The sequence below is a fragment of the Pelodiscus sinensis genome, chromosome 1 (assembly GCF_052426305.1).
Source record: "Pelodiscus sinensis isolate ZL-2025 chromosome 1, ASM5242630v1, whole genome shotgun sequence".
In the NCBI taxonomy this organism is placed as follows: Eukaryota; Metazoa; Chordata; order Testudines; family Trionychidae; genus Pelodiscus; species Pelodiscus sinensis.
Window position 1 is genome coordinate 234,384,198 of NC_143052.1, and position 121,896 is coordinate 234,506,093.

A 121,896-nucleotide genomic window follows, 5' to 3' on the forward strand; every position below is an offset into this window, starting at 1 on the left:
CTTGGTGCAGAGTAAGGATGGTTCTTCAAGATGTGTCCCTGTGGGTGACAGGTCACCCAGAAATGCAAATCAGTTTTCCCCCTCCCCCTTGGGCTATGCAAGCACAAGAGGCATCTTGCACCACTGCCTCCTGAGTGCCTGACACGTGCATCCCAGACCCTCTCTTTCAGTTCTTCTTCCACGTCAGAGTAAAGGGGAAGAAGGGAGAGTCATGGAGCAGTGAGTAACTCCCCTTTCTTCTTCAAATGATGTCCTGGAGGGTACTCCACAGTTGGTGACTATAGAGCAGTATTCGATTTGTTTGGCAGCGGTGGACAAGACTGCAGTGGCCACTGCTGAATCAGGGGCTAGTTGTAATAGTATTGCATAGTGTTTCACCAATGTGTGGTCTGAGGACCACATTGCAGCTCTAAAAACCTCTCTTACAGGGACATTGTTCAGGAAGGCTGTGTAGGCAGCTGTAGCTTGAGTGCTTTTACCCTCGGAAGAGATGTTCTACAAAAGAGCACGTTCACATTACATAGATGCTCTCTCAAAAGTAAGCTCTGATTGCTATGCACAGAATGGCCACCAGGGCATCTGTGCTTTTTCCTCTTTCTGCACAAAATAACATGAGCTCTTTTGCAAAAAGGTGTTCCTTGTAGAATGAGCAATACCTACACTGGAAAAAACCCTGTTTTCGATTTTTTTTGCGCAAAAACATACTGGACGCATCACAAGTTTTTTCAGAAAAATGGCCATTTTTCCAAAAAAACCCTCTGTAGTGTAGACATAGTCTGATTGTTCCTTCCTAAGTGGAGTACTTTTTGCATTCATCCTTATTAAATTTCATCCTGTTTACCTCAGACCATTTCTCTAGTTTGTCCAGATCATTTTGAATTTTGACCCTATTCTCCAGAGCACTTGCAACCCCTCCCAGCTTGGTGGTATGTGCAACTCAGGGCTGAAAACTAACACTGAACATGCTTAGGACATGAAATAAAGTTGCCTTTATAGATTTTACTATTTGCATCAGCTTCTGTATAAAATATGCTGTGTTAATTGTTGCATTCAACTGCCATTTTGTGCTCACTGCATGTCTTACACTCCCCAAAACAATGGAAACATCCCATAGTGGTTTTAAGTGTAACATACTCCACAATATGATAAGTTTACTAAAATCCCACAGTTGGCACTTCCCAACTAATGAAAAACCTGAGAAGGAATCCGGGTGGAAGCTGAATTTGCCAGGAGCACGCTCTTCCAACTTTTTCTGAGCTACCCAAGCATGTCTCTCACTCTGATACTGCTCTCCTAGCTAATGAGAAAAGAAGTGAGCAGTGACCCCAGTATACCAACCCTGGATGTGAAATGTTAAACATATATGCAAATAATTTTAAACATTTCTGAACACTACTGTAATAGTTTCTTTTCTGATTGAGACACAAAACTGCTGTGATTTATTTTTGTGGCCAATAGAGTGGGGGTGGGGGCAATTTTTGCAAGGGCCAGTTCACAAATTTTGGAAGTGGTTACGGGCCACCCCCAAAGGGGCAGGGCCTCAGGTAAAAAAGGGGGGGGGGGTGTTCCCTCTCAGCGCAGCCTACCCTGGTGGGGGAAGGACACTTTGCATGCTCCCTTGCTCCCAGGCCAAAGTCTTTCCCTGCTCTGCAAGGGGCACACAGCATCTGGAGGGAACTGTTCAAAACAGTTGGCAGTTCCCTCTGTGGGCCTGGTGGAGGGGAAGAGACTTTGCATGTCCCCCATTTCCAGGTCTCGATTGGCTTTGGGGTGGTGGAGTGGCAGGGCAGCCACAGGCTTAATCAAATGGCTTGGTGGTCACAATCTGGTCTGCAGACCGCATCTCGCCCTCCTCTGGTTAAGTGTGTGAGGTACAGAGTGTATGGGACTTTTGCTTTCATACTCCGTGGATCTACAAAGGTACAGAACACAGTTTATGCATTAGTTTATAAGTATTGGCTTTATAATCCCAAAGGCAAGTAAGATTCAACCCAAAGCATCACATGTAGTTTTAAGATGTCACACTGTGTATTCTAGACTACTGTATAAACAGGTATTGATGCATTTTTCTCAAATTGTTTGAGAACTTAATGCTGACCACTGCAGAGATTAGTAAAATGACTCAACGCTATAGGTTTAATAAAGGGTTAGCTATATTCAAACTGAAGCACTGACAAAATGGAATCAGTACAAAAATATACATACAGTTCTTTATTAAACAACTGTAAACACTTCACTGTAAAAATCCATAAAACTTTATAAACAAACATTTTGCAAATAGAGTCTATACTACAATAAAAGAATTTGAACACAATTATTTACATGCAATACTGACAAATTTGGCACTTTTTGAAAAGAAATGTACAAAACACTTTTTTGTTTAAAAAGAAATGGAAAATTATAAAAAACTCAGAGCCTTACTATCATGCACTTTGCAAATACCTCACAAGCACTTATGGCACGGCTAGCAGAAACCTCCAGGCTCCCCTCAAGCTCTTTATTACAAGTTAAGTTCAGATAACTTTTAATGTGCTTCCGTAAGTTTGTTGTAGAACCACCTGAACGTTGTCAAGAATGAAGTCAAATGCCATATTCCAAACAGATTCCACAGACTGCTGCATTAACCTGGGAAGAAAAAAATTTGTGGACATATTTAGAAAACTACAGCAGCATCTTTCCCAAATCCATATATACCAGTGTGTTTCCAATATCAAACTATAAAAAAAACCCACTAGCAATTAGTCACAGCAGCTCAACATAAACAGTGTTTGGACTAGTTTTTATTTCAAAAACAATATTTTTTTTCTAGATTTCTAATGAATACCTATGCCAGATTTGGCTACTTTAGCACCTTAATTTGGCTACTTTAGCCATATGCATTACGATAGTAGTCATTAACTAAAGAATATAAGTAAAGCTTGCCTGTACAACCTCTAGCATTTCCTAACTTTGGAGTTTACTACCTTAATAATGTTCTTTTAATATAGCTTTTTTGTCTGTAATTTACTATGTTTGTAAAAAAGAACAGCCCCGCCCCCATTTCCACAATGTATCATTATACTGACACACCCCTTTAACTCATGAGCAGCCTTTGAATTTTTATATTCACATAAACCTCCTGTACTAAGCCAACTGGTAACTGATGAGAGTAGTAGGTTGCCATCCTTTATAAGACAGCGAGGAGGAACATAACGGCCATACTAGTTCAGACCAATGGTCCACCTAGCCCAGTATTCTGTCTGCCGACAGTGGCCAATGCGAGATGCCCCAGAGGGAATGAACAGAACAGGCAATCATCAAGTGATCCCTCTTCTGTCATCCATTACCAGCTTCTGACAAACAGAGGCTAAGGATACTATTCCTATCCATCCTGTCTAACAGCCATTGATGGATCTACCCTCCATAAATTTATCTAGTTCTTTTTTGAACCCTGTTAAAGTCCTGGTCTTCACAACACCCTCTGGCAAGGAGTTCTACAGATTGACTGTGCACTGCGTGAAGAAAAGCTTCCTTTTGTTTGTTTAAAACTTGCTGCCAGTAAATTACATTTGGTGACCCTTGGTTCTTATGCTTTGGGAACAAATAAATAATTTTACCTTATTCACTTTTTCCACACCAGTCATGATTTTATAGACTTCTATCATACCTCCCCCCCCCCTTTGTCTGCTCTTTTCTAAATTGAAAAGTCCCAATCTTTTAAATCTCTTCATATGGGACCCGTTCCAAGCCCCTTAACATTTTTGTTGCCCCTTTCTGAACATTTTCTAATGCCAAAATATCATTTTTGAGATCAGATGAACACATCTGTTTGCAGTACAGTAAGTCCCCGGGTTACATCAATCCGACGTAAGTTGGACCCCTAGTTACGAACGGGGGGGAAAGGCGGGTGCAGCTAGTGCGGGGTGCCTCCCCCACTGTCGCCACCTCCGGCAGCGCGGGGGGCGCTTCCCCCCAGCAGACCAGGGAGACGCGGAGCGGCTTTTCTTGCCATGGAGGACGCGGGCGGCAGGACCGCTGAGACGCGCTGCGGTCCTGCCACCCACATCCTCCGCGGCGAGAAAAGCCGCTTCGTGTCTCCCTGGTCTGCTGGGGGGGGCGCAGCTAGTGCGCCCCCCCCCCCAGCAGATCAGGCTTTTCTCGCCAAGGGTCGGCGCTACCAGACCAACCCAACAGCACTCCAGCTGCTCTGTCCCAGGCGTGTCCGATTCAGCCGCTGCTGGTCAGTTTCAACAGTGGCTGAATCTGGACGCCTGGGACAGAGCAGCTGGGGCACTGCTGGGTTGGTCCCCGCAGTGCCGCACTTTGGCACTGCGGGGACCAACCTGGCAGCACCCCAGCTGCTCTGTCCCAGGCGTCCCCAAGTCAGCTGCTGCTGAAACTGATCAGTCGCTGATTCCAGGAAGCCCGGGGCAAAGCAGCTCTGCCTCGGGCTTCCTGTAGTCAGCTGCTGGTCAGTTTCAGCAGCGGCTGAATCGGGGACACCAGGGGTACAATATGTACCAGTTCCGACTTACGTACAAATTCAACTTAAGAACAAACCTACAGTCCCTATCTTGTACGTAATCCGGGGACTGCCTGTATTCAAGATATAGGCGTACTATGGATTTAGATAGAGGCAGTAAGATATTCTGTTTTATTCTCTATTCCTTTTTAAATGATTCATAACATTGTTTGCTTTTTTGACTGCTGCTGTACACTGACTGGATGTTTTCAGAGAACTATCCGCAATGACTCCAAGATCTCTCTTGGAGTGGTAGTAGCCAATTTAGTGCCCATCCCCCTGCATGTATAACTGGGGTTATTTTTTCCCATGTGCATTACTTTGTATTTATCAACATTAAATTTCATTTGCTATTTTGTTGCCCATCACTAAGTTTTGTGAGATCCTTTTTAAGTCTGCTTTGATCTTAATTATCTTGAGCAGTTTGGTATCATCTGCAAATTTTGCCACCTCACTGTTTATTCCTTTCTCCAGATCATTTATGAACAGGATTGGTCACAGGACAGATGCTTGGGGGACACCACTGGTTAGCAAGAATGAGACACCTCGCTAATGGGTTTCACAAATATTTGCCGAGACAGAGAAACAGTGACACTGATTCAGGGATATTGATTTCCATTTCAAATTTTAGAAGGGAAAATGTACTCCCCAATGGACTGTCTCTTCTGCCTATTTACCCCAAGCTTGATCCCTTTGCTCCATCCTTTCCAACCTGTCCCATCTCTATCCCATCACTGATTCCTCATCTCAATCCATTCTTCTGATCTAGTTAGTTCCAATTTCCACTACAAGTTTCTTATCCATTCTCCTTACCCAGTAAGTTCCACCTCCCAGTCCAGTCAATTTCAATCCCCTCTGCCACTTCTTGATCTCTTTCCCAAGCCTCCAGGCTCCTGCCTACCTCCTGCTAGACCCCTCCCTTTCCATTTTATAAGAAACACTCAAACTCCAGGCACATCCCATTGTTCCGGCACAACCAAACCCTGACCTTGCTTTAAGTTAGGATAAGAGGAAAGTGCATATCTAATTTGGTGGTTCTAGCTCTTACCATTTAGGAGGAATTCTTGAATAAATGGACTCTCAGATGGAGACAGACACATGCAGATGCACAAACTCTCTAAAATACACGCACTGACACACAAAATTAAGCTACCTTTTCATATACTTGATGACCAGATCTAACTTTTCCAAATCTTTTTCTTCTATCAGATCAGTACAGTACTTCACAACCTGTAGAATGTCTTCCTCCATAGGATCTATAATAAAAATACAGATATTATAGGGAACTTTTTTTCAAGCATATGTGGAATCAAATAAATTCTGCTGTGTCTAGTATTTGGGAGCCTGATCTTGCAGCCCTTCATTCCTCCCATCTCCCACTGAAGTCTTCTGAAGTTTTGCATATGCAATGACTGCATGATACTGAGAAATCTGGACAGCAGACCTGTTTTTTTTTCTCTATAAGAACAAGTGACAGCACAGCTATTACAGAAAGGTAAAAGAGATATGCATTTATAATGGAATATATGTTTCAAAACACTGGTAATGAAGCCAGCTCAGATTTTTCAGGATATCAAGGTGGTGGCAAAATTGTCTCCAATTATATTAAAGTACAGGTTTTAACAATTGTTTTATACTTTTGCTCTTCTGCAATCTTATAAAAGAATTACAAGATGTACTAAGAAACCTCCCAGTTCACCTTTCTGATAAAAAATACTTTCCATAGAAGAAACTTTCACTTTAAATGTGGTAAGGTGCAATGTTGGACAGAATGAAGAATAGCCACAATAAATTAGGTTGTACCAAGGCACAAACAATGTCTGAGACAAAAGGGGTAGCTTTTAGAAGTGTTATAAAAAGAGATTCAATAAAGTTTGGCAAAAGCATAGATGCAAGAAAGAATGGAAGTAATCTAATTATCCCAATGTTGTGAGGAAGAGAGAGACCAGGACAACTGGAAAAGACAACAGCAAGAGACACTGGAGCACAAAGCAGATTGGTATAGAAATTTAGTTTTTCCATGTAGTTGTTCATGTGATGTACGCAGAATCATCATCACAGGTATGTTTGAAAACCAAATTATATGAATTACAATTTACCTGAAATAGTTGTAATCCATTCTTTGAGCAAGGTCTTTACATCACTAAATTCAACAGCTCCAGCTAGATTTGGTACCTGTGGTCTAACTGAGCCAGACTGTGCTGTCTGCAAAGCTGATGGGCCTGAAGTATTTGAGGTTGATGGAACTGGTTCCACCTATTCAGAAAAAAGTAATATTATCCAAATGCTTCAAAGTTTATCAGAGTGATTTTCAAATATGTAACAGCTATGTTTTCTGAGCAAAATACTGCAAAACAACTCTTAATAATATTCTTTGAAAAACAAATACAAGAGGGAAGAAAAGCAGCACAAGTCCTACTTAGTACGTTAAGCAGCTACAATAATAACTCTTAACAAAGACTGATTCTAAACAGCATTCATTAAAATAAAAAGATCATTTACTGAAAACTTTTACTTCTGTTAAAATTACCTGAGATTTACCAGTGGCTGTACCTTCCTGATTTAAGAAACCATCTATTAGCTTCTGTGGGCTTCCAGAAGAAGCCACCATGTGTTTTGCAGGGCTAGCCAAGAGTTTGTTTTTCAAAGGACTTTGAATCTTTTTCACAGGACTGTGTTGATTTTTTTTCCTGGTTTTTTTCTTAGTTTTCACTGTTGCTTGCTTCAATTGTAATAAAGGATTCTTTGATACTGAAAAAGCAGGAATATATGTGATCATTAACTTTCTTATATTTTTTAATGGAAATCAAGAATCATAACATTTATGTGAAATCTACAGCACAATCATCCAATTTATCACAGACAAAGCCTGTTGGTTTTTGATTTCTGCTAAAATAATTCCCAAGTTCCACAAAAGCTAACACTGAACCACTGAAGTAAATGAAAATAGTGATTGTGTTAAGACAGTCCTCTACATTACATTTAGTAGAGGTACTGTGTAGTGGCTTTGAGTTCAATTTAATTCACATAAAATTCTATATGTTACAGTATTTGGGCTACAACAGGCTCAGTACCAACTAGAGGCATTATGTATGATGCAGCTAACTACAGTTCATTAAATAGACCACAGCATGAAAGGAACAGTTACTTACCTTTGTAACTGTTGTTTTTTGAGATGTGTTGATTATGTCCATTCCAATGTGTGCGCGGGCTGCGTGCATGATCATCGGAAGACTTTTACCTAGCGGTACCAATTGGGTCAGCTGCGGTGCCTGCTGTGGAGACGCCACACAGTGTTGTTCATATACCCCTGCTGACCTGACTCCCATTTCAGTTTCTTCTTGCCAGAACAGTCTAACGGGGGAGGTGGGTGGGTCTGGAAGGCACATGAGCAACACACCTCAAAGAACAAGTTACAAAGGTAAGTAACCTTTCTTCAAGTGATTGCTCATGTGCATTCCAATATATGACTTACCAGCAGTTCGTATGGAGGAGGGGTCAGACCATAACTTGTTGCCAAGCACAACACAGCTCTGCTGAATACTGCATCATGCCAGGACTGTAAGAGTGGGATTTTATATATACATTTCAGGTTTAATAATGTAGTAATGTATAACTTAATTTCATCCTGCCAGCCACCCTTTTTTGTGACCCTCTGGGGCACTGGTAGAAATGCATCTGACAGACTGCCAGTGTCTGTACTGATGTTAAGACAGGGACAGACCATTATGCCCTTTAGTTAAATTTACCTTTCTTTTTTTTAAGGTATTGTAAGTAAGAGACAGGATCTTGTATTGTGTCTATTTTAAAAGATTAGAGGAATGCTGAAGGTCCGGGCCACAAATGTGAACTATTTTGATTACAAGATTTAGTAAGGTTTAATTTACAATGCTTTTTTTATTGCTCAAAATAAAATACTGCTGTTTCCATACCTTTGAAGGTCTCTGTAAAAGACTGTGTGAATGAGGAATGTATGCATCAGAAAAAGATAAGGCGTGAAGGCCATTTTTAAAACCAGATGGTCAAGAGAGGAAGGGTGAAGAAATTTAATGAGACTTATCGACGCCAGAGAACCATCAACGCGCATCCACGATTAAGAAAGGGCAGATTGGTGACCCTAAGGTGGAAGCTGGCATCCCTAAAGACAACTGATTAACTCAATACAGGACAGGATGACCCTCTTGGAGGTGTTGTGGAGTGTTAACATCAAAAGATAACACCAATTAAGGAGTAATCGGTCACAAACTGACACACCAAAATCCATAGATTTCAACAGAGACAAAGGACTATAAAAACAGGGTGCTTTGCCATGGGACTTTGGGTTCGTCTTGCCACCAACTCCAGAAGATTGGATCGTGATTAACAAAGCCCAGCTCCCCTCTGCGACCAGTCTAGCCAGCCACTAGATTGATCCAGACTCTGGACTGGTAACTATAACATCAACTGGCAGGACTGTGTGCGTGGTGTGTGTATGTGTGGGTGACTGAAAAGCATATGCTAACTGTTGTATTCTCAATAAATGTGGAATGCTGCCTTCTCCCCTATAAAAGATCTTGTGTGCTTTGTATGGGCATAACAGGACTGCTGGGTGAGGGCGTAATGAGACATGAAGGTTTGAAAAGAGGATCAGGTAGCTGACCTGCAGATGTCCTGAATGGGGATGTGTGCTCATGAGGCTTGTTCTTGAGTGTTGTGGGCTGTGATAATTGGGGCCTGCACTTTAGCCAAGTGATAGCACAGTGTGAGGCACTGTGACATAATTGGGAGACCCTTTATATGGTCCAAAAGAGAAATGAAAAGCTGGAACAGTTTAGTATACTCCAGATAAAATGCCTGACATCTAGAAAGCACCCTGCTGTTCCTCATCAGTGGTATGTGGCTTTGAGAAGAATATTGGGAGAAAAATGTCCTGACTGACAGTGACACCATCTTGGGCAGACAGGCAGGGTGGGGTTGTAGCTAAGGCCTAAAATGTTTGCACTGAAGGGAGGGAATATGGTTCCCTAGTGATTTAAGGGTGACCATGGAATAAGTTATGCAGGCAGGAGCCTCTTTTCTCTGCAAACAGAACCAAGCCATCAAATGACAGGTCCTGGATGGTGCGTTGCACATCAGGTGGGAGACCTGACATCTTCAGTCATGAGTTTCATCGCATGGCAATCCCCACGGCCATCATATAGGCCACCGAGTCTGCTGCATCCAGGGCTACCTGCAGCACCGTTTCCAGACACCATGCAGCTCTCCTGCACTACTGCTGCAAATTCCTGCCTTGCCTCTGAAGGCAGGAGCTTCTGGAATTTTGAGAGGACATTCCAGGAGTTGAAATATTGATTAAAGAGTGCCTGTTGGTTTGAGAACCTGAACTGAAGGCTGCCGGTGGAATACACCTTACACCCAATCAGATCCAGCGCCTCACCCTCTTTGTTTTTGGGCACACACAACCAACTGTCGTTGTCACTCCCTGTGGTTCACTACGTTCACCATCAGAGACCTGGCTTGGGGGTGCGTGAATAGGTGCTCATAGTCCCGCTGTAGCACAAAGTGGGCTGTCACAGGAGCTTGGAGGTCGTTTGGACAGACTTGATATTGGGAAGGGTAACCCTGGTTAGACCTGCAGGTGATAGGACACCCACAATAGGGTCCGCCTCTTCCACCACCTCCTCCACCTGCAGGCTAGGTTCTGGGCCACTTGCTGAAGGTGGTTCTGGTGGGCACGAGACAAGGACATGCCCACTACTGCTTCATTCAAAGACTATGACAAGGTTGCCACCGGGAGTGGAGGATTCCCTCCCGCCAGCAGGTCCTCCGCTGCTTTTCCATCCTGTGGCTGGTCCTGAGGGATTGGTTCAGGCATGGTATCACTGATACTTGGTCGCATGGCCTGGCCTGTGCCTCTGGCACTGGAGGGAAAGGCCTACATTGAAGATGCTGCTGATGGTGCCACTCTAGCTGACAGTACCACCGAGGCAACTCTGGTGGTATGCCCACAGATTCCAGAAGGGCAATTACATCAGCATCTGCCACTGGGGTGGCCAAGACTGCACTAGTGCTGTCAAGGAATCTCTATGCCATGGCCGGTGCCAAGAGTGAGACTGATACTAAAAACCGTGGGACACAAAGGACTCCACATAGGAACCTGATGTGTAATCCGACACCACCCATGGGAGAGCAGAAACCGACAGTGCCAGCAAACAGTGCTGTGATGAGTTTCCATGTTGGCTCATGACTGCGGGCTTGCCACAGTATTTCAGTTTTGGCTGTGCAGAGAAGGGGCCCAATGCTGAAGGTACTGGGTGAGCCATAGCAGTGGCTGCATATGACACTGTAGTAGCTGTCACTGGTGCCAACTGCAAAGTACTATGCAGTGCCCCAGACATAAACACAGGGGGCACCGAGACCAGACCAGGAGGGGAAGCCACAAGTGGTGCTGCTATTGTCAGCAGTGCCACCTGCAGATGGTGGGGCTGTTCAACCATCATCGGTGCTTGAAACTCAATGAGGTTCCATGTGTCCTCAAAAGGTATCAGGGTGCAGGGCGAATCCAGGTCCTCCACCACCAAAGGCTCCAGAGGGTCCACCAACATCAGACTAGATGGGCCTGCCTTGGGCGCTGAAGCCAACGGTGCTGGAACTACGGCAGCCTCCACAGCCTTACTAGACCTCCTGGAGGGAGCGTGTCCTCGGTCGGTTGTTGTGTTTTTAAGATAACAGTGAGGGGGAACAGTGCCATGCCAAGGAATTACCTTATACACAAGGATCAGTGCTGGTGATCCTGTTGTTCCTACTGTCTTGGTGCGGACGCATCCCACACCAACACCAGTGTGCTATGCACTGAAGGAGTTGAAGCTGCATGACTGGGCGGAATTGTCAACTCCATTATAACTCTCTGATCCCTCTCATGTTTAGTACAGGGCTTAAAACCCCTCACTTGTCTTGCTGATGGCCTACTCCAAGACACTGTAAACACGCAACATGTGGGTTGCCTCTCTAGGCACACTCTTCCCACACTTAGGAAGAGTTTAAACTCTCGGGGACACTGCATGTCCCACAGCCTTTTCAGATAGCAGAGGAGGAAATCCCAACAGAAGAGCTAGCTATCTAATCTAACTGATAACTCTATCTATACAACAAAACTCTGAAACTGCGCACTAGGGAAAAACTAGTTGCTAAACGAGTCAGAAACTCCCACCACCCTCACTGGAAAAAAGAAAGAAAGAACTGAAGCAGGAGTTGGTGTGCAGGGATATATACACAATGCCGTGAAGCATCATCACTGGGGATGCTAGGGAAAAGTCTTCCAAGGATAGTGCATGTTGCGCATGTGCGCACACATTGGAATGCTTATGAGTAATCACTTGAAGAGCTGCTTTTAACATTCAGTACTCTTAGTTTTCCCCACTTGTTTCTTTTTTCTGTCTTCCCACTCCCCCAATATTAACCCAGCTATTTACCCAGAATACTGTGAATTTAATTGTTTGCACCGATTTTTACTCATTTTAAAATTTTTATAATAAAACACAGATTAATTCCCAGAAGAGCATAAAAAAATAAAAACCCTAAATGAAGAGCTTTATTCATACACAAGATGACTTATCTGTACCTATCATTCCAGTCGTTGATAGTGTTTCATGCAAAACTTTTTAAAGGACATTTTTATTAATTTATTAAGTTAGTGCACATAGATGATGCTCAGCTTAGTATTCTTTTTAATGGCAAATGCTGAACCTCACCTAGTCAGCACTATAGTGGCTTTTAATCAGGCAAACTGCTTCTCTGTTCTCAAAGAAGCAGGCAACCTAGGGAAATTGTAGAGTCCTCAATAATAATGCCCACCCGTTAGAAACAGCATAAAAATTTATTCTTTTGCCTCTGGCAAGCCAAGAAACTATACTCACTCCCATTTGATTCAAACCTAATAGAGGGACCCATGAATTGTGAATTCAAGGTCTGATTAGTATAATGTACTGTGTAATTTGGAACGAAACCAGAGAGACGCACAAAAAATTCCAACTGGAGCAAAATGCAGCAGACTAACTAAATAGCCACTATGATGCTTTGATTACTTTACTTGGTCCACACACAATACTAGGTCAAGTTTAAAGGTCATGAGAGGTGTAATCCAGACTCTACTGAAAGTCAATGGCAAAATACACTATGTGGACAAAAGAAGGGATCCAGTCTCCAACTGAAAAGTTGGGAACAACATTTTTCAAAACTGAATTTCCAGATTCTAACTGGAACCAACTGCGTAAAACCAAAACATCTGGTGGCATATATCACAAACAATGAAAACAGCTTTAAGCTCTTTTATAGAGCTTTTCATCAGCAGATCTCAAATTGCTTTTAAATTGATGTAAAAGCCCACTATCCTTGTTTTAGAGATGGGAAAAATGAGGCACAGGGAGTTGAAATGACTTTCTCAAAATCATTCAGCAGATAAGCCAGAGAGTCAGGGATAGAAACTAGGTCTCGTGTGTCCAAGTCAGTGCTCTGTCCCCAATCTATAAATAGACACTGAACATATAAGTTAAACTAAATGGTGAATTCTATCTTCAAGTCATGGGAAATGCAAAGAAGCATCTAAAATTAGGTTCTCATTCTGCAAGCACACATACATGGATAGTGATAGAAATGTAGCTGTGTTAGTCTGGTGTAGCTGAAACAAAAAACAGGATAATGTAGCACTTTAAAGACTAACAAGATGGATTATTAGGTGATGAGCTTTCGTGGGCCAGACCCACTTCCTCAGATCAAATAGTGGAAGAAAACTGTCACAACCAGATATACCAAAGGATACAATTTTAAAAAATGAACACATATGAAAAGGACAAACAGTATCAAAAACAAAGGCAGTGATCCAACTGAAGATATAGTGCAACAGTGACAGTGTAAAAGTCATTTCTAACGATACAAACATCTGTCTTAGCTTCTCTGCTTTGTACTACACCAACTTGCTTCTTTGGGCAGTTTTTGGAGAAAGCTGGCTTGTCCTTCTACTTAGTCACTCTGAGACCAGATAAAATAGCCCCTAACAAAAACTAGTTGGAATGTAGATCAGAAGCGACACAATCCATAGCAGCCCTTAGTCATCTCATATTTTAGGCATACATATGCATTCAATCTATACTTACCTACCTACTCTTTTCCCTTTTTATTGCCAGAAGGCTAGATCTACCAATACAGTTAGCCATGCTCCTTTAACGAACAGGGGAAGAGAGGATCTTTAAGTCTTCTTTATGCTGCCTTGATCCTGGAGCTACGCAGAAACTATTCAAGTCCCTATCAAAATTCAGAACACACTCATGCTTAAACTTATAAAAAACGTGGATTGGACAGTAGGATTGGGGCAGGGCCAAAATGTATAGGAGTGATTGTAGACTCTGGTGTGCTTTTAGATGAATTAGTTGCATTTTTAAATTTTCTTCAGGATTGCAAAAAGTCCCTTCAAAACTTACAACGCTCCAGATATAAGACTAATATAATTTTTTTTTTTTTTAAATGACTCACCAAAGGTGCTGATGGGTTGCTGATGAATGATGTTCTCTGGCTGCTTTTGCCTTTGATCATACGCATCTTTTAGTTCCTCTTGCAGCTCTGTAGGGAGTGCAGCAAAAACCTCAGGGTCCACCTGAACAATGAGAAATAATTCATTAGAGGTTTATCTACTGATAAGGAAGAGTGTTTGATGTTTACTTTTTCTTTTTTACCCACATGAGAAAGGCGTTCGCGCTCTGTGTCTATTGTGTTCAGATAAATTCAAAATATTGTAAGATATCTTATTTGCATTTCTATATACATTTCTGATGAGAGAAAAGCTTAAATTATTTTTCTTTCAATTGCATTTTAAATGCAATTTATTTTAGAACTAATTTATTTAGTCGCATTTATAATCAAGTCAATTTAAATATCACATTCAGAGTACCAATTCAATAAAATACTTTGATTATTTTCATAATATATTTAAGGAAATACTAGCTGAATATTTTGGGCTAAGCTGTGCCTTTAAAACACACACATATGTGTAATGGGAGCACGTGCAAAACAACTTTTGTCCAGGGACAGACACCCAGAAGCATTCCTTGCTCACCCTTATCCTCAATGCTAGTAGGGATGACATCTGGTTCCTCCTAATTCTTGCACCCTGCAGTTTTTTAAATATGATGCTTCCCAAATGGAGCATCTTGGAAGCAACTTGCACTTCCTTGAGTGCAGGGGCTATACATTTATCTAGCTACCTGAGTTTTACTAGATTTGGAGGGGGGTAGTAGCCTTTCTTCCTCCCTAAACTAGCCCCCCTTTGATTATACAGATTTTTACTTTTGGGATGAATAATTTTCTGTCATTCATTACCATCTTGATCTGGCCAGAGCTTGGAACACAGATATAGGCTATGTCTAAACTACATTCCTCTTCCGAAAGAGGAATGTAAATGAGCCCGATCGAAAATGCAAATGAAGCATAGATTTACAAATCTTGCACTTCATTTGCATAATCATGTGAGCATGCTTTTTCGAAAAAGGGTTTTTCAAAAAAGGAACTGCAGACTAGATGGGGTTCTTTAGGGAAAAAACCCTTTTTTGAAAGAACCTGCACTCCTGAAAAAATGAGTACGGGTTCTTTCAAAAAAGGAGTTTTTTCCCTGAAAGAATCTCATCTAGACTGAGATTTCTTTTGCGAAAAACCCTTTTTCAAAAAAGAACTCTCACGCAATTATGTAAATGAAGTGTGAGATTTGTAAATCTGTGCTTCATTTGCATTTTCAATTGGGCTCATTTACATTCCTCTTTTGGAAGAGGAACTTAGTTTAAACGTGCCCATAGAGTATATTTCTGATTATTCAAATAGAATGGAGAACTTGGATTTTATTTGGTGACCTGGGAATTTGATAGTAGACCAGAGGAAAGGAGGAGCAGCAAAGGAAGACCTCTTCAACTCTAACATCATGGCTCCATTCACTTACTCCTCATGACAGCAGGGCTGGAGAAGCCTCCCTTTGATGCCACTCTTGCGCCCTTTTGATTACAGCAGGCACAAGGTGCATGTGTGAGAAGAAGAGGTTGTGCTCAAGGTAAGGCAGAAAGCAGACCCTTGGCTAGGATAGTGCTTTACTCTGCTACAACCCCACAATTCCCTGCATCTTAGGCTTGCACCAATAGGATGTCACCAGTACTGCATCAATGCAGAGAGCCCTCTGGAACCATAGGAGCAAGTAAAAAGGGTCATGATGGGGGGAGCTATAGCGGATTTCCCATGTTGCTGCAGGAGCCATTCAGCAGCAGCATGGCCTCTGGGCTGCTGGGAGCGGTGTCTCTGGTCTATTATCCAAAGCTCTGCACCTATCCTCTACAGGGAAGGGACTCAGGTAATGCAGAGTACAGATAACAGGGTTTCAGAAAGTCAAGATAACAGTGTAGTGTATTCTAGATTTTTCTTTGAACATTCAGATGAAGTTTCATGAGCCAGTAGAAATACTATATACGCTATTATTCTCCAGTTTTGAGTTGCTCAATGTTCTGAAAGTTTCAAATACTTGCCTTTGCAAGTTTTTAGTGGAAAAAAAAAAGAGCGCTATTTTCACTCAGGGTGAAATGTACACTTTCCTCCATTACAAAAAAATTCTTGTGACCCTTTTGAAATGGTCTAAAAGCGAAAATGGGTGAGGACAAAAATTAATTTGGTAGGGAGACAGATTTTACTGAGAATTGGCTTTAAGTTTTCCCAGTGAAAATTGTTAGATTCTGGTGAAATTACAAGGCTTTGGAAAAAACAACCTTCATGTATGAGAATTACATGTTTTTAGGCTTAGAAGGTTAGAATTTTATTTGTAAGTGTTGCTAAACCAACAATTTATCTGCACACACACAAACTGATGAAAATATACTTGCATCAAGAATAACAGAAATGTACAAGCAGGAAAGATAAGAAAAATGGTGCTTAAGAACGTATCAGAGTTTGAATTGAGCATACTATGTGTATTTTCACACAAGACGATGACAATTTGTGTTTTAACAATTATAAAGCTTTAACTTTTTGAATCTCAGTGTCTTTTGTCATTAATTATTGTCTGGCCCCTTCCATAACTTCCCATAATTGTGAAAATTTACAAATGATTAAAAAAAGTTAAAAATGCTGAAAATGCAAATTTTTGTGCCACTATGAAAATTAAAAAAAAATCAATAAAAATTGAAAAAATGATGAAAAATAAACACTGATATTATTCATCAGAATTATAAAAATAATTACAAACGATTCTGCCAAGTCTTGTTGTTTTTCAAGATCTTCAACTGAGATCTACAAATATTTGTACAGAAGACAGGCTGCACTGTTCACACATACTAACTTACCTCTCTAATGAATACTCACATCATATAAACTGTGCATCTGCTTACAAAGGTAAATCTTGATGCACTTGGCACAGATTTTTTTCAGATTTGAAATCTTCATGCCCAGCACAAAGTTTTCAACACATAAGACGTGCAGTAAATAAGGTAAGCCTTGGATGAAGTCCTGGCTTTACTGAATGCACACCTTGTATTTATAGCACATAACAGTGGAATCCAGCCGAAAATTTCCAGAACTTGGAATTACTTTTAAAAACATAGGCATTTCTATTAAAATATTTTTTGAAAAGTTAAAAGCTGAATGGTTAAGCACCCCAAGAATCAGGAATTTGCACATAAAGTATGAACACAGTCTCTTTGTGTATATGCTTTGCAACAGTCTAATAATAGCCTCTCATAACTTCTCAAATAAAATCATATACAGAATATTTTATTTTGTTTTTAACTTGTGCATATGCATCTCTGCTTTCATTGCTTAAAGTAGCACTTCGTAAGTTGTACTAAGATAGAAATCCACACTAAAGGTTGTATGTACAAAATTAACTAATTGCCTGACACTTAAGTAATTATCTGTGTATCCTGAATGTCTTAAACATAGCTTAAAAAACTAAACAGAAAGTTAACCTTGCAAAGGTTTCAAACTTTATGTTGGTCTTTATATCTGTAATAAATTATTAATATGGTGATGAAACTTTGAGACAAAACAAATCTCTTGTAAAGTTAAGATCTTATAAATGAACTTTCCTTATTAACTCATCATACTAAACATCAGTCACTAACCTTTGCATAACTGCTTTTCTTCAAGACATGCTGCTCATGTCCATTCCACATTAGGGCTGTGTCTACACTGGGCCACTTATTCTGGAAAATCAGCCGCTTTTCCGGAATAAGCTGCGAGCTGTCTACACTGGCCCTTGAACTTCCGGAAAAGCAACGATGCTCTACTGTACAAAATCAGCCGCTATTCTGGAAAAACTATTCTGCTCCCGCTCGGGCATAAGTCCTTATTCCGGAACACTGTTCCGGAAAAGGGCCAGTGTAGACAGCCCATTAGTCTTTTCCGGAAAAAAGCCCCGATCGCGAAAATGACGATCAGGGCTCTTTTCCGGAAAAGCGCGTCTACATTGGCCACAGATGCTTTTCCGGAAAAAGGGCTTTTCCGGAAAAGCAGCCTGCCAATGTAGACGCTCCTTTTCTGGAAAAACTTAAAACGGAATAGTATTCCGTTTTAAGCAGTTCTGGAAATTCATGCCAGTGTAGACACAGCCTAGGTGTATATGCAACATGTGTACAGTCGCCTGAGATTTTCTTCCTCAATGGCATCCATTGGCTAGCTCTAGTGCTCTCTGGTGCTAAGCACTCATACACTGGTATAAGGGACCCAAACATATTCGCACCCTTTCAGCTTCTTTTTGACAGCTAATTCTGACATATGGGCAAGGAGGATGGATCATCGAATGGACACGAGCAATACATCTTGAACAACAGTTGTGAAAAGGCAAGTAATCGTTTTTCTTCTTTTAGTGCTCGCTCATGTCCATACTATGTTAGGTACCTCTTAAGCAGCATACAAGGAGATGGACTCGAAATTCATTGACATATGGCCTGCAACAATGTTCTACCTAAACTTGGCATCATCTCCACCCTTCTGGGGATAACATAGTTGGAGGACAAGGTATATACCAAAGACCACATCACATCTCTGCAGATGTGTTGGATGAGGACCTTTGCCAGAAATGAAGCCTGAGTTCTCGCTAAATGGGCAGTGAATTTGGCAGGAGGTAGGATTCCCACCTGCTCTTAGCATGTACACACACAAGAATTGATCTAGAATGAAGTTCTCCCAAGTGAAACCAGTAGACCTTTCATCCAGTCTGCTACTGCCATAAAGAGCTGTATGGATTTATGGAATGGCTTGGTCCTCTCAAGATAGAAGGCCAAGGCATGTCTCACATCGAATGTGTGGAAATGCTGCTTCTCTGAATTCTTGTATGATTTCCTGAAGAAAATAGCCTGATTTCTATGAAACTGTAAGACCATCTTTGAAAGAATGCTGGATGGGACCACAGTTGAATCTTGTTAATAAAGAATGGCATACACTGGAGTTCTGATGTAAAGGCTCTGATTTCTGAGACTCTCCTGGCCAAGGTAATCATCAGGAATGTGCTCTTTCAGGAGAAGTTCAAATGCAGGACATGATGCCAGTGGCTCTAAGAGGGGCCTGAGAGTCTTGACAGGACCAGATTTAGGTCCTATAGAGAAATGTGTTAGTGAGTTTGAGTGGAAGGCTAAAACTGCTGCTATCTGTGCCTTGCTTGATGAAATGGCTGACAACTATTGTTTCAGATGGAGCACGTACTCCAACAAAGAATGGAGGGATGACTGAGTCAGGGAGAAACCTCACTGAGATAACCACATTGAAAAATACTTCCACTTGTGAACTAAGCTGTTCTAGAAGATGGTTTCCCACTAGAAGACCTTGCAGACTTGCTCTGAACGGGCCAGCTTCAACTATGGAGCTATCACAGTCAATGGAGCAGAAAGGTCCAGGAGAGGAAAGAGCAGCAATGGGGATGATACTGACAGATCCACTAGCATGCCAAACCAGTGTTGATGCAGCCATGCAAAGGCTATAAGAATGCTCATTTTATGTTCAGTAGGACCTTGTGCACAAGAGAAATGGAGGGGAAACACAATGAACAGGTACTCTGTCCATAGGAGTAGGAAGACATCTGTTGTAGGGATAACATATTAATGTATTGAAAATTATTCCCCCAAATGGAAGTGACTCTCCATAATTTGTTCCCCACAACTTAAAGCGTTTAGATTTATTATTAATTCTTCTTATTATTAGTTAAGATTGTTAAATGTTTAGATTTATTATTATTGCCCCTTTAGAATATAATGTATTAGGTCATGTAACTTAGAACTGTTAAGAATATAATCCTATGTAGCCAGAAACAGCCCCCCCTCTGTGCCCCAAGGCACGCTCAAGCTTGTGCAAGGGGCTGCTTGAAATTGACATTGCAGAGATACATTGTAACAATGCATTGTCAAGCCACTAACTCTGCTATGGGAGCCAAGCCCTGTAATTGACTAAGGGCATTGTTACATAATTGAGGCTTGTTCTCTTTAAAACATTGTAACTTTACTCAGCACTCAGAGAATGTTTTAAGCAATACCACCCAGAAACTTTTTGTAACTACAACTCTGATATATGTAAAGTTATTATTATACAAAAATATTGTATGGGAAACATTAATTAAGGAATGTATGTAAGAGAGAGAGTGCTTGGATGATGAGTGAATGGTTCTGAGAGGTGCCAGCCTGAGAATACAGCAACAAAGGGCTGAAGAAGGCATCAGGTGCCAGTGCAACCAAAAGGTGTCAAGTGGAGAAAACCAAGTACTGGAGGTCCACCCGATGAGATCACTGACGAGCACCTGGCAGCCACCCTGGAGACATCAGCATGATGCAGCAATTTCCATAGACTGGCATAGGAAGAAATTCCTATAAGAACTGGACTAAAAGACTATGGAATTGGAGTCCAAGGTTCTGCTGCCAGCCTACCAGGAGCTTCAGATGCACATCTGATCAGGACTTCGCTCCCCACTTCCATCACTTGTGTACAGAATACCTGGCCAGTATTCTGTCACAAGCAACTTCCAGGCTGGTAACTATAACAAATACACAGAACCTGAATGAATGGATGAATGAATGTTTATATGTATAAGGGTTAAATAGTTAAACAACGTTGTTTGCTTCTATCTTTTCTTTATTTTTTTATTATTATCTTTACAATAAATGTGGCTTTTTGCCTTATCCCCCTCATAAGATCCTGCTTGCTTTTATTGGTACAACACTGTGAGTGAACAAGGGCTGTGAAAGGGTAGAGAGCAAAACTGCTGACATATCCTGTTCTGCTTGGGTGCAAACAAGTCTACAAGGAGAAAACTCCACCTCTGAAAGATGAATATTGCTGCATCAGGATTAAGGAACCACTCATGGTGAGAAAAGAAAGGTCTGCAGAGGTGATGATCTATCCTAGTGTTCCAGGCTCCCGAAGGCGAGAAATTTTGAAGTGGATGGAATGCTTTGTACAGTAGTCCAACAAGCATCCAATAGCTCCTCCCTGCCTGCTGATGTAAAACATGGCTGTTATGAGTACTTGCACAGCTTTGCCTGTGATCTGGGGTAGAAACACCTGGCATCGTACGCAGGCTGCTGTGAGCGGATGTTTATATGCAAGGGGGTTCCACCTGGGACCACAGATCTTGAACTCTAAGATGCTTAAGGTGAGTCTCCCAACTAGACTGGACAAGTCCGAGATTAGAGGTACTGAGTCTGGGATGTGACAAAAGGATGCTGCCCTTATTGATCAGGATTCCTCTATCAGCTGAGGGAGCTGAGGATAGGGCAGGAACTGTAACACAACTCGGTGAGAACACTGAGGCCATTGGAATCAAAAAAGGGTCTGAGGAACAATCTTGCATGCTGTACCACGTAGGTGCACGCTGTCAAGTGATCTTAAAGCTTGAGGCAGAAACTGGCTGTTGTGATGCAGTGCGCCTTGATCTTTGATATCAGAGCCAACATTGTCTGACAGCTTGCTTGTAGGAGGAAGTCTCTAGTCCGGATAAAATCAAGCACTGCACCAATAAGCTCTATCCGCTACACAAGGATGAGAGTTGACATGCTCATTTACCAACAGACCCAGAGCTTGGAAGATAGCTTGGACCAGACTGATGCTGGCTCTCTCCTGGACCTCTGACCAGGTATTGATCAGCCAGTTTTTGAGATAAAGTTAGACTCATGCATGTTGCTTTGACATCGTGCAGCTGTAATTCCTGAGTATCAATAGTGCACTCAGTATTTGAGTCTGGGTGGCACAGTAGAGAAGACCTTCTCTCAAACACTGCCTTGTATGAATGGCTAGAAGATGCTCCCAAGTACCAGGAGAAAACCCTATGGATTCCTGCAAATGCCACTGTCCATGAGGACAGGTGACTGGAGGAGCCTCAGCACCAGAATCTCACAAAACATATTAGGTACTAGTATTGGCCCTCTGGTTGGCTGTACAACTTCACTTCTGACCCCAAGGACAAATCAGCATGGAGGGACCATAGGGCTGGTAACCTTTATCAGTTGGTGCTGAGAGTCCAGGGAATGGTGTCAGAGGAGTGAACACTTTGCAGACATCAGTAGTTTCTTCCTCTGTGGTCAGTACCAGTGGAGTCAGTGCCAGAATAAGAGTTTGAGGCAAGGTACTCACTCTTGCTTGATGACCTTGCTCGTTCCAGAACTTGTTCTGCCAGGGTTGGCAGTACTGGGAGAACCAATTGGTCCCTGGCCACTGCAAATCCCTCCAAGGTGGATTACACGGAAATCCAGTTGGTGCTATGACGACCCCTTGATGTTGGTGTACAGTCTTGTACTAGACTCAACCGCACCTCCAAGCAGGATTCAGTCGAAGGTGCCAGAGTGGGAGTAAAGAAGTGGTGCACTTCCCAAGTTTATTCTTCCTCAGTTCTGGGAAAAGTCTCCTCCTTGGATCTTTGTTTCTTCCTCAGTACTAGTATAAGGAAACAGAGCCAGGACACTTGTTCCATTGGAGAAGCACACCCTACCAATGTCTGACCAGCTCTGTTCCAACACTTGTCTACTCCTGGCTTCCATTAGGATAGAAGTTAGCTTAACCTTCCTGTCCTCACTCATGAGGCTTGATCTGGCAATGCTCTCAAATGTAATCCACCCCCCAGACACTTCAGACAGCTGCAGTGTAGGTTCCCCACTGGCATGGGCTTGCCACAGGAGGCACAAGGATTGAAGCCCAGAGAATAAGGCATGCCCAGCCCCAGGAGTGTAGGATGCCCTTCTGAGCTAAATGTGGAGGCTATCACTATGTATACTACTACTAAAAGAAATAACTGACGGTAACTAGACTTGTGAAAGAAAGGAAGGAACAACAGAACCACTGACTGAATGTCTTGCCAAGGCAAGAGAAGTTGTTCCAGCAACCATCATGGGTAGTAAGAAAGAACTGAGAGGATGCAAGGTCTCATACTGGCACAAGAACACACGGCATTAGAACTAGCCCAGCAGATATCATGGAGTGAAAAACCTCCAGCAACTGTTCTTGCGGCATGCGAACACCTAATGTGGAAAGGACATGAGTAAGCACACAAAGAACTAACTTCAATACAGCAAACACATGTCATTAGGTTATAAATATACGTAAAAACCTGTATTCATTACTACTTAAATACTCCGCTTTAAACTTCAAACATTACATATCGTATAGCTTTTTCTATATTGCAAATGACTATTACGGAGGCTAACAAATGAATTAAACCTATATAGATTCTTACAACATGAACCTCAGAACTAATAAGTGAAAACTTCCCACAAATTTCCAAATGAACAAAACCAAACAGCTGATTAATCAGGCACCCTCTCATTCAGACAAAAGTGAGGTAGAGTTGAAAAACAAATAACTTAAGAAGTAATTGCAGGGCATAAATTTGTAATAATTTACATCTGCTGAGTTGTTATAGCTAAAATACTCCACACCTGCAGTATAACAATCATAATATTTCAATTTTTGGAGCGTTCTACTGTACAGATTCATTAATAATTTCAAATATAAATAACTTTTCTTTTACACATATGGACAAATTGGAAAGCATTTAGAAAATCTGGTTTATGAGAAAAGAAAAAATATTGGGCATTTTTAGTTTTGAGAAAAGGAGATGGAGGTGGGACCGGATAACTATCTTCCAACATATTAACAATTGCTATAAATAGGATGATGATCAATGTGTCTAGGGTATATTCTCTCATTACAATATAGTTTATGACACGAAAGCATTTTAGGCAAGACCACATATTGTTTTACATTAAGCTACCAATAGTAACAGATTTAAGATTTGTTGAACTCATGTTACTTTAAGTTTTGAGAACTTGTGGCAAAGTCCCTTTGTAGATCCAACCCTAATACCTAACAATTAGATGCATAGAAAAAATCACTGGAACCCACAAAGCCTGAGTTACACACTTCAGAACAGGATGCACAAAAGCCAGGACACTGGACAGTGTAAGCTAGAAAATTGGAAATGGTAATGAGAAGAATAAGCCCTACCCCTCAGCAACTTCAGCACCTAAGTCAAGGCTGGAGTGAAACATCTATCTCTGTTTGCAATCTACAGCTGGGAACTCAACTCCCCTTTTTTGGAGTTACACAGCTTAGGAGGCGAAGCTGTTTTTGCAATTCCACACAAAATAGCTGGGGAGAAAGGCCTCTATTACAACCTTTAATCCTGTGGTTAGGGTACTCAGCCAGTGTGTAGGAGATCCTAGTTCAATTCCCCCCCTCACCTAATGGGATGTTTAGTCAAGTATAGTATCCTGAGAACAGTGAATATAGAATTAGCTCCCATCTGATCCATCTTAGACTGGGATTGAAGAGAAGATGAACAGCATTCATCCACCACTTCAAGTTATCATCCTATAAAGCCACTTTTGCACTCCCCTAATCTTGGTCCTACCATGCACCAGTCCAGGAGTCTTCATGATTCAGAAGTCCTTAGGCTTCTCTAATTTGCAATAGCAGCCTCAAGCAACAAATAAAGCATCTGGGAATTGCTGGGACACATGGAAACTTTTGTCATTCCTCCTCCTTCCCATCACAAACACACACTAAATTGGTCGGCATGTTACGTATGGCCTGGGAGTTACTACTCTAGCTTTATGCCAACAAACAATCTATCTACAAGGAGCTGATCCTTTAGTGGCTAGTTATGCTTATTTTAGAACTGCTTTGCACTATTCGTATAACCCAAGACAGCAGAAGTGCAAGGAAAAAACTGGTCCTACATCTCATTTTATTTCAAAATTAGGAGTAATTGCAGAACCTGTATGTCAATTTTTTTCCCCAAGTCACAGATGCTGAAATACTGGCGACTATAATTCATTTACATATATTATACTTTGAGCCCAGGATAAAAATTCTAAAGTTGCAGAGCTCAATACTTAGTGGCCTTAGTGGATATGTTCTGAAGGACTCAAATTATAATAATTTTGCCTGGATAAATTAATTTGTTAATTATTTATTACTACAGATTCAAAGCTCATATTTTTTGACACCATGTTAAAACCCACTTATTTTAGAGTATACTCTACCTGCGAGAATGCTGGTAGGGCAATTACATTAATTCCTGCATTACTGTTTGGCTCTTGGAGGTCTGATATTTGTAGGAGAACTGCTCCAACTGGCTGTGGCAGAAACTCACTGTTACACCCATTTATGGGCTCTTTTTTACTATCACTATAAGTCTCTCCCTGTTGAATGGTGTACATTTGCTCTACTTGTTCTCTGAGATCAGATGGCAGTGCTTCCAAGACAGACAGATCTAACTGCAAATAAAATAAAAATAAAAAGGCCATTAGATTTTTCTGGGAAGATTATAAAATAAATACTATGACTCTTTAAACTGAAATTAGAAGAAATTGTAACACAATTGACACCCTAATTTGTATAACAGAAGCTACCTTGGAATATGACTGTACTAACAGTTGTGGCAGCTGTATGAAGTAAAAGGGAAAATGCCTAACATTATAAGCTGCCCAGTAGATGCAAGTGCTTAGTTTTGTATATTTACAAATAGTATTTAACATAATAAATAAATATCTTCTATAATAAACTTTCCTTTACATCTATTTAATCTGCATTATAACCCTAAATAACCAATACAAATAAAATATGGGCAACATGTATATTGATTTAAACATCTGTCTACTGTCTGGTTTAAAGCAAGTTGAACTGATCATTCAGCAATACAGCAACTTGATCACTCAGTTTTGTACCTAAATATATTTTCATCTTTTGTATTATATAACTTTAATATGTTAAGCAAAATTACCATGACAATTAATTAGTGTAGAGCAGAACTCTTATTTAGCTCTACTAAGATATTAGGATGAACAGGACAATAACAAAAGGATACTAACAGTGCTTAAGGGTTCTACCTTCATGAAAACATAAACGGGACTTCGTAAAAATCCCCTTTAACGGTTAGTCTACATGGAAAATAGTCTCTATTAATAACATAAGATCAGTACATAATACATAATTTAAAATACATATTTAAATTCCTAACATTTTAATTTTTATCATATACTAGCATTATCACAAAAAAGTATCACAAGATTGAGTTAAGTTTTCAGAACTTTGTGATTTTTAAAACCAAGGTTTTTATTTCTTTAAAGAGCTTCAGAGTTGCTGAGTGTAGGGTAATCTATTCAATACCCTGATTTCAGAGTATCTTCTTTTTAGTCCCAGTTTTATTCTCTGACATTGTACAAAGGAAGAAAAATACTGGAAGAATGACAGTTTTTCCTGCTTGTGTTAATTCCACCAAAAATAGGAACTGCATTCCTGTACAATATCAGAGGGGTAGCCGTGTTAGTCTGAATCTGCAAAAGCGACGAAGAGTCCTGTGGCACCTTATAGACTAACTGAAGTGTAGGAGCATAAGCTTTATGCTGTACAATAAATTCCAAACATATATCAGAAGTTCTGTAACCCTCATATTTACCTGGGACGGTGAAGGAACCTCAATACTTAAATTAAGTCTTGATTTTACACTTCTAGGATTGTGTAAACCATTCCATTTGGCTGCAGACTCAACTTTGCTGGTAATTGGATTGAGACCGGATGTCACATGGGTAGTGAGAGATGGCAAAAAAGAGCACGTTCTTGATGCAGACGATATTTCGAGATCCATAGCCGCCACAAATACTTTAAATGTAGAAAGCAATACATAGAGAGATTCTCTTAAAAGTTCAAAAACATATTTTCGCATGGTATGGAATTTGAGTTACCCCATATTTCTACTGAAAAACATTTGGTAGTTTGTGCAATAATGGAAATGGCTAATGAGAACCTTTTGCTGCTTTAAATATCTACTTTAAGCTATCCAACTAACTTTTCAAGATTTTAGACGTTCTGATTCTAAACTAAGATGTATGTCGCTCTTTTTCGGGAGGGAAGGGGGGACTTAGAGCAAAATATGCACTCAAAGTCTTTATTGCTTACATTAACTTGCACTGAATTTTTGTTAAAAAATGTTCAGATGCAAAATCATGGTAAATTGAGTTGTTTCCCAAAAGGAAGCCAATACTTTCACAAACACAAAATATAACTAACCATAGTTATAAAGCATGCAGTGTTGTCCTCGATATTAGAAAAACAAGGTGGGTGAGGTAATACCTTTTATTAAGCAACTTCTGTTGGTGAAAAAAACAAATTTCCAGCTTACACAGTATATTTTCCAGGCCTAAAGAAGAGCTCTAAGAATATCACAGCTAAATACGAGGTAGAACAGGTTGTTCAGTATAAGTAGCTACTGACCTTCTTTATGGTCTTCTTCCAAATGTTTCTTAGGTTTCTGAACATGAAGAAGATCAATAACTGAATGGGATCCCCCAGGTAAATGTCCAGATGGTACTGATGAGCGAGAGGAAACAGCTGAAGCGGTTTTATTGATGGGAACTAACTGATGAACCTGAATTCCAACCTCAAAACAAAAACACATTTGTATCCTTATTTCTAATCACAAAATCAAGAACAATAACTAATAAGTGTAACTTAAGCAGTCATTAATTTAATGGAGGTTTTAAAAAAATGTATAAACTCCTCCAGCCCTCTTGACCAAAAACATCCACTTATTTTTACAGGAAAAATATTCTGCGGACACTAAAAAATAAAATCAGCCCCATGTCAACGGCTAAGACATTACAAAAGTGCCACCTTCTTCATTTCTCTGGGGTAAAGAAAAAGGCTATGTCAACAGAACTGCATGAACAATTTAGATTCTATGTTACACTTACCACTTCAGTTCCTGAATATCAAACAGTGAAGGTAAATGCCAAGTGCACAAGAGCAGGGTTCCCCCAAAGTGAGATAGTAACAAACTTAACAGACTTTTATTTTCTATGAGGTATATTCCCTGCCCAGAAAAGCTCCCCTCACCTTTAAATTTAGTCCAAAGTAACACCCAAACTAAATCTACAGATATTTAAAAACATATTTTGTACACTTCAAGGGTGCGTAGTACCATTTGCAGGTTTACCTCCAACTTTTCTAAAATCTTGGGAGAGAAATCCTGAGATAGTGTATGACTGGCCACACAGCATGAAATAGGTGGTGAATGGATGGCTACTAGGCCTTTTTCTACATTTACATAGCTAGTATATTATTCACTGCCAATCTGTTAACTGTAATTGTGATATTCAACTGTGAAACTATGAAAACTTTACTAACTTTCCAAATACTGAAGTTGTACTTCTTCGTATGTGCAACTATTACTCTTTTAATATCAATCTAAATGTGTGCAGCCAAACAAAGTTGCATAAACTATATCAACACAGAATGGGAAAGTAAAAAAACAGAAACTTGAATTCTCAGTTTTATTAACTCACCCCTCGCATATCTGATATGTTCAGTTTCATTGTGTGAAACATGTTTAGTGTTTCTTTCCCAATTACTTTTGCGCTATCTGTTGCATGGTCTAGAGTTACAGTTCTGCAAATAAAATACAGTTAAAGAAAAGATGTGTTATCAAGTCTTAAAGCAACTTTATGCTATTAATTCCAGACATCACTTCAAAGAAATATATACTATTTGTACCACGGAGAAAAGTAATTTCTCAGTCCACAAAACTGGAACAATAATTTTTCAGAAAACCAGGAGAAATCACTATAGAAACATTTACTAAAATAAATACTTATGAGAGATGATTATCAGTCTGAGATCATTTAAAAAATTTCTGGATTATTAGGTTAGAGAGGAAGAGGGAAAACATTCTTGTCTTTAATAACTAACTAACATTAAAGATCTAATAGATCATTTTATGGGGGAGGGATAGCTCAGTGGTTTGAGTATTAGGCTACTAAACCCAGGGTTGTGAGTTCAATCCTTGTAAAGGCCATTTAGGGATTTGGGGCAAAAATCTGTCAGGGATGGTACTTGGTCCTGCTGTGAAGGCAGGGGACTGGATTCAATGACCTGTCAAAGTCCCTTCCCGTTCTAGGAGATAGGTAGTCTCCATTAATTTATTTATTAAAATCACCCTAACATACATGTAGTAGCGAGAGGCATACAATAGTCTGTAGCTACACTCTTTCAGTTGCAAGTTGCTGAGGGGTAGCTATGTTAGTAATTCTGAAACCAATGAGTAGTCCTGTGGCACCTTAGAGACCAACAAATACATAGGATCATGAGTTTCACTGGTAAAACCCACTTACTCAGATGAGCTGGACTGGAAACAACAAAATCCAAGGTAGTTTGCTTTCTTTCAAGCCCTGAAAGATGCACTGGTGTCACAGACTCCTCCTTTCCCACTTCTGTCTCATATACCACATGCTATCTCCTCTCATTATTGTCTCATTGCACACTTATACTTCTCTGTTGCTTGGTCTGTATCAACCTGTTGTCTTGTAGTTAGGCCTTGTCTACACTACACTGTTTTGTCAGCAAAAGCTGCCTTTTATTGACAAAACAGAGGAGGTGTACACACTACAAAGCTACTTTTGACAGAAAAACAATGCTGTTTTGCTAACAAAAAAAATCATCTTAGCAGGAGGCATAACATCTTTTGTGGAAAAGATAAAACGATGAAGCATCAGTGTAGACACTGCTGTTTGTTTTGTTGACAGAACTAGCTTCTGCCAGTATCCCACAATGCCTGTCCTGATTGCTCTGTTCACCGTTTTGATCTCTGCTTCTATGCAGGCATGTGCTCCTCCCTTTTCAAAACTCTAGGAAATATCTGTCAATTGATCATGCTTCTCCTTTTGGGGAACAGAGAAAAATCATTGGAATGCTCATTTTCTAGCCTGTACTTGGAATACCTGCAGCAGGCAGACTGGGGGGAGAGACTGCAGTACTGCCTGGACATTTCTCACCCCAGAGAGCTCACAAAGCTACTCTTAATGCTGTTCCTGGCAGCTGAGGAAGCTGTGGAAAAACTCTGAGGCTACGTCTACACTACAAGGTTTTTGCGCAAAACCAGCTGTTTTTCCTCAAAAACCTAGGGAGCATCCACACTTCAAATGAGCTCTTGCGTAATTAAATGGACAGTTAAACGGCAGAACAGAGGACTTTTTCCACCATAGGTAAACCACCTTTTCTGAGACATAACTGCTTTTAGCGCTACAACTATTGCACAAAAAGGCTAATGTGAACATTTGAGCAAAAAACCCCTATGGAAAAAAGCACTGGTGCTCTGATGGCCATTCACAGAATGGTCATCAGAGCTTTCTTGCACAAGAGGGTCCAGCAGTGTGGACGCTCTCTTGTACAAAAGCACATCGCTTCCGCCCTGTGCTTTGAAGTGTGCACGTGCTCTTGCGCAAGAAGTTTTTGCGCAAAAACTCTAGTGCAAAAGGCTTCTTGCACAAGAAGTCTGTAGTATAGACGTAGCCAGAGAGAATCACAGAATCATAGGCAGGCAAGCACAACAGGCTCCTTCGAGAGAGACTGCGGCAGAGCAAGAGGCTGTGTGGGAATGGTGCTGTTCCCTTTCCCCAGGATAGGACACGCAGCCTGCTTAGTTCCCTTCCTCCCCCCACTCCCACTTTAGTTGAAAAAGCAGCTGACAACCTACTAGAATGCCCCTGTAACTTTGGGATTAAGAAACCTGTATGATGTAATGCTGTACCTGCTTCATAAGGCATTGCAAACACTTCCCAAAGGACTCTGTAGCCATTTGCTACCACAGTGCACTGCAAGAACTGTAGTGTGTATGCACTCTACAAACAAGGGAGCTAGCGTGCACATGTAATAGCAGTTTTAATTAAAGTACTTTACGTGGCGTAACTTTTGCCTAGAAAACTTTGTAGTGTAGACAATGCCTAATATTGTAAGTTTCTTTGTTTTCTGTTTGTACAGCACAAAACATAACTGGACCCTAGTCTAAAATTAAAGCATTTAAGTGCTATAATAATACATATAAAACACAACAAGTCTCAACATTCTAACATCTGAAGTATATTCTGTTCCCCTTTCCTCCCTGTTTGTGTAAGTATATTGTTCTTAATATTCTTTGTTTCCCTTTATTTCTGATTTGGACATCTTTAGCTCTCCTTCCTTCCTCCTATATTTTCCATTTTTATCCTAGATTAGTTCAGTTTTTAGTTTCATGAACAGAAAGCTCAAATACTGGACTGTCCGGTTCAAAACCGGACACCTGACAACCCTAGCTGATTCTCATTTCTGCTTTACTTCTCCCTTTAACACTAGATCAAGGGTCAGCAATCTTTTTAAACCAAAGAACCAAACTATATCAAAATTCAGAATAAGTGGCGAACAAAGAGCCATATAAGAATGTCCATTTGCATGACTGAAAATATACAATTTAATATTATTAATAACTGACATAATGATTAATAATATCATAAATGAAACATTGTACTCAAAGGCTGTGTCTAGACTGGCAAGTTTTTCCGCAATTTGCGGAAAACCTTGCCAGCTGTCTACACTGGCCGCTTGAATTTCTGCAAAAGCACTGATGATCTCATGTAAGAAATCAGTGCTTCTTGCGGAAATACTATGCTGCTCCCATTCGGGCAAAAGCCAGTGTAGACAGCTCAGATTTGTGTTGCGCAAAAAATCCCCGATCGCAAAAATGGCGATCAAGGCTTTTTTGCAGAAAAGTGCATCTAGATTGGCACGGACGCTTTTCCACAAAAAGTGTTTTTGCGGAAAAGCGTCCATGCCAATCTAAGAACATAAGAACGGCCGTACTGGGTCAGACCAAAGGTCCTTCTAGCCCAGTATCCTGTCTACCGACAGTGGCCAGCACCAGGTGCCCCAGAGAGGGTGGACCGAAGACAATGATCAAGCGATTTGTCTCCTGCCATCTCTCCAGCCTCTGAAAAACAGAGGCCAAGGACACCATTTTATCCCCCGGCTAATAGCCTTTTATGGACCTAACCTCCATTAAATTATCTAGCTTCTCTTTAAACTCTATTATAGTCCTAGCCTTCACAGCCTCCTCTGGCAAGGAGTTCCACAGGTTGACTACACACTGTGTAAAGAAGAACTTTCTTTTATTAGTTTTAAAGCTGCTCCCCATTAATTTCATTTGGTGTCCTCTAGTTCTTCTATTTAGGGAACTAATAAATAACTTTTCTTTATTGGCCCTCTACACACCACTCATGATTTTATATATCTCTATCATATCCCCCCTCAGTCTCCTCTTTTCTAAACTGAAAAGTCCCAGTCGCTTTAACCTCTCCTCATATGGGACCCGTTCCAAACCCCTAATCATTTTAGTTGCCCTTTTCTGAACCCTTTCCAAGGCCAAAATATCTTTTTTGAGGTGAGGAGACCACATCTGTACACAGTGTTCAAGATGTGGGCGTACCATAGTTTTATACAGGGGCAGTAAGATATTCTGGGTCTTATTTTCTATCCCTTTCCTAATAATTCCTAGCATCCTATTTGCCTTTTTGACTGCCGCTGCACTCTGCGTGGAAGTTTTCAGAGAACTGTCCACGATAACTCCAAGATCCCTTTCCTGATCTGTCGTAGCCAAATTAGCCCCCATCATACTGTACATATAGTTGGGGTTATTTTTCCCAATGTGCATTACTTTACACTTATCCACATTAAATTTCATTTGCCATTTTGCTGCCCAATCACTCAGTTTGGTGAGATCTTCTTGGAGTCCCTCACAGTCAGCTTCTGTCTTGACTATCCTAAACAGTTTGGTATCATCTGCAAACTTTACTACCTCACTGCTTACCCCTTTCTCCAGATCATTTATGAGTAAGTTGAAAAGGATTGGTCCCAGGACTGACCCTTGGGGGACACCACTAGTTACCCCTCTCCAATCTGAAAATTTACCATTTATTCCTACCCTTTGTTTCCTGTCTTTTAACCAGTTCTCAATCCAAGAAAGGACCTTCCCTCTTATCCCATGGCCATGTAATTTACACAAGAGCCTTTGGTGAGGGACCTTGTCAAAGGCTTTCTGAAAATCCAAGTATACTATATCTACTGGATCCCCCTGATCTGCATGCTTGTTAACCCCTTCAAAGAACTCTAAGGGTACGTCTAGACTACAGGCTTCTGTCGACAGAAGTTTTGTCGACAGATACTGTCGACAAAACTTCTGTCGACAAAGCGCGTCCAGACTACATTGAGTTCTGTCGACAAAGCAAGCTGCTTTTGTCGACATGGTAGTCTGGACGCAAAGGACAGTTTCCATTCAATAACACCTTCTGTCGACAGAAACTCTGTCGACAGAAGGTGTTATTCCTCGTAAAATGAGGTTTACATACGTCGACAAAACTGCTGAGTTCTGTCGACATTATGTCGACAGAACTCAGCGGTAGTGTGGACGCAGGTATAGTTTTGTCGACAAAAGTCCACTTTTGTCGACAAAACTCTGTAGTCTAGACACACCCTAATAGATTAGTAAGACAGGATTTCCCTTTACAGAAACCATGTTGACTTTTGTCCAACAAATTATGTTCTTCTACATGCTTCACAATTTTATTCTTTACTATTGTTTCGACTAATTTGCCCGGTATGGAAGTTAGACTTACCGGCCTGTAATTGCCAGGATCGCCTCTAGAGCCCTTTTTAAATATTGGTGTCACGTTGGCTACCTTCCAGTCATTGTGTACGGAAGCCGATTTAAAGGATAGGTTACAAACCACAGAAAATAGCTCAGCAATTTCCCATTTGAGTTCTTTTAGAACCCTTGGATGAATGCCATCCGGTCCCGGAGATTTGTTAACATTAAGTTTTTCTATTTGTTCCAAAACCTCCTCTAATGACACTTCAATTCGGGACAGTTCCTCAGATTCATCACCCACAAAGGACGGTGTAGATTCGGGAATCTCCCCTACGTCCTCAGCCGTGAAGACTGAAGCAAATAAATCATTTAATTTCTCTGCAATGGCTTTATCGTCCTTGATTGCTCCTTTTATAGCTCGATCATCTAGGGGACCCACAGGTTTTTTAGCAGGCTTCCTGCTTCTAATGTACTTAAAAAACATTTTGTTATTTCTTTTTGAGTTTTTGGCTAGCTGTTCCTCAAAATCTTTTTTTGCTTTTCTTATTACATTTTTACACTTGATTTGACAGTGTTTATGTTCCTTTCTATTTATCTCACTAGGATTGGACTTCCACTTCTTAAAAGATACCTTTTTGTCCCTCACTGCTTCTTTTACATGGTGGTTAAGCCACGGTGACACTGTTTTAGGTCTCTTGCTATGTTTTTTAATTTGGGGTATACATTTAAGTTGGGCCTCTACTATGGTGTCTTTAAAAAGTTTCCGTGCCGCTTTCAGGGATTTGGCTCTAGTCACTGTGCCTTTTAATTTCTGTTTAACCGCCTCATTTTTGTGTAATTCCCCTTTTTGAAATTAAATGCCAGGGTGCTGGACTGATGAGGTGTTCTTCCGACCACAGGAATGTTGAATGTTATTGTATTATGGTCACTATTCCCAAGCGGTCCTGTAACGGTTATTTCCTGGACCTGATCCTGCGCTCCACTCAGGACTAAATCGAGAATTGCCTCTCCCCTTGTGGGTTCCTGTACCAGCTGCTTCAAGAAGCAGTGATTTAAGCCATTGAGAAATTTTATCTCTGCTTCTATTCCTGAGGTGACATGTATCCAGTCAATATGGGGGTAATTAAAATCCCCCATTATTATAAAGTTCTCTATTTTGGTAGCCTCTCTAATCTCCCTCAGCATTTCAATGTCAGTATCGCTGTCCTGGTCAGGTGGTTGGTAATATATCCCTACTGCTAATTTCTTATAATTGGAGCATGGAATTACTATCCATAGCGATTCTATGGAATGTGGTTGATTCATTTAATATTTTTATTTCATTTGATTCTACATTATCTTTCACATACAGTGCCACTCCGCCACCCACCCGACCTGCTCTATCCTTTCTATATATTTTATATCCCGGTATGATTGTGTCCCACAGATTTTCCTCATTCCACCAGGTTTCAGTGATGCCTATTATGTCAATCTCCTCATTTAATACGAGATACTCCAGTTCACCCATCTTATTAGTCAGACTCCTAGCATTTGTGTAGAAGCACTTTAAAAATTTGCCACTGCTTATTTGTCTGCCCTTCCCTGATGCATTGGATTCCTTAGAATGCGGTTGTTTGTCTGCTCTGGCCCATGGTTTGTCCTCTCCCCTCCTCTCTTTCTGATTACAGCTTAGAGAATCTCTATCAATGGATTCTCCTCTAAGAGAAGTCTCCTTCCGATTTACATGCATCTCCGCACCAATCGGCTTTCCCCCATCTCTTAGTTTAAAAACTGCTCTACGGCCTTTTTAATGTTTAGTGCCAGCAGTCTGGTTCCACCCTGGTTTAGGTGGAGCCCATCCTTCCTGTATAGGCTCCCCCTCTCCCAGAAGTGTCCCCAGTTCCTAATAAATCTAAACCCCTCTTCCCTACACCATCGTCTCATCCACGCATTGAGACTCTGAAGCTCTGCCTGCCTACCTGGCCCTGCGCGGGGAACTGGAAGCATTTCCGAGAATGCCATCATAGAGGTCCTGGATTTCAGTCTCTTTCCTAGCAGCCTAAATTTAGCCTCCAGGACCTCTCTCCTACCCTTCCCTATGTCATTGGTACCAACATGTACCACGACCACCGGCTCCTCCCCAGCACTACACATAAGTCTATCTAGATGCCTCGAGAGATCCGCAACCTTCGCACCAGGCAGGCAAGTGACCATACGGTTCTCCCGGTCATCACAAACCCAGCTATCTATGTTTCTAACGATCGAATCACCTACTACTAACACCTGCCTCTTCCTAACTGGCACTCCCTCCCCCTCAGAGGTATCCTCAGTGCGAGAAGATACCGCAACATCCTCTGGGAGGAGGGTCCCAACTACGGGATGATTTCCCTCTGCTCCCATTGAATGCTCTGTTCCCTTGAGACTTTCATCCTCCTTAAGAGCACTGGGGCTCTCAGACTGGAGGTGGGACAGTACTACAGTGTCCCGGAAAGTCTCATCAACATAGCTCTCTGCCTCCCTTAGCTCCTCCAGTTCAGCCACCCTGGCCTCCAAAGCCCGAACTCGGTCTCTGAGGGTCAGGAGCTCCTTGCAACGAGTGCACACATACGCCACCCGCCCACAGGGCAGGTAATCATACATGTTACACTCGACGCAATAAACAGGATAGCCCCCACTCTGCTGCTGGGCTTCTCTCTCCATTTTTCTAATGAATAAGTTTAAGTGTAATCTGGGATTCTTTTTAAACCTCTGTAATATAGATTTTAAGAGTTAAGTTTTTAAAAAGGTCTGAAGTCAGTAGTGCCCTCTAACCTCCCTCTCCAAACTCTCCTGTTAGCTGTTCCTGTTCGCAAGCTCCCTCATCGCTGAGTCACCGGCTTATATAGCTCTGGTAGCCCCTGACTGAGGCTCAGCCAATTAACAGAGGCTTCTAGATTTCAAACCTTTTAGAAGCTCCTTCAAACAAACAATCAAACCAAACAGACAAACACAATCTAGACACTCTTTTCCGCAAATGCTTTTAACGGAAAACTTTTCTGTTAAAAGCATTTGCGGAAAATCATGCCAGTCTAGACGTAGCCAAAGACTTTATTTAATGGGACGTCTGCTGCTGCATCTTTTGGCACATTACTTTGAAGTTTACACCATAACTGGCCAAATCCAGCTTCATGCACGTATTCAGGCTGTCTATCAGTCTTATGATCGGGGCTGCGGATGTGGGGGTGCAAGAGTCTGGGTTGGGGTATATGAGGGGCTCAGAGCATGGGATTTGGGTATATGATGCACTCGGCATAAAGTTGTGGTGTGTGGGGGTACAGGAGTGTTATGGCAGGGGAGTGAGGATGTGGGGGTACAGGAGTCTGGGTATGTGGGGGCAGGAGGGGCTCAGGGCAGAGAGTTCAGGTGTATTATGGGCTCAGAGTTGGGGTGTGTGTGTGGGGGGGGGTTACAGGAGTGTTATGACGCTGTGGCCAGATGGGGTCTGGGCTCCAGTTGGGCGATTGCTGGTCTGGCTTAATTTTAAATGAAGTAAAATATTATGTCCAACACAAAAGGTTTCAACATTGTTTTTATTTACGGCAGGGCTGAAGAACCTTTTTTGTGTCGGGCCAAACCTACAGAAAAAAATCAGTTGGGGACCACACAAGTGAGAAGCAAAAACCTCCCTCCAAAACCCCCCAACGCTCACTGATGTGGCCCTCAACTGAAACACCTCACTTCCCTGGTGTTCCAGCCCTATGGTGGGGCAGGGTTAGAGAGGACTGAGGTTCAAGGCCTGAGGCCAGATTTACTCTTATGAGTTTCCAGGGTTAGTGGATTTTGTGGATGTAAGCCTTTTAAAGAAAACTTTCTAGTCCAAACAACTTCTGCTTATTTCAAGGTCATCATAATGAAATTATTTTTCTCCTTATAAAGGAGACTTGAAGGAGAGATATTAGTCTTTAAACTGTGCTAAGATTATCAGAGGAAAATGTATTTAAGATTTGTTTTGCATGAACATCATAAAGTCTAATTATGTTGCTACAGGAAAAAAGACCACCACCTAGAACTGTATTAAGCAAAATGTATATGAAGTCTGAAAACACTACTGCAGCTATTAGAGATACTATGTACCATATAAAGCCCAATTCTGAAAGGCACTGAGAATCTTTAATACCTTTTATATCAGTGTTTCTGAAAGTGTAACGTGGAAACAACTTTCAGAAACACTAACTGGCCTCCCTGGCTCCCATTGGCTCTGTTTCGTCCTTTGCAGCCAAGGGGAGCTGTGGGAAGTGGCGTGGGCCGAGCCACCACTTCCTGAAGCTCCCCTTGGCTGCAAAGGACAAAATGGAGGCAATGGGAGCCACGAGGCCCCGTGGCCGCGGCGCCAGTTCATAAACAAACAATAAACAAACAAGCGGCCAGTTAAAGTGTTTCTGAGGTACATGCATACCTACGATTCATTTTTAATTCTATGCAAGGTTACCTGGCAATGTTGTCACAAATTCCATGACCTCCATATTTTGCAGGCTCTACAGGGGCCCCAGCCTTTCTGACCATGATTTTAAGAGTTAGTCGTTTGCCTTTCATACCAGCAGCTTCCAGTCTATGTTGGATCTCTTCTGAAAGACTCAGAAGGAAAGCTTCTGCTTCCTTAGGCTAAAAGGAAGGGGGAAAGTACTTTATCACTTTCTCTCATGCAGATAATAATGAAATCTATTGAATACCTTTAAAGATTAAAAGTATTTAAGTTAAATTAATATACTTTATGCAGTTTTGGCATGAAGCTAAAATCTTGACACTAAGTTTTAAAAACAATTTAAAAAGAGCACAGTCAACTAACAACAGCAAGAAAATTCATAGGTAAAAATGCCTCTTTGAACTTAACCTGTTTTGCCCCTGAATAGGATAATTTTCATTACATGCATACTGATATTCTGATGTATGACAAGTTTCAGGATGCAAATTTCATATTTTGTAATATGTATTCATAGAAGAATGTTCTGAGGTAAACCACACACACTTTGGGGATGTGGAACATTGAAAAATTAGTTTTATTTTCCTACTAAAAAGTGCAACTTCTTTATAGAGCCATTTTAAGTTCAAGTTGCTTTATTCAAGATATTTTGATGACAACTAGCATGAACCCTGAAGACAGGACATTCAATGGGCATCAACATTAGTTATTTGAGATGTGTTTCCCTGGATGCTCTACTGTAGGTGTATTTGCACCTCTAATCAGAGGTTTTAGGTAGCGGTGTCAGTTCAGACTACACATGTGCTCTTTCTCCCTCCCTCAAGACTATCTCTTAGAGAATTAACAAGTAGAGGGGAGGAGGGTAGTGTGACATTTTCACCCCACCCCCTGTGCTTTATGAAATTGACTTATGAATACAGATATGCATAACTCAAAGATGCTTTGGACAAAATACCTCATTTAACCCATCAATTTTAATGTCACAATCTGCTGGATTTGTATATCTTATTTTGGTGTATGTATCAGTCTCGTATGTAAAGATTCAAATACGGGGCATGGAATGGTTTATGGTTTTAAATGTGTAAATGAAAGCCACCAAGGGTGTTTTCCTCACTATCTGAGTGATCACCAGTAAACAGACTCTTTTTTGTCCTTTGAGTCTAAGCAGTGGTTGGTCTTAGGAAGACATGTGATAACCCCAAGTGGTAGGGTCTGACCAGGTAATTTTCCGTAGAAGGTGGGGGAAGAACTCAAAGTTCCCTCCCAAAGTGGAATCTATAAAACAATGGGAAGCAAGCTGCCCCTTTGTCTTTGGTTGGCATGTCACTCCCAAGAGACGACCAGAGAACCCCAAGAAAAAGATCTTCCCTGGTTTGGAGGCTTAACTGAAATAAGAACAGTTTTAGGGAAAATTTGTACTGAGCTTTTAGTGTTAAAACTACTAGCTGTTTTTTCTGTTATTTTAAATCAATAACCTACTTTGCTTTGCCAGTTTTCACTTGCAACCACTTAAATCTTACTGCTTATACTTAATAAAATCACTTTTATTTACTATCAAGCCCAGTGTAAATAACTGTTAACTGGGGGGAGCAATCAGTGTGCACATCCTTTTTTCATTGTTAAAGGGAGCTTACCTGTATGATTTATTTATCTGATCCCATTTAGGAAGTGGGCTCCTGGAAGCTGGGCCCAAAACTACATTCACCACAGACCTGAAAAGATTCAGTGTCTGTATTGCTCTTTGGGTGGGAGAGGGGGCTGTAATCTCAGCTCTGTGCCTTGGCTGGGGGAAACTAGGAGATCCGGCCCAGTTGGTCAGGGCGATGAGAAGCCCCAGAGAGCGAGAAGGTGAGTGTCAGTGGCTTTGTCAGGACTCTAGGATGCACCCCCAAGGGGCCTTCTGTGACTACACCCCATCACGGGTAGGTTATGGAGTATCTATAGGAACACACATCTGTAGACATCTGTATGATGGTCATTCAAGAATACAGATGGAAGCAATAGGAATACAGATGAAACCCTTGATAACAGTGATTAATACAACTCAAGACACGTTTGGGCAGTGTTAAACGATATTTTGGAGCCTTTAGATCTTTCTATGAATGAAAGAAAGAGTTTAGAGGACTTCCTGAAATCCTTAATCCTATCTAAGAAAAATGCTAGTGCTTTTCTAAGATCTAGAATATATAGAAACTCCTCCCTATTGTTGCAATGTGGTTGAGGAAGATGGAGCTGTTGATTTACATCGAAAGTTGATGCAATTTTAGGGAGAAACTTGGGATGTGGCCTCCGAGTTACTTGTCTTTAAAAAGACAAGTTGGGTGTACAATGAAGGTCATGATTTCTCCTTTGTGCCTAACTGAGATGACGGCAGTTAGAAAGTTTGTCTCCATGGACAGGTGTAACAAAGAGCAAATTGCTATGAGCTCAAGGGAGGTCTGGTCAAGGTTAAGATCCCAGATTGGCGTGGGTGGGAAGAGATAAAGTAAGGGAAGATATTTCCCAATGCTCTTAAGGAATCTACGTGTCAACAGGTAAGTGAACATACTGTGCCCATCAACCTAATGGTGGAAAGCTGTTATGGCTGTAAGGTATACATTAAGGCAGTTTAGAGTTTTGACTTCTTGAGATCTAAAATGAGAGGGAAGGAAGATGAGATTGGTTCTGTGTTCTTAGTATGACATCAAAGTTATAATAGTTTCCACTTTTGTAGGTAAGTACAAAGTAAATGATTGACTTGCGGCTGTGCAGCAACATGTCTTTCACTTTGTCAGAGCATTCTACCTTATAAGACTGGCACCAAGAAGGAGCCAAGCATGGAGGTGAAGGAACTGCAGATTGGGGTGAATGATCAGCCTGTTGCTTTGAGAAAGAAACTGGGGAATGAGCAGAAGAGGAACTGCCATCTCTGTCGGGTGCAGGAATCGGTCCTATCTTGGCCAGGAGGGTACATTCAGAATAACTCACAATTTGTTTAACTGAATTGTCAACAGGACCTGGGACAGAAGAGGAAATGGCAGAAAGGCACACAAGAAGTCCTAGTCCTATTGGAGAAGGAGGGCACCTCCCAAGTGAATGTTTACTTGGGATGGCCCTGGCGCAGTAACAAGGACATTTCTTGTTCCAGATCTGTAATTGGAGATCCCCAAAGGGCAGATATGTCTTATAACACCTCTGAGTTAACTTCCCTTACCCTTATAATAAAATTCTGATGTAATGTATGCAAAACATTCAAATGTATAATTAGAGTTCAGTTCCCATTCACGGTCATGCAAAAAGTTCCAACAGTCTGTTGGTTGTCACATTCTGTATTCCCAATAGACAGACAGCTGAGATGAGAATGTTGTGATGTATGCATCAATGCCAATATTTGAGTGATTCCATGCAGAGAAGCAGCATATCTGGCACTCCCTCCCTAGCAATTTATGTAAAACATGCTGGGGGCAGAGCTTGCAGTCAGGAGCAGCATGCAGAGACCTCTGTTCCCCTCTCCAAAACCACTGTGTCCATCATGACCTTTGAGCATTCTTGATGAAAGGTAATACGAGTCCAGAGAGCCTTTAATTCTAAAAGATTGTAATGGAGGGTCACTTCTCTGGAAGACCATCTGTCTTGAACCTTATGGTGTGAAGGTTAGCTCCCCAGCCTATCAGGGAGGCACGTGTCATTAAAAACAGCATTGGTGGTGGATGCATGAAGAGAATGCCTGTTTGGACACTGAATAGCTCTTTCCACCAGTCCAGGGAGTGATATACTGAGGAAAGCAGTGATAGCAGTTTGGTTAGTCTGTCTCTGTGCAGGGAATAGACAGAGTAAGCCACATCTCAAAACATTTCATGAACATCTGGTGTTTGGAGTGACAAAGACACATGTTATCATATGACCTACCAGCTGCAGACAGTTCCTAGCCAATATGAGGCTTGGCCTGTTGCTCTGAGACTTGTGAGGGTAGTGACTCTCTATAGTGCATTGCTCTTCACTATTTTTGAAGTGGGAGCCATTTAAAGTTTTTTTTGCCAATGTGAGAACCACATCCACAAGCTCTTCCTCTCCCATTTACTCCATGCCCTCTCCTACCTCCATGCCCACTCACTAGGCTTTCACTAAGCTGGAGCAGGGGTTGCTGAGTGTGTACAGGCTCTCTGGGCTGTGGCCGAGGACTTTGCAGCATGGAAGGGCTCCAGAGACAGGAGGCTGGGGTAGAGGAAGGACTGAAGGGTGCAAGGTCTAGAAGAGTGTTTGGGTGCAGGGGGGAAATCCAGGCTGGAGCAGTGTTGGGGTAGAAGAGGCTCTGGGATGAGGAGTCCAGAGTTGGTTATGGGGATATGGAGGTGGTACGGGGTGCTCCTCTGGAAAAGGGCTCAGGACAGGGGTTTGGGATGCAGGAGGGGATATAGGTTGCAATAAGGGATACAGAGTGTAAGCTCAGGGCTGAAGCTTGGGATGCAGGAGTGGAAATTCTTCCATTGTAGTCTGCAGCTCTACAATGAGGTGTAGCCAATAAGACTGCCTCATTACCACTACTATGGAGACTAGGGATGTACAAACAATGCTTACCAGGTTATTGGTCAACCAGATCTATTCAAACCCCATCAGACCGACCCCAGGAGCAATCCCCTGCCCCGGAGGATCGGCCTGGAGCAGCCCCCTGCACATCTGGCAGGCAGGACTCCTGCCCCACTGAGGCAGCAGAACCAAAACCCTGGTGGGACCCAAGCCCTAGCTGCTTTGCACATGCTTTGCAATTGTTAACTGGTTAACTGTTTTAATGGCTGTTTACATCCCTAATGGAGACCAAGCAACCGATTGTATCAGCTTTGTCGAGTGCCTTCTGTAACACCATTCAGGCTAGTGACTGGCTCTCTCTGACAATCACTTGAAAGTATTCCTTTTGTTTCTCTGGTAAATGTTCTAAAAATGCATTAAGTTTTTTATAATTAATATAACAATAATTTGGCCACCATAGCTTTGGTAGTTTGTGATTCTAAACTGAAATGTCACTGACAAATACACCTTTCTCAGAGATCTAACCTTTTCCAATTCCAATCACATGGGGTTGAATTGGCATGACATGCATTAACCACATTCACTATGACAGAGTTGGAATGTGGATGTTGAAACAGGAAATCTGCCTCTTTGGGAAGGATGCAGTATTTTTCATTGGCTCTCTTGCCAGTTCATGTCTGCCAGATGATGTTGGTAGGATACAGAACTGCCTCATTAATTGGGAGAGCAATTCTGGGTAAGAGGTGGTATGCAGGATATCCACCAGTGTGTGATCTGTATTTGCCACTTCCTGCAAGGAACTCTATAGCTCACATAACACCATCTTAATAATATCTTGGAAGTTCTTGAAATCAGCAACTAGTGATGGTGTGGGAGACTAGGAGGGCAGTACAGCCTCATCTAGCGAAGATAAGAAGTTTGCTGAAGGGGTAGCTTCTCCTTCAAACCTTTCCTCCTTTTCCTCAAGTTTCCTTCTCTGGTTCAGGGGGTCTGGACAGTGATGCTGTAGATCATCAGGCAGTCTCTGAGACACTAAATGCCCTCAAATATGGGATTTGTACTTTGCCCAAAGATCTCAATACAGCCATGCTGTGGGGAGGGGAAGGGAGAATGAGTGGTGGGAATGCCCAAGGAGCTCAATGGAATTAAGGAAGACCCTTGTATTCTGATGGCAGGCCAGGATGAAAGGCTAGGAAAATGACATCCTCCTGTTCACTGTCAGACTTGTTACCGGGAAAGGGTGGTACACAGACTAGTGCTTATGGTGATTCTGGGTTCCAGGATGTGCAAAGTAGCAAGGTCCCTGTATCAAATAATGGGAATAGTGGTTCTTCCCCAAATGTCAGGTCTCTAGGATACTGAAGCTTTTGAAGTACCATTGGCTCACTTGGTACCATTGAAGAGTGTCGGTGGTATGATGGCTGTGAAAGTGCACAACATTCCCTAGATGGGAGCTTTATCGCACTCAGTACCAAAGAGTTTCTTGATGCTGCTCCTTTGGAGGCAGTACAGTATTTGGCTTTGTCCTTAGGGGACAGTACCACAACCTTGGAGCTTGAGACCAAAGTGTGAGTAGGCAGTATGGCAGCTCTCATAGCAGAAGTACCCTGATGTTGAAGTTGAATGCTCTGGGAATGACCCAGGATTAGCACTAGAGTCCCCTGGAAGCTGAAGTGTCTTCTCCATAAGGAAGAGTTTTAATTTCAGCTCCCTGCTCATCCAAGACCTCAGCATTAGCTAGTGTCATAGGGAGCAATTCTAAAGGATATGGAACTCTTCCAGGAATGGGATACAGTGACAGAGTCTGTCCATTGCAGGAATCAACTCATTCTAGGACATGTGAATGTCTGGAGGCAGCTACCCTTTCTCAAAAAACCTTCAAGTGTCTGTGTAACCACCAGCAGGCAGAATGGAACCTGGACCTCTGCAGCTTAATGCATGAGACTTTACAGCTTCAGCTATAACGCACTTCTTGAAGCAGAGCATTCTCCTGGGGGAGGGAAGTAACACCTTCAAGCAGTGAGGAAGGCAGAAGAAAGTTCTTGCCCCTAATTTTTTTTTTTTGTAACGGAAAGAAGAGTCCTCTAAATGTCCTGGGGCCAGGAAACAAAAGGTAAAGTTCATTTTTTTTATCCCAATGGGATAAAATGGAAACACTAACTCCTAAGGAGAACAAAAGAAACAAAAACAATGAATAATTATGCTAATGACACAGATAAGGAAGAAACAACTGCTGGATCATTCAACAGGGAAGACAGTCAAGAGGGAACTAAGGGGAGATTGCCAACACTCAAGGCAGATCATGAAGAAGGAATATTGCAAGGACACTGCTACCTAAAACTTCCAATTACAGGCAAAGATACACCTACAGTGGAGCACCCATAAAGGCACTACCTGGAGAAATTTGGAAGATTTTCTTTGATACACATAGGAGCCTAAGCTGCCAATTTCTGCACAATTAGAAATGAATGCTCAATCTCTTATTGCTGTTCTAAACTTTCAAGAGATCTTCTTAAAGTCTTTAAGTCTGAAACAATTGCAGTACTTCTGCTGAGGATCACTGCCAAAGTTGTATGTACTCCATGGCAAGCTGGACCTAAATTTCAGTGACTTTACTTAAGGGTTCCTCAGTGAACATTTAGCAACATTTCATTCCATTTTTCTCCATTTAATATTTTACCCTTTTAAAAAAGAAATTCCAAAATTAAATGAAAAACTTCCAACACTGACTCCCAACACTGATGCAGAAAGTTTGAGAAATCAAACACTTACATCAGGAAATTACAAAAAGAAAAATTTTCTGGACTCTCAGAAATTGGCTATGATGATCTACCCATTCTCTAGCATGCTTTAAAAACCCTGTGTGTCTCAACCTTTCAAGACTATTGTGCCCCTTTCAAAACCGCCAAGTTCCACATTGCTTAAAATCTACTTGCTTACAAAATCAGACAAACATAAAAACGTGTCAGAGCACACTACTGAATAGGACACAGTGACAGTGTAATTTTCTAATTTTTACCATATAATTATAAAATATATCATTTGGAATACAAATACTGTCTTTAAATTTCAGTGTACAGTATATAGAGAAATATAAACAAGTCACTGTCTATATGACATTTTACTTTGTGCTGTCTGCACTAGTGTTTCTATGTAGTCTGTTGTAAAACTAGGCAAATATCTCCACATACCTGGATCTCAACCCTGGTAGAAAACCATTGCTATAATGGACCCTGCTTTGAAATGGGAGTAGATTAGTGTGTATATAGACAAAACCCTAGATTCCTGTATTGATTCTAAAGTCAATGAAAATGCAAGGACTCACTCCTTCTCCCAGTAGGCTTTTTGTTTAGGAGACTAACTATGGATGTGTAGTCTAGCTTTGGGCATCCAGATTTGAAAATGTGGTCTTAATTTGCATAATTTTCATACATATTTAATTTGTCAATCAATATTATACTAGCCTTCTTTCTGAAGGTAATCATTATTTTAGCATTGTTATAGTTAAAAAAAGATTTCAAAAATTCAGTATTTTAAAAGACAGAAATTAGTTAATCCGCACAAGAGTCTAGGTATGGTACTAGGTATTGCCACATGAGTAACCAGAATTTGAATTTCAGTGATGAATCAGTCCCAGGAACAAAATGTTAAGGGGAGAATAATGGTTTATCAATATGACTGCTAAGATTGTGGCTGTGATGCCCAAAACAAAGTCTAAATGAGGGCATTCAAAATACTCATGTGAAACACAGAGGATCTTCTGCCGTGAGAGGAAGTCTTTCAAATATAATAAATATTTAATCCTCAAAAACAAGAGAGAGTTTTAGTTTACCTGTGTAAATCTTATACCATAATTGATCTCAGCCGAAACAGATTTTCTTTCCTTTTCTGTTCGAACAGGTCTGTCATCCAAACCACGACAGAATCTGTAGAGCATCTGTCCTGTTTTTGGACCAAATTCCTTTTGGAGTTTTGACATAGTAAGATATTGTAAGTCTCCACAAGTTTTAATTCCCAAAGATGCCAACTTGGATTCCATTGACCTACCAACTCCTAACAAGAGAATAAATAATTTTTTTCTGTTAAGTCTACACAATCCACAGTTCATTAGTTTTAAAGCACTTCCATGCTCTTTCACTCTTAAGTTGCCTCATATCCAATTCAAAGTTTATAGCGGGGGTTGGCTGCATTATGATTTGACCTACAATTTTTGTATTGTGTACAGTATTTGTTTAGTTTGTACTGAAATTTAGTAAGACCTGAATTCTGCAGTTACTGCTATTAATATGCTTGTTCCAATGTGTGAAGTCTCACTAACATAAAATACTGCTTTTAACTTGTAACCCTTTGGATAATGACATTGTCTTCTACACTTTGTACAATACTGAGCAAAAGGGCAGTATTAAGACAGTAGTCTGATTAGCACATTTTAGCAATGCAAAAATAAAACAAATGAGATATTTTACACCGTACAGAAGCGTTGGCACCCAAAAGGAAACCAGAAAAATTCTATTTTCATTTGCTACTTGGTTGGAAACATGGTATTTCAGAAGGGAAAGATAGCTCAAATTATATGAGGTGAGTTACCAACCACTTGGTATCCAAAAGTGTTAAATTTTGCTATTTTAGCAGGGGTGGACAAAATATGGCCCATAAGCCGGATCCAGCTTGCCTAGCAGTTCTATCTGGCCTGCTCAACTGGGCAGAGTGTGTTCAACTGCCCCTGCACCCACCCTTGCTCTGCCCTTCAGCTGACCTGCTCCCAGGATCTTCCTACTACATGTGCAAGGCAGAGTGAGAAGGGAGTGCTTAAGTCAGGAAAAATACTAAATGCAAATAACACACAAAAAAACTTTAAAGGACTTTTAAATTAAAGCATACTACATTATACTATGGAAAATACTAAAATTACGTCTGAAGAAAAAAATGAAGCTTCTAAAAGTTAATTGCCTGTAAATGGTGGGTAGTTATAAAAATATAATGCTATCTTGTTACATACAAAAAAAGCACTTTGGCTTACAATTGCATACATTTAATTGCCACAAATTAGCAAATTTCTACTATTCTCTCAAGGCACACTCTACACAGATTCCTGTAACTCAAATTTAGTGTTTTAAATAACTGAAGATCTTTATAAACAGTAAATTCAACGAAAGACAATTCTGTAAGTCATACTTCTAAGTCCATTATGGCTAGACAGTGTACAACAAAATGTTAATGTGTTGTAGTTCATTTCCATTGTATTCTCCACTCATTTTGACTATTCCATCCTTCTGTTGGCTAATTTCAAGGAATACTTCCTTCTTTCAACTCAAGAATACCCAGTTTTCCAAGATCTCTTCTTCTACATTCCACTTACCAACTTGTTATTTCTCCATCTTCCTCATTTTTCTCCAACCCTTCTTTCAGTGGGAATTTCTTAATATCAACAAGTTTTTAAAAAGCCATTCTTCTTTTTATCCTCTTTCCTCTCCTATTGTTTATTCATGTCTCTTCATATTTATAAACTCCCTTTGGGTATGTCTACACTACAGCGCTAATTTGAACTAACTTAGTTCGAATTAGTTAATTCGAACTAAGCTAATTCAAACTAACAGATCCAGACTAAAAAACTAGTTCAAATTAGCGTTTTGCTAATGCGAACTAGCATGTCCACATTAAGTGGACCCTGAACTGGGGTTAAGGATGGCCGGAAGCAGTGCCGGCAGGGCATCAGATGAGGACTTAGAGCGTGGAGCTGCTGCCTCAGGCTAGCCAAGGGCTGAGCTTAAAGGGACCCGACCCCCACCCCGGACAGACAGTTCTCAGGGGTGCCCCGCTTGCAAAGCAGTCCTGGCTTGGAGTGCCCTGAGTGCCCACACTGGGCACATCACAGCACTTGGCCATAAGACCGGCTGCACTTGCCGCAGGCTGCCATCTGGGGAGAGGGGGCAATTGGGGGGCTGCAGGACAGCTTCCACCCCCAGAAGCCCGCAGAGCCAGCCCAGTCCTCCCCATCGGGGGCTCGTACCCCATTCCTCCCTCACCTCCTTCCACTTACCCTTCCCTAGCCCCCTTCCTGATGTACAAAATAAAGAAAACATGTGGTCAAAAATAGAATCTCTCTTTATTGAACAAAACTCGGGGAGACTGGGAAAAGGAGGTGGGAGAGGGGAAGAGAGAGGCTGGGAGAGGGGAGGGCAACTACAATGAGCAGGGGTTGGGAACAGGTCCCATATGAAGAGAGGCTAAAGAGACTGGGACTTTTCAGCTTAGAAAAGAGGAGACAGAGGGGGGACAGGATAGAGGTCTCTAAAAGCAGGAGTTGGGTGGAGAGGGTGCATACAGAAAAGTTCTTCATTAGTTCCCATAAAGAAGGACTAGAGGACACCAAAGGAAAGGAATGGGTAGCAGGCTTCAAACTAGTAACAGAAAGTTGTTCTTCAGAAAGCAAAGAGTCAACCTGTGGAACTCCTTGCTGCAGGAGGCTGTGAAGGCTAGAACTAGAACAGAGTTTAAAGGGAAGTGAGATCAAGTCATGGAGGTTGGGTCCATGGAGTGCTATTAGCCAGGGGGTAGGAGTGGTGTCCCTGCCCAAAGTTTGTGGAAGGCTGGAGAGGGATGGCATGAGACAAATGGTTTGGTCACTGTCTTCGGTCCATCCCCTCCAGGGTCCCTATGGGTTGGCCGCTGTCGGCAGACAGGCTACTGGGCTAGATGGACCTTTGGTCTGACCCAGGATGGCCATTGGAAGCTCAGGGCTCAGGGTCGGGGGTCTCAGTGGACCCCCTTGATTTTCATGCACACCTGCTCCTGGGTGGCCAGGCTGGCAGCTCTCCTGCCCTATACTGCCACTTTCCTGTGCCTAGTGCGGAGATCGTGGACGAGGTCCACGATGTCCGCACTAGCCCAGGCGGGTGCCCGCCTCTTGTGGTCCCGGGCAAGCTCCCGGGAGCCGCCAGCCTGGTCCCGGGAAGAGGGGGAGGGCTGGGGGGCATCGGGTCGCTGGCTCGAGCCGTGCCAGGTGCAGGGTCTGCTAGGTGGGTGCTGGCAGGCTTGCACCTGGCACGGGCACTGTAGCCAGCCCGTGCCCCTTTAAGGGGTCCGGGGCCGGGAGGGGGGCAGACGAGTTTCCCTGGTGTTGGCCAGAGTGGCCACCAGGGAAACCTGGGGAGGGCTAGCCTCCCACTAGTTCGAATTAAGGGGCTACTCACCCCTTAATTCGAACTAGCTAGTTCGAACTAGGCGTTAGTCCTCGTAAAATGAGGTTTTCCTAGTTCGAACTAAGCACTCTGCTAGTTCGAATTAAGTTCGAACTAGCGGAGCGCTAGTGTAGCGCCTATGAAAGTTAGTTCGAACTAATGTCCGTTAGTTCGAACTAACTCTGTAGTGTGGACATACCCTTTCTCTGGTACTCCCCCAAATTTTACAATTCTTCTCGTGCACGCCCCCTTCTAAAAATTATTCCCTTGATCCTGACATTAACCATTCATAACAGAGCCAACTAACCAATTGGACAAGCACATAATATTAAGAGACTTTTCCATTACACTCCTAACAGTAACTACCCATGTGTAACCATGGCTGTCAACGGGGCTGAGGTGGAGGAGGGCAAAGGGCCCAGATATTTAAAAGGGCTCAGAGCTCCCGGCTACCTGCAGGAGCTCCGGGGTCTTTAAATTGCCACTGGAGTCATAGGCAGCAATGCCTGGACAGTGCAGAAGGGCTGGCTAGCTCCAAGCTCTGCCCGTTCTGGGAGGGCCCAAAGCTACCCTTCCATCCCGCCCGCGTATTTCTGTCCTCAGCCCTGTGTGTAACAACTCAGCATGAACTCTGAGATGTCACACTCACAAATTAGAAGGCAAAGTGTCAGGCTGCCTGAAATACTAAGCTGAGTCCATCCCTTGCCAACTCATCATACTGTATGGCTTCAGAAGATTTTTAATATGGATTCTATTCTTAAAGAAGATTCAAAGAGAAACATGTAAAATGACAAGAGAAACGAAAAGGAGCATTCCAGCAGACAGCAGCATTCGGCACATAGTCCTAAAGATGAAATATTTTTATACTGCCGATCAAATAACCTTAAATAACGACTAATCTCTTTTACATGAGATTTCGGAAAAATAATTTGTTCCTTAATTGATACTGGACATCAATTTGTAGAAGACAGCAAATTCTAATGTCAGTCTAAAAAATAATCCTTGTAAAAGAAGGAGATGAAGAATTCCATTTAAAAACATACCTGGAAGATTGCTAACTAGCTGACCTCTAATAAAATCATCCACTTCCTCTGGTTTTAAGTGATACTGTCCATCTGGTTTTGCTTTGCGAGTTGCCATTCTGGCCAGCAGAATATTGGAACCTGTAAAAATGAACAAGTAATTAAAGGATGCCTATGCTGATTTCTGCCATCATAAACAGCATTTTCCTAGTCAAAGGATGTGGAGAAAGGCACAGACGCATATTGCCATAGTTCAATCTTTCCCCAAACAACACTTTGGGTTTTTAAGCATTTATTTGTTTCTGTAGTCCATGTTTCCATTCTGGTAATTGGCAAGATTCAGGGAAAAAAGGGTTTCTTTACGTTATTAACTTCTACTTGCAATATTAAACTAAAAACACATCCATTACAAAATACATTAATGCACTAAACTGCAGTGAATACTCTACAATTGTAGAAATAGATAACATAACTATCAAAATAGTTAAAAAGTAAAATTACAGCATCTTTGTATTGTACATCATAGACACTCAGACAGGCTGATGAGCCACAAGTCTCTCTCTAATGTGTCTCTTGTGGCTCTTTGCAGCACGTTATTAAAATGTGAATTAATTATTAGCTAAACTAAGTTATTAACCAAGGATGCTTCTAATATGTAATAAGCCAATTATAGATGATAAAAAATATATGGTCGGTAATTTGCTGTGAGAATTATACAGTATATGAACCAATGAATTCATACCATTGCAACTCTTGTGTAATGATGATCACTAATTTGACTACTGAACTTGTGAGGTCTGTGTATCAAATGCTGTAGATCATTTTGAAAAGATGCTGCATTCAATGTAAGTATAATAAACTGTCAACCTTCCTAAAAAGTGAATTATATGATAAAAATGGGCATTTCTGAACCCTGTTACCTACTAAAGAACAAAAAGAATAAAACTCCCTTAGTTTTGCTATTGAAATGTCCCACAAAAATCAGAGTGAGGGGGACATTTAGCACACATTCAACAATTTTTTTCTGATTACAGATTTCTTCATGTCCAGCCAGCTACCACTCCAATATGGTGCACTAGCACGTCTTATTCTGTGATGCCACTGCTACCAAAACACCTTGCTGTAGGATATGGTAAACTACAAAAAGTTAGGTAAATGTCACCCTTTACAATTTGTTCGCTGTCTCTTCTGCCCTACAAGCTTTACATTATTTAATGTCTTTTTGGTCAATAATAGCAATGCAGACATCATGAGAACCATGATAAGATTTAAATTTATGACATCAATAAAAGATTCCATGTCGCATTTTCCTTTGGTGTCCCATCTTCTGCCTGTAATATGTCATTTAATATTCCCACCATTCTATCTGTGTCAGGTATTTATATGGCCCACACCCATTACTGTAGTATCTAAGTGACACACAATCTTTACTGTATATAGCCTCACAGCATTATGTGAAGTGGGAAATACGATTGTACTATTTTACAAGATGGAAAATTGAGACACTTAAAAACTAAGGCCTTTTTTACCAATATTCACATGTTTTAATTTAATAAAATGGCTTAATTAAGCCAGTGAAATCTCTGTGCAAATGCTCTTATTCCAATCTAACTTATATTTGTTCCCAACTGAATTAAATTAAACCAAAAGGACACTATTATAGCAGAGATAAGAGCACTCAAACACACCCTATATCAGGAACAGGCGTGCCCAACACAGGATTTTGCTCTAGTTGAGCTATATAATCAGTTTAAATTCACATCTTACGTTAAATTGCTGCAACCTTCCCAAGGAGAGACGGCCTACATTACTTGTTCAAGGTCACACAAAGTATGTAGCAGAACAAAGAACTGAACTCAGGTCTCTTTCAAGTCATAGGCTTTGGGCCACATATCTTTTGTTTCCATTGTTTTATTCTAGTCTAAGGTTGAAGTCCTTGTACTGTTCCCATAATATGGAATTTTAGAAAACTACTGGATACACAGTGATTGCAGACTGATTTCCTTTTAAAACTTTGATATATGCTTATTTCTGGAACAAATATTTGACTAGAGGAGTGTGGTACAAAATTGAAATCAGAATATAAAGGTATGCTCAGAAAATGTAAAAATATTATTTTAAAACAAAGAATAAACACATTAAATAGGGCTATAAAAGGTTCCAAATATGTCTCAAGGCAAAGCATGGCACAAACAGGAATCTGGAGAATTATGTTTAATTTAATTACAACGAATAAGAGATAATGGGAGAAGTCTAAGTTCAAAGACCTACAGTAATGGATTTCAACTTAAATCAGAAATGAATTTTGTCTCAAAATATTTATTCCCAGATTCTCATTTCTATGCAGGTTAAACCTCTCTAGTCTGGCACTCTCTGGTCCAGCATGATTTTAGTTAGTGGATGTCCATTTACCATGGGTTTTGCCAAATTTCCCACTGTCCTATAAAGTTTGTTTACAGTCACCAGTCTCTGTGCTGTTGTTTAGTTCTAATTTACCCCTCAATGTCTTCTAAGAGCCAGGTGAGCAATGGGAACGTTGGTAATGGTGCTACACAATATTGACCTCCCGGGGTTTGGCAAATTATCTGGTTCGGCACTGGTCAGGACCTGAGGCTGCCAGACTAGAGAAGTTCAATCTGTAATAGTGATTATGAACAGAGAAAAAGGGAGAACAGAGAAAGGGGGACAAGGCAAAAGAAAAAGCAAGCATGGAAAATTTTCAAAGATGTGAATTCATATAGTGTACCGCTTATGAAACTGACTAACTCTATTTTTAGTGAACACCTTTTATGGGCTATACTAGATCATGCCATCCTACAGCTCTTTATTACTTTCCCTTTTTATATGGGATGGTAACTGAATATGTTTTAACCTGCTTTCATTTATCAATCTACTAAAAAAAGATATCTTAATATTTATTTAAAAATGAACACCAAGTGTCCCAGAAGTAAAGTTCTTCCACACTGTCAGTACTATAAATCGAACTGGTAGTAACCACTAAAGTTAGTTTGCTTAACATTTTCCATCTAAGATACTTTTAAAAAATTTATTTTAATGGCAATGTTTTCTGTATTTCATGAAAACTCATTGTTTTAGCAGTCCCTTATGTAATTTTGATATACCCAAGGATGGCACGTGACACTTGTAAGTAAATATGAAATAAAGTACTAACCCATCCCAATAGAGGCAGCACATTTAGTCTGGTCTTTGATTTCGGTGCGGATAGCACTTGCAAATTCATCAGGAGTCATTCTGGTCTCTGCAAGGATTTCAGTGATATCTACTAGTGCTTCATCACAACTGACTGCTTCGATGTTATGAGTATAGCTAACAACACAAAGTAAAGGAGGTGAAACAGCAGCAACAGCTCACCATCTGTTAAAACAAATATGTAGCACGTAAAGTCTTCCTTTTGTGGTGGTATTTCCTATTATTTTATTTTCATTTTATTCTCACCACTTAGTTATGCATTTTAAAATATTAGTATAGCAAATTATAGTAACACTACTGTCTAGGACTAATTTTAGTATGCATCATACTTTTAAAAGAGTAGTTAGAGAAGGAAAGCTAAATATTTTATTCTTCACCTTAAAATAATTGCCCCCTTTTTTCCCCCCACATTGAAATGAAGTAAAATTTTCTTTAAATTTATTCTAAAATTCAATTCTTGAAAATGTATCTAAAGAAATGTTGGTGTCTTAGAAGGGCAGCAGCATCTACAACATTTGTTAACTGAAAGCCAGTCTTTTTCCCCACTGAAGTCTGTGGAAGTTCTGACACTGACTTTTATAGGATTCACATGTTGATCATTTTGCAGGATTTGACCTTAAGATACAGAGCAGAACAGGGGGCAATCTCATCTAAGCTGACTATCCTCCACTATCTTGCCAAGACAGAAAGTTACTACAAAAGGAAGATCTGAAATGGGAATTGTTTGGAAGTGGGAAGGGAAATGGGGAAAACAGACCCATGAAGATGAAAATCCTATACCACATGATGGCATTTGGGAATGTGGCAAATGAAAACATGCTTAACCACTGCAAAAGAGTATATAATACTGAATGAATTTTACCTTGCCAATGTCTCATACACTGTCTGTGTAACTTCTTTGTATGCATGGAAGTCATATGGAACTGCTTGAAGACTTGGACATAGCTGTTTTGCTTGGCCAAAAAACATTCCATTCTTTATACCAACTTGTCTAAAATAAAATAAAATCAAGTAAATTACATAGAGTTGCTCTTCACAAAAATCTCAAAGATTCAGATATTTAAAGGTGTGTGCGGGCACCACCTAAGTATCATAAATGGCATAATACAAATAAATAATAATATGTATAAGTTCCCACACCACTACTTAAGACAAAGAACAAATATACAGGAGTTTTCTCCACCCATGAACATGTTATAACACAGGGGTTTTCAAAGGTAAGCCACTGGGGGGCTGTGAGATGCTTTGTTTATCAAAGTGTCTATAGGCACAGAGCCTAGCTGCTCCCATTAGCGGCGGTTTCCCTTTTCCAATCAAGGTGAGCTATGGGAAGCTGTGTGGGCTTGCACTGGACTGGCAGGGGTGGAGAAAGGAACAGCTATCTACTATATATTTCAGAGAATTTGTCTAGTTGTGTGTCTGTCTGTCTGTCTATTTGTCTCCCATCCAGAGGACATGCACCGCCCCCCTGGCAGTGTCTGCTGCTGCAGCAGCCATGAACAGGAGCTTCTCACCTGGCTCCAAGCTGCTGCGGTGAGAGAGGGCTAGGGTTGTCCTCTCTCCTGAAGGCAGCCTGCCCAACCCAGAGCAATGACTTAAATGAAGAAAAGCAATACTTCTATGAATTAAGGACCCAATCAACATTGGGTAAATGAGAGAGAGAGAGAGAGAGAGAGAGAGAGAGAGAGAGAGAGAGAGAGAGAGAGAGAGAGACAGAGAGACAGAGAGAGAGAGACAGAGACAGAGACAGAGACAGAGAGAGAGAATATTTCAGACAGAACTTGCTGCCATCTCCTTGCTCAAGCTATGACAGAATATGTACTATGGACAACAGGATAACTCTGCTAGAACATACAGAAGGAAAGGATATATGTGGTATATTTTATTAAAATGGTACAATTGTGTAAAGTTTTGTATTGAGATATAAAGCAAATAAAATCTTTGCAAAACCAAGCCATGAGAAAAAGCAGCTCCTGCCCAACAACACTCCAGCCAGGGTTCCGTCAGGATAATGAACATTAGGATGCTATTTGCAACAGAAACCAATTTACTTCATGTCTAAGATTATACTGAAAATAAGTTATTATAGGCAGTGGATATTCCCTTCTTGACCAGGCTACATAGGGAATTCAGCGCAATTTGTACAAAAAGCACCATTAGATTTAGTGATCATAAGCAGTCAATATTTTAACTTTATACCTCATCTGAGGGAGACCTCCTACAGTACATTTCTAATGCCATGAAAAAATATTGGGTCAGTTTCAGAGAGAAGGACAGTACCTGTTAAATTAACAACATCACTTCATATGGAACCTTGGATTTCCTTTCGTGGTTGTGGCCCAACTGAAATATGCTTAGCTTGTGAGACCTGATTAGATCACAGCTTAAAACATGTCATTAAAGTAAAAAGGGAGAGGAAATATTTTCCCTTCTTGTGCTGATGCCTAGCATAACTTATTTAAATGTAATTTTCTGAAACAAAGACTAAGCATTCCATGTTTTGATTAATAAAAGCAATGTAAATAGATATTTCACCTTCCATCTGCAAGCACTGTATGACAGAATTTTACAACCACAATGACAAATAATTTCTACCTACCTGGCCTCATAACTACAAGATGCAATTTCAGCCATTGACAAACCAGAAATATCCAATTCACCTCCATTCATCTGGGCAGAATCTGGATTCTCCCAGGGTGATGAGTCCAGTTCATCAGGAACTCTATGTTCTGTTCGAAAAATAATAATTTATATTTGTTTTTATATTATTGTGTTAATCAGAAATAATCAATGCATCACAACTGAAATTTTTCAGCAGTTTCTGTGCTCATATTTTAGGGTAAGAAAATTCTTCACAATATATTGGTTCATATCCTGTAATAACTTACCCATCTATTAACACCCATTTATGGGGTTGATCTCTGAAGGACAATAAAATATGATGCTATTGCCGAATAACTATACTTTTTTTTCCATAATATCCAAGACCAACATGTAGATGGCGAGTGGCCAGTAAAATACATACTATAATACTGTGAGTCGAGAGAGCCATAACCTTAACATGGTTGTAAAAAAAGATTTAAATGCCAAACTTCAGAGATTTCTTTAAGCAACCTATAAGCTACATGCAAGACTCTCAAAGCTTATCATTAGCTTGCCATATTTACATGCTTTTTTTAAAAGCTAAAAAGTACAGAAATTTAGAATATTAACTTAAAATGAAATTCTACAGATCAGCCTTCTTGTAACTTAGTGTAATCTCTCTACTTGTTTAATCAAAGCATCATCAAGTAACTCCACTTACACACCTCAAATCAGAATTTTAAAAGTTAAATGAAATACCAAGAATATTTTCAGATCATGGAAATAAGAACAGATATAAGTCTTGCACAAGTCACAGTATTATAGTATGTATTTTACTGGCCACTCGCCATCTACATGTTTAGTATACAGCAAGACTTATAACATGGTTGTAAAAAAAGATTTAAATGCCAAACTTCAGAGATTTCTTTAAGCAACCTATAAGCTACATGCAAGACTCTCAAAGCTTATCATTAGCTTGCCATATTTACATGCTTTTTTTAAAAGCTAAAAAGTACAGAAATTTAGAATATTAACTTAAAATGAAATTCTACAGATCAGCCTTCTTGTAACTTAGTGTAATCTCTCTACTTGTTTAATCAAAGCATCATCAAGTAACTCCACTTACACACCTCAAATCAGAATTTTAAAAGTTAAATGAAATACCAAGAATATTTTCAGATCATGGAAATAAGAACAGATATAAGTCTTGCTGTATACTTCTATATCATTCACAACTTTCAGCTTCATTGTTAAACTCATTGACAAAGTTTCAGTTACTGGCCTCTGATGATTCGCTTACTGGGATTCGAAGCATCTAATTTAATACAGCATTCCAAAGTTCTGTTGGACCAAAATGATGCAATGCTAAATAAATACTTCAGTGTCAAACTATTAAAGAAGAGGATGAGACAGATCCTTAGCTAATTCTGTAAATCCTACTTTGAGCTAAGTTAAAAAGACCTGAATCAATCCAGCTGAGTACTACATACATTTGGAGAAATGTATGACAGAGAGATACAGGAAATTGGGATAAAGTAAAGCATTCCCCATTCTGTTCAGATTCTTTTTCACTGCACCTCAACATGATTCTAAGGATCCTTAGATAAACACACTGACTCAAACTGTACATCAGCCAGAAAAAAGTGAGTAGCTACAAAAAACCCAAACCCAAAGCTCTGAATCAAGAGCTGAACTCTAAGTGGTGAAATATCATATGGACAAAAAGCTACTGTTGGCTTTAAAATAAAAGTATAACTTAGATTTGGTTTTCATTACTGTAGTCTATTTAATACAATAGATATTTGCAATGTAATACAGTATACAAGTTACTGCTGTGGAGTCCCACACTGAACAATAATATTGTATGGCAGTAACAGCTTACAAATTAACAATTTTAGTTTGAAAAGAAGTATGTTGCTATCTCCACTTAAAAGGTGGTTACCAGACCAAAGGAAATGTTGTAATGGAGGACAAAACCTGACTCATGTGCATCTGCCTTTTTATGGAACTTCTGCTAATTTACTTATTGTTTTATTTCTTAAAAAATTGTTTGGTACTCATTAAGTTACCTAAGATGTCTGAAGTTGCAATTTTACAAAGAGCAAAATTATGCCCTAAATAAAGATAAGAATGACAAGAACAGTGTATTTAGTCTGTGCCTTCCTGTGCCCTGGCCTGAGATGTTGTTGTCATCTTGTCTATCTTCACTGGGCTCGCCAACCTTTTCCACAGCGTAGCAGAGCAGATCATCCCATGAGCTGATGAAGTCACTTCATATGAAATTCTGGGCAATGCAGAACACATTGTCCTCACTGGAAGGCAAGGTAGAGAATCGCTCATCAAAAGCTGGGAAACCAGACAGTGCATGGTGAATATGGAGCAACAAATGGAGAAATCAGAGGCCAGGACCCATAGTCTGTGAAAAAGAAATCGCTGAGAATAAATTTATAACTAATGTGATAGTTAAAACCACTGCTGTATAGAATGAAAACTGGAGATACTGGCAGGTAGGGAAAGAAAGACTAAAACATTCACATCTTGTGAATCCTGGTTAGGAAAAAGACACCTCAATCTCTGAATTGTGCGTGTAAACTAATCCCTTAGTTTTGGGGCACAAATTTTAAAGATATTAATATAGAGTGTAATTTCTACCATTCAGGAAGCTACTCCAAATTGGACTATGGAGTGAGAAAGACAACAAATTTTAAAATGTAAAAGTTGTATAGTTTTGGATGAATCCAAAAAAGAATAGAAATATTTCACAGAGTATCCAAGATTTTACTATTCCTAGATATCTGTCCAGCAATAAAGACCAAAAAGCAAGAACCAGTATCATTTGAAGAAGCAATCTGCAAAAGCAGTAGTTGAAGCGGAAGGATTCTGTAAATGGTCAAGCTAAGTGAGTCACATGGATTTACTTCTCCCCCTTTCCCCATATTATATCCAAGAAGAAAGTTCAGAAGAAAGCAAGATCAGAGATCAGTTTAGATAGCATGACACAATGAAGTTTGCTCTACACTGAGAATAGATGTAAAATGAATTTAAATAAAAGAATATTTGGGCCCAATTTTCTTCTCATGTCCTCAACAAGTAAGTCCCCAACAGGTTGCACATGTTTAATAGAGCACAATTTGACTTTTTAATTTTTTTTTAAAATAGGTTTATTTCACATGATCCCTTGTGCCTACTGGACCATATTATCAAGCACTGAACAGTGCAGTTTGTTCCTGCTGTGAAGTGTTTCATGAACATTATCTAGGATATAGCACAGTTTAGCAAAGTTAAAGAGGCCTATGCATTTTGCAGTACAACTTTTTCACTTAAAGCTACAAAGTAGTCATCAAGCACTAAATTAATTTTGTTCTCCTCAAGAAGACGACAACCAGATACATTTTTATGAAAATCCATAATAATCTCTCTTAATATTATTGGTAAAAGTTATGTGGAGACAAAAATTAATAAAAAAGGCTTTTTAAAAATGCAATGAACCTGTAGTTAATAAGATACATAGCTTAAAAAGTGTGTTAGGGAGAAAAACCCTTTTGGCAAATTATAGTTTGTATAGTCAGGCTGTGCATTAAGAAAGAAAAAGAGCTGCTTGCCTGCCTGCAAGAGGGGATGCTGAAGTAAAAGGAGTGAATTTGAGGTCTTCCAAGAAAAACTGCTGTAATAAGGAACAATGAGTTTGTAACATATGGAACCTGACACACTCTGAAACCAGCACACTAAATATCATAGATGAGTTAGGGTTGAATGTGTGTATCACCCAGTATGTTAGCTAATCTTCCTTAATTGTATCTAGCTATTTAGCTTTCCAAGACGCTTCCAAAGTGTAACAAATTACCTTCTAATCAAAGTACAGTGCCTTAGAAAGTATTAGCATTCCCATATTTAGAACTATGTTACCAACTGTTCACTGACAAACTATAGTTCAACAAGGGTAAATCCCTATAAACAATAACTGTCCTTATTATAAACAACTCAAGTCTTACACATGAGGCTAGGAATCCATTAGACTTAGTACTGAATATCCTAAAAGGCACTAAGAAAAGATGAAGGGCCAATGGTTCTAATTTTTTTTACTTTCTTTCTGATTTAGGTTGCGATTATGCTACTGCAAAACAACAAATACAAGGAATTTATTATGGCAGATATCTGCTTTCTATTTTTCCCCCCCAAGATCTGCTTAATTTATTGACAAAGCCAACTTTTTACTCTTAATACTACAGAAACAACATAGTTGTGGAATATTCTATTCTATTCTACCTTGCACATCAACAAGTTACTGTGGTATGTATTCTAATCCAACACTACTTGTTGCATCTGCTGATGATATAAGAAGTTAAAAAAAAAAATCTGATTTCTAGAAATCAAGCTGAAATTAAATGGTAATGGTTAAAAACTTCTTTAAACGTTTACAAAATAAGTTACTTACTCAATGCAGTAATGATGGTTCTTTGAGATGAGAGTCCCTGTGGGTGCTCCTCTGTTGGGGTCGGGCTCGTCCCATTGCCACAGATCGGAGACTTTTACAGCAGTGACCAGTCAGACTGCACATGAGCAAGAGGCACGTGGGTGTTCCCGCCTCTGAAGTTAGTGCACGCAGCCCAAATCCTCTCTGTTTCTTCTTTGATGCCTTTCTGGCAAGTTGTTAATGCCCGAAGAAGTGGGGAAGAGGGTGGGTAGGGGAGCACCCACGGAGCACATATCTCGAAGAACCATTTTTACTGCACCGAATGAGTAACTTCTCTTTCTTCGAGTGATGTTCCCATGGTGCTCCACTGTTGGTGACTATGTAGCAGTGCCCAGTTAAATGGTAAGCGGGCTTCAGCTACTTGTTGCAGGCCTTGGAGAGGATCATAGTAGCTACTGCGGTTTCCGATGTCAGTCATGGTAGAATTGCACAGTGCTTCATAAACAGGTGGTTAGACGACCACGTGGCTGCTTGACATATTTCATGGAGCGACATTCCCCTGAGGAAGACAGCTAACATTGCATCGCTCTGGTGGAATGAGCTTTGGGAGTCATGGGTAATGCTCTATTCTGGAATGAGTAGCAAGTGGTAAGACAGGACATAGTTCTGATGTATGCTGGGAAGAGAGTGGTTTTCCCTTAGACCTTTTGGCCATAGACACAAGCAGTCTCCATGATAGTCAAAAAGACTGAGTCCTGTCTAAATAGAAGGCAATGGCCCTTCTCACATCCAGTGTGCGCAATATGGTTTTGTCCCTGAAGTGATGCGGTTTGGAGTAGAAAGTGGGAAGAACTATTGGTTCATTGATATGAAATTCAGAAAAAATTTTGGATAAGAAAGAGGGGTGGGATTGTAGAATAATTTTTTGTGAAAGTTTGCTTATGGATGTGGGGCCATGAGAGCCGTAAGTTCACTAACCCTTCTTGCAGACGTGACTGCCAGCAGGAACAGCATTTTCATGATGAGAAAGGTAAGTGATGAAAGTGCCATTGGTTCGAAGGGTGGTTTTGTGAGTGAGTGGAAGACCAGCTCTAAATCCCACATGGAAGGTATGGGTGTACGTGGTGCGTGAAGGTTCTTTAGGCCTTTCCAAAACTTCTTAGAGATGGGGTGGGCAAATATGGAGAATCTATCGGGGGTAAAAAGCCATGATAGCAGCCAGGTGAACTCTGAGTGATAAGAGAGATAAATTTTTGTTTTAGGTGCATGATGAATTCCAGGATTAAGTGGAGTGGAGCCATAGAATGCTGGACTCCCTTGAGAGGTGCACTACTGTATAAATGGTTGCCATTTCAGCAGATAAGTATTACGTATAGTTTGTCTTCTGCTATGTACTAGTACAGTTCTTACTTGTTGCAAGCACTGTGGCTTCACTTCCGAGGACCAGATAGAGACGATGCCATCAGGTACAGTGTTTGTGGCTGGAGATGAAGGATCACACCCTCACTCTGGGAGAGGCGATCCGGGCAAATCAGAAGTGGGCAGGGAGGTCGTAGAGATAGTTGATAAAAACTTGGAAACCATGTCTGCCGAGACCAAGCTGGGGCTATTAGAATTACATGGGCCCCGTCTGTCTGTATCTTGTGGTGAATTCTGGGGATCAGAGGGACATGAGGAAAGGCATTTAAGAGGCGAGTATTCCATGAGAAGAGCATTGCGTCTCCCAAACAGTTGTGCTCTATGCCCGCTCTTGAACAGTATTGGGAGCATTTGGAATTTTGACTGGTGGCAAAGAGGTCTAGCTGCGGTGAACCCAGAAGTTGGAATAGAACATGGGTGACTCGACTGTTCAATTCACATAGGTTCTCTGTGACAAAGTGACAGCTAAGGGTATCAGCCATGATATTCTTGTACCCAGGTAGGCATGCCGCTGTGATGGTTATGTTGTAGCGAATACACCAATTCCAGAGCCAAATCACCTCAGCACTTATGGAAGGGGATCTGGTGCCCCCTTGGTGGTTCATGTAGAACATTGTGGTCATATTGTCGGTAAGGATACGCACTGAAGATCCTTGAATGTATGGGAGGAAGTGTTTGCATGTGTTGTGAACTGCTCGAAGCTCTAGCAGGTTGAAATGAAACCTGGACTCATTGCTGGACCACTTCATTTGCACATATTGTTGCTGCAAGCAGGCATCCTTATCTAGAAGCGAGGCGCCCAAGTGATTTGTTTGGATGATTGATCTTGGTGGAAGGGCATCCCACCAGGTTCCGTGCCTGAGTTTGGGTGGGCTGTGTGCGCTAACTTCAAAGGCGGAAACATCACGTGCCTCTTGCTCATGTGCAGTCCGACTGGTCACTGCTGTAAAAGTCTCCAATCTGTGTTTTTGAGCCTATTAGTGAGGAGGCTTGCGATTTTTCAATGTCTGAGGTGCCTGGTTCATCTCCCTTACTAATTCGTGACGGGAGGGAGCGGGCTGGTGGGGACTTCATTTTTGAATGCGCTCTTTGCAGTGAAGGGCTTGAGAGGTTCCCCTGAGGGGAGGTTGTGTCCAAGCCCTTATTGCCCCAGCTATGTGGATGGGGGTCCAGCTAGGGCTTTATCAAAGGACGGCATAAACATTCTGAGATCTCTGTCCTTGCAAACTCTCGGTCAGACTGACAATGAATTCATTTTTGTGAAACATGCGTCTCTCCCAGATAGCTTATGCATTTGCTTTGGCTATCAGAGGCTGGCATAGTGTCCCAGCATTTCTCACATTTTTTGAAGCTGGGAGAGCCCAGCATTTCGTCAGGTGGTAAACTATGCCGCTTGCTGCTGTGACTCTTATTGATGAGTAAAGTATCAGAGGGGTAGCCGTGTTAGTCTGAATCTGCAAAAGCGACGAGGAGACCTGTAGCACCTTATAGACTAACTGAAGTGTAGGAGCATAAGCTTTCGTGGGCAAAGACCCACTTCGTCAGAATCATCTGACGAAGTGGGTCTTTGCCCACGAAAGCTTATGCTCCTACACTTCAGTTAGTCTATAAGGTGCCACAGGACTCTTCGTCGCTTTTATTGATGAGTAAAGCGCTCTCTTTTTTTGGGCGGGGGGAAGGGGGTTTGTAGCTCACTGCAGCTTGCTGCTGTACGGCAGTAAGCTGTTATCTTTATTAACTATATAAAGGTGAAGTAAAAACTGGGTTTTTTTAAACTATGAACTGTTTAACAAAAGAAAAACAAGCAGGAACAGGTAAGTCTACAATATTTATCTAATTTTCTTTCTTTTCTTCCACAGAAATGACATGTGGAAGAGAGAGGTTGGAGCTCCATCCATAGCAGAGGGCAGCAAAGAAGGAACTGAGAGGAGTCAGGCTACGTGTGCTAACTTCAAAGGCAGGAAAACCACCTGCCTGTAGTGCATGTGCAGCCCAACTGGACACTACTGTAAAAGTCTCTGATCCATGGCGCTGGGACGAGCCCGATACCAACATGGAGCACACATGGGGACATCACTTGAAGAAGAACTAAGAAAATTAACAATATAGCCAGGAGAATAAATATAAAGCAAGTTATTTATTTTTAATGTTCCACTTTTTCATACTAAAAATACTTCAGATTGAATAATACACCTAGTCTTAAATGTTAACAGTAATTTATTGTTGACACTTGTATATTGCTATTTCAGAATATAAAATGTAAGAAAAACAATGTCTAAAGTATTGTGGGAGAAGGATAAATTCTTTGATAATCAATACCAGACGTTTGTCCATTGGAGGAAATAATATTGAAGCGAGGACAGAATTAACTGAATTCTTCACGGGCTTTCCAGCAACTAAACTATTCTAAAAGGAAGCTACATTAAGTCTACGGTTTCAAACATATATAGCTTTAAGGTCTATAATTATATTTAAGCAGCCAGTTTCTCATTGGTAACATGCTGCTGTTTCTACATCTCTCCTCTGCTTTCTAATAAGTCTTTTTAGCAACCTTAACTTTTGATAATTTGTACTAGCTCCTCTGTGATACACTGACTCAGGTGTAAGTGATCATAGATGGTTTATGTCAGGGGTAGGCAATAATTCTTATAGGGAGGCCACTTCACTAATGTTGGCAGTGGCTGTGAGCCAGCCCTGGAAGGGGCAGAGCCTCCGGTAGAAGGGGCAGGGCCCTCTAGGAGTCACATGCCGGGGCGGAGAGACTTTTGCACTCCCCATGGAGCAGGGGAGGCACAGGAGGTCTCACCCTCCCGCTTAGAGGGAACTGCCAGCCATTTTGAACAGCTGGAAGATCCCTCTGGTGCTGCACGTCTTTGGGCAGTAGAGAAGAGGACTGTGCATGCTCCCCTGCCCTCAAACCCCAACTGGCCTGAGGGCAGAGGAGTGCGCAAAGTCTCTCAGCCCCACCCGGTCGGAGCACACGACACGTAGAAGGAACTGCAAACTGTTTTGGTGCCACGCACTCCTGGCGGGAGGAGGAGACTTCGTGTGTCCGCCTCCACATCTCGGCTGGCCTGGTGGCAGGGGTGCAACAGGGCAGGCCAGATCAAACAGTGTGGTGGGCTGGAAATGGCCCATGGGCCGTTTCTTGCCCACCCCTGTTACATGCTTATGTTATTTTAAAATAGAACACACACATTTACTGAAACAATATACTTTATTCCCACCCTTAACCAAAAAAGGAAATAAATAAATTACCTTAAAATATATCCCCATTCTCAACTAAATTAATTAGCAGAATGTCATGATAGCAAACTATTACAGAAGAAATTTATATTGTTGCTAGAGAACACCATCTTATAAAAAATTAAATTTCTCCCTCTTTCTGAGGTCAACTCAATGAAAAGTACTTATCCTAAATTTAAAAAAAAAAAAATTCAGTAAGATTCTTCAGCAGTACTGTGATTTAAAAAATCAGTCTTATTTGTACCTGCTTTGCCATTCAATATTTTATTCTGGTAATATTGCCATTCCAGTAGTGGGTTTGCACCAGGCCGAAGGGGTGCCCTTCCTGCTCCTCTGTTGCTGGTAACAGCCACTGGTTTTCCTATGAAGAATAATTAAAATCAGTATATAATAAACATTTATAGTAATATCATGCCAAGGCAAAGTTTCTAACAATGTTTAATTTTTTTCATTTATTTCAACACCATTCTTTCAGAGTTATATAATCTGGCACTAAGGAATCAGCAGTTAAGGAAGTGACATATATTAGAAACATCAAGTTACTTAACTGGTTAGAATTTCAGGTCAAAGGGAGAGGGAGGGGAAAGAATTTTCAGTTTTTGTTTCAAAGGATTTCAACTATGTTAGTTTCTGTGGAATGGCTTCCCTAAGCAGAAGATTCAGAGCTTAACTAGACATCTGATATTGTACCAATTTAGTCAAACCATTGCAACTTCTATGCATTGCCGTCTTAAATCATTTTATTTGCCCCTGTCATTTAACCCAGGTTGTGTGAGAGTGAGAGTGAGAGTGAGAGAGTAAAACACATCTGAAACAATTTAACTAAAATGGTGCAAGATCACACCAACACTTAAGTCAGCCATTCAGGTCTGAACTTTTGCAATTTTAATCATCTCTAAACTTTTCCATGCTTGTCTCTCTCAGGCTGAAGTTTTTCAAACACTTCAGCATAAACAGTGCAATATATATGAACTGAAACTCTAGATCATCTCTCCATACTTTGGAACAGATATTTGAAATTTGGGAGGGGAATAACCCTAGTATCCAAGAGGCACCCACATCCCTATGAAAATATATCCAGAACTGGTAGATATATAAACTTAATAAAATTGCCATTTGCACAGTACATCTAAATGCTAAAATCTCTGAACATTCCATCTGCATTGAGCATGATTCCTTGCCTCAACGTCCTTCTGTATGCATTTTCTCCCAAACCCCATAGACTTCTGCGTAGTAAAGGAAAAAAGGCCTGTATATGCAGGGCAGTAAAATGTCTTTTGTTCTGTGGGGAAGATATCTGATCTAGGGCCAAGGAGACAATAAGTTCTATTCTCTCCTTTTCCAATTGACAGTCCTTATTAAGCAAGGTCACATATTTCTTACCTTAGAAGACAGGCAAGTATCATTCTTACTATTTACAGCTGGGATAACAAAAAGAAAATCACTTTTGGTATACACACTGACTTCCAGAATGTGTCTGCCAGATCTATACAATTATCTGTCCTGTTTGTAACTGTGTGACCACTTCTCCTTCCACAGCCAGGACGTAACCTCAGGATTTCTGATTACCAATATTGCTCTCTGGCAAACAGTTGTGTAAGACAGTGGTGTGCAACCTTTTTAGATCTGTGATCCCCGCATAGCGGGGCCCACCAACTGCTGGGCCCAGCCACTAGCCAACCGGATCTAAATGCTGTGCCATGCTGCATGCCCAGACCCTGTATGGATCTAAGTACCGCGTGGCCACCAACAGCTGGGCTCAGCCCCCAGCCGGCAACCCCACGGGAAGACATCCGTGACCCCTTTAGGACACTGGAAAAAATAACTGCCTAGTTTTGCTACCAGTTACTCCTTTAGTTTGTCAGGGAGAGATCTGTGCTGTGGATCTACAAGTGCACTCAGTCTGCTGACGACTCATGCAGGAGAGGTTCAAAACCGTTCCATGTGATGTAATTTCTGTTCTTTAGTTTTAACATACCTCCGCCCACCAATAAAAACACTAGGAATTTAAATAGGAAATAACATGCTAAAAGACCATTTAGGTTTGCAAAAATCAGGCACTCCTAAATTAGAAAACACTCAAATTCAGGTTGCCTATACTTAATAATAAAAGATAAGTCATCCCAACAGGGTTCAGATACAGCTGAGCTCTCTCCCCATTTCTAATTTTGAAGGGGTAATATATCTCTACTTTTCACACTTTTAACTGCTGAGAGTGGAAAAAAACTATTTTCTTTTTTTCCTGTGGTACTACATGCTGGAAAGGAGGCAACAAGGAAAATTCCACTTTTTCCTTCCACATGTATCCACTGAGTGTGGGGCACTGAGCAGTACAACCTGGCAATATGACAGCAGTACTCTCACACCACCAGGTAAAATTATTAGAAGAAAAGCACTCACCCAATCTATTTTTCTTGTTGTCAGCAAGTGCATTTTCAGTGTTGCCTAACTAATTTCTGACATTTAAAAATATATGAAAACTGACCTTTGAGATCAGGCCTATTTCGAATACCCACTGATACAAAGAAGCAATCCATATCCATGTGCATTATACAGCGCTGATGCTTGGATGAACTTAAGACAGAAACATTACCTGGTATAAACAAATACAAACAAAATTTTGAAACCTAATTTACAAATTTTTGCAGTACTCATGTTAGTTATCAAGGACTTATAAAGATGTTTCCAAATATAGCAGTTTTTTCATAACCTACCCCACCCAACTATTCGACCGCCTTTCAAGAAAAAATAAAATGTACTATTAAATGCACTAAACAGAATACAATATTGTGGAATAGAATACAATAGAATAAGAATATTGTGGAAATGTAGCTATAAGTTTAAAAACAAAATGTAATGTCTACTAAGTGAGACATCATAGCCATGTTATCCCTTTTTTTACGTTCTCACAATTAACATTCTTCATCCTACAAAAACAAGTCTATTTCCAGGAGTTTACTATATATACGAATAACTAAGTTTTAATCGTTTTAAAATTCAATCTGCAATGGAAAGTGTCTTCACTTTTTGATCATGGATCAGAGCAGTCCTTCTCTCTCAATAATCTCTTCTCTGCTCACAAGAGAAGAAGTGTTGAATGACTTTAAACCTTCCCTATAATGGGAATTTTGGTCCCCAGTGTACCTACACAGACAAACCTTAGCACAGGCAGTCAAAACAATCCTTTGTAAGATAAAAGTGTTTATCCTCAGGAATCCAAAATAGCTTGGCAAGCTCTGGAAAAATTAATTAATTCTGCAGTAAAGATTTTTATTTACAACTGAATTTCATACTAAATCATAATTTGCTTTTAAAACTAAAAAATGAAGGTCCTTTAGACTTTGATTTACAAAAAAAAAAAAATCACATAAATAACTATTTCATATAACCTCAATGTGTCGAATACAGAAAGCTAACATGTCTAATCTTAATCAGCTGCCTACTATAAGACTGAAGGAACAGGATATCTTTAAGTAAGCTGTCTTAAATATCTACCTGTGTCAGCTATCATAAGTGCAGACCTGCCTGCTTTCAATTTTTTTAATTTTTCCCTTCCCGGGAAGACACCATTGTTTTTTCTCTGCAGGGCATTGACAAATTCTGTCAATTCACACTTCCATGTAGATATGTGATGCAATCTTGAACGAGAGTAAAAGTCAGAAATAAAACTGTAGTCCAAAGGTTTGGACAATGATAAGGTAGTGGCCTTGCTATGAGTAGGTACTGAAGAAGTGCTTTTTGTGCTTAAAGGCCCCTGAACAGTGGAGTGGTGAGCACCATTTATTTTAGTATTACTGTGCAAAGATGAAGATGAGAATGAATTACTCATAGTCCTATGTGGATTCTTTAAAAGGTCTGTGTTTTTGTTGCTTTCCTGCAACTGCTGCATTGTGCAGTCTCTAAAGTCAATGATGCCTTTTTCAGTCTTTCCGTCCTCCTGCAGAGAGCCTGGAGAGAACCTGCTTGCAACTCTGTTGCCAGAGGGCACCACACAATCCTGTGTCTGTAAGGCACTGGTAGAATTGGGAGTGTGTCCATTAAAAATGGCAGCACTGTCTTTGTGATGTTGAATTCCATTTTGTTTCCTCCCAGGAAAGACTTGCTCCAGCTCCATAAAAACTAAATCTTCATTTTCTTCTTTTTCTTCCTCATTCCAGCTATTGATTCCATTAGCTTTGATCTCATTTTCAGTCTCATACATTTTTATTATGCAATTTCTAAAACAGATAAGAAAGTGTCAGTTAATAATCTTACAGAAAACAAATATCAGTTAATTAAGAAGTAACTTAAGTGTTTACATATCCATCTACAAATAATATACATAATTTAGGGATTCTGAATGCTCAAATGCAAACTCCTACCTCTAATAATCTACCAGAAGATTACATGGCTTTAATTTCTGAGTTTGAACTATGATCTTTCACCACAAAAGGTCAGAATTTTGTGTACAAACTTTTGCAGATTTGCTATAGTATTATTAATATAAGAGTTAAAGATTACTCCTGTATTAATAATGTTCTCTTATTAGAAAAAACTTTCACTAGCTGTTCAGTAAGATAAAATTTGATGAAATAACATGAGCAACACAATAATTTGGAAAAAAATTAACCACTGGTTGGAAAGCACTAATAATGTACTGTCTCTTCTTTTTTCCTGTTTTTTTCCCCTTCTCCTTCCCTTATTTATTCTTGGATCTGGACTTCTAACACTCCTGTCATTTGAAGAAGTGGGTTGTACCCACGAAAGCTCATGATACCATTTACATGTTTTGTTAGTTTTTAAGGTGCTACAATTTGTTGTTTTTTAAGTTTTTCTTGCTACAGACTAACTCGGCTACCTGACTGAAGTTAATAATGTAAGGTTACTGGAAGGGAATGACTTCCATTTTTATCTAAGATGTAATTTTTATACCCTTGTATAACAGAAAGTGTTCAGTGCAAAGATCAAAAATCTATTTCTCCTTTTAGGAGATTTAAAATAGTTTGCTGAAATCCATCTCATCTTCTCCTAGCTAAAACTTGTTCCAGATCTATAAACTCAATAGTTATGGCTTTTAGAGATTTGTTTTCTTTAAGAAACACTGTTTGCATGTTATGGATATTAAAAAAAACAAAAAACAAGTGTTGTACCACAGGTATATTAGCTCTTTACTTTTACCTTGATACTGTGTGAACACAAAACTTTTACCTCAAAAAGAAATACTATAATAATACCAATGAACATAAGAGGGTTTAAAATTAGACTTTTCCAAAATTAAGTGGCTTCTTGGTCTACATACTCCCACAGAAAGCCATTTAAACACACATCCAAAAAGCAATTGGTAATTAGCTACCTGATATGTAAATAAGACCAGAAAGCCAATTAGTTGAGACAGTAATTCATTTAAGATTACTGCAATTATAAACTACATTATACAGATCAACAATATTTTCAAATAGCTATGTGTTTGTAAAAATGTTTTTCCCAGTGGCACTTATTTAATAGTCATAGTATCCAAGTAAGTTTTAACATTCATAATAGCTATGTTAAACAGATATTTATAAAAGTATGAATATTCTTTTCATCCCCAAATTACCATCAACATTAAAATAGGGTTCAGATGACTATAATATCACATATGGATGTAAGGAAAAAAAGAAATGTTATGTATGTGCATACTATAGCACTTTCATTTGTCACCAATTTCATAATAAACTGAAACATACTTGAGAGTTGCTATGCCGGGTCTATAATCTACTAAAACAAGTATTAAATGATGTTGTGTGTGACATATAGAAACAACCATCATTCTGAATCTGACCTGAGGCCCATCTAATCCAATATCCTCTCTAGGGCTCTAGCCAATACTAGATGTCAGAGGAAATCTGCAAGACACCCAAAGCGGGCAATTATGGAATAATCTGCCCATGGAGGAAATTTTTTCTTAGCCTCACTCCCTGTCAAATCTGTTAGGGTATGTCTACACTGCCACCCTAGTTTGAATTTAGGGTGGCTAATGTAGGCATTTGAACTTGCAAATGAAGCCCGTAATTTAAATATCCCAGGCTTCATTTGCATGTTCCTGGGCGGGCACCATTTTTAAATGCCTGTAGTTCGAACTACCTGCCCGCGGCTACACGCGGCATGGACTAGGTAGTTCGAATTAAAGCTCCTAATTTGAACTACCGTTACTCCTTATTGCAGGAGGAATAACGGGAGTAACGGTAGTTCAAATTAGGAGCTTTAATTCGAACTACCTAGTCCATGCCGCGTGTAGCCGCGGGCAGGTAGTTCGAACTACAGGCATTTAAAAAAGACGCCCGCCCAGGAACATGCAAATGAAGCCCGGGATATTTAAATCCCGGGCTTCATTTACAAGTTCGAATGCCTACATTAGCCATCCTAGTTCAAACTAGGGTAGCAGTGTAGACATACCCTTAGAGACTGACTTATAACGACAGCTGCTAGAGTCTATTTTCCCTCCAATTTTGTTCTTTTTTTAAAATGCTTCATAATACAATTACTTTTCCTTATGCATACGTATCCACCCTTTGAGGTTTGCTAAATTTTCAGTTGCAACAATGTCTACAAGCTAGTTCTGCATTTTAAACTTATTTTCAAACATATTATTAACTATATTCATTTATACAGGGACATGCAAGGTTAACCAATTATCTGGTAAGCATCACCCGCATAGCAGTTCTGGTTAATCAGTGGGGTTCCCTGCCCGCCATAGGAACCCCTCGGCCCCCATCTGCCCCAGTTAAAAAATTAAATGGGATTTAACATCCCTAATTCATACTTGCTCCAAACCTTTATCAAAAGGAATAATCATCTTAAATCAAAGACATAATTTCTGTATATCTGACCAGATTCTCTTAGGGTGTGTCTAGACAACAGGGTTTTTTCGAAAAAAAGTGGCCTTTTTTCAAAAAAACTTCACCTGCGTCTAGATTGCTTTTGAAATTAAATCGAAAGAATGTGGCAGTTTTTTCAACCACAGAAAAACCTCATTTTATGAGGAAGAATGCCTTTTTTCAAAAGTGCTCTTTCAAAAAAAGGCGTTCTTGAATGCAAACAGGGCTTTTTCAAAAGACAGCATCCAGACTGCCTGGGTGCTCTCTTTCGAAAAAGGGGCTTGCTTTTTCGAAAGAGGCTTGTAGTCTGGACGTAGCCTTAATGTGTGAAACACACATTGTTTTCATACAGTTGTGTAGTATGTTCACTACATCCTATAACAGAAACACTATGGTACAGGAGCCAAGGCAATGGAATCAAAAACAGGAGATATGGGTTCTTCTAGTTCTAGCTATGGGATCCTAGACAACTTATTTCAATCTCTCTATGCCTCTAATTTTCCATCTGTAAAATGTGGACAGTGACACACAACTTCCTTTGTAAAATGCTTTGAGATAATATTTGTATAGCATTTTATCACTTATTTAAAACTGATTATAGCTGGCAAATCAACAGCTTCAACAGACTGGAAACACTTACACCCTGTTGTTGAGCTCTTTAGCTATATTGCTAGGACCTGGCATGGGATCTTCAGGTTTGCATATGGTATTAAAATTGAGACCTTTCTGAACACTTGACTGCTTGGTGTAAAGCTGATATGGAATGTATGAGAGGAGACGCCCGGCTTTTATGCTGAAACAGAAAAGAAGCAAAAAAGTTTATCACTAAAGGCTTTCAAAAAAAAAGCAAACTAATGTTATCTTAGTTATATTAAGCTAATACTTTGAACATTACAATTTGCTGTCTTGCTATACATGCTTCTCCCCCCCCCCAGTCCTTTAGCTGTCTATATTTCAGTTGTGTTATCTGACCCTGTAAAGAGTTGATGTAAAATGTACCTAAATGGGGAAAAATCATTTTAAAATTTAAAAAAATTAAGTGCAAGATATGTAACAAGGATTGAGTAACTAAGATGACAGTAAAATTGATAAATGCTTTACACAGTCTCAACTGCTAAGAAATTTAATTGTTCAAGAAGTCTAGAAAGATAACATGTAAAATGTGAAAGTCATTTTATCTGAAGTACAATAGACCAAAATTAAGCCCTCTTACCACAATAACAGCTCTACAAGTATAACCAAAAATAAGCAACAAATATTCATTTAGCAAAACTGTGTTTATGAATATATATTTTATTCACATACAACATTTTGCATACGTACACACGTATAGTCTCACCGAGAAACTTAAATAGCTTTAAGGAGAGTATACAAATTTTAGTTTATTGGTCTAATGAACATCAATACTTCAGTTCCAAATTCTGGACTTTAAGTACAGCATATTCACAATATTACAGAAATATTATCAACTAGATGTCTCAGTTCAATGCTGTGCTGGGAGACCCATTTAACTCTGAGCACTGAAACAGATAGATAAACTCCAGAAAAAAAAACCATGTAAAATCAGAAAGGGTGTTTCACCAGAATCTGATTCACTTATTAGAAGTTCCTAAAGTATCCACAATTCTACAAGCTCAACTGTCCCCTCTTGTGAGGGAATACATAGCAGGGACTAAAAAAGAGAAAGTCTCCAGAGGTTCTTCTCCTTAAGATTTGTCCTTGATTATCCCAGTTCCATGCTTCTGGTATGCCCTGCCTCTACCCACCACACTATTGGGCCTTCGAGAGCGGGATCCAAACCACAAAAATCCATCTGAATAAGATTTTATCTTTCCCTCCTGACCTCTGTTCATGCTGGTGGACACCATACTCCTTTCCTAGCAACTATCGCTTTCTCTAGACACAGGTGGATCTCCATATTGCACTTTGGAACAAAGGTGTTGTTCACGTGGAAATCCTTTTTATGACAGGGAAGGGTGAGATGGATTTGAGAATCAAATGATCAGAGTATATTCAAAGCTTTTAAAAGAGGATTCAGAGATAGAGGATTTATCAAAACCATTTATTATGAACACCTCAATACTTCTTTCTCTATATTTCCTAACTAGCTGAGACCTGTATTCTGCTAAGGGGCTTAGTTGGGGAGAAAAGCCTCTCTTGGCTGCCTAAGTTACAATTAGGGAAGAATGTAAAGGGAGATCATGTTACTCAATTAGAGAAACTAGCTAGTTAGAATTTTGAGAAAGAACTGGGAAGGTTTCTAGGGAAAAGTGTAATCAAAACAACTACAATAGGGAAATTCCCAACAACAGATTAATTGAATATATTTTGATACATTTACAAAACTTAAATGATAGTCCTTTATGAATAATGTGAATTAACCAATACAGTTAAAAATAAAAATGTTGAAGTATCATTGATTATATCTGAAAGGATAGGTGTTACATCTAAGCATTTATACTCCTGCAGTATGAAGTTTTTTTCCACGGCATCACATGAATTTGAATAATCCAAAGTGACAATAGTTACAAAGTTTTTCTGTCAACTTTGAATTAAAAAATGGTACTTAAAAATTATATCTTCTATGCTGAGATTAACTTATTGATATAGTTGCATCAGCCACTCACCAACCACAGACACTGTCTACACTGCAATAGCTCAGACTAATTGTAAACTGTATTACGCTGCATTAACAGTTAAAATCTCAGTGAAGAATAGACCCCAATGGGTTGGAGTATACCTAGGCTGCATTTTAAAATCCATCGTAAGCCTCAGAGCCCTTGTCTATAGTCCTAATCTCTTGATACAACAGTAAAAACAGCTGCATAGATGTTTGGGGTTGGGCCCAAAGGTCTACACAGCTCTTCGTAAAGCTCTAATGCAAGCTCAAGCCTGTAGACCCAGAACCTGAAGCTCTCTGTCACAAGTTTTAAAATGCAGTCTAGACATACCAATGATCTCCTGGAGCAATGAATTCTATGGGTTGATTATATGCTTCATGAAACAATACTTCCTTTTATTACAACTTTAAAAAATGACCATGAAAGTGTATTAGCCTAGGGACAGCATCTCTTATCCCACCCTTTACTATTAGGATGGTGAAAAAGTGTCTTTTTATTCACTCATCAGGAAAAAGAAAACAAAGAACAAAAAAAAAAAAACCTATCTACCTCTATTGAAGAGCCAAATTTTGTGAGGCTATTCTAAAGAGACTTTCCCGTTATTTTCTTTTTCTCCTTATTCTTATAGTATCAAATGAGATTAAAAATCCCATGGGACACATGGTCAATTTCTAGTGTCTCCTTACAATATACGAATACTGCAGTTCCTCTCTAACTTCTGCCTTCAAGATGAAATCTAAACTTTTATAATCTATTTTCATATTTAAAACCTCTTCTTTTGTATCATCATATTCAGGATCTTTATAACCTACAATGTAACTTTCTTTTGAGAGGTTTTCCAATATTTCATTATTTTGTAACACATATTTTGTACTATAACACAACATCCATTTCAAAGTGCAGAAGCATATTTTCTTCAATTGCTGAGATGTTTTGATAATTTCAGCTCAAGGGTATTGCTTTACATTTATAACTAATATATTTCATCTGCAATGATGCCCATCAATTCCTGTATGTGTTAAAATCTACCCAGAATGTCTCTCAAACCTCTGAAGATTTTACTAAACAAAAGTAAGTTATCAAACTTCAGTTTTCTATTTACTTTTTTTTGCCAATCAAGATTCCGATCTCTCAAGATGCTGCATTCCCAATTCACATTTGAGTCACTAGGTGCCGTAAAGGATCAAGCCTTAGTATATTAACAGTCCCAACCTTAAGTGCAACCTATTAGTAAATGGTCTTTACTATAAAGAATTGTTTACTGGGCTTTTCTCCTCCCCACAACTTAACCTTGCCATAATATTTCCTTTATCACACCATTATATTCTAATTTTTCTTATGACATTAATATGACATTAAAAGCTGTTGAATTTTATCCTTCAAGTAAATTTTTTCTATTTTATTCCAGATTTCAAAAAACTAATATGTTGGACAATCACAATATCCCTTAAAAACTTGAATGGGTTTAACTGTACCAATTCATATTTTTTCTAAGTATTTTACTTATCCTTAATTACAAATCAGGAGCAGAGGTTCCCCCTGGAAATTAGGTAAGTCTCACCAGACTAATTTCCGGAATCTCCTGACAATTTTTTTTAAAGACATGTATGTATTATGGTGGCATATTTCCAATCTTTAAAAAGATTTAAGAAGATCTCACTTCTTAGGTATCTTCACTATTTCCCTTAGACTGATAAAACTGAATTAGGTTTAGGTTTAGTTCTATTTTATGTCAGTATTTTGAGATCTTTGATCCCAACAGTCAGAGAACACTCAATGATATGTAGATTTGAAGCCCAGAAGGGACTATTAGATTACCCAGCCTCACCTGCATATCAAAGGCCATTAAATTTCATCCAGTTATCTCTATATTGAGCCTAGTTACTTGTCTGAACAAAGCATATTTTCCAAAAAGGTGTTTTGTGTTGAAGATACAAGAAACTGAAATGGTTGTTTAAACCACAGGTTAATCACACTCACTGTTCCAAATTAATAACTGATTTCCTGCTTGCTAATTTAAATCACTACTGAAATTGGTGATTTATATCAACCCACAGTGGCAATGAAAATAAAAAATCCACTTATTCAGGTAAATGTACCCTGTCAGATTATTCAGAACCCCAGTATGGAGGGGATGGACTAGATGGCATCTTGAAGTCCCCGCCAGACCTTTAGGTTTCTCTGTTTTGACACCAACCACCAAATACAGAAATACGAACTTTAAAATTTTTGGTTTTTTAGCACACGATCTGTTAATTAAAAACCAAACTGGATTGCTATAAAAATACAATACTCAGTTAAAAATAAAACCATAAACTACTTGTAATACAACTTTCAGGATGTAGTATTTCTAAGGCATTTTCTTTTTTAATGAAATGCACCAAATGCAAAACTAAACAGTCAGATCACCAGCCTTCTAATTTTACCTTTCTATGATCCATTCTGGTCGAACTACCTTTTCCCCTTTCAGTTCTTTTATTTTGGCATTTGGAAGATTTGTAGCAATGATGTGCGTTGTTTTGGATCTGGAATAGTATACATGGTACTGGCCACCATGCAACATCATTAACCTCCTTAATTCATCAGCTGAAGGATCTGTAAAATTAACAAAAATCCACTAGTAGAAAAAGTATTCCTGCATTTTTGTCTCTAAGTACACTTCCAGAATCACAGATATCTAGAACAATGGTTGATTAAAATGCAGAGCAACTTTTTCCTGAAAACCCAATAATTTCTTAGGAAACTTAAGTAATTTCTTCAGAATATAAGTAAACAAAGCCACAAGAAATTTAGGCAAATAGTCTTTCCAGAAATGAGAATTTCAAAAACAAAGATTTCATTATCAGGTTCAATTAAAACAGTTAAGCATTTAAGCAGGGCCCCTTTCTCAAAATCATTAACATACAACAAAATCAAGTGAATTTCCTTTACATCTTTTGATTGGTATTTTCCCAACATGGAATTAATGAAATTCTGTATGTGACCTTGATTAAAACAGTTTATTCCTAGGAAATAAGAGAAATTACTTGCTTATAACTCTTTTTTGATATTACCACAGGATTCCTAATTTTGAAATTCCAGCTTACGTGAGAAACTCCCTTCAAGCTCTACAGCTTTTGGCTCTCTGAAATACTAGTAGCTGAGGGAGTGCCTTTTCTTTGCTTACATGCATCACTGACCAACTGCCAATAAATAGTCACTTCCAATTAGAACCTGCCCATTCAATTCCTGAATTGTATAGAAAGCAAGGAGTTCTCTAAAAATCAAAAACCAATCATGTAAAACAAGAAATATTCTTAAGGAACAGTCAAATACAAAAGGCTATATCACCTCAAAAAAAAAAAAAAATTAAAAATCCAAAATGAAACTAGGGGAAGCCTACCTGAAAATATCTGAAAAGAAAAATTATAGGTACATTTTTCCATTATTTAAGGCAGTGATTCTCAACTCAGGAGGTACAATAACTCATCTAGATATCTGCCTAGGTCCACAAAAAGGCTGTCACGTGACCAAAAAAATTAATTGAGCAATCAAAAAAAAATTGAGTTGTGTAGTAATTTTTGTTGCCAGAATGAGGTTGTGGAACATTGAAGTTAGAAAACACCAATTTTTGAGCCTACTTCTCCACTCAACTCCACTCAAACCTACTTCTTGTTTACCCAATTGCTTAAACAAGTTAGGTCACAATTTGCAAAGCAGCAGCAAGCAACATTATCCTACAATCTCACCTGAAAGTGAGAATAGGTGTTCACATATGTACATGCTTATGACAGACTCTGCTCAATACCGATTGAAAGCACAGCTGATCAACACATGTTCACTTTTATCATCTGAGTCAAATGCCACTATCAGAAAGTGTATTTTCTTTTTTAGTGGTTCGGGGTCTGTAGTTTCTATGTCAGAGTGTGCTGTTCTTTTAAAACTTCAGAAAGCATACTCCACACATTGTCCCTTTCAAATTTTGGGTGGCACTTCAGATTCTTAAATTTTGGGTGGAGGGCTGTAGCTATTTTTAGAAGTCTCATATTGGTACCTTCTTTGTGTCTCTCTGCACAGTGCGCGTCATTGGAAGATCGGTTTCTACCTTCTGGGGAAGATGGGGAGGAAAGCAGTGTGAGGAGTCCTTGTCCCTCAAGGGATATGAATCATGCAGAAATACATAGGACCTCTACGGCCAGCTGCTTTGAGTGCCATGTGGAGCCGCAATGGGTAGGTAGTCTGTCCGAGGGTCCTGCTGGTCCACGGGATGGTGGCAGGCTGGATCCAGCCCACAGGCAACATTTTTGCCTGACCTTGTTCTAAGTGATTAGCTGAAGAAGAATTAGGACTGAGTGAACTTCTAGGCACTACGTTTTACATTGTTTTGGCTTTGAATGAAGTTATGGAACAAAAAATATCTGATAAAGAATTTGTACTAGAGTACTTGCATGAGGTTAACTGAAAAATACTATTTATTTCATTTATCGTTTTTATAGTGCAAATATTTGTAATAAAAATACTAAGTGAACATTCTACACTTTAATTTCTATTACAACACAATATATATTTGAAGATGTAGAAAAACATGCAAAAATTTAATAAATTCCAAGTGATATTTTGTTGTTTGAAGAGTGCGATTACTTGTGATAACTCATGCGATTAGCTAAAAAATGTTAACTGCAATTAATAGACAGCAGTACTAAAAGTACTAGCAAAGTCAGAACAAATTAAAATTTCATAATAAGCAATGGCTTATTTATACTGCTGTATACATTACACACTGAAATGAAAGTACAATATTTATATTCTAATTGGTTTATTAGTTTATAGTTGTATGGTAAAAGTTAGAAAGTAAGCAATTTTTCAGTAAGAGAGTGCTGTGCCACTTTGTATTTTTATGTCTGATTTTTAAGCAAGTATGTTTTAAATGAGGTGAAACTGGGGGTATGTAAGGCAAATCAGATTCCTGGAAGGGGTTCAAGTTTTCTGGAAAGTTTGAGAGCCATTTTTTAAAAAACACACACACAAAAGATTTCAACTAATAGGCCAGTTTTAGTACACTAAAAACTGAACCAGAGTCAGTATACTAAATTACATGCCAGCAATGCAGACCATGCCAGCTATGTTACTTTGGATTCATGTCTTCGTCGATGTTATTTTGTGTTCGCATCTGTTTCAGTTTTGCCCAACGTACACACTAGTGCTGCTCAACGCCATTGCAATCTACTACCGAACGGGAAACTATCCCATATTCCAGTGAATGGGTCCCTGAAACAGTGGTTTCTGGAAGATTTCAAAAACACTTCTGGTTTTCTTTGTGTAATTCAGGAGAAATATGCACCTCAATTCTGTAGATGAATCTTACAACCCTACTCTCCATAATACATATTTACTAACCTAATCACAGACTATTTTATCTTAATTGCCCATTAATAGCAATATACTCATGTGTTATTACTTATTCAATTCTTAAGCCTGCTTCAGCCAAGATGCACTGAAGAGCCCACTTATCTATCAAAATATAAATTTGATCATCATACCCACATATCTGCTACCTGACAATGTGACTGGGATACTCCATGATGTGATAGTTTGGAAATACAAAGTTAGGATTAGCATGGATGCAGAATTCAAAGTTCTTTAGAAATTATATAAACATATTGCATTTCCAGAACTCTAAATTCAATTTAAAAAATAATTCATGACACAGATAAAAAGAAAAACATTTACTGCCAATAATCTCAAAATCAGAAAAATAAAGGACTAGAAAGAACTTTTAAGGGTCTCATATCAAGCCTTTCCACTGCACTGAGATAGGATCAGGTATATCTGAACCATCCCCAACAGATATTTGTCTGAGCTGTTTTTAAAAAACTCCAATAACAAGCTCCCTTGTAACCTGTTCCACTCCTTAACTATCCTTACATCTAATCTTGCTGCAGATTAGCTGATTAAATCTTTTCCCACATTCAGTGGACACGGAGAATAACTGATCACAATATTATAATAGTCTTTAACATATTTGAAAACCTGTCAGATTTCCCCTCAGTCATCTTCTCTCAAAACTAAATATGCCTTTTTAACCCTTCTTCCTAGGCTGTTTCTAAACTTTGTATTGTTTTTGTTCCCCATTCCTGACTCTCTCCAATTTCTCCACATCTCGCTTAATGACAATGTCAATGGTAATACATGTTATTAAATGGTGAAAAAATGACTACTGATGGCATCTTTTTTTATTCTGATTTGATGGCTGATGGCGGTCCTTTTAAAACATCTTAGACAAAATTATTAACCCTAAAATGACTAATCAAGTTTCAGTTTCTTAAATAAAGTTCTGACTTGTATGCAAAACGCCATCCAACTTAGTACAGGTTGTACCTCCCTTAATCATGACTCTCTGGTCCAGTAAAGACCATGGATGTTCCTGGACTACGGAGCGAAGGAAGAGGGAGCTCTGGCGGAAGCAGGCCGGAGGCACTGCAAGGGGCACCGACAACTCAGCCGGGAGCCGAGAGTCGAGAGCCAGGAGCAAGAGACAGAGACAGAGACACAGAGACACACGGTATGTCTACACAGCAAAGTTATTTTGAAATACAGCCATTATATCAAAATAACTTTACTAGCGTCTACACAGCCAAACCACTATTTCAAAATTAAATCGAAATAACGGAGCGCTTATTTTGAATTTGGTAAACCTCATTCCACGAGGAATAACACCAAATTTGAAATAGCTATTTCGAAATAACTATGGCGTAGACACTTATATCAAAATAGGGGGCCTCCAGCCTTTCCAGGGCGCTCTGGTGGCCACTCCAGCCTCAACCAAGAACACTCCACTCCCTTCCCCGTCCCCGGAGCCCTTAAAGGGGTTGACTCTGGCCACAGTGCCTGTGCCAGCTACAAGCCTGCCAGCCCAGAGCCAGCAGTCACTGCCCCTGACCCAGAATATGAACCAGCAAGCCACTGGCAGCCAGCCCTCCACCGCTCCCCAGGAGCAGTCTGCCAGCTCCCAGGAGCCTTCCAGGGCCCGGAGAAGGCGGGCGCCTTCCTGGACCAGGGTAGAGATCACGGACCTTATTCAGGTTTGGGTGGGGGGGATGCCCCCAACGTCCATGATTTCCGCACTAGACGGAGGAACACGACGATCTATGGCAGGATAGCTGCCAGCCTGGCCACCAAAGTTTCAACTAGAACAATTATGACTAGTTGAAGAAAATGATTTTGTATGGAAAGCCACCTGAGCCTTAATCAAAGTTCCATGCAATATTTTACAACCATACCTAAGTTGTATTTATACCACTGTAGCTTCTTATTCAGAATCACATATTTAAAGCTTGATTCTCATTTACAATAAGACTCCTTTAGACCACACCAGCAGTGTACACAGGCATTAGTATAAATGAGAAACACCCAACGTTTTTGAGAAAAATCAAAACTTTACCTGTAAAGCCATTGACATAGATGGCAACTCCGCTAAAGATATTGGATGATTTTCCATCCTTATGATGCTGTATAACTGCATCTGACTGGAACTGATCCTCCAGTTTCTGGACCTTTGCAGACATGTACCCTCCCTAGAATTTAATTAAAAGAGAAGTTTAAACATGAACCAAAGCAATGACTATTTTCATTTTCGGATGCCTAGGCATGAAACAGGGTATGTCTACACTACAGAGTTAGACATTATTTCGAATTAACTGTAATAGCTGTCTACACATACAAACCGCTATTTCAAAATAAATTCAAAATAGCGGAGCCCTTATTTCGAATTAGGTAAACCTCATTCTACAAGGAATAATGCCTAATTCGAAATAGCTAATTTGAAATAAGTGCCGTGTAGACACTTATTTCGAATTAGGGGGCTTCCAGCCCTTTCCAGTTCCCCCTGGTGGCCACTCTGGGCCAAACCAGGAAAACTCCTCTCCTCTCCCCCAGCCCCGGGGCTCTTAAAGGGGCAGACTCTTGCCACTGGGCACGTGCAAGAGCCAGGCCTGCCAGCAGTCGCAGACCCTCAGCCAGTGGCCACACGATGGCAGCCAGTGGCAGCCAACTGTCCCCCGCCCAGTCCTCCAGCGCCCAGGGGCCAGCCAGGGGTTGTTGACGGCGTGCGACCTCCTGGACTAGCACGGAGGTCATGGACCACACTGAGGTTTGGGGGGGAGGCTCCCAACGTCCATGATCTCCGCACTAGGTGGAGGAACGCGGCCGTCTACAGCCACATAGTGGCCACCATGGCCAGAAAGGAACACAGGCGCACCCAGGAGCAGGTGCGCCTGAAAGTCAAGGAGCTGTGGCAGTTGTACACCAGGGCCACATCAGGGGCTGACACCTGCCCCTACTTCCCCGCCCTCGACCGACTCCTTCAGCGAGCCGGGACTGGAGGGCCCCGACACAGGCACACCAGAGGGACAACCGCCAGCTGTTCTGGCACCGGAGTCGGCAGGGTCGTCCAGGGAGGCCATACCAGGTAAGTGTCCCCTACCCGGGGGAGAGGGATACCACTGTCTCCTACCCGGGGGAGAGGGATACCAGATACTGCGCGCGTGGGCCATGCCTCCCACAGATCACGCAGCCACCTGTGCACATGCGAACACATGCCATGCCAGCCTTGGGCAGATGGCTCCAGATGCGTGACACCCAGAGGCCGTGGCCCAATAGGCACATGCGTGTGTGAAGAGACCTGGCGGTACCCAGCAGGATGCTCTCCCTTCACACACACCCTCTACACAGAGGCAGAGGACATCTCCCCCCAGCCCCGGCCAACTATACACTGCACAGGGGCATGGGTGCGGTCTTGGGGCAGCTCCCAGTCCCACGGAGAGCCAGACATCCTGACCATGGCCTCTGCGCAAGCACATCGACTCTGATGGTGCAGGGCACAGTTGCCCTCACGTCCTGGGGGGGCAGGATGGAGGGGAAAGCTGGGCATCATCCACTGTGTCCCCAGTGAGAACTGAACACTTTTCTTCTTTCTCTACTGCTGCACCAGCTGCTCATGCAGGGCACACCACCCCGCCCAGGAAATGTTCCCACACCCGCGGCCTGCTCCAGACCACCAGCATACGGCAGGAGTACTGAGACCAGCACCTGGGGGTCCTGTGAGCCCTGCACCGCACCATCCAGGCCTGGATGCTGGAGGACCTGCAGCTCCACTGGGAGCAGCTTGCTCAGGACTGAGCGCTGAACTCTAACCTGCAGGCCCTGCTGCATAGCATGGTGCCCCGTGCCAGTTCGGCACCTGCTACCCCCTACTGTCCCTCCTCCCACTCCTGCCCCCCTCCCACTGCTTCCTCCTCAACGTCCACACCCCCCACCTCATCCTCCGCACTCTCCTCCCCATCCCCCCGGGGAAGCCGAGGCTCCCTCCTCCGCCGTGCTGGGAGGCGGTTGGCCCGGCGAGACCCCCAGCCCTGAGCTTTGCCTCTCCCTTCTTCCCCTTGCTTCCCCCTTCCAGCTCCCTCCACCCAGTTTTCCCCATCCCCTCTCCCACCCTCTTTCCTGCCCTCTCCCGCCTCCTTTCCCCCGTCTCCCCAGAGTTTCATCCCCCCTCCCCAGTTGTGTTAAATAAAGACAGGTTATATTTTTGAAAATATGTGTCTTTTATTTTACATCAGGAAGGGGGGGGCTAGGGAAGGGTAAGTGGAAGGACGAGAGGGAGGAATGGGGTAGCTCTGAGGGCTCCTCGAGGTGGACACTCTCCCGCAGGGCCTCCTGGATCCTGACAGCCCCCCGATGGACCTCCCAGATGGCAGCCTGCAACGAGTGCAGCCAGGCTGATGGCCACGACACCACAAGACGCACCGGCGTGCCCAGGGACAGGTCTGGTTCCATGTTGCAGAGTGCTGTGGTGTCCCGAGTGAGGGCAAGAGAGCATTTGGGGACACAAATGCTTTGCTGTCCCTCAGTGAGGTGGACCAGCAAGCAGAGAAACCTGAGAACTGTCTGTCTGGGATAGGGGGTCAGGTCCCTTTAAGCACCGACCTCAGCTAGCCTGAGGCAGCAGCCACACACACTAAGTCCGACCCTGATGCCCTTTTGGCACTGGTTCCAGCCAGCCTTACCTTCGATTCAGGGTCCACTAAATGTGGACGCGCTATTTCGAATTAGAAAAACGCTATTTCGAATTAGTTTTTGGGTCTAGATGCGTTATTTCAAATTAGCTTATTTCGAATTAACTAATTCGAAATAAGTTAATTCAAAATAGCGCTGTAGTGCAGACATACCCACAGATCATTTTCAACAAAATTGAAAACTCAGATATACCCTTCATAAAATAGTTGGTGTAAATTTCATTTTACCTCCCTAAACTAATTTTGGATGAACAGCCAAATTCATATGTTTTCACTGCAATCATGAGTAATACATTTCATCCAAACTCTTGCTGATTAAACAGTTGTACAGTAAAACTCCAATAGTCTGGCATCCAATTGTACGGCACTCCCAATAGTCCAGCATCAAAAGGGCAAGAGCCTAGTGAGTAAGCTTTGGCAAAAAACGAGTTACAAGGCAGCAGAGGCAGGAGCTGAACCAAGCGAAACCAGATGGGACCGAGTCAGTCTGCCACTGGCATTGTGTGATACTGGATAGTGCTTGTGTTACAATAAAAAGGGTTAAAAACACTTTGTATACAGTATATACTGTATGTATCTATAACCATCTTATAGTACCTCCTGATAGTCCGGCATATCCGATAATCTGGCACCACCTAGGTCCCAAAGATTCCAGATTATCAGAAGTCTACTGTACTATGACAGCAATGTAGCAGGGCTCTTCATTTTACTTATGTGGGTGGCAGGTGTGAGAATCCCACAAAGGATTGTGTGCAGACCTGCTATAAAGGTGTGGCTTGTTACCTCTTCTCTGTCGGTAAAGGATATGATGGGGGGGAGGGGGTGGAGGAGTGGCTCTCTAAGGGAGAATGACCTAATTCACAGGAAATTCTGGAGAAACCCCAGGGAAAGTCAAGCTCAGAGAGGAAGCTTAGGCTGGAGTTTGTTTTCTTATTGTATGAGTTACTAATAAAGTAAAATGAAAATGAATACAGCCACAGAGGGTGATCTTGGATGGTAATTCATGGCCTATGTGCTCTAAGGGTAAGTAGAGACTCAAACCCATTAACCTTCAGAGATTGCAAGGCTAGAAGGGACCACTGTGACCATCTGGTCTGACCTCCTGTATAATACAGGCCATAGAGTTTTCCTCAAATAATTCATGACTTCTTTCTTTCTACACATACAGGACACAGAGTGGTGTGGTATGTAATTGTATAAATTTATGTGCCTTAGTTATTACATGTCCAACTATAAAGGACTTATATAAAGAGGAAAACTTCAAATATCTCAAAACAGACCTATCAAACAATCTCCCCAAAGGCAAAAAAAGCTCCTATTTCTACTTTACAGGGTTAAAAAACATTGAACAGCCCATCTGTAGTTTAATGTTTATTATTATTTTTTCCAAGGGGGAAGGGCAGAGAAAAGAATGAAGAAAGCATTAACTCGTTTAATAGGTTGTTCTTTTTTTTTTTTTTTCTTTTAACTGCAGGCTGTTTGAAATTGCTCAACAGTTTGGAATGGACTAGTAAATAAGTGCAATTCATTGGACAGCCTTCACTGAAGTCAGGACATTTTTTTGAATAATTTTTAACCTGACAGTCTCAAGTGGAACAAATATATTTCTGCATGTTTTGAGGCCCTTTGCATGCATGCACATACAGGTTGAACCTCTCTAGTCTAGCACCTTCTGCACCTAGCAGGTCCAGAGCCAGAGAATTTGCCGAACCACAGGAGATCAATATTGTAGTGAGCTGATTAAATGGAACTATGTTTGCAATGCTGCTTAATAATGTTTGACTGTACTGATGCACTCTGTATAAGCCTATGCCTACCCAAACCTTATAAAATTCTCTTCATAAAGTGTTAGTGTTATTACACAAATGTACTATATTGGCACAAGCAAATAAGTAGATAAAGCATAAAAACATGTTCACGCTTAGCAGCATTACCAACACTTCCATTGCTTGCTGGTTTCTTAGAAGACATTTGGGGTCATTTAGAGCTAAATAATAGCACAAAATACTGAGAGCCAGGATTGGTGGCGGTAAAAAAACTTTACAGGACCTTGAGAAACTTGGCCACACCCATAAGCAGACAACTGGCTAACTAAAAGCAGGCCATAAAACATGGATGTTACTAGAGAAGTTCAACCTGTATTTTAAAAAAAATGAAAATAGCTTTAAGAACATAGCATTTATTTCCCCTTCCAATAAAAAGCTTTTTGGTTTTAAACATACCCATATCCCCCAGCCATCTTCATTGCTGGCTCGTTTCCTCCATCCACCTCGCCTCATAGTGAAGCTTCTGTTTACGAAATAAAAAACAAAGGCATAATTGGTTTGATTTTTAGCAGGATTTCCAATTCCACTTAGGTGATTCCAAACAAACAGATCACGCGCATAATCAAAACCTAAAATAAAGGCAGAAGCTGCAAATTGCATCCTCAGAAAAGAGATATATAAAACAACCCTTTATTTATGAGATATGAGGCATCTACCATAGTAAGCACATGCTATGTCCTATGATCATAGAATCATAGGACTGGAAGGGACCTCGAGAGGTCATCGAGTCCAGCCCCCCACCCTCAAGGTAGGACCAAGCTCTGTCTACACCATCCCTGACAGATGTCTATCTAACCTGTTCTTAAATATCTCCAGAGAGGGAGATTCCACCACCTCCCTTGGCAATTTATTCCAATATTTGACCACCCTGACAGTTAGGAATTTTTTCCTAATGTCCAATCTAAACCTCCCTTGCTGCACTTTAAGCCCATTACTCCTTGTCCTGTCCTCAGAAACCAAGAGGAACAAATTTTCTCCTTCCTCCTTGTGACACCCTTTTAGATATTTGAAAACCGCTATCATGTCCCCCCTTAATCGTCTTTTTTCCAAACTAAACAAGCCCAGTTCATGAAGCCTGGCTTCATAGGTCATGTTCTCTAGACCTTTAATCATTCTTGTCGCTCTTCTCTGTACCCTTTCCAATTTCTCCACATCTTTCTTGAAATGTGGCGCCCAGAACTGGACACAGTACTCCAGCTGAGGCCTAACTAGTGCAGAGTAGAGCGGCAGAATGACTTCACGAGTTTTGCTTACAACACACCTGTTGATACAACCTAGAATCATATTTGCTTTTTTTGCAACAGCATCACACTGTTGACTCATATTCAATTTGCGATCCACTATGACCCTTAGATCTCTTTCCGCCATGCTCCTTCCTAGACAGTCGCTTCCCATCTTGTATGTATGGAACTGATTGTTCCTTCCTAAGTGGAGCACTTTGCATTTCTCTTTATTAAATTTCATCCTGTTTACCTCTGACCATTTCTCTAACTTGCTAAGGTCATTCTGAATTATGTTCCTATCCTCCAAAGAAGTTGCAACCCCACCCAGTTTGGTATCATCTGCAAACTTAATAAGCGTACTCTCTATCCCAATATCTACATCATTGATGAAGATATTGAACAGTACGGGTCCCAAAACAGACCCTTGCGGATCTCCTTGTTAAGCCAAGCTGGTCTTTTGCCATATTTTCTATCTTTCCTACACAGCGGAATTGTTTGCTTTTGGGCCTTTAACAACGTCCCTTTGAAATACTTCCAACTCTCCTCAGTTGTTTTTCCCTTCAGTCTTGCTTCCCATGGGACCTTACCTACAAGTTCTCTGAGCTTATCAAAATCTGCCTTCCTGAAATCCATTACCTCAATTGTGCTGGTCTCCCTTCTACCTTTCCTTAAGATCATGAACTCTATTATTTCATGATCACTGTCCCCCATACGGTCTTCCACTTTCAAGTTCTCAACTAGTTCCTCCCTATTTGTTAAAATCAAATCCAGAACAGCTTCTCATCTGGTAGCTTTTTCAACCTTCTGAAACAGAAAGTTGCCTCCAATGCAGTCCAGAAACTTACTGGATAGCCTGTGCACCCTGCTGTGTTAGTTTCCCAACATATGTCTGGATAGTTGAAGTCCCCCATCACCACAAAATCTTGGGCTTTGGATAGTTTTGTTAATTGTTTAAAAAGGCCTCATCCACCTCTTCCACCTGGCTAGGAGGCCTGTAGTAGACTCCTAGCATGACATCAACCTCATTTTTTACCCCTTTTAGCTTAGCTGTGTAGAGAGTCTCTGGGTTATCTCCTACGTTCATCTCCACTTCAGTCCAAGTGTGTACATTTTTAATATGCAAGGCAACCCTTGATGAATGTAGTATTTTCTTCTTGCAATTACACGCAGCATTATAGTGTTCAATATCTACAGTAACTTACTAAACTTTTATTGTCTAACATACACTTTATACAGATAATTAATAAAACTATTTAAACACAATTGCTACCACCCATGTACAATATTGCTAGTCAGTGACTGCAGTAGGTTCGGAGTGGCTGCCCACTGACCCAGAAGGGGAGGCACCACTCCCAGAGCCTTGGTGGGCTGCACCTGGATGACCCACCTGGCCAGAAGCCAGTGGGTGGGGTCAGAGAGATTTCTGGGCTGAGAAAGAATCCCTATAATTTTGCAGCTCTGGTGATGACTGATGGCCCAAGAAGCCAGCAGTGATATCTCTTGGAAAAATTCACTGGCCTTCTTCCAGCAATACTGGACTGTTAGAACTAACTGATCTTTCCCTGTACACGCATATACTGAGCCAGAAAAGTAGGTAAAGGAAGGGATGTGCATGTTTACTGGTTCAGGGGATCAGAGCTATGAAAGATGACATGATGCTCAGTATATGGAAAATCATTTTGAACAGATGTGTGTTTGACTTCTTATTCTGAGCTGCCACAAGATTATCCTGGAAGTGGGGAGAGGAGGGGGGGATGTGCGTGAAAGGAGAAGATGCCAGGGCTTGAAGATTGATCATGGGTGGACATATTTCAGAGAGAGGGTTAATTTCCTGAGATTTATAACAACTCCTTCTTCCAGAAGCTCCATTGACCCCAGAATGACTCTTCACAGATCAGATGCAGAGGCAGAATATCCTTTGGTGAAAACATACCACAACTACCATGACCACTAGAAAATGCTGCTACCCAAACCAGGAATAGATATCAAAATTATGATGCCCAGCATTCTTCTACTCTCTCTCAAATACTTACGTAACCCAGTGGTAAAGCATGTGCTCTATGTCCCTGTATGAGCTGGTTCACAGAGAGAGAGAGAAAGAAACACTACACTCTCCCCCACCCAATTACTCTTACTACTCAAGTGGAAAAGGTATATGCTGTAGATCTGAAGGCTATTGGTTTAAACCTTGCTGATTATCCATTTGAGAGAAAATTTATGCATGAAAGTTAGTGTGAGCACTCGCCTGCAATGTGCAAGACTAAAGTTTAGTTAGCTCTATGCTCTGCCCGATTTGGTGACTATAAAGTCAGTCTCCCTCCAAATGATTAATTAGTTAAACATACAAAGGGAAACAGCTCCCACTGAAGACAGAGACATACCTCCTAAATGGTTAGAACTACAGGCAGTCCCCGGGTTACATACAAGATAGGGACTGTAGGTTTGTTCTTAAGTTGAATCTGTATGTAAGTCGGAACTGGAGTCCAGATTCAGCCACTGCTGAAACTGATCAGTTTCAACAGCGGCTGAATCTGGACGCCAGTTCTGACTTACATACAGATTCAACTTAAGAACCCCAGGCATCCCCAAGTCAGCTGCTGCTGAAACTGATCAGCGGCTACTGGACCAACCCAGCAGCACCCAAGCTGCTCTGCCCCAGGCGTCCTGATTCAGCCGCTGCTGAAACTGACCAGCAGTGGCTGAATCAGGACGCCTGGGGCAGAGCAGCTGGGGTGCTGCCGGGTTGGTCCAGTAGCGCCCAGAGCGGCGCTACGGGACCAACCGGCAGCACCCCAGCTGCTGTACCACAGGTGTCCGGAGCAAAACAGCGGAGCACGGGGGCAGCGGGACAGCCCAGACGCACCGTGGCTGTCCTGCTGCCCTCAGGCTCCGTGGCTTTGCTCTGCTTTGCTCCCTGTCCCCCTGGTCTGCAGACCAAGGGGACGGGGAGCAAAGCGGCGGAACACGCGGAAAACGGCGGAACAAAGCGGCGGAACACGCGGGCAGCGGACAGCCCAGACGCGTCTGTGCTGTCCGCTGCCCGCGGCTTTGCTCTGCTTTGCTCCCCGTCCCGCTGGTCTGCAGACCAGGGGGACGGGGAACAAAGCAGAGCAAAGCCGCGGAGCACGCGGGCAGCTGACAGCCCAGACGCGTCTGTGCTGTCCGCTGCCCGCGGCTTTGCTCTGCTTTGCTCCCCGTCCCGCTGGTCTGCAGACCAGGGGGACGGGGAGCAAAGCAGAGCAAAGCCACGGAGCACGCGGGCAGCGGACAGCCCTGTCCGCTGCCCGCGTGTTCCGCCGCTTTGCTTCCTCTCCCTGGTCTGCTGGAGACCAGGGAGAGGGAGGGCCCCGTTCGTAACTGCGGATCCGACATAAGTCGGATCCGCGTAACTCGGGGACTGCCTGTATTTTGGGACACAGGCTATCAGACTTACAGGTTGGAACAGGAACTCAACCCAGATGAGATACACAGAAATGAGACAGACTAGAGAGCAATGCAGGAGTAGCAGTCAGGAGGCAGGACGAGTGATCATGCAGAAGCAGCTGTAAGCAGGGAGAAGCCAGTCACAGGGACAACTTCTTGTTCTTGGTTTAAATACAAATATGGATCCCTGTCCGAGTTCAGCATTTAGTTTTGGCAACAGTTAGGTCACTCGGTGGTAGGCTGGAAATTACTAAAGCTGGGGTGGGCTAGATTCAGCCCGCCAGAGCCTCAGACAGGTTTCCTGCCCCTCTGCCCCCGCATGCTACTCTGAGCAGCTCTGAACTCTGCGAGCCCAGGAGAGAGGGAGGAGAGGCTTGACATGCTGCCACCACCCTCAGTACAATCTCATAGCTTTGGCCAATGGGAGTTGCCTATTTGAAGAAAAGGCAGCACGTGAAGTGCCCCTCCCCTTGGGCTCGCAGCCATCAGAACAGTACACATGGCCCCTGCAGCTGACTGCTCTGAACAGTCTGCAGGGTCACGGAAGGCAAGGAGGCTGGCTGAAGGAAGCTGCTGGCCTGGAGTTGCATAGGTAAGCATCTCTCATCCAAAGCCTGCCTCTGGCACTCCAACTCCTCCCTCCCCCCAATCCTGTTCCTCTGCTCCTCTATTCCATGTAACCCATACCCACTACCTCTCCCTCTCTTGCCCTCCTACCCCATGTAACCCAAACCCTCCGCCCCTCCTCCTGCACTCATACTCCACATAACCCAAACCCTCCGCATAGATTCTGATCCTGCACCCATACCTTTTCCTAGACCTTGCACCGCAATCGCCAGCCCAGAACTCTATCCTGCCCTAGGTCAGAACTCAAACCCTCTGCACCCAATCCTTCATGCCAGTCTCCTGACCCAGGTCACAACCCTTCTCAAACTCTCTCACAGATTCCACACCCCATCCTGCATTCCTCTATTACCATCAATGAAGAGTGCATCCCCTTGATCATTTATCAAATTCATGGAGTGCCGCCACTCTATTAAAAATTATTGCCCACCCCTGTAATCGATAAGCTCTTTCGGCTAGCATTTAAGAACCATGGTCCCTGACACACTAATCTAGGATGTGGGAAACTTAAGTCCAAGTTTCTGGTCTGAATCTGGAAGACCCAGGATTTGAGCCTGAAATCTCCCACATTCCAGGTGAGTACCCTGAACACAGGCTATTGGCTATCTGGGTTGGTTGCATGCTCTCTCTGGTTTTCACCAGAAATTCCATGCTGGCCCTAAGAAAGTTTCTCTGAAACGGTTATGCTCCCAGGAAATGTTTCAGTTTCAATGAATTAGCATTTTCCAACTAAAAAAGGATTCATCAGAAAATTCACGACTAGTTCTAGTACAAACCCTGGAGCAACTGTTGAAATATTATACAACAAAACAATGTATGCAGAACTAAACTGGGTGTTGTGGTATTTGGCATTCTGGTTAATGAGAGCTGTTCCTTTAAGACAAAGTGCAGCATTTTATTATCCAGCGCATAAAGACTGACAGGAATGTATGGGAGATTTCCAGTGTCGACAAACAGGGACAAACTCCATAAAGGTCTAAATACATTTGGTAAATGCATCGTTCCAGAATGCATGCCTCCTCCTTGTCGGAGATTGGACTTCTCACGATACTGCTAATGAGTTATAGAGCCTTCTTTATGTAGCTCAACACTTTGAATTGAGCTCAGCAAAGATTAAAAATTGTTTCCATCTAATGGATATTTTGTGGCCTATATGTGCTTCAGGGATCTCAGTTCTAGCTTCCACTTCACAAAGCCATTACTGCGTTTGGCACTATACTACAGGCTCTTGGGGCAAGTACACTCTTACTATGGACTTGCACAATGCCTAGCACAATGCAGACCCATTCTTGGTTGGGTCTTCTATAACAAGGGCTGCTCCATCAGGAGACAAAAATTGTGCTATAACACACTTCTGAGTATTAGTAACCCTAAATTGAGGATTGGGGCAAAAAGGGGGACAACATATAATTATTGGTAGGGAGACAATTTAAAAATATGTATATTTTCATTACTTTTGAAGTTCTAGGGTTAAAAGTATCATTTTATAACAAAATAAACTATAAACTTCATTACTTGATTCTGTTATAGAGTACTGTAGTTTGAACTGATTTTAGGAGGGAATGACCTCTAATACTGTTACAGTCATTTGCAATCGCAAGTGATTGCTGATGTCAGGCAATTTTATTCCAATCAATCCCTGACTACTACGGTATTTTACCCGCATTTGTATAAATATTACATGCACAGAAGTGGCTGACTAAAAACATTTGAAAAGTTTTACTTGTGGGTAGAAGCTGTAAAAGGAGAGAGTTTGGAGTAAAAAGGCCAAGAAGCATGAATCAGAAGATAAATCTGAAAATCCTGAATGCATAAAGCATGTGACACAAAAACCAAGCTAACGAGTATGAGAAGTTAATAGTAAAACTCACTTTTCAGACTGCATAGAAAGCTGAACATCCAGTCTTGTGTCAGAAAGGTGAAATGTATAATTTGCAAAAATCATGAATACTCAAGTCCTTTAAAATTAATTCCCTCTACCTCTATGTATGTGAAATACACGGTAGCAGGATGTTATTTTGCTCCAGAAAATCCAACACAAAGAGATACAAAAGTTCTACACAATGTTGCGGAATACTTTCAAATTCTGAGATTTTGAAATTGTCTGCAGTTTGCCTACCTGACCTTAATCTTGGATCTATCTATGTTAAAGGTCAAGAAATTCATAGATTCATAGACTTTAAGGTCAGAAGGGACCATTATGATCATCTAGTCTGACCCCCCTGCACAATGCAGGCCACAGAATCACCCACCCGTCTTAGAATAATCCTGAAATGAAAGACTGTACATACAAGTATCAGAGTTCCACTTTGCTACTCTTCAAAAAGTTATGACCAGCATAACTTCCACAGCAGTTATGAGTTACCACATTTTTTCTTAAAATAAAAGGATTACAGACAAAACATTAAAAATAATCTATGTGCATGCTTTTAAAAAAAAAATCCTCACAACTCCAATCTCAGGCTTTGGCAGGTGTCAATCCTTCCAAGACTTTAATAACCACTGGGGTTTGACCCCTTACACAGAATATTGTGTATATTTGCTAGATCAAAAAGATGATCTTTAGTCAGTTTAAACTCAAGCTATTATCCAAAAGACCTCTCTTTGCCTGATGGTCTCTGAAGAATCCTGTCTGAACTAGCATATGAGAGTTTTGCCAACTGCAGACAGTGCACCATGAGTGATTTTGCCTAATCTCCACCCACTATTCTTGCATACTGGAAGGCTGCAGTCATCCCGCAACCTGCCATGGAAATAAATCAAATTCCTGGCCAAAGTGATACATATACTTAATAGAGTAATATCTCCAGAAGATATTGTAGGAAATTGTTGTATTTATCACAGCAAGCCATTATAAAGTCTCTTACATAAGTTTGACTACAGGAACTTAGGTTTATTATTATATTTGCTGATGGAGCCATAGACAGGTCTTATGTTGAAGTAGTATCTGTATGCATCAGAGCTGTGTAGAATGAGAAACTTTGTACACTGACACAGTACACTTGGAATCTGGGAGAACTGATTGTGATACACTAAGAATAAAAGCAACTTCGGGAATTGTGGGGATGAATATGCAACAGCTCTAGTCAACATGAGTCAGGCTGAAAGACAGATCATGCAACAATGAATACAGGCTGTTGAGATGTTGTGCAAGCCACGTTTAGACAAGATATTAATTTGATTGTTGTGTACTGCATCAAACCCTTAGCTGTCCATACTACAAGTAGGCTGAACTTACTCTGAGACCAAGTGCCTATGGGTACATCCAGACTACCACGTTTTGTCGACGGAAGTTTTGTCGACAGATACTGTCGACAAAACTTCCGTCGACAAAGAGCGTCCAGACACACTGAGTTCTGTCGACAAAGCAAGCTGCTTTGTCGACAGAACTCCATAGTCTGGACGCAACGTTACAGGCAATAACACCTTCTGTCGACAGAGTTCTGTCGACAGAAGGTGTTATGCCTCGTAAAATGAGGTATACCAGCGTCGACAAAACTGCTGAGTTCTGTCAACGTTATGTCGACAGAACTCAGCGGTAGTGTAGACGCTGGTATAGTTTTGTCGACAAAAGTCCACTTTTGTCGACAAAACTAGGTAGTCTAGACACACCCTATGTCTCACTGCCCTCTAGGAACAAGAAGCAAAATGCAGGACAATGTAGCACTTTAAAGACTAACAAGATGGTTTATTAGATGATGAGCTTTCGTGGGCCAGACCCACTTCCTCAGATCAAATAGTGGAAGAAAATAGTCACAACCATATATACCAAAGGATACAATTAAAAAAAATGAACACTTTTTTTTTTTCATTTTTTTTAATTGTATCCTTTGGTATATATGGTTGTGACTATTTTCTTCCACTATTTGGTCTGAGGAAGTGGGTCTGGCCCACGAAAGCTCATCATCTAATAAACTATCTTGTTAGTCTTTAAAGTGCTACATTGTCCTGCATTTTGCTTCAGCTACCCCAGACTAACACAGATACATTTCTATCACTACTCTAGGAACAAGTGTTTCTGATCATTGCTTGCCACAGTCCGCTTAGGAGCTCATCACAATTGCAGCTGTGTAGCCAGCAACAGTTTTCTGATCTGTTCCTGAGGATTTCATCTTGAGTTTCAACAAAACGTGTTTTTTCTCTCTTACCCTTGTTTTTGCAGTCTTTCAGAGTGTCTCTTTCCAGAAATTCCTTTGATACTTTTAGTTACTTGGTTCAATGTGTTTAAGAGCTGAAGTGTCAGCAGCTCTTTCAGGCTTGTTACTACCCCAATCACAGACCATCCATACAGCCTTCTCAATACAGCATGCCTCTATGCTTATTTTGAAGTGTTGTATTCTCATCCTAAAGTATTTTTTTCAGGACCTTTTCTCAGCATATGGAAATTATTTCTGTCTGATAGTCTCTTCCAGATTCAATGGAAGTGATATTCAGAGACATCACGTTCCTTAAGTTTATACAGTGGTCTCTGCTCTTGAAGATATCATCTTAATCTCTTTGGATAAAGCAGAGCTCACTAGACCTCAAAGCCTCCAGTATCAATGATTCTTGACCTGGAGAGGTTTGAAGGAGTCTACCTTAAAGTAGATGCCTAAAACAGTATCCAGAACACAGCCACATCTTTGTTTTGAGGAGACAGATGCAGGAAGGCCTCTAGTTAAAATGGCCTTTCCCCAGATAAAGCACACAACTTGCAGCTTTCCTGGGTGTCATCTTCTAATATAACTTTTATATACATAATCTCTCTTCCAACTCTCCCTCAACACTCTCTTCTCAAGCCATTCATATTTTTAAACAGTTTCTAACTTGCTTTCTATTGATGAAGGCAGGTCCGAGAAGATAGATTCACTCCTGCCATTTTTTGTGAGAAGGAAGGAAAGTTATAAGCCAGTTTGACTGAAGCCTTTCTCCCTCCCGTATGAGAAAGAAAATACGGATTTTAAGGATGACAGAACCTTCCTAAAATGATATCAATAGACAGCCTGCTGACCATTCAAAAGATTAAAAGGAGTGAGCACAAGAACTTCTTGTCAAACAAGGAATACATTATCAAAGATACTAAATTTAGCTCATCAGATTTGGAAGCCCAAACATAAAGAAGGTTCATTTAAACTATGGGAGATTGTGTTTCTGCTTGCTTTTTACATTAGAGATAACAGTAAATGGCCCTGGTTTTGCTTGAGGACTTTTCCCCCAGTTTATTTAATTTAGGCACTTAAAAAAATGAGTTAGTTTTTCCTCTACAGGAAAGGAGAAAAACCTTTAAAATTAGTATATACAGTGATCTCTGTCTTGAAGACATCACCTTAAACTCTTTGGAGAAAGCAGAGCTCCTCAGACCTCAAAGCCTCCAAATGATACTCAAGTCTCAATGATTCTTGGCTTGGAAATCAGTTAAAATTAGAGCTGTTGATTAATTACAGTTAACTCATGCCATTAACTCAAAACAAATTAATCACAATTAAAAAATTAATCATGTTTAAATTGCACTACTAAACAGAATACCAATTGAAATTAATTTTGGATGCTTTTCTACATTTTCAAATATTGATTTCTATTACAACACAGCATACAAAGTATAGAGTGCTCACTTTATATTATTTTATTAGACATTTGCACTGTAAAAATAGTATTTTTCAGTTCACCTCAGAATAAGAACTATAGTGCAATCGCTATCATAAAAGTGTAACTTACAAATGCAGATTTTTATTACATAACAGCACACAAAAAACTAAAACTCTAGCACCTACAAGTCCACTCAGTCCTACTTCTTGTTCAGCATATATCACTAATAAATAGGGATGTTCATGTGTAGTTGACTAAACAATTAACCAATAAACCTTGGCTTATCAATTAATCCTATCAATTACATGCTCCCCCCCACCCGCCTCTTGGATCCCGCAGAGCAACCTGCCCCCCACCCACTTGCTGCCTCCCACAGAGGCAGTGGGGGGGAGGGGACAAGCAGGAACCAGAGCTGGCTTTTAAGCTGGTTCCCCAAGCACCAGCTTCATGGAGCTGCCTGCTCTCTCCCCTCACCCACAGCCGCCTCTATCAGAGGCAACAGCAAGGAGGGGGAGGGCAGGGGAGGTTGCCACGGAGCAGCCTCTGTCCACTGTGGACCTGGACTTGCCATGGACAGAGACTGCTCTGTGAGATGCCAGCACAGCCTCTATCCATGGGGAACTGTGCACTGCTGCCTCTGTATCAGTAGAGACCAGGAGTGTTCTGGCTGCTGTCCCTATTCCTGGGGACTATCAAATAATCGTGTAACCACTAAAATTTGATATGGTTATATGATTATTCAATTAATCGACATGTAACATCCCTACTAACAAAAAAGTTTGTTTACATTCATGGGAGAGACTTCCATTGTTTTAAAAGAAAGAAATTATCTGATACATAGATGAATGCAATATGCTGGGAAAGAGTCAACAGAGCTCTAGAAAAAGGAAATTATGCCTCACTGATCTATTACAATTACAGGTTGTACCTCCCTGGTCCAGCACCCTTGGGACCTGACTGGACCTGGATGAGGGTTTTTTCCGAACCAGGAGAGGTCATTTCTGGACCCCTACCACTGGCCTTCTGGCCAGCTCCCCACTTCCTGCCGACTCCATGGAGTAGCTATCGCTGCTATGGCTCCTGGACCTGCCGGGCAGCTCCATGCTAGGGCTCCAAGAACTACTGGGTAGCCATGTGCACTGCAGTGGATTTCTGAGACCTGCTGAGCAGCTACATGCACTGTGCTGGGGCTCCAGGACCTGCAGGGCAGCCACATGTGCCACACTGGGGCTTTGGGATCCTCCAGGCATCCGTTCACTGCATCTCCATGGTCCACTGAGCTACCACGGCTCCCAGACCACATGCTGGGTCTTCCAACCCCATTGAGCATCCCTTCTCTCACGCGCTGGGCATCCCCACTGTTGGCTCGCTGTGGGCAGTCCACTGCCCTACCAATGCTGAAGGGATCCTTCTCACTGACCCTCCACTGGGACTCTCTGGCCCTGCAACATCTGTGCCGGACCATGGATGTTGCTGGACCAGAGAATCCCGGTAAAGAGAGTTTCAACCTGTATTTTGGTAGAGGAGGGTCAAACATGTGGACAAGGGAGATCCATTGGATACAGTGTATTTGGACTTTCAGAAAGCTTTTGACAAGGTCTCTCACTAAAGACTCTTAAGCAAAATAGACAGCACTGGGATCAGAGGCAAAGTCTTTTTATGTCTCAGTACCTAGTTAAAAGACAAGAAAAACAGATGGCAGGAATAAATGACCAGTTTCCAGAGAGGTAAATCATAGGATCCTTCAAGGATCTGTACTGAGTCCTGTGTTGTTCAACATATTTATAAATGATGTGAAAAAAGGAGCAAACAGTGAAATGAGTAAGAGTCACAAAGGATTCTTACAAAACAGTGTGACTAAGCAACAATGGCAGACGACATTCAGTGTTAAGTGCAAAGAAATGTACATAGGGATTAGGGATGTTAAAATGAGATTAATCAACTAATCGAATAGTCAATGGAAATTCCATCAACTATTTGATTAACTGGTAAGGGTACTTCCACTTTGAAATGTAGCAAGAGCCTGTGCGGTTTTTGCTACGTTTCCTAGGTGGAAGTGCCACGCAGTGTTCTGCCTTTGAAATGCACAAGAGCCCCAGTGGTGACTCTTGTACATTTCAAAGATGGAACGCTGCCACTGCACCACTGTCGTCTCCCACGGAGATGGAGGAAACCGGCCTTTAAGACAACTCCCCCAAGCATCCCCTCCTCTTCTCCCCCCTTTGCTGCCTCTTTCTGATAGAGGCAACAAGGGGGAAAGTGATTAGTTGACTAGTGTGTCAACTATCCAATAAGCTTTTGCTCATCGGATAGTTGACTAGTCGATTAGTTACTTACATCCCTAATTGGGATGATTTTTCCAATCTACATACAATAATGATGGGTCATTAGGAAAGGGACAGATAAGATGACAAAAAAAAAATCACAATACCATTACATAAATCCATGGTATGCTCACACCTTGAGTACTATGTATAATTCAAGTCATCTCATCTTAAAAAAGCACAACAAAAATGACCAGGGATATGGAATAGCTTCTACATGAGAAGAGGTTAAAAAAGACATACCCTTACACAACCTAAGAACCTGGAATCACCTAACGAAATAGGCAGCAGTTTTAAAACAAATACAAAGAACTACAGTAGATGTTTATATCAACACCCGGTAAGAGCAACTGCTGCTTACACATTTCCCCTGGGAATACTTTCCCTACTGTGAGTTGTCCAGTTAGTAACAGCAACATAGTTGCTACATAAAACCAACATTTGTGACACTGACACATCACCTCCAAGGACAAAGACTGGAGAGGGCACACAGGACCCCCCAAACTGCATCTTTCTACTCCCCTCTTGACCTCGGCCCTTCAGCAGAGAGCACACAGCCCCATCCACTTGCTCTGCCTGACAGCGACTACGTGGAGCACTTGTGTATCAGGAAGTCTGAGGAAAGGGTCTGGAGCAGAGGGATTTTTTGAGGTGGGGAGACGCTGGGGTCAGGGGAGCAGCAGAGGCACAGCTGAAAGGTTTCCTCCTCCTCCATCCTTAGCGTCTGGCTTGCAAGCAGCAAAAGGCAAGTTAGCAGTGTGTTTACTATTTTGCAAAGAGGAGTATCAGAGACCCTCCTCTTTCCCCAGTACTGGCTGCCCGCTTCATTTTGGTTGCCAGCAGTGAGGTGTAGCTGTACTGTTTTGCGGTGGGTGGTTGGGAGACCTCTCTTCACAGCAATGACCTATTTCCTTCCCCACTCCTGACACTGCTATCTGTGCTAGGAAACCCCTCCTTACACATGCAGAGACAGACAGACAGAGTACATTGCAGACTGCGGATGGTGCCCTCCCCAGCCATTCATCTCTCCCACACTAGGGTGGAGCATGAAGTTGCCAGTGAGAGGATCGTCAGCCTGTCAGCAGTCAGGCTTGCTCAGACATTTTGTTGAGTAGGGGCTTCTCTAACTAACCCAAGGTATCCCTGCCCTATTCCCACAAACCTGAGGTTCCCCTCTACTCCTTAATTCCTTCCCACAACATGGGTGTGGGATCTAGGGGGGAGTTTAGGTGCAGGAGGGGGATGTGATCTTGGGCAGATGACTGGGATGTAGGGCCTGTGAGAGGGTCTGAGTGCAGGATGGGGGGGGGGGGGGCAGAGAGTTTAGGTTATGTGTGGTTTGGGATCAGGAACGGGACAGGGGGCAGAGGGCTGGGAGGAGGAAGGGGCTGGAGCGCCAGAATCAGGCTTTGGTCAGGAGACACTTACCTGAACAACTTCTGGCAGGCAGCCCATCAGGTTCCCTGCCTTCCAAACCCCAGCAGGCTGCTCAGACCCATGTGCATCTGTGAACAGCTGCAGGCCTGAGGGGAGTGGAAGCAAGGGTATTTTGCTTGCTTCCTGTTCTTCAAACAGACAGCTCCTATCGGCTGAAAGCCAGCCAATGGGAGTTTTAAGATTGTGCTGGGGATGGGGACAATGTGCAAAGCCTCTCCCCACCTTCCCCCAGGTTCACATCTGTCCACAGACAAACAGGGCCCCATAGCCAATTTTTCTAGCAATAGCAAGTGCTGAAAGTGCTCCCGCCTCCCCTGCGACTCCCAGGCAACATGTTAGCGGCAGGGCCGGGAGTTGTGAGCCCTTTTAAGTTCTCCTATGTAAAGGGCTTGCACATCTTAACACGTGTCCTGAGGGCACGAGCCCTTTAAATAGAAGCAAGAGAAAGGGCTTGTGCCTCCAAACGGCTCCCAGGCAACGTGGCGGGGCTGGGAGCCGCAAGCCCTTTCACAATTGCTTCTATTTAAAAGGCTTACGCCATAGGCTACCTGAAAGGCACAAGCCTTTTAAACAGAAGCAATTGAAAGGACTTGCAGCTCCTGGCCTAAGCTAATGCATTGCCTGGGAGCCACCAGGGACGCATGAGACCTTTCAACTCCTACTATTTAAAGGGCTTGCACCTTCCGCGTGGCTACTAATGCATTTCCTGGCAGCCGCCTGGAAGACGCGAGCCCTTTAAATAGCAGGAGTTGTAAGGGCTTGTGCCTTCCAGGCAACGCATTAGGGTTTGGGGCTGGGAGCTGCCACAGCCGAGATGAAAGGGCTAGGCAGGCTGGATGCTGCCCACTGACAGTGTCTTGCTCAACCCTGTGATAGGGAATGGATCACTCCATTTCATTATTCTGTTCATTCTCTTTCAATCATCTGGCAATAGCTACTGTCATAAGCCACAAAACTAAGCTAGGTGGACCATTAGTCTGACACAATATGGTCATTCTTACAATATTTAAAAATGGCTTTATTTGAAACTGAGTTTTAAACTGGATAATTCCAGAAATGCAACTTGACAGCGCCTCTTTAAATAGTCTGAATAAAAATGGCTTCTGCTCTCAAATCTGATTTTACTCATGAGTTATCTGCCAGTCCTACCAGCTCTCCAGCCCAAGAAAGCAACTGTGACCCAAATTTCTAACATAAAACACGAACAGATAAAACAAATCTTTCACACCACTTTTCCGTAATACAGCCGAAACAAACATGCATCAGACCCAAATGGCATAAACTGCACTCCCCCTATCTTTGCACGACACCTTTAAGGAGGACTTTACAATCATCTGGTGCTAGGAGGCATGCTTCCATCCATGTATAATATTCTTTCCAAAATCTCCTAAGATAGAAAAACAGTTTTAGAATCACTGTGTTCAGCGCAAAGGACAGTTTAACCCATCTCTTCTATCATCCCATCCAACAGGGTTCTAAGAGTTCAACTTTTAAGAGTGCAGGCACATGAACTCCATGTAATCGATGTGCAGAGAAAGTACCATGTGACCCACATCTAAGGAAGTCCTTTTCTTTGCAGGAAGGCTGACCTCATGAGCCAATCCACACGTGCAAATGCTAGCAGAGCTCTTCCTCTTGGCACAGAGCCATTTGGAAAAAGACAGTTGTATCTTTTCCAGCTGCCAGAGTCCCTGGGTGCTTGTAAAGGCACAGCTGCTTTGGTACTGTGATGATTTTCTGTGCCACAGAAAGTGGAAGCTGAATTCAGACAAGCCAGATAATGAAATACCCCCTGGAGTTATGATTTGACCAGATACCAATGGTTAAGGGACACGGCAATGAACATACAAAGGACCTAAAACCCAAGTAATACAGTTAGCTCTCTCTTCTTACAGCAAAGCAGTCTGGTTTCTGACAGATAGTCTCAGGACTGTGGCACATATAAACCATCAAGTGGAAGACTCAAAGCTTTAGAATGACAACCAAGTTTTGTCTACACTACAAATTAATTTCAGTATAACTTAAGAGATGGAAAGGGTTAACCGGTAAGCTACTCCAGCATGGCTAGGCTGACCACCCACAGGTTCCTGGTTTGCTAATTAAACATATTTAACCAGTTAACTTGTAAAATCCTGTTTAAAATCCCTAGTATAATTACATTGCTCAGAGTTTCTTGACAAAGTTACTGCCTATTATGAGAAATTTTTCTGTCAGTACAGGCAGCATCTGCACTAAGCACTACAGCAACACACCTGTAAATGCAGACAAGCCCTAAATTTCACAAGTCACCACTTTTTAGCCTCCTCTGTCAAATTCTGAAGTGCTCCACGAAGTGACTGTGGATAACCTCTGCTAGTCAATTATATCACAATGAGTGAAAGCTCATCAGGAAGCATTCCAATTGAGATATTAGTCAGGTGAATCAAATAGAATAGCCACAATGCACAACTCCAAAGTAGTGATACTTTTCAGTCAGTTTTGAGAACAAAGGCCCGTAATGGATGTGCACTCCAACCCATAGAATTTAAAGCTTGTACATTCCTTTGCATTCTCCTGAAGGAACTGCCACGTGCAAAGACCAGCTCTTTCTCCCCCAGACTCAAATATTATATTAATTTGGGTTTCTACACTACAAAACTGTCAAGGCACCATCTTCCATCATAGATGACAGCATATAACAAGGATACTCCATTCCAGACAACAGCAATGTTTTCAATTGTGCTTTCAAAATGGAGAAGATAGGCACAACGAAGTACAGTAAATGCAATACAGTTTTTTTCTCAATGAAATACCTAGAGCAACTCACATAATGCCTTTATATAGGGTTCCACAAATCATCTTTCTTGCATGGTGCTCAGGCCTTTACTTCCTCCCCTTACCTTCTGCATTCAAGCTGCTATCCTTCAAGGCCCTGAACAGTTCCATGGCAGTTCTCATTTTTTCCTGCTCCCTTTCTTCTTCCAGTATTTCTTGTTCTGCTGCTCCCTGTGGAGAGCACAGAACTACCACCAGACTTGTTCCAATAGTATTTCTTCAATGGAGAATTTTCAGTATTATAAAATTTAATTCCCTTGCTACACACCTACTGCCCAAAACTACTACTAATAGGAGTTAAGCGATCTCAAAAAGGAATATATATCTGTCATTAATTTTCCCCCAAGTACTAATTCCAGGAGGGAAAATATTCTTTAATTTACTACTAGTAGTTACTAATTCTAGTTAAAGTTATTACTATTTAACAAAGATTAAATTGGAAAACATAATGGGATCAACCATATTTATCTTCCACTAATTGTTGAGGACAAGTCAATTTAATTTTCCTCATCAGGGTAACTAATTTTCTCTTCCTGTTGTAAATCCTATTTTTTTTAAACTTAACTTTTAATATTTGTTCTTTAGAGAAGCTGAAACAGTAGCAAGGTTAAAAATCTGATCTCTCACTTCTCTAGACCACATATGTACTAAGTCAAGGGAGTCAGCAGTAAGATATCTGGGCATTGGGCTTCAGGCTACACCAAATTATGCCCCTACAATATACCTATATTTCATTGATCAATGGGAAAGGAAAATCAAATAAGCCACCCAAAAAGCCCAGACCATTGCTTTATTTGACCAGTAATACAGGGGACAATGATCTAATGAATAACACCTTGAAAACAAGTATGCATTACACAAGTGGTTAGACATTTTACTCTAAGGACACTAAGAAAAATGTTGTAACAAATACTATTTGAATTCTTACAGCTTAAAAACAAACATGTGCTAAGTAGTGAATAATCTTCAATTATTTACAAGCCAGAAATAAGGCAGGTGCTGGAAGGTGCTTCCTAATGCTGTCCTACCAATGACCTCCAGTTTGACAGGATGGAATTATTTACTAACAAGTTAAGAGATTCAGTCAAACAATCCAGTGAAAGAAAGTGATGGCACAAAAGACCAATGTCATGTGGAGCCACTAACAACACTCTGGAGACAAGATAGCAAAGGAAGAGGTCTGCAGAGATTCTGGATTTGAGTGTTAATTATCTCAACTCTTAATAGGCTAGTCTCTGAAATAGTTCTATGTTAACTATGACCTCTGGCAGTTACTGATAATTAAACCACCTCTACGTGAGCTTATTTTTCTACACATCTTGGACATAATTATCATCAATAGTCTTCTGCTTTTTTGGACTATGGTATTGAATTTTCACATTAGACCTGGCTCTTAAGTCAAACACACAAACCAAAAAAGGAAAAGAAAAGTGCTTCAAGAACAAACATCTGCATTTCATCTGCAATCACGCACCAGGAATCTTTACATCTTACTCTCTCATTTTGTTGTAGCTGACACACGAACAGTAACACGCTAAAAACAATAAAATCTTGAAGTGTTCGATTTTTGTCAACAAACCCCTAATCACTCAGGAAACCGACCAGTCTTCCCCTCCCACCATCCCTCCCCATTTAGGAGTAGCAAGTAATGCGCTCGCCCGCCCTCCCAGCAGCTGTTGCTTACTATCCTGGGTCGAGTCAATGCTAAGGCGGCAGCAAAAAGAAGCAGGGGGAGCGGAGGAGAGTGGCGTCAGGAAACACACTGAGCGTGAATTCCCCCTTCCTTTCGGCTGTGCCACATTCACACCCGGGCTCATCGCTGTGACGGGCAGGCGGGGAAGCCGCAGACAAGCGCGCGGCGCCCTAGCTCGGGGCCCGGACGAATGGGTGCTGCGGCACTGGGGGAGGGTTAGCCCCGTGCCAGGGGCTCCTCTCCGCCCCGCGCTGCGTGGCCCTGCCCGGCCGGTGTTGTGTCTGAGGGCAGAGGCCCCACGTGACACGGGCGGGTGCGGGGCTGACCCACACTGGCAGGTTTCACAGCAGCACGCCCGGCCCCGGGCAAGTTGCAGCTCGCGCGCCCCGCCCCCTGCCCGCGACCCCTGCCGCCCCCTCCCCGCGCGGGCAACTAGTGTGTGTCTTGGGGGGGGGGGGCGGTTACGCGGCCCCGCGCCCACCCCCTGCGGCCGCCGCGGGGCCCGCGCGCAAGGAAGCGCCGCCAGAGTCCCCGGCAGTTAGGGGCAGGCCGCGGCCCGGCCGCCTCTCCTCGCGCCGGGCGCTCGCGGGGCCGGGATGCACCGCGCGGGGGAAGGGGCCCGGCTCGCTCAGCCGCCCCGGGCCTCACCTGTCGCCGTGCCTGCCAGTCGCACATTCCCAGGTGGCGCCGCCTGCCCGGCCGGGCCGTACAACGGGATTCACATCGCGCTCCCCCTCCCGCCCGGCCTCGCTCCGCTCAGGCAGCCCCGGCCCGCGCGCGCTCCCTCGCTCGCCCCCCTCCCCTCTCGGTGTCCCCAGCTCCTCCCGCCCGCCCCCGCTTCTTCCTGTGAACGCGTCACACACACACGCACACACACACACGGCGCGGCCAACCGCCGCTCGGTCAACAAGGCTCGCGCCAGCTGCGCAGAGCGCCCCCTAGCGGCGCGCGCCTTCGGAGAAGTCGCGTGCGGCGCAGCAGTCGCCGCCGAGAGGACTCCTAGGCACGTGACCGTCTGGAAAGCAAGGAGGGGAAGAAAAAAAAAAAAAAAAAAAAAAAAAAAAAACAGCTCGCGCTGATCCTGTTTCTACGCCTCTCTCCCACGCTCGGTGGCTGCGCGGGCGGGGAGGGGAGCCAGAGGCGCCCCCTAGCGGGCCGAGGGCTGCTCTGCCGCGCCGCAGTTAAATGACAGGCGGCTGTTTCAGGGACGGCTGCGCCAAGTGACTCTCTGGCCTGCCAGGGCGCCGGAGCCCACGTGTGCAGCGGCTCAGCGCGGCCCGAGACTGATACCCCGCACGGGGCGCCGGGTGCACCCAGACAAGCGGCTCAGGCACGGGTCTGCACTCAGCACCTTGGGCGTGCGGGTCACCTGTTATTAAATACATCAGTTGGAGTATAAATAGTGCATTTCAGCGCACAGGATACAGCGCAGTATACACAAGGCATTGTCTCTGAAATGTTAGTGTGTTCCCATTGCTCTAGTGTTTTTTTATTTTGTAAAACTAGGCAGATATCTAGACAAATTGATGTACATGCTGGAGGGTCCCTGCATATCCCTAGGGGTAAGACTGGTTCAAGGGGGCTTCAGAGATCCTGCATCCAACAAAGAATTGGCATAGTGGAACCATGCTTCATCCAATGATACACTCCTCATGCAGGAGCAGGGAAACTGCTAACTCACTATGCTTACACTACGGGATAAGGTTGAATTAAGAGATGCAACTTCAGATATGTTAATTCCGTAGCTGAAGTCTAAGTACCTTAACTCGACTTTTGGCACTGTCCACACAGCAAGAAGTCGAAGGGAGAACGCTCCCTTCAACTTCCATTACCCCTTATGGAAACAGGACTATCAGCATCGACAGGAGTGCCCCTCTCAGTTCAAATTAGATGTCTTAACTAGACCCGCTAATTTGAACCTTGGAAGATCGACAGCAGCAGCTTTGCTCTTCTCCGTAGTGCAGACATACTCTCAGGAGCCAGCCTTAGGCCAGCAAAGAATTCCCTTGCACAGAATGCACACCATTGCTTCATTCTTTTATTGAGGGTGCTATAGAATAGTTTGTTGCTGCTACTCACTGGCATGTGTCTTAGGATTGCCAGGTGTCTGGTTTTCTACCAGACAGTCCCGTTTTTTGGGGCTGTGTCTGGTAAAAAAAAATTCAGAAAATACCAGACATGTGCAATGTCCGGTATTTTCTGGTTTTCCGACTGGGCGCCCGGAAGCCTGGTGGGGGGATTGGCTTGGAGGCGGGGCACAATCAGCTCTGGGAGCCCTGGTTGCATGTGAAGAGGAGGGGCAGCCCAGTCTGTGCTCCTGCGCACTGGTCAAGCATGTGGTGGAGCCGCAGCCGGACTGACTCGTGCTTCGCCTGGACTGTGCAGGGGGCGGGAACACCCTGGGATCTGCACTGCTTGGGTCAGTCCCGCTCCCCACTGGCTGATACGCTCCTCTCCCCTACCCCTTCCTGGCCGGCCAGTTGATTCTCCCGCACTTCTCCTCCCGATTTTCCCCGGCCAGCCCTGCTGCACCCCTGCCAACGCTGCTTCCAACGACCAGTTCTCCCCTCCTCCTCCTGAGCTCCCCCGGCCACCCCTCCTTCCCCCCACCAGCCCCACTCCTCCAGCCCCACTCCCCCGGCCAGCCCCACTCCGCCCCCCCCTCCACCGACCAGCTCTGCTTCCCGTTCCCCCCCCCATCTCCACTGGCCAGCCCCGACACCCTCCCCCCCGTCAGCTCTGCTTCCTGGGCCAGCCCCACTCCCCTCTCGACCGGTGTCTCCCCCCACCATGAAGTGTGTCCGTTTTTTTTTTAAGACTACCTGGTAACCCTATAATGTCACCAAAAAAAAAATGACTTTGCATTTTAATTTAATCTCTTGATACACTCTTTTAGTTGTAAAGTATGGATTGCTGTATTATGCAATAAGCGCCGAATCGCACGTGTAAAAAACAAACTAAGAAGTACAATGTCCAATACTTAAGTTTGTATTTTTTAAGTAAAGTTTAGTAGTTAATTTAAAAAAAATAAGTTTAGTTAAGTTTTAGTTTCTTTGGTTTGTTTGATGAATAAAAATAATGTCCTTTATGACTGAGTATTCAATAAATGTCCACCTTTAAAAAAATAAAAAATAAAATTCCCTAGGTTCACACCCTAATGAAATGTGCTGCGCACGCCTATGCTGCTACTGCTAATGCGGATACAGTAAAACCTGTGTTATCCGGCACACTCAGGGATTAGGGCGTTCCAGTTATCTAAAAAGTCCGGTTATCTGAGGGTCCCATCAACCTAGGAGAAAACAATGGACAATAATAGTAAAACTCAAGTTTTTTAATATTGGTAGTTTTGTAGTGTAAGGCAGTTGGTCTCACATTCTATTTTGAGTTAAAGATGATTAGTGCTTCTTAAATAAAAAATTGTTAAGCCAATCATGGTAAACCAAGCCAGGCCTAGTGCCTGAAAATGTGACAGCATTGTGGCTGGGGGCAATAACAAAGTTTTCTGGTTAACAGAGTGCCGGATAACAAAGGTTTCACTGCATACCTTTCTAGTTTGATCTGACAACATCTGGTCTTTTTGTGTGTTGAGATAATTAGTCCTTCTGAACATACCTCCAGGGAATTACCTGAACCCTTGAGTAATTTACGACAAATAATTTTAGGACTCTCTGGATGCAATATGTTTTATCATATTATTTGACATATTATTTGAGGGACACTAATTTAGGGACATCACAAGCACAGACACAATGGCCACTGGGTAGTTCAAAGTGTCCCATAAAAGTTTGCTCCATTTCCAGTTTGACCAAATGGCTGAGTCTCCAGCAAGGTGGATACAGTTGCAGTATCGAGGCCTAAATCTCTCTCAGTATAATGTTTCCCATCTTTTCCCTCACATCCCCTGTCATCTTCAGCCTGATGAATTTTTAAAGGTGCTATGTGATTGGCTGATAGTATTATTTTTATTATTATGTTTCCCTCTTAGATCTAGGTCTGGAAGGGGGGGGGGAGGAGGCAGTTCTGGAGCAGAAGGCTGAATGACAAGCAGGAGCATTAACTTAGGTTAGCTAGGATAGGTTTAGCCCAAACACAACATGCTCTGGCTATTTCCTGTCTTCATGAAACCACCATGCTGGTGGAATCCCTAGCACTGGACCTGCATGCATTTTCCATGCAGGCAGTACACAGGGGACAGAACAGTAAAGAGAATCTACCCCTAATATTGAGTGGGGCCCTTTGGCATTTTAGAAGTAATACATTCAATCCTCCCTGCAGGGACTCTTCTGGGTTTATTAAATAAAACTGCTATTGATATAAGGAATGCATAGCCAGAGTCAATTCTCATGGAAGAGGATCATTGCACAGACACTTCCAATCAGCACTGCAACAACTTCAAGCCTGTGTCTCTTGCTGACAGCCCTGCAGCTCGGTAAAGGATATTACTGCACAGCATTGACGGATCTGTAACTGACTCTGTCGCACACTAGCGGCACCTAATGGGGAGATGAACACATTGCAAGGGGAGCGCATGCTGCACTAACTTGAAATCAATCTAGTCACATCTCTTAGAGATGGTGCTGCATTGCAGACAGCCCAAACAGTCTGCATACAACCATTCTAGATATCTCATCATCCTCTGTTTTTGTACCCTGCTTCATCAGTACCATCCACTGAAGGACAGTCTTAGCCATTTACCACAATGGCTCTGGTTAGAAATGGTTGCACTCTGGGATTAAAGTGCAAGGATAATTATGTTTTAACAAAATGCAACTAAGTGAAATAAAGGATTGAAAGATTCACCTTCTGAATGCAACTAGCTTGTGCTGACATCTAGTGGCAAGGGAGAAAGACTGCAGGGACAGCCCATATTACTGAGTTTCCCCAGTATGAAAACAGTCTCACTTTATAGGATAAAGTCAGCTGTAGATGAGTTCTCAACAAAATTTACACACTGTATTTTATGGTATTCCTTGAAAACATCACAGGGCTTTTAAAAACAGCACCAGAGATAGTAAATATCAGCCATGGATGCAGTAAAAGAGCAAGGACCTATAGTGAGATCTACAGAAGAGATCTACCATGTCCCAATGGCAGTTAATAATCACTCAGACATTTCAGAACCTATACATTGCCATATTAATACAGACTATTATTGTGATGCCTCCATTAGACTTATAATAGCCATAGGATTACTGCAGCGGTTTCCTTGACCTACTACTGTTTAGAGACAAATAATAAAAGTGTTATTGTCTCATAGCTTAGTTACAACTTAACTAAATAATGCGGAATGTAACTTAACTATATAATGTGGAAATCCATCAACCTCATGAAGAAACTTGCACAAGTACAGATAGATATCATCTTTCTCTCCAAATGCAAATGGATGGAAATCATACCAAATGGACTGAAGGTGAAAAATCCATTGCAATTGACATACTGCACAGACTATTGTGAGAGATTATGCCATATACTCTCAAAGAAACTGAGGAACTACCTGATCAGCATCCTCTACAGGAAACAGGAAAACATCAAAAGAGAGCTCTCAAATCTGGAGACTTTCATAAAAAAAACAACCTTCCACATAAACGTCCACATGGCTGGACTTTACTAAAATAAGACGGGATATTTACATTACACACTTCACTTCTCTATAGAGGAAAAAGGACTGTAAGCTGTCTAAACTTCTACCTAACACATGGGGCCACAATAGTGGTACCCTTAACTCACCCAGCAATATCATCAATCTATCCAGCTATACACTTAGCCTGGCAGAAGAGTCTGTCCTATCTCGGGGACTCTCTTTTTGCCCCACCACTCCCACAAACATGATACAGTTCTGCGGTGATCTGGAAACCTACTTCCGCCGTTTCTGACTCAAGGAATACTTTCAACACAACACTGAACAGCACACTGACACACAGATACCCTCCCACCAACAGCACAAGAAGAAGAACTCTGCATGGACTCCTCCTGAGGGTCGAAATGACAGTCTGGACCTATACATAGAACACTTCCACCAACGTGCACAGGCAGAAATTGTGGAAAAGCAGCATCACTTGCCCCATAACCTCAGCTGTGCGGAACACAATGCCATCCACTCTGACATTATAATCAAAGAGGCTGATAAAGGAGGTGCTGTTGTCTTCATGAATAGGTCCGACTACCAAAAGCAGGCTGTCAGACAACTCTCCAATACCACATTCTACAGGCCACTTTCCTCAGATCCCGCTGAGGAATATACTAAGAAACTGCATCATCTGCTCAAGACACTCTCTACACAAGCACAGGAACAAATCTACACACACACACACTTAGAGTCCTGTCTGGCATTATTCTATCTACTACCCAAGATCCACAAACCTGGAAATCCTGGATGCCCCATCATCTCGGGCATTGGCACTCTCACTGAAGGACTGTCCGGGTATGTGGGCTCTCTACTCAGACCCTATGCCACCAGCACTCCCAGCTATCTCTGAGACACCACTGACTTCCTGAGGAAGCTACAATGCATTGGTGGTCTTCCATAAAACACCATTCTAGCCATCCTGGATGTAGAGGCTCTCTATACCAACATCCCACACATGGAATACCAGCTGTCAGGAACTGTATCCCTGATGATGCCACAGCACAACCGGTGGCTGAGCTCTGTGACTTTATCCTCACCCACAACTATTTCAGATTTGGTGACAATTTATATCTTCAAACCAGTGGCACCACTATGGGCACCTGCAAGGCCCCACAATATGCCAACATTTTTATGGCTGACCTGGAACGCTTCCTAAGCTCTCATCCACTAGCACACCTTCTCTACTTACGCTACATTGATGACATCTTCATCATCTGGACCCATGGGAAGGAGGCTCTGGAAGAATTACACCATGATTTCAACAAATTCCACCCCATCATCAACCTCAGCCTGGACCAATCTACACAGGAAATCCACTTTTTGGACACTACAAGTGCAAATAAGTGATGGTCACATAAACACCACCCTATACTGAAAACCTACGGACCGCTATGCCTACCTTCATGCCTCCAGCTTCCATCTCAGAAACACCACACAATTCATTGTCTACAGCCACGCACTAAGGTACAACCACATTTGCTCCAACCCCTCAGACAGAGACAAACACCTACAAGATCTTCACCAAGCATTCTTGAAACAACACCCACCTGAGGAAGTGAGGAAACAGATTAACAGAGCCAGACGTGTACCCAGAAGACTCCTACTACAAGACAAGCCCAACAAAGAAACCAACAGAACACCAACATCACCTACAGTCCCCAGCTAAAACCTCTCCAACGCATCATCAGTGATCTACAACCTATCCTGGACAATGATCTCTCACTTTCACAGGCCTTGGGAGGCAGGCTCGTCCTCGCCCACAGACAACCCGCCAACCTGAAGCAAATTCTCACCAATTACTATTCACCACACCACAGTAACTCTAACTCAGGAATCAAACCTTGCAACAAACCTCTATGCCAACTCTGCCCACATATCTACACCAGCCACACCATCACAGGACCTAACCACATCAGACACACCATCATGGACTCATTCACCTGCACATCTACCAATGTAATATATGCCATCATGTGCCAACAATGCCCCTCTCCCATGCACATCGGCCAAACTGGACAGTCCCTACGTAAAAGAATAAACGGACACAAATCAGATATCAGGAATGGTCATATACAAAAACCTGTAGGAGAACACTTCAATCTCCCTGGACACACAGTAGCAGATTTAAAAGTAGCCATCCTGCAATAAAAAAACTTCAAGAACAGACTTCAAAGAGAAACTGCAGAGCTACAGTTCATCTGCAAATTTGACACCGTCAGTTTAGGATTAAACAAAGACTGTGAATGGCTAGCCAACTACAAAAGCAGTTTCTCTTCTCTTGGTGTTCAGACCTCCACATCAGCTGCTAGAAGTGGGCCTCACCCTCGCTGACTGAATTAACCTTGTTATCTCTAGCCTTACTCTTGATTGGTACTCTTTTCTTATGCCTGTATATTTATACCTGCCTCTGGAATTTCCACTACATGCATCTGACAAAGTGGGTCTTTGCTCACGAAAGCTTATGCTCTGATGAATGTTAGTCTATAAGGTGCCACAGGACTCCTTGTCACTATATAATATAGTACACATCGCCACTTGCATATACCCTTCATCATGATTAGTCTAGTCGTTATTTTCTAAAACACCATAACATCAGATTTTTAGAAGTAATGCATGTTTTATTATTTTATCAGTCCTGCTGGGGAACAATACTTATTGGTCCTTCAAGAGTAAGAAAACTTATCAGAGATTTCTATCCCTGGGCTTTAACTCACAAGTAGCTATTCCAGTAAGGTAGTCAACATTCATTTTTGCTTTGGTTTTCACCATATTAAAAATCCATGAAAATAGAAATATATGCAACATAATATACATTAAAGCAATATAGGCATTCTAATTGTGGTGAATAATACTGAAATACAACTGAAGGAAGGAAAAGAGGAGAGGTCAGCATTATGAGAAAGAATGGCAGCCAACAGTTGGGGCTTGGGTGAAAAGAGTGTCTTATAAAAGAAAGGGATCTGGTCAGAAGACAGAAGCTAGCAAAGTAATTAGCACAGAACTGCAAAGAAAATCTTCTTATAAATATTTCCAAAAGTTTGTTTGTTTGTTTGTTCTGAAAGATCTCCGAAACGGTAAGAGCTAGAAACACCAAATTTTGCACGGATACTATTGATTTCCTAACTTAAATAACTGGATTGGTTATATCTCAAAATTGGTTTCCCTGGTTCCCCCAGAGCCCCAATTGGGCCCACTGATAAATTAGCTTTTAGTAGCGCCTGATCATAGAAACACAACATTTTGCACGGATACTACGGATTTCCTAACTTAAATAACTGGATTGGTTATATCTCAAAATCGGTTCCCCCAGAGCCGCAATTGGGCCACTAATTAGCTTTTAGTGGTGCCTGATCATAGGCATTTGCTGGACTCTTCTGTTAAGCGTGTCACATAAACTGCAACTACGAGATTCTTTCCCTATGATAACCGAAAAAGTACTAGCTATGTTAATTTCGTAAAGTAAAATATAAGAGAAAAGTATTTCCAGTAAAATATGCTATATTAATGTCATTGACGTAGTTCATTCATCACACCTTTTACTATATTCCCAGGGCCACACCGGCTATTTCTGCTAGTAGGAAATAATCATAAGTACATCAAAGGTCTGCTTGGTGTATGGGATGACATGAAGAAGCTGGTTGCAGCTCTCTATCACAGCTTTAACCTCATCCTAGCATAAATAGAACAGCCAAGAAGTACTGTGATTTACACCAATAATGTGAGGGGCTTTCCCTCAATGAAGAACTGGCATAATGAAGATACATTCAGCCTCAGCCTCTGTTTGATCCTCCCCTTCCACTCCTCTAGGGTGGGGTAAAGGCAAGGCAGCTGGTGGTTTTGCCTCTCCCTGATGGCATTGCACCAGTGGGGAGTGTCTCTTAATTTGTGAGTGATGCAAAGTGGCCAGAGTAGACTATGGAATCCAACCTAAATACAGTCAAGATTGTATAAGGCAGATATGATTAAAGGGAAAATTTAGTTGTATTAGGGAAAATTATATATATATATATATATATATATATATATATAAAGGTGAGGTCTGTCATTGACCAGGCAAAGTCATTTTGTGTAAACTACACTTATAAGAAAGTTCAAGAAATTAAATATATGTAATACATGTTTTTGTTAATGTGCTTGCAAAAGGGAAGTAAAAGAATAGTTTTAAATTTGGAAAATTTCAACTTCAAACATTATTCATTTTATTAAATAATTACCTACATAGTAAATTTGAATCAGAAACTCGTAAAGCATCCATTACTCTATCTGTAACTAATTTGAATTATTTTGTGATTTGTAACAGTAAACATTTTCTTTGCACTGAAAGGACAGTTGAGTAGGCAGCTCACTTCTAATTTTGTTAGTAAATATTTTTATGAACTCTAATCATAATAGTAATGACTTTTTTCTGAAGAAAAACAAAAACCATTATTTAAACCTTTCACCTGGCATATTCCAGTGTAAAATGTAGTGCATTCAGCTAATTTAAGTGGCAGGATTGTTTATGCCAAATTTGGTATCTGTAGGTAATTGAGAAGTATGACTTTATTTTGCACAAACAAATCTACAAACAAATTATTCAAAATATATAATAGATGGAGTGGGCCATCTTATATTACTCATCAATTTAGTGGACATCCAGACCAAATTACACAAATGTATTAATTGCACTGTATAAAATCATTTCCTTCCACCCCCCATATATTTGGAATGGTTTGCTTGCATTAGCCATTATGGGAAAATGGGCCAATGATCTAGAAGCATAAAAGAGCGTATCAATGAACTTACTAGATGCCTCTTTGACCATCACAAGCATGAAGAAGTGCAGCCATGCTGTAATCAGTTTTGTAATTCATTTAGTCTTGGAGAAAGGGGGCTGGATGTATGTGTGTGTGTGTTACTGACATTACTAATTGCTCAGATACTCAGAGCTAGAGGAAATATTGTTCTCAGCAGGGCACATTCAAAGGTGGAAATAGCAGCAAGAGTTTTTTTTATCACACTGAAGGATAGCATGCACCAGAACCATAACAAACCCACATGCTTGCCTCAGGAGCCCTGGCTCCATTCCCAGCCTTAGTGACAGATCCACAAATTGCACTCACATCACAGAGTAATAATTCAGAGCTTGCACAATACCTGAATAAGGCTGCTCCTTGTTCTGTTGCCAGAGCACTTCCTCAGTTTCATTTTCCCTCTCCTCCTTCACTGACTCCACAAATTCAGTGTCCTTGTTGTCCACTAGATTAATGGGTTCAGTGGTCAGGGTGAATGTTAGCACCTGCTTCAGCTCCTTGAAATAGGATCAAGTGGTTCAGTATTGCCAGACTTTACCTGAGATTTTCACCCAATTGTGTCAAACCTCCATAGACTTTATTTTCTTCTGTCGCCAGACTGTGGGAGGGGGCGCCACAAGGACCCAGAGTGTAGAAAATTGTGTCTGCTGCTGGTGCCGTGAAGGGGCATAGGGGTGTCATTTGAGCTCCCCGCCTCAGGTGCCAAAATGTTGTGGGCCGACCCAGCATAGGGCAAATCTGTAGGAAAACTTATGCCTGCAGAATAGAAGTCCTTGGATGTCATTTGATCTGGCACATTCTTGTGAACAAGTCCACCATGGGATCTATAACTGCATGGAGGTAAGGGAGGGTGGAGAAAAATGTGTAGAATCGCCACTGAAGTCAAGTTATTTCATAGTGTAACAACAGCTAGTGAAATCAATGAATACTGATCTATGTGACTGGGTCCAGAAATGAAAAGTCAGTCTCTCTTGTGCATGATACTTTTATGACATGGAGTTAGACTTTGGTATATATGAGTTCAGATTTGGCTCTGTTTTTCTAGCAAATGATGCAGGAAAGGTAGGGAGAAGGGGCAATGGAGAAGGAAACTGGAGAAGGAAAAGTGATTGCGCTGTCTACAAATACTAGAACACTTATAATAGAGTGGCTGATTTATGCCATGTGAAAATGGCGATCGGGGCTTTTTTTGTGGAAAACTGCGTCTAGATTGGCCATGGACACTTTTCCGCAAAAAGTTCTTTTGCGGACAAGCATCCTGCCAATCTAGACGCACTTTTCTGAAAATGCTTTTAACGGAAAAGTTTTCCGTTAAAAGCATTTTCGGAAAATCATGCCAGCCATAATGTTTACCAAATGAATAAGCAAAGCCAGGTAAGAAAGTGTGTGATAATATAGGACAGACAGAGCAGAGTGTCAGCAGGAAGAAATGGCAGGAATGTTAGAGCTGACACAACAGCTATTATTTAAAAACAATAAAAGAAAAATGGTACCGGGGGCTTGGGAGTTGGGATGTGGTCCTGGGTGTCGTGGGACTAGGGGTGATGCTATCTCAATGAACATTGTTGGTACGTATAGGCAAAAAGGCCTGTGCGGTTGTTATGGGGTAATTGCAGTTGCATTAACTACTACCTGAAGACCCAGTAGTGGGCTGAGGAGGCTGCATGCTCATAGAGGGAACGTGGGCTTGTTTCATTGTCTGGTGCAATGAAATTGGAGGCACTTTTGGCAGCAGAGGGCATGTCTGGCTTGGCCTGAATGTTGTGCACAAGAAGCTTTCAAGAGTTTCAGAGAGACAGTTTTAATTGGTTACTCAAGACGCTTTCTACAAGGACAGTGCAGGATGTATATTGTTCATCACGCCTATGCTAAGGGATTGTGCACTGCACAGCTTCTGTAGGCCAAACTTATTGCAGACACCGGGGGCTGCTTGTCCCCATGGCCTCCACAAGCTCCCTCCGTGCCACCCTTTCCCCTCTGTTTCAGGGACTGTCTGCAACCCCCATCCCATTTCCCTCTGGCACTGGTTCTGTGAGCCTCCAACTCTTTTCTCTTTTCATATCAGGTCCCTTCAAGCCAGTGTCTTTGTCTGTACCCCTGTTCCCACTTCCCCCATGCCTTCCATGTACCTCTCCCCCAATTCCAACCATCTCCATCCTGCTAGAGTCTCTTTGTGTCTCCTATACCAATGTCCCTCGATCCCTCCCCCATCCACTATGCTTTTGTGTGCTCCCATTCCCCACCATGCCAGGGTCTCCACTAGAGATGTATAATCCCATTTAACTGGCTAAACATATTATTTAACTGCTTAACTGATTAAAGGGGGGCAAGCAGAGGGGGCCACTCCATCCTGGCTGGAGTGGGCCCCTGCCTGTTGCTGGGCTGGAATACACCCCCTGCCACAGGCAGGGGATTCACCAGCTGAAACGACGGATCGGTCCCTGCCTTCACATCCCTTTATATCCCTAGTCCTCACCAGGGTCTCTCTGTAACCCCACACCGTTTCTCCCGATGCCAGGTGTCATGCCCCCCATGGTTCATGAAAATTAGATTATGAATATGCATAACTCAAAAATTCTTTAGGAAAAATGCATCATGTAACATATTTTAAAAGTTACAATCTGATAAATGTGTATATTCTATTCTTGTGCTTGTATCATTCTTCTATGTGAAATTAGAAATATGAAGTGTGGATCTGTTTATCATTCTTAGGCTAGGTCTACACTATCGCTTTTTCTGATTGCTTTTCTGGAAAAGCCTCTTCTTTTGGAGGAGCCCTTATTCCTTGTAGAACGAGGTATACAGGGTTCCCCAAAAGAACTTGTTTGCTCTTCTGAAAAAAAAAAGCGGAAGAGCAAACACGTTCCCTGGCCATGGCGGAGTTTTTCTGGGATACCAGCGGTATCCCAGAAAACCCCCACAGTGTAGATATAATCTAAATGTACTAATGAGGGCCATCACTGTTACTCTGGAAACCTAATGGCCCAGTGCACAAGGTAGCAATCTGTGAATGGTTTTGTGTTTCCTGTAATCCTGAACTGTGGGTGGTCATGCCAGGACATGTGGCCAGGCCACCTGATCCTGGGAACCTTTGGATCTGGCACTTTTCCACTAAAGGTGAGAAAAATTTGAACTGAGTACAAAGATTTCCTGCCTTCGGCAAAAGGGATATAAAAAGAGAAATCAAATAATTGTAGTAGTTCCCAGATGCCAGGAGACCCTTCCCCCCCCCTTACCACTCAAGATGCCTGCTGGAAACATCTAAGATTGAACAGAGGGAAGGATTGGGTCCAAGCTAGAAGGCTGCCTAGCTTGTGAAAGAGATGATTAGAACAACAGAGCAAGAATTTGCATGTAACAAGTTTCTTATGTATTAGGATTAGCTGGTGTGTTTTGTTTATTTTGGCTTAGTAACTTAGGGTATGTCTACACTACCCCGCTAGTGCGAACTAGCGGGGTAATGTATGCATACCGAACGTGCAAATGAAGCCCGGGATTTGAATTTCCCGGGCTTTATTTGCATAAGCCGGCTGGCTCCATTTTTAAATGCCGGCTTGTTCGAACCCCGTGCCGCGCGGCTACACGCGGCACGGGCTAGATAGTTCGGGCTAGATAGTTCGGACTAGCAAGCCATTCCGAACTATCTGTACGCCTGGTGGAACGAGGCGTACAGATAGTTCGGATTGGCTTGCTAGTCCGAACTATCTAGCCCGTGCCGCGTGTAGCCGTGCGGCACGGGGTTCGAACAAGCCGGCATTTAAAAATGGCGCCAGCCGGCTTATGCAAATAAAGCCCGGGAAATTCAAATCCCGGGCTTCATTTGCACGTTCGGTATGCATACATTACCCCGCTAGTTCGCACTAGAGGGGTAGTGTAGACATACCCTTATTTTGATCTGTTTTCACTTGCAACCACTTACATTCTACTTTTACACTTAATGAAAACACTTTTTGCTTATTATCAAGCTGAGGTGGTTCACCCGCTAAGTTGCACTGCTGGGGGGCTGTTACCCCAATTCTGTGCCTTTGCTGAGGGGAGACTAGAGCTTCTGGCCCAGAAGGACAGGGTGGTGCGGAGCTCCAGAGGGCAGGTAGGCAGGCTCAGTGGCATGACCAGAACATCGAGTGACAGTCTCATGGGGGAAACTGTGTGATTGAACCTGTCACACCTGGGTCCCCCAATCCCATTACCTGAGGTTCTGTTTGCCCCCTCAATCTACAGCAGGATCCCCCAGTCTCACACCATGCCAGGAGCGCTTAGTAACTCTCCAACTCCCCATGTATTACATTTCATCCTTCCTTTCAGATTGCAAGGTAAGGTGAATGTCTGGTACTGTCTCCCCCACCAGGAGCAGGAGTTGAGGAGGCTAGCTGTTAGAAAGGAAGAAGGAATTAATGAAGCTCTTTTTTCTCCTCTGCCTCTGACTACCCCTGCTGGCTGAGTAAACAAGCAAGGAGAACAATTTTTTTCTCCTCTGTCATTCTGGGTTGCAGCATGTCAAATCTATATGAGGATGCCCAGGGATCTAGTTATGCTGCAGGGTGTTAATGGGGTCTATCAGCAGACACCAGTGGCTCCATGGATACCATGGTTTGTATCTTTGCTATTACAGTTATCTCCAAAATCAGTAGAGTTCAGGCAATCGATGACTGGGATGTTCCCTGAAATTTTGCAATGGATGGGATTCAGTGCTCAGAAGTTATTGCATTTCAGACTGGCAGATGAATGCTGACAGTGGAGCATAAGGCCTGACAAACTTGGCTAATATTTTGGACAAGGACATTCAAAGCAGTCCAGTTTTATTCTTAAATAAATGCTAACTTCAGTTATCAATGGCCTGGCATGTCTCTTTTGTACCTCTCTACTCAGGGGAAATGTGACTGAATTATGTCATGTCTGTAACATGAAACTGTCTGTGAAAATCTGGGTCCAGGAGGAGAACTATGGGAAGGATTTCCATCTATATTTGTAAATAACTTCTCCAGCTTAAGTGTAGTCACTAGCAGAACAGTATCTCTAAGGATAAGCAACTATCTTTTGTAAGTGCCATTTTATCCTACAAGGGAGAGGATGTTAATAGGAAAAGTGAATATGTAACAGCTCTGAAATTCAGCCCCAAAGTCTCTTAAATTAGACACTCAGATGGAATTATTTACAGTAGGATTTTTTTTCAAGATACTGAACTGGCTATTTAGTCCAAGGAAGAGAGAATGATTCAAGCAGTATCTTCAGTTAATTATAGGATCCTATTAAGACTTGGCTATGAAATACAATACATTTTCAAATTATCTCCCATTTATGTGGAATTTGAGGAAATGGAAATACGCAGGTTGAAGAAAATAAATTAGATATAGTCCCTAAAAAAGATTTTGAGCCATATAAAAAAGCAGTCTGAGATCAGGGACCATACATAGGTGAGGGTCGGTGTACAAAGCATCTTATTCCATTTGCAAACCACGGGGCCTGATTCTCTGTTGCTTTGCTTCTTGCATGTTCCTCGTGAACATAATGCTATGTACAATGCTTTCATTTTGATTCAGTAGAGTTTTACACTCTTGTTGTGCTTGTTGTGCTTGTTTTGCACATAAATTAAGGAAT

The 121,896-nt window shown here is 41.7% G+C and overlaps 1 protein-coding gene across 5 annotated transcripts; it reads right to left on the reverse strand.

The window, feature by feature from the left end:
• Window positions 1-2,198: 2,198 nt before the first annotated feature.
• REV1 (REV1 DNA directed polymerase) lies at window positions 2,199-106,686 on the reverse strand. Of its 5 annotated transcripts, XM_075916874.2 has the most exons (24): window positions 106,528-106,683; window positions 104,252-104,357; window positions 87,173-87,239; window positions 82,322-82,454; window positions 77,328-77,496; window positions 72,921-73,073; window positions 68,940-69,661; window positions 67,930-68,037; window positions 65,689-65,805; window positions 56,382-56,511; window positions 54,645-54,773; window positions 53,745-53,899; window positions 50,594-50,713; window positions 46,202-46,422; window positions 37,873-38,045; window positions 28,321-28,423; window positions 27,251-27,416; window positions 26,436-26,638; window positions 25,021-25,254; window positions 14,009-14,129; window positions 7,032-7,252; window positions 6,601-6,757; window positions 5,655-5,757; window positions 2,199-2,625 (listed from the first exon to the last, which is right to left on the reverse strand). In XM_075916874.2, exons 3-24 carry the CDS (start codon window positions 87,227-87,229, stop codon window positions 2,514-2,516), a joined length of 3,807 nt encoding a protein of 1,268 aa, XP_075772989.2. In that variant the 5' UTR covers window positions 87,230-87,239; window positions 104,252-104,357; window positions 106,528-106,683; the 3' UTR covers window positions 2,199-2,513. The 5 variants fall into 5 exon arrangements, with proteins under 5 accessions (XP_075772989.2, XP_075772986.2, XP_075772994.2 ...); XM_075916871.2 differs by lacking the exon at window positions 104,252-104,357 and having other exon boundaries at window positions 106,528-106,686; XM_075916879.2 differs by lacking the exons at window positions 104,252-104,357; window positions 106,528-106,683 and adding an exon at window positions 105,871-106,464.
• Window positions 106,687-121,896: the final 15,210 nt, after the last annotated feature.

Coding starts and splice junctions, on each gene's coding strand:
- REV1 (XM_075916871.2), bottom strand. CDS start 87,229: ATGAGGCGAGGTGGATGGAGGAAACGAGCCAGCAATGAAGATGGCTGG. Junction 50,714..53,744: donor TGCTGCCTCTATTGGGATGG/GTTAGTACTTTA, acceptor TCATTTTTACAG/GTTCCAATATTCTGCTGGCC. Junction 25,255..26,435: donor AGGTTCCTTCACCGTCCCAG/GTAAATATGAGG, acceptor TTTTATTTGCAG/TTAGATCTGTCTGTCTTGGA.